The 121,896-nt window shown below is 58.8% G+C and overlaps 3 protein-coding genes across 4 annotated transcripts; 1 reads left to right on the top strand and 2 right to left on the bottom strand.

The window, feature by feature from the left end:
* Window positions 1-10,585: 10,585 nt before the first annotated feature.
* LOC121471725 (toll interacting protein) lies at window positions 10,586-29,675 on the top strand. Of its 2 annotated transcripts, XM_041722487.1 has the most exons (6): window positions 10,589-10,760; window positions 20,276-20,425; window positions 22,171-22,353; window positions 23,305-23,457; window positions 24,133-24,223; window positions 27,179-29,675. In XM_041722487.1, exons 1-6 carry the CDS (start codon window positions 10,728-10,730, stop codon window positions 27,391-27,393), a joined length of 825 nt encoding a protein of 274 aa, XP_041578421.1. In that variant the 5' UTR covers window positions 10,589-10,727; the 3' UTR covers window positions 27,394-29,675. The 2 variants fall into 2 exon arrangements, with proteins under 2 accessions (XP_041578422.1, XP_041578421.1); XM_041722488.1 differs by lacking the exons at window positions 22,171-22,353; window positions 23,305-23,457; window positions 24,133-24,223 and having other exon boundaries at window positions 10,586-10,760; window positions 27,179-27,381.
* Window positions 29,676-43,338: 13,663 nt separating this feature from the next.
* MUC5B (mucin 5B, oligomeric mucus/gel-forming) lies at window positions 43,339-74,621 on the bottom strand. Its single transcript, XM_041722433.1, has 50 exons — window positions 74,552-74,621; window positions 72,483-72,554; window positions 71,981-72,031; window positions 71,410-71,671; window positions 71,169-71,283; window positions 70,969-71,059; window positions 70,684-70,790; window positions 69,695-69,896; window positions 69,162-69,287; window positions 68,934-69,051; window positions 68,714-68,852; window positions 68,283-68,393; window positions 67,958-68,027; window positions 67,416-67,553; window positions 66,953-67,117; window positions 66,523-66,617; window positions 65,576-65,702; window positions 65,078-65,333; window positions 64,747-64,802; window positions 64,530-64,630; window positions 64,295-64,446; window positions 63,933-64,071; window positions 63,732-63,845; window positions 63,010-63,189; window positions 61,807-62,046; window positions 61,015-61,171; window positions 60,665-60,793; window positions 60,422-60,566; window positions 60,299-60,342; window positions 60,013-60,210; window positions 50,800-59,814; window positions 50,526-50,647; window positions 50,250-50,315; window positions 49,818-49,989; window positions 48,879-49,135; window positions 48,426-48,612; window positions 48,114-48,339; window positions 47,855-48,033; window positions 47,717-47,786; window positions 47,429-47,529; window positions 47,091-47,122; window positions 46,651-46,831; window positions 46,292-46,396; window positions 46,163-46,200; window positions 45,551-45,667; window positions 45,285-45,371; window positions 45,057-45,179; window positions 44,839-44,884; window positions 44,545-44,653; window positions 43,339-44,129 (listed from the first exon to the last, which is right to left on the bottom strand). The coding sequence occupies exons 1-50, from the start codon at window positions 74,619-74,621 to the stop codon at window positions 43,925-43,927; spliced, it is 15,408 nt and encodes a 5,135-aa protein (XP_041578367.1). The 3' UTR covers window positions 43,339-43,924.
* Window positions 74,622-90,392: 15,771 nt separating this feature from the next.
* On the bottom strand, window positions 90,393-118,032 carry MUC5AC (mucin 5AC, oligomeric mucus/gel-forming). Its single transcript, XM_041773421.1, has 52 exons — window positions 117,946-118,032; window positions 116,698-116,769; window positions 116,050-116,100; window positions 115,636-115,897; window positions 115,247-115,361; window positions 114,884-114,974; window positions 114,104-114,213; window positions 113,780-113,993; window positions 113,560-113,685; window positions 113,264-113,381; window positions 112,862-113,000; window positions 112,544-112,654; window positions 111,843-111,912; window positions 111,631-111,768; window positions 111,371-111,535; window positions 111,007-111,101; window positions 110,365-110,491; window positions 109,920-110,175; window positions 109,789-109,841; window positions 109,387-109,487; window positions 109,062-109,213; window positions 108,767-108,905; window positions 108,550-108,663; window positions 108,269-108,448; window positions 107,329-107,568; window positions 106,967-107,123; window positions 106,342-106,470; window positions 105,969-106,131; window positions 105,476-105,519; window positions 105,198-105,386; window positions 104,251-104,706; window positions 102,917-104,133; window positions 98,525-98,544; window positions 98,380-98,441; window positions 97,878-98,086; window positions 97,276-97,450; window positions 96,683-96,933; window positions 96,405-96,588; window positions 95,879-96,086; window positions 95,399-95,577; window positions 94,970-95,057; window positions 94,760-94,863; window positions 94,540-94,571; window positions 94,020-94,191; window positions 93,521-93,622; window positions 93,222-93,259; window positions 92,579-92,701; window positions 92,398-92,496; window positions 91,921-92,040; window positions 91,662-91,725; window positions 91,447-91,561; window positions 90,393-91,064 (listed from the first exon to the last, which is right to left on the bottom strand). Exons 1-52 carry the CDS (start codon window positions 118,016-118,018, stop codon window positions 90,725-90,727), a joined length of 8,352 nt encoding a protein of 2,783 aa, XP_041629355.1. The 5' UTR covers window positions 118,019-118,032; the 3' UTR covers window positions 90,393-90,724.
* Window positions 118,033-121,896: the final 3,864 nt, after the last annotated feature.

Below are 121,896 nucleotides of genomic sequence, written 5' to 3'. Positions count from 1 at the left end.
TCACAGGGTCGACTCTCTTGCATGTCTGTGTCCTGATGTCCTCTTCCTGTAAGGATCCTGGTCACACTGGATCAGGGCCACCCCGGTGACCCCATGTTGCTCTGATAACCTCTGTAAAGACCCCACTCCAGATACGGTCACATTGGAGGTGCTGGGGGTCAGAACTCCAGCATAGGAATTTGGGGGCCAGATGCACCACTGTTTATTCCCTGGTGGATGGACATTTGGGTTGAGTCCCGTTGTATATGCCGTGTAAGCTTTCTTTGTATGGATACAAGCTTTCGTTCCTCTTAGGGAAAGACCTAGAGGTGGAATCAGACAGTAGTGTTTGCTTAGCCTTTCCAGAAGCTGCTAAACCGCCTTCCTGAAACCATACTGTTTGCGCCCCCACCAGGCAACCTCAGGAGTCCCGGCACCCCCTCCACACACTCAGTGGTACCGGCAAGGGTCAATCTTTTCCCAATGGGTGTGTGGCAACATCACCCTGTGGTTTTAATTTGCATCTCTTCAGTTTCTTACATGCTGAACAACTTTTCACATGCTTATTTCCACCCATATACCTTCTTGTGTGAAGTGTCTGTTCAAATGTTTTGCCCATTTTTAATTGGGCTGCCTATTTTCTTGTTATTGTGTTAAAAATTTCTTGATATATGCCACATACAAATCTGTGATCACATATATAATTTGCAAATATTCTCTCTTGCTCTATCACTTGCCTTTTTACTTTCTTGACAGTGTCTTTTGGAGAGCACAGTTATTAAATTTGATGACATACAATTCATCACTTTTTTCTCTGATGCATTGGGATTTGCTGTTATAGGTAGGAAATCTTTACCTAGCTCAGATCACAAAGATTTTCTTCTGTTTCCTTGAGGATTTATATTTACACATTGATCTATGATTCATTTTGAGTTAACTTTTCTAAATGATGCCAGATATGGATCAAGGTTTTTATTTTATTTTATTTTTTATTTATTCATTTTTTTTTTTTTTTTTGCATAGGGATATCTGTCGAGGATATCCAGCAACATTTGTGAAAAGACTATCCTTTTTATAATGAATTGCCTTGGCATTTTTGTTAAAAATTCATTAACCAACTTCTTTTTTTAAAAAAGATTATTTATTTATTTATTCATGAGAGACACAGAGGCAGAGACATAGGCAGAGGGAGAAGCAGGGTCCTTGCAGGGAATCTGATGCACGACTCAATCCCAGGACCCTGGGATCACAACCTGAGCCAAAGGCAAACACTCAACCACTGAGCCACCCACGCACCTCAACCAACTTCTGATTTCTAGTGGAGCATGTAAGGAGCTTAGGGTCCCCAAGGCATCCAACAACGTGGAAAAGATGAACCAACAAACACCAGCAGCTCTCCTTTGGTCCATAATTGGAGTGAGGTCACAGGGCACAGTGCAGTCAAAGCATAGGCCGGCCAGCCAGGTGACCAATGAGGCTCTAAGTCCCAGGGTCACAGAGGAGGCCACCCTGCCGTGGGATCCCCACTCCCAGGCTCTCACAATGAATGCTGGGGAGAGTGCCCTGTTCCAGGTGGGCAAGTGGAGGATGAGAGGTAGGGAATCCTCCAGGGCCTGCTGGGCCTGATCACAAGGCCCAGAGAAATTGGTTAACCAGAGCCTAACCCACCAGCAGGAAGGGGCAAATCCAACTTGGCCCAGCAGATGTGGAGGGAGGCTGAGAGGCAGCAGTGAAGGTTATGGCCCAGGGGCCCAGGTGGAATCAGACAGTAATGTTTCATTTGAAACTGACCCCACTTGCTATACTTAGAATGTGACCACCCTGGGCCACCGTGTCCCCCCTGGCCCAGTCACAGCTCCTCCTGGAAGACACAGAGCAGCAGCAGAAACAGGTGTGGGAAGGATCCTGCAGCTCCCAGCCCAGGGGTTTAAAACCACCAGGATGAACATGCTCGGGGCTCTAAGGATAAGGCCGACAGAGAGCAAGAACAGAGGGGCAAGGTGATCAGAGAGAAGGAAGTCCTGAGAAAACAGAGACTCCAAGATCAACGACGCTGGGATGGAAATCAATAATGTCTTTGATGAGATCATCCGTAGAGTAGACGCAGTCGACGGAAGAATCTCAGAGCCCAAGGGCAGCTGAAGAAAAACCTACCAAATGGCAAATAAGACAGTCTGCATTCTCAGAGACTGAACAAACCCAACAGAATGGCCAAGGACCATGGGACAACCGACTCATGCATCAAGGGGACACCCATTTTGTCTGAGTCAACACTGGTTCTTTCATTTAGGATGCCCCTTGTTTCTTTTTCTTGACTGGCCTGGCTTCAACCTCCACACAAAGTTGGATAGAAGTGAGAGTGGGTGCCCTTGCCTGGCTCCCGGTCCGGTGTGATGCCTGCTATGAGCACCTTACAGATGCCCTTCACCGTTGGGGGTGCCTTTCTACTCCTGTCTTGCAGAAAGTTAACATCTAGGATGGATTTGGGCTTTTGTCAAATGCTTTTCCTGACTCCTCAGGTGACCATCTGGCTTTTCTTCTCTAGTCTATTACTACGGTACCTTACCTTATAGGACAACGTCCAGGTGTCAAACCACCCTTGCATTCCTGAGATGGAGGCCATGTTGTCATGATGTATCATCCCTTCTACATGCGGATGAGCTTGGTTTGTTAAGATTGTGTTAAGAATTTTGCATCTTGGTCACAAACGATGCTAGTTTGGGGTTTTTCTGCAATGTCTATCTGGTTTTGGTGCTAGCATGGTACTGGCCTCACAGAATAAGCTGCAGAGTGTTACCGCTTCTCTTTTCCAGAGGAGTCTGTGTAGAAATGAGGTTATTTCCTTCTCGAATGTTTGTAGAATTCATTGGGAAGCCATCTGAGTCTGTAGGCTTTTTTGTGGGAAGGCTTTTAAATTCTTTCATAAAGAACTATTTGGGGCTCCTGCGTGGCTCAGTCAGTTGAGCATCTGACTCTTGGTTTCTGCTCAGGTCATGATCTCGTGTTCGTGGGGTCAAGCTCCACAACAGCCTCTGTGCTTCATGCAGAGACTGTTTCACATTCTCCCCCCACCCCAATAAATAAATAAAATCCTTTAAAAAATAACTTTGGGTTATCTATTTCTTTTTGAGTGAGCTCTGGTGATTTTTGTCTTTCAAAGACTTTTTCTATTATAGTTTCTTTCATTTAACTTAAGTGAAGTCATTCATAACACTCCCTCATTATCCTTTTTTTAAGTTGAAGTGTAAGTGACAGACAATATATTATTAGCTTCAGGAGTACAGCATAGGACCTGGCATTTGCAGACACTACCAAGTGGTCACCACAGCAGGTCCAGCTGCCACCTGTCACCACACAGAGTTGTCACATTTTCGACTGTTTCCTATGCCATGCATTACATCCCCCTCCCCTGGCACCCACCAGATCATTCTCTGTGTCTGGGAATCTGTTTCTGTTTTGTCTCATTTGTTCATCTGTTTTGTTGCTTACACTCCATATATGAGTCAGATCACATGGTATTTGTCTTTCTCTGACTGACATATTTCACTCAGTATCATATCCTCTAGGTCCATCCATGTTGTCACAAATGGAAAGATCTCACTGCTTTTTATGGCTGAGTCATATTCCACTGTGCACACACCACATTTTCTTTGCCCATTCATCTATCAGTAGACACTTAAGTTGTTTCCATATCTTGGCTATTGTCAATAATGTTGCAATGAACGCGAGGGTGCAGATATCTTTTTGAGTTAATATTTTCTTTCTTATTCTTTTCTTTTTTTTTTGCATAAATACCCAGTAGTAGAATTGCTGGACCGCATAATATTCCTGTTTTTTATATTTTGAGAAACCTCCATACTGGCTGCACCAGTTTGCTTTCCTACTAACTGTGCACAAGGGTCCTCTTTCCTCCACATCCTCACCAACACCTGTGATCTCGTCTTTTTGATTTTGGCCAATCTGACAGGTGTGAGGTGGTATCTCGTTGTGTCTGTTGGGCACCTGGATATCTTCTTTGGAAAAATATCTGTTCATGTCTTTTGCCCATTTTTAACGGGATTATGTGTTTCTTTAAGTGTTGAGTTTGAAAAGTTCTTTATAACTTTGGATACGAGCAGTATCAGACATGTCATTTACAAATATCTTCTCCCATTCTGTAGGCTGCCCTCTCATCCTGTTGATGGTCTCCTTGGCTGTGAAGAACCTTTGGTTTCATGTAACCCTAATTGTTTTTTCTGTTTGTTTGTTTGTTTTTGTAGCCCTCGCCTGAGGAGACAGGTCCAAACACACATTGCTAACACTGAGGGCCTCTGTGTTCTTTTAGGAATTCTATGATTTCAGGTCTTACACGTAGGTCTTCAATCCATTGTGGATTTGTGTGTGTGGTGTGAGGAAGGGGTCCAGTCTCATTCTTCTGCACATGGCTGTCCAGTGTTACCCGCACCGTTTGTTGGACAGACTGTTCATTGCATGTTCTTGCCTCCGTGTTGTAGATTAATGGACCCTGTACGTGTGGGTTTGTTTCTGGGCTCTCTGTTCTTTTTTTTTTTTTAATTTTTATTTATTTATGATAGTCACAGAGAGAGAGAGAGAGAGGCAGAGACACAGGCGGAGGGAGAAGCAGGCTCCATGCACCGGGAGCCTGATATGGGATTCGATCCCGGGTCTCCAGGATCGCGCCCTGGGCCAAAGGCAGGCGCCAAACCGCTGCGCCACCCAGGGATCCCTGGGCTCTCTGTTCTGTTCCATTGGTCTCTGCATCTGTTTTGTGCCAGCATCACACTGTGTTGATGACTATAGGTGTGTAGTAGAGTTTGAGGTCCAGGAGCTTGATGCTTTCAGCTCTGTTCTTTCTCAAGATTGCTCTGGCCCCTTATTATTCCTTTAATATCTGTAGAATTTTTAGTGACACCAACTTTCTCATTCCTGGAATTGGTGATTTGTGTCTTCCCTCTCTTTTTCCTCATCGGTCTGCCCAGAGGTTTTATTAATTTTATTGGTCTTCCCAAAAAACAAAAATCTTTTGTTCTTACTGATTTTCTCTGTGGTCTATTTTCTATGTTATTGATTTATTTAATGACCTTTATTTTTTCCTTGTTTTATGCTTACTTAGAGTTTACTTACTTTGCTCTTCTTTTTCTTAGGTCTCAAGGTGAATTCTTATGTCAGCAGCTTCAGACCTTCCTTCTTTTCTAATGTAGACATGGACTTCCCCCATATGCCGCATTAATGGTGTCCAAAAAACATAGCATGCTGTGTTTTTAATTTTCTCTTAGATAAAAATACTAATTTTCCTTTTAATTTCTTCTTTGATACAAGGGCTATTTAGTTTCCAAATATTGGAGGATTTTCTAGATATAGTTTTATTGATTTTTAATATAATCCTGTTTTGGTCAGAGAATAGTTTATATGATTTGAATCTTTTAGATTGTTTTCTGACCCAAGATATGGTCGATGTTGGTAAGTGTTCAGTGTGTGTTTTACTGTTGTTTTCTGTAAATGTCAATCAGATTAAGTTGTTTGGCGACATCGTTTGGGTTGTCCGTGTCCTTACTGAGTTCCCATCTGCCCACCGAATGCTGAGGGGAGGGCGAGGGACCCGCAGCTGTGGCTGTGCACGTGCCTACCCTTCCTTGCGGTCCATCACATTTTGCCCCAAGTATTCTGAAGCTCTATAAGTGGATGTGGAGACTTGTAGTAGGATTTTTATGTCCCCCTGATATGTTTCTCCCTTTGTCATTTTAAGGCATCCAACTTAATTCCTGGTGATATTAAGGCCGGCCCTGCTGAGTGGTCTACTCAGTGTCCTGTTGGTCATGTGGATTTTTGCTCTCACTAGTGGGAATAGGAACTAGTCCAGCCCCTGGGTGGGGTAGTGGTATTGCTCTATGATATTTACAGGTGGTTCTTTCCCCCACCTTGGGGTTTCATACCATGTGTTTGCTGATCTGTCCTCAGCTGAAGACCTCCGGGGAGGCTCTGCAGACACCAGTGCTCTTTTTCTGTGTGGCTCCCGCTTCCTGCACCCCACCCTGTCTGTGCCAAGTCTCCTGGATCAGACCATTGGTCCTCACATTGGTCACCCCTCCCTGCCCAGCAGCCCTGAGACCCTCTGCAGGCAGTGAATGGGGGCAGTTCTCGGGCTCATAGTTTCCTGCCTCATGGGAACGCTACATTGGCTGCCTGCTGATAGGGTCCTAAAAACTACCGCCTAAAATATTTGTGGATTTAAAAAATGCATATGCGTGTTCTACAGACATCCACTTTATTGTTTCTCCCAGCACAGTATTCTTCAGTGTATATCCATCATATTTGGTTTATTCATTCCTCTAAAGGTGAAGGATGGGGCTGTCCAGTTCTGCTACACAAACAACCATGCAGCAAACAGCCTGAATGCATTCCCTTGTGGATCAGTGGGGATGTTTCCAGAATGTCTCCTCAGGGACCGCTCACCGGCATAGTTTACTGAACGCGACCGCATTGCTTTTTCAGAGAGCCTCCAGCAGCCTGTATTCCTACCAGCGACACAAGAGCTCCCCATGACAATCCTTGCCTAGACCTGTGGCCCTTCCTCCCTAATTTTTATTATTCTGATGGATGATAAGTGGTGTCTCATGGTCATGTCAATTCTCTTACTATTAGTGAGCTTCAGTGTCCCTCTGTACACCTACAAAACCTTTGAATTGCCAGTTCACAACACCTGTTCCTTTATGTCTGGTCTCCTTTCTCATTTTATGGGATTTTGTGACTTCCGGGAGGCATTTGTATATTGAAGGTGCTAGTTACTTGTTGGGACTAGACATTGTAGACGTGTGCCTCCTTCACTGGTTAGCCCATCTATACCACAGATAAGCCTGCCCTCCACAGGACTGTTGTTTAAGTTAAATGAGATGATACACATAGAGCATGCAGAACAATACCTGGCCCAGAGTAAGCACTCAAAATGGTATTTCAACATTATTTCTCAAGAATCCACCCAAAAGTTCCAGAAAGTCCTTCTGGAGCTCCTGAGCACATTAGGGTGCCCCACAAATACTGATACCCATGTGTGCCATTAAAACCTGGACACAGACAAGCCAGGGAAGGTGGGGCTCCCGTGACAACGTGGAAGTAGACCAGAAGCAATGATCCCATGGGCAGTGACACCACTCAGGAGACACACGGGGCCGAGGCTGCACGTGTCAGCATTGAGTCTCTGAGACACTGTGAGCCATCAGTCTGGGGAACCGCCATTTATGTTACAGTTCCCTTTACAGCCTGTGCTCACCACCGAAATATAGTTGGCCTTTCATTCTGCCAAACTCGTGTTCTCTGCCCTGCTCTGTGGCCCCCAGCTCCTCTCATAAAAGCCCTGGGATGATGGTTCATTATTCCACCTAGCGACCCATGATGGCTTTGAAAACCCCCTCTCTGGCCCTCCTCATTCTCCTTTTTCCCACCTGCCAGCTCCCTCTGCCCTTCTCAGGAACATGTGGTCTGTGACCTGATTCGGGCTGTTTGGCCTGCTGAACATCTTGCTCTCATGCCAGGCTCACTAAGTAGCTCCCCTCACATTATAACGGCCACCCCTTGACTATTCACATCTTTCCAGATGGGTCAGGGCAAGATGACAGCCCATCCTCATTTTACCCTTTCCAAACATAACAAAGATGTAGGATCCATCAAGTATCTATTGGATCAATTTCAGCCAGAAACTGCTCTTTTGTGTAGAATAAGATGGGAGTCCAATTTTAATTCTTCCCCTAGTACGAGAAATTGTTTTAGCACACTTATTGCAAAAATTTTCCTTTCCCAACTGCTCAGCCAGGGCGGCATGCTTCTAAATCATTTCCATACTCTGTTGCGTTGGTGAATCTATCCCCACATCAACACCAGAAGCTCGATTGCTAGTTTTATAATATTTTGACATCTCCTAGTTCCATCCATGCCTCCTTCTCTTCCTTCTTCTAGAATGTTCTATTACTCAGCCTTTGTTCTTCCATACACCTTTTAGAATTAGCTTGTTAAATTTCTTTTTAAAAGCCCTTTTGAGATTTTAATGAGAATTTCCGTGGTAGGGCAATCTGGGGGAGAATTGACATATTTCTGATACTGAGTATTCCTATCCATGAATATGGTCTACAGTTCTAAATGTATTCAGGTACTCATTAATGTCCTCCAATAAAGTTTTATCATTTTTCCTGTATAATCTTTAAAAAGTTTTATTTCTATGTCTTTTCCACTTTGCAAAACTGTACCCTCTGGCTAGTGCTCTCCAGATTCACCTTCCACCTTTCTGACCATTTCTGTGCTCTGGGATAGAGACCTCTACAGACTGGTCACCTGGCTGAGCTAATGGGAGACACCTGGAGATGATTGTGTGTGCATGCGTGTATGGGGAGGGGGAGGTTGGATAATTTATTTCCCCAGACCCCTCCCCTAGACCTACAGTTCAGTGGAACTTTATTCCTCTGGATAGGCTACGCCTTCTGCTGAGGGAGCCTCTTGCCCAGTTTACGGCTGCCTCCCTCACGATGCCTTGGTCCTTCACTCAACTGTCCCTCCTTGTAATTAGTTCATTTATTAAAATTCCTCCAATTATCTTTGCAAGCATGCCATCTGTTTCTTGCTGGGACGCTGGCTGATACAGTAATTGCCACCAGAAGTGGCCCCAGAAAACAGACCCTCAAAATGAGATTCTAGGATTGAGTTGCTCATCTATTTGGTGAGCATGTGGATAAACTCCTTGCCTGGGGGATCTGAGCCAGGGCATCCCAATTCCTCAGGTTCTCACCAGAGGTGCCATTGGACATAGTGCAATGGAGGGCAAACAGATGAGCAGTCAAGTGGCTGGCTCCTTGTGAGCCCTGGGGAGTGTGCACAGAGGGAAAGGACTCAGGTCTTGGGTGGAGGGCCCCCCACTCCCCCAACTGCAATTCAACCAGTGGGGATTTTAACTGGTTGCAGGTAAAGAGAACACACACCAGGGAGGACTGCGTTTCTGTAGGTGGTTATGCCCACTATTTAAGTAAGCGGGGTTCCGCTCTGGATTGGATGCTGTCAAGGGGCACAGGCAATTCTGAGATGTCTGAAGAAGGCCAGGGGAGCCTAGAGCTGCAGCTACGTAGCCCAGCAACATACCCTGCGCCGGGGTCCATGTTGGCGGGGGAAGGGGGATGTGCAGCAGGTGGATGGGGGGGGTGAGGTGCACTGTAGCAGAGCAAGGGGACAGTGGGGGACGGCAGGTGGACAGGCCGGAAGTAAGGGGGAGCGCCGGGGCAGAGCGAGGGAGCAGTGGGGGACGCGGCAGGTGGATGGTGTGGGGGGGTGGGATGCACTGTAGCAGAGCAGGGGGGCAGTGGAGGATGGCAGGTGGACAGGCTGGAGGTAAGGAGTAGTACGGGGCAGAGCGAGAGGGCAGTGGGGGGCGCAGCAGGTGGATGATCGGGGGTGGGGTGGGGGGTGCACTGTATCAGAGCAGGGCAGTGGGGGATGGCAGGTGGACCGCCGGGGGGCGGGGGGGAGCAGTGGGGGTGCGGCAGGTGGATGCCCCCGGGGGTGGGGGCGTGGCGGCGGGCAGTGGGGGGCGGCAGGTGGATGCCCCCTGGGGGTGGGGGCGTGGCGGGGGGCAGTGGGGGGCGGCAGGTGGATGATCGGGGGTGGGGTGGGGGGTGCACTCTATCAGAGCAGGAGGGCAGTGGGGGGCGGCAGGTGGGCGCCCCCGGGGGTGGGGACGTGGCGGGGGGCAGTGGGGGGCGGCAGGTGGGCGTCCCCGGGGGTGGGGGCGTGGCGGGGGGCAGTGGGGGGCAGCAGGTGGACTCCCCCGAGGGGTGGGGGCGTGGCGGGGGGCAGTGGGGGGCGGCAGGTGGGCGCCCCCGGGGGTGGGGGCGTAGCGGGGGGCAGTGGGGGGCGGCAGGTGGGCGCCCCCGGGGGTGGGGGCGTGGCGCGGGGCAGTGGGGGGCGGCAGGTGGGCGCCCCCGGGGGTGGGGGCGTAGCGGGGGGCAGTGGGGGGCGGCAGGTGGGCGCCCCCGGGGGTGGGGGCGTGGCGCGGGGCAGTGGGGGGCGGCAGGTGGACGCTCCGGGGCGGGGCGCCAGAGCAGGGACGCCCGTCCTGGCCCCGGGTGTTCGTGCTGCCCACTCGCACGCCCCTGCAGGGCCGCAGGAGGGCCGCGCCCCGCCTCGGGATGGCGGTTGCCCGCGCGGGCGTCACGGCCCGTGGGCCGGCCCTCGCGCCACAGCGGGTACTGCCGCCGCTCCGTCTGCCCGACCCCCGCGCCCACACATCCGCGTGCAAAAGCTCCCGCGCTCCGAGGATCCGGGGCAGCCGCAGGGTGAGCCGTCGCCCGCCCTCCGGGACCGGGAGCCCGCCCGCCCGCCTGCCTCTGCTCTGCGCCCGCGGCGCCACGCCCCGCGAGGCCGAGGGGCCGGAAGCTCCTCCGGCCACGTGATCGGCGCGGGCCGGCCGGCGAGCGTGCGCACACGGCCAGCTCGGGAGCCGTTTCGCGGGGCGGCGGCCCGGAAGGAGTGACTGCGCAGGCGTCCGCCGGGAGCGCGCGTGCGTGCGGCGCCGGGAGGGGCGTGGCGGGCGTGGCGTCTGCGCAGTGAGCGGCGCGGGGGCGGGGCCAGCCGTCAGCTGACCGAGGCGGCGGCGGCGGCGGCGGCGGCGGCGGCGGCGGCCTCGCGGGGACAGCGGTAGGCGTCGCAGGCTCCGGCGCCGAGGTCCCGGGCACGTCCGCTCCTGGTGGGCGAGGCGGGGCCCGCGAAGCACCATGGCGACCACCGTCAGCACGCAGCGCGGGCCGGTGAGGCTGCGGGCAGGTGGTGGGCGGCGGGCGTGGGCTCCGGAGCCTTCGGGGAGGCCCAGCGACGGGCTCCGGGAGCGGTGGCGGCGGGGCCGGGCCGGGACGGAGGAGGGTCCCCGTGCCCCGGGTGGGAGCCCCGGACAGTCCTCACATGGGGAAGCCCCGCCCAGCTTTTCCTGTACGAGGAGAATCCTGAACCCCAGATGGTCCCTGTGCTTCCTCCAGGCTGAGTAAGGCTCACGAGCCCTGCTGTGTCCCCAGTTAGGGGCCACTGGCCGCCCCGTCAGCTTTTCATTTGCAAGCGAGTGGGCGGGGGCCGAGGACCTGGGCGAGTCCTTCCCAGTTCTCACCGAGCTGTGCGGGTGCGGGAGAGGTGTAGACTGGCTGAGGATGGCCTCGGGGTAGGGGCCTCCCAGCAGCCTCGGCAGCCGGCGAGCGGCAGGGGCAGGGTGTCACAGCAGCTCCTGATGCGCAGCGGGGGAACATTCTGGTCCTTTTGAGCAGGGAAGAAAGGTTCCTCGGATGCGATGCTTTCATGTGCCTTCTCTCAAAGTCCGCCGCCGACCGTGAGCTCCCCGTCACCAGGGCCTCTCACCCGTAGAGCTGGACGTTGGTGAACCTTGTTTGTGCGCGCTAAGGGAGGATCTTTTCACAGAACGCTTTTCCTGAGTTTGAAAGGAAGACCCAGATTTTGTCAGCGTTCCCCTATGGGCACAGGTGCCCTTTCTGAGGCCTTTGAATGGGACCTGACACACACTTCCTGTCGGACTTCAGTGTGGAAACATCCCGGAGCCCGTGGGGGAGAGTTCTGGACTCATCCTCGTGGCTTCCAGCTCTCCCATCTTCACAGAGAATTGCAGCAGGTCCACTGCCAGCAATTTCTCATGTTTATGCAACTGGCTGATCCCAGAAGCAAGGGAACCAGATTAGCAGCTCCTTTATTTGTCCTCCCACACCCCCGCCCAGGAGCAGTGGGCTTCATAATCTGGCAGGACAGCCCCCTCCCTGGCCTCCTGGGAGCTCAGTGCCCTCATGCAGAATCTCACTGGTGGCATGGGCCTGAGTGTAAACACGCACAAAGCTGGGCTCGGTATCTGGGTGAAGGGAGCCTCCGTAGAGCTCAGCTGGTCCTGTTACTGGGGCAGCACTCAGCTCTGTGACAGCATAAAGCTGAAGCTCCTGACACTCGGGAGTGAGGGAGTGCTGCTGGTCTGACTTCCTGAGTGTGGTATGGCTTTATGTGCACATGGTGGTGTGCAGCACCCATATGACAGGAGTGGCTCAGAGGTGCTCTCTGTGACCTGTAAATGTGCAGTGACGTTAGGTCTGGTCCAGAACTGCCGGGTGGCTCTGGGAAGGGGGCATCAGTGTCTGGGGTCTTGGGTGCCAGTGAGGTCATGTGACCTCTTGGCTAGTGTTATGATCACAGTATTTGGGGCAGCGCCATACAATGAACAGGCAAGTGTGGTGCCTGCTGTCAGGATCTCCCAGTGCAGCCCAACAACAGCCCACCAGCATGACCGCACAGGTGAGCTGCATGCTCAGAGCTCTGGGTTTTTTTTTTTTTTTTTCTTTGAAGATTTATTTGAGAGAAAAAGTGTGTGAGAGAATAGTGTAAGCAGGGGAGGAACAGAAGGAGAGGGATAAGCAGACTCTGCCCTGAGCTCAGAGTCCAATGTGGAGCTCAATCCCATGACCCCGGGATCATGACCTGAGCTAAAACCAAGAGTCAGATACTCAACCTACTGAGGCGCCCGGAGCTGTGGGTCTTACCTCAAGAGTTAGATGTGAAGATGGCCTGTCGGGGGCCGTGGTTGAAGTGGGTAAGGTTCTTCTGGGGAGAGACACTTGAAGGAGTGGGTGTCATAGGGCTGGGGCTGGAGCGCAGGCGGGCCTGGAAGGAGAGAGGGCAGGCGGGCTGCTGGAAGGCCAGGGAGGGTCATGTGTGTCATGCCTGTGCCAGTGGCAGGTATGGCCAGGGCACTTTTCCAGATGAATGGCCTGCAGGCAGCAGATGGACTGGGTGCTTGAGTTTTATCTAGTCACTACAGTGACAATGTTTTTAGAAAGCTTTTTGCCTGGCACAAGGCCTCTTCAGTGTCCACTGCTGCTCTCAGAACTAAGCGATCCTTGTAAGGACCGTGTCATAGTTGATCGAGTCTGGTGGACGTTGTCGAGCCGAAGGTGCCCCACATTGACCGTATGCTCCATCCCTGCAGGTGTGGAGGAACATTGGGTGGGGCTCTCCTGGGTATTGGCACTGTGCCAGTGGGCCCCGTCCCTGCGCACACCACGCAGGCCTCCACTGGGGCTCCAGGGAGCCCGGAGCCTGGACTCACTCACATGGGGCGTACTCTGAAGTCTGACCACTGCCTCCCGCTCACCACTGAGGAGTGACAAGCAGCATCCTTGGAGATGTGAAGGAGGGAGGGGAGTCTGCTTGGTAGGGGAGATGGGGTGTTTCCTGTGCCCTTGCCCACAGAGGCCTGAGGGGCTGGGTGGGGAGGGTTGAGGACAGGGCAGTGCTGGCCGCTCCCCTTGGTGGGGCTGAGATGGTTGTTCTTCCCCAAATCACCACTGAGACTCATGCCAGGCCTGTGCTGTCTGTCCCCCTCTAATGTTGCTGGTATTCTTGAGAGGACATCCTTTTCTGTCCAGGGTTCTGTCCACTTCACAGACTGTTCAGAAGCAACTGCTGGGCCACAGGAGAAGTAACTGTGTGGAGGCCCCTGCCTGCCTTGTTCAAGCTTGGGGACTTTGTGAACATGCTGCTTTAAACCACGGCAGTGCCCAATCAGCTCATGGGGACAGCGGTGAAAGCTCAATCAGAGGCAGTGGGGGCCTTTCCAGCCTCCCCCACAGATGCGGGTGGGCTCCAGGGAGTTTAGGCTAATCACAAGCACTCCTCCTCCTCCTGGTGATGCTGATGGGTTAGCGGGTGCGGGCCAAGCGTAAAGCCCTCCTTGTGATGATGCCTTGTCCTTGACCTGAGCTGGTCTGCTGGGCGACGCTTGGGTGACCTGAGGCTGTCCAGGTCCTCGTTAGCCTTATTGATAATGATTGTTTTTGGTAAGTGACGTGTTGACAGTGCTCTTACATATGGATATAAAAAGATCTGTAAATATTCAAATTGATAGTAAACATAAATGGCAAGGCCCTGGTATTGATAATCACTCCTGGATCAGTGACTCTAGGGATTGCAAAGGGTGATACTTGTATTTTATTGTTGTTCTATGTTTGTTAACTGGGACTTTTGGCAAAGATGGCTTTGCAGATAGTCCACCATCTGCTTGTCCTGAAGTGAGTTGTGCAAGAGGTCAGGTAAATGCTCCGCTCTTCCCTGTGAATTTCCAGTACTCAGAGGAAAGACTTGGCTTTCTCTTTAGGCTTGAGCATGGCAGGGTTTCTGTTTTCGAGCATGGTCGTGAGCCCCTGGGGTTCCTGCACACGTACTGCTCGCCGTGGCACATCTACTCGCCCCACAAGGCCCTGCCTGCTAGTATGGGTCCTCCCAGCTGGTGGAGAGCCCGGGCCTCCCTTCCCGCCCCTCCGAGCTGAGTAGGGGTGCAACCAGTGTCAGGACTGCTGTGCACTTCGGTAGTCAGGTCCTTCTGGGGCGTGGTAGCCTCACTGGCTATCCCCTGCTGGTGTGGGAGTACTGGCCATGTGTTTGTTTTTTCATTCTTTGACGTGACATTTTGCACTTTGATGTTTACTATTGGTTTATCGCCAAGTCAGATTTAAGAAGTGTCTCTGTCTTTTCGCCGGAACACGTTACATGGTTGTGTGTAGTCTCATGGACACACATGGTTCCTTCAGACGGTGTCTTCTGTGCTTCTCTTTGCCTCTCTCGGTTTCTGTGGCTCTCCTTGTGTCTCCTTGTGTTTGGGGCGGTTAAATAGTTTCTCAAATTCAGCTTTTCATTCTGTCCTGGCCTGGCAAAGACCCGGATTTCCATCGTCTTGGTGGTTTTGGTAGAGACATGCCCATGCAGCCTCAGCAGGTTGTAAGGTGGGTCACTGTGTTGATGCCCCTCCTGAGGGATACGTGACCTTGAGGTGCCCCTTCCCCACCCCTCACACCTTGTGCTTAGGCATTCCCTGTGACAGCACTCTCTGTCCGTCCTTGTGTCTGTCTTCCCTCTAAATCCTGGAAGCTCTTTTTGCCAGTGTGGCACTATGCTTGATGGTTGTCCCCTCCCACGCAGGAGATCGTCCTGGCGAAGTCAGTGGTGGACACTTCAGTCCCTGCCTGGCTCCGCATCTCCACCGCACTCCCCCACACCCTTGTCATCCCTCTTTGGGTCACCAGTGTGGTTCCTGAGTGACAGCTCCGAGTGGGCCAGCTACGGAGGCTCTGTGCCTTGGTGGCCTTGCGCATAAACCTTTATCATGCATTGTACAAGGACGGACCGAGTCCACGTGTGTGAAGTTCCTGGCCTGGCCTGTAGGAAGTACCTGAACAGATGAACTTTGGGGCCCTAAGAGTTAGTTTTCATTTCTCAAAAAACTCGGCTCTTGGGCAGCCCAGGTAGCTCAGCGGTTTAGCGCCGCCTTCAGCCCAGGTCGTGATCCTGGAGACCCAGGATCGAGTCCCATGTCAGGCTCCCTGCAAGGGGCCTGCTTCTCCCTCTGCCTGTCTCTGCTTCTCTCTCTCCTCTCTGTGTATTCTCATGAATAAAATAAATAAAATCTTAAAAAAAAAAAAAAAAAACGGCTCTTCCTCAACCATCTTTGCCTGCAGCTCTCCGTGTCCCCTACCATTCTGCTTCGATGCCTACAGGATGATGGGAGCTGGGGAGCTAGTTGTGTGGGGCTGCGACCCCCAGGAGTGCAGCTGCATCAGCTGAGGGCAGCAAAGCTGCCAGATACCAGGAAGCCACCTGTGCTCTGGGGACCGCAGGAGGCCATGTGCGAGTGGGGGAGGGTACTGTGAGTAGGGGCACAGTGACAGCTGGTCTCCGTGTTCAGAAGCTCTCCTGGGTGAGTTCTGGGCCCTCTGGAAATGGCCATCCCTGCTCCCAGGCCACAGTCTCCACTCAGACTTCTTCTCCGGGCTCCTCCTCCTCTTTTCTGGGTGTGCTCTCTCCCTTAGGGACCATGAGTTTGGGTCCCCAGCATGACCCTGACTCCTTGCCCCCTCCCAGGCCTCCTTCTCAACTCCAGCTCCAAGTGTTCTGCTGCTCCTTGCTCTCTACTTGGAATGGTCCAGATGTCACAGAGCAGAACTTTACTTTCCTTGGTCCCCTCCACTGCATTCCACCCTGTCCCATTTGGAGGTGGCCCCACACTGCAGGGTGTTCCAGCTAGAATGTCAGGATGGTCCCTTAGGAAGTCCTGCTCTGCCTTCCCAGAGCCTCCCCACTGCCCACACACCACTCCTCTGTGGCCCGACTTGCCCACTTGCTGTCACACCCTGTAGTTAGGCGCCAGACACAACCACATGTGAGGCATGGCACGCCCGGCTCCTCACCTGCCTGGCTCCCTCCCACAGAGTGCCAGAGCCAGTGCCTTGGCCGAGGTACAGTGAACATTCTGTCCGTAGCCAGGCTGAGGCTCATAGCCACTGCTCCGTGCAGTTACCTGGGGGACAGTCCCTTTCTCCTGGGCCAGATGGTGGAACGTGCTGAGCTGTGGCCCTGGGGAATCTAGCAGCAAGTGTGCCTTTGCAGGGCCTTCAGCGTAGGTCCCTGTGATGCCAGGCAGGTTCAGGGCTCCGAGGGCTGGGGCTCCTTGACCTGTGAGCTGTTGGCCTCTCTGTTTCTCTGTGGTAACATTCCTCTGTCCCTTTCAGCTGTGGTTCTAGTGTGAGTGATGCGGACTGAGAGCCGAGTGGTGAGGTGGGGGCCAAGGAGGCATTTGTGTCGGGGTGCCTCTCTGGACCGTGATGGGGGCTCCAGAGCCCCGAGCACCTGTGTTTTCATTGGTGATGCCAGCCCCAGAGGGTGAGGTGGGTTCTCAGATGAGGCAGAGTGAACAGAAGGCCTCACGGTGCCTGGCGGCTTGTACTGGGGCTCTTGCTCTTCATGGCACCATTGCACCCTGTTCTGTATGCACGCACACAACAGTGCGGGGGCGGGGGGGAAGGGAGGAGCAGGGAGCCTGATGTGGGGCTGGATCCTAGGACCCCGAGTTTGTGACCTGGAACCACCCGGGTGCCCCTAGGAGCTTGGTTCTAACCCTGTGTTAGCTGAAGAGTGCTATTTGTACGCAGAGCGCAGGTCGGTGTACAGGATGTGAATTTATCCAGAGTGTCTGTGGTGTAACAGTTCCATGAGCAGCGGCGAAGAGAAATGTGTGACGATGCTCCTTGTGCGGACAGTGACAGGCCCAGAGGGCCCCCTGCCCAGTGTGCAGCTGACAGCCAGTTTTGGACTCAGTGTGTCCATCTTGTAAGCGTGAGCCAGATAACAGTTTAGAATATTCACGATTTATCTATAATCAAGATTAACGATTCTTCTCTGGTCTTTCGGCCAGGATAAAGCATGTATGCTGATTTTACAATTCAGACTTTTCCTCTGTGATAATATGGCAAACGTAAAAATTTTAGGATTAGCTCTGGATTTCTCCTTTACGTCTGTAAGCCAAGTGTTCACCACACACTTTCCCGGCTGGTCTCTGAGGTGGTGGGGTTTGTGTCGGCACCTGGACTCTGTAACATCTGACGCAGACTGGCTTTGTCAGCAGCACTGACTTAAGGTGTGGGAACTGGCGCACTTGGACGAGCTCCTTCGAGTTGCAAGTCTCTGGGGTTGTAGCAGCGGACAGACCTGTCTGGCAGCTCCCGGGGCAGCGGGGTGCTGGTTGCATCACCAAGAGAGTGGTATTTCGTCAGAACTGAAATGCTGTTTCCGTCTTCTTTCTTCTTTTTTTTTTAGTTAAGTTGAAGGTTTTTTTCTAGTAAACTTTGAACTTTAGAGTTATGGAACAGTTATGAACAGTTCAGAGAGCTCCAGTGTGTTTGCACCTTGTGTGCATCCCCAACAGACGTTTGTCATAACTGGAGACCTGGCTTTGCTGCATGACTACTCTCTCCAGGTTTTATCTGGCTGCCGTGTTTGCCTCAGTGTCCCTTCTGTCCTGGAGTTCCACCCCAGGACAGAACCCTACATGGCATGGAGTGGCAGTGGATTCTTAGTGACCTGCACTCTGGGACCATCTCAGACTTTCTCTGTTTTGGGGGACCTTGACCATCTGAGGACTGCCAGTCAGGGATTTTGTAGCTTGTTCCTCAGGTGAGAAGAAGACCCCAGGGCATATTATCCTCCTTGCGCCTTTTCAGGAACCTAGTGTCCCCTAGCCTGTTAGTGCTGGTACTGGCCAGGGGACTCACCTTCTATCCCTTCTGTGTTTTGTTTGCATAGCATAATTAACTTCTGTTGTAAAAATCGTTTCATGTTTACAGTTAAAATCTTATTGAACATTAGATGTTTGATTTTTTTTTTTTTTAAGATTTATTTGAGAGAGCACAAGTGAGTGCAGGGGGAAGTGCAGAGGGAGAGAGAATCCCAAGCAGACTCAGCACTGAGTGAGGGGCCTGATGGCAGGGCTTGATCCCAGGACAAGGGATCAAGGGCACAGACCATTGCCTGCACTCCTCACTCCTCAGAACTGCAGTACGTGGTATGGGGTGGGTAGTTATTTTTCAGAATAAATGAGAATTTGGTCTGTGTGCACTAATCTGCATTTGGTTAACATGAGTCTGTGTCTGCCAGATTACATTCACAGGAACAGGCAAGCTTGCTGCGGCCCCAGCGGAGGTTGGGAGGACTGTGGCCAGTTGGCATGGCAGCATCTGGCCCCGCGTCCACTGGGAAGAGCTCTGGCTGGGAGTGCGGTTCCCGTTTGCCCACAGCAGCTGGTGATGGGTGTGGGTCTGGTAGCCCCCAGGCCAGCCACAGCATCTCAGCCCTCTGGGAGGGCGAGCAGCCTGAGAGGCCCCCAGGGAGGCAGCACACTCCTCACCTGGCAACCCTGCACCTCCTGGGTGCCCCTGCTTTCCCCTCAGGCTGTAATGAGTTCTCAGGGCTCCTGTGGGCCCACCGGGGCTTCCCCACTCCAGACGTGGAGAAGGTGCAAGATGCTCTCCTTGCCAGGCGTGGAGGTCACTCCCATACATCCCAGCCCGAGAGGAAGAAGTGTGCTCTTGCTTTGTAGAGGGAAGCAGCTGGAGCACCAAGCTGATGGGTGCCAAGGAGGGAGTAGCTGGGGACAGACAGCCCCTGGGCCTGGAGACCCAAGTGGGTCTCCACCTGTTTCGGTGCCTGGCTTGGGCGATCTCCAGCCTGAGATGGGGACACGAAGACAGGAACCTAGACCTTTCTAGGGATGTTTGAAATGAAACAGCACAAGGTGCTTGTGGAGAAATGCTTTCCCAGTGGTGCTTGTGAGCTCAACGGGTATGGAACCTTTTGGAATCTTCCCAGATCTGTGTCATCTGGAGGTCCAGAACCACAGCTATAGAGGCCTTAGGATATTTGGCACCTGGATATCTGAAGCAGTCTCTGTTGGCCACTGTCAGTAAATGCACTTTGCCACAACTCCCTATGACTCGTGGGGGTTTTCCTTTCCCTTTGGCATGTCCTGAAAATAACATTCCTTCAAGGCTCTCGGCCAGAGTCTGTGGTGATGTACTCTGGGGCAGTGGAGGAGACCTGGGAGGCTCCTCCCAGGTCTGCGGGGCTGCGTCAGTCCTTACACTGTGGCCCTCCACACCCCAAACCTACCCTGCCTGGGAAAGAGCGGAGGGCAGGCTGTCTGGGCATCAGACACTGCGGGTCCGAGCTCTGCTGGCCTGGGGACACAGCTGCCCTCTCTGCTCATTTGTGTGGGGGAAGCCTTGTCCAGGGCCACTGCCACGTGTGGCAGTCCACTCCCCTTAGCCACTGCCTTTTCCTGGAAGACTGGCTTTTTGGAACCCTGGGGGCCTCTGTGCAGTCCACCCTCCAGTGCGTCTCCACCCCTTCTTTGAGAAGCCAGGCAGCCTTGTGGACAAGGGGTTCAGCAAGAGGCAGGAGGAGGAGGTCTTTGGGGCTTCTTGTTGCTCGTCTTTCCTTTTTGTCTTCTGGGCTGTTGTTTTTGAGCTTGAGCTGTTTCAGGTGGAGGTTTTCGAGTGTGTCAGCATGGTGGGGCGGGGGGAGCTTCCATGTACCTGGAGACCCAACCTTCTGATTTCATCTCACTGCTGGTTTGAACGAGTGCCTTGCAGCTCACAGGCCTGGAGGTCCTGGTGGCAGCAGGAAAAGCAGATGGCGGACATGTAGGCAGGGGGCGTGTGACACCTGAGCGCAGCCCAAGAGACTGTCAGGGAGCCGTTCTGAGCTTGAGAACCTGCTGTCAGTGGGCAGAGCAGAAGCCCGCTTTGCTTTTTTGCATCTATTGAGTGAGAGGGCTCCTTACTGGATGGCAGCGTTGTGGTTCATGGTGCTTGGGCTGGAGACCTTGGCCCTGTGGGCCTCTCCCACCATAGATGCAGTGACTGAGCCCCCCACTAATGCACCTGTGTTCTCCCCGAAGGTGTACGTTGGTGAGCTCCCGCAGGACTTCCTCCGCATCACACCCACGGCCGCGCAGCAGCAGGTGCAGCTGGACGCACAGGCAGCCCAGCAACTGCAGTATGGAGGGGCGGTGGGCACAGTGGGCCGCCTCAGCATCACCGTGGTGCAGGTGGGTGTTGGGCCTCCCCAGGGAAAGGGTGGCCCTGAGTGCTGGTTGCTCTCCGGGCTGTGGCTGCTGGGCCACATTGTCTGTGTGAATAAATGGGTTTTCTCTCTCTCTCTCTCTCTCTCTCTCTTTTTTTTTTTTTTTGAAACATTAGCGTAAAAGATACTGATGAATACGTAGACTTCTACCAGAAATAGCAAAAATAATCAGTGAGGGATGTTTCTGGGTACGTGCTCTGTGCCAGCCTGTGTATGGATGCCCCGCCCGACCCTCCTGGCTGTGGGGGAAGTGGGGGCGTGAGGGGAGGGCCTGGCTGCTGAACAGACCGCTAGGAAAGCCAGAGGCACTGTTAGGATCTAAAGTGGTTTTGGTCACCACAACTTTCCATAAAACCACGAAGGGGAGTCACTGAAGGCAGACGGAGTTGCAGTCAGGCCTCACGAATACTGTGGGTTTTAAGGTGACTGCATCCCAGACACCTGGCCACACTCTCGGGGGTGATAGGGTCACCTCAGATACTCACATGTTCTGAAACTGCCCTCTCATGTGCCCACAGGAGTGGCCACTTTTTACCCTCCACGTGGTCCTCCCAGGCCCTTGTGGCACCAGTCCCAGGGACCCAAAACAGCCCTCTTTTGCCTGCTGGGCCTCTCGGTGTGGCCCTGGCTTCCCACTTCCTTTGATAAGCCTTTCTCCCCCAGTCCGTTGGGGCCCCAACATGCTACTTGGCCTGCCTCCCCTGGCATGTACCTCCCTGGTGGTTCCTGCTGATGGAGCACCCTGCGGTCAGGCCCCTGGCCCCCTCCCTGCCCCCCACCCAGGCCAGCCTCCACTCTGCTCACATGGGAGTGCCTACGCCATGGCCCATAAGGCTTCTTTCTGGATGTCCAGTAGTGTGTCGTCTGCTCCCTGTCTGCGGGATGCGGGTGTTTCCTGTGGTCACAGGAGGGTTGGTTTGATTTGGGTTCATTGGGGTTTTGCTTTTGGGTCTCTGATGGCATGCAGGCATCAGTTTCTCCTGTAGTCTTTGCCCGCATTTTGCTGGGCTGTGTTCTTGTCACTGAGGCTTGAGAGGTCCCTCTGTCGTGGTTGTGGCACTCCCATCACACGTTCTCTCCCTGCACCTGTGCCCTTCCTAGTGGACACGTTCAGGCCTGCTGTTATTGCTACTCCACCCTTAAGCTGTGGTGACACATCGTAACCAGGTTCTGTGGTTTTAGGTTTCACGTTCCAGTGCATCTGCTGATGAATACCCTGGGCTACCTGCCTTCCCTCCCTGTTCATCAGTCCCAAGCTTGCTTTCTCTGTACACTCAGCCTGTCTGGCTGAAGGTTAGGCTCCTCAGGATTCATAAGCCAAGGCATCAGCAGACAGAGAACAGAAAGCAGAGCCAGGCAGTGGCTGGGCCAGTGCCCTGAACTCGTGACCCTGCTGGTCCAGGCCGGCCCTCGAGCCCCGTGTTCTGGGTGGCTCTTGGCTCTGGCTCGGGACAGCCTGCTTGTCACCCTCTTCTGCAGCCTCTTCTAAAGGGAACGCTGGAGACGGAGCTGCCCTACATGGGCCAGAGCCTCTCTCAACTTGAATATGGTGACCTTTGGTACCTGGCGCCAAGGAACATAGTTGCCACATCCTGTTCCCTGGAAATGCCGGGGTTGATGTGTTGAACCCTGGCATGGACAGCTCGGGTGAGCATGCGTCTTTCACTCCAGTGGCACTTCACTCAGTAACATCGGCTGTATGTATCTCAGGCCAAGCTGGCAAAGAATTATGGCATGACCCGCATGGACCCGTACTGCCGACTGCGTCTGGGCTATGCGGTATATGAGACCCCCACCGCCCACAATGGTGCCAAGAATCCTCGCTGGAATAAAGTCATCCAGTGCACAGTGCCCCCAGGCGTGGATTCCTTCTACCTGGAGATCTTTGATGAGGTGAGAGGGCCGCCCACCCGTCACGGGCGCAGCGGGTGCCCTGCCTTCCACCACTGAGGCTGTCTGGGAACTGCAGGTGTGCCCAGAGTAGGTGTGTTATTGCTTTGTGGCAGGTGACCTGGTGTTCTCAGCAGCAGTGTACACAATTCCATACAGATGTCTTCACTAGTTACATTCAGAAACAGCCTCACTGGAGCGGGGGACACAGTCTTGACTGTCCCCCCTTCCCCAAGCCCCAAACAGATCCCCACACCAAAGGCACAGAGGCTGGCTCTTGTGACCAGATGGGCGTACAGTGGGTCAGACCCCACGCTTGGTAGAGTGGGGTTCTTGTGCAAGTTGCCAGCCCCCAAGTGTCCCTGGGAGGGTCAGATAGCTGCAGCATGGCTAGTCCTGGGCTGGTCCTCTGGGCACCTATGGGGCTGCCAGAGAGCCTCTGGGTCTTGGCTAGCAGAATAAGAGGTTGGAGGGCTGGGGATTGGGCAGCAAGGCCTGGAGCTACCCCTCTCCCCCCTTCATGTGGTACCCTCTGCCCACTCTTTCCTTGCAGGTTCCTCCCTCCTACTCCTCTCCCTTTGCTCAGCACAGGGGGGCAGAAGGGAGGACACCTCCTTCCCTCCATTCACACCCACTGGCTTTTGGACTTGCAAGGGATCCTGAGAGGATGGGCAGAGGCCAGACAGTGCATGTCCAGATGCTAAGGCCCTACTGGCCTCACAGGGATGAGGGTGGGGGTCCTATGGGGTCCTCTCTTCCCCAGCTGGTAACCCGTACTCAGCAGAGAGTGGGGGCTGAAGGTTGCATACAGCTGGGGGCCAGACTCGGGGTGGGGGGATCACCCTTTGGAGGAGGTGGCCCAGGGGGAGGGCAGGGCTGGGGGTGGGGCTGCGGGGCAGTTAAGAGGGACCTCAGGGTGGTAGCAGCACGTGTATCCCCTTGTGTCTCCCTCAGCGGGCCTTCTCCATGGATGATCGCATTGCCTGGACCCACGTCACCATTCCCGAGTCCCTGAAACAGGGCAAGGTAGAGGACGAGTGGTACAGCCTGAGTGGCCGGCAGGGTGATGACAAGGAGGGCATGATCAACCTGGTCATGTCCTACACGGTAAGGGTTGGGGCCGGAGGGCAGGCACAGGGCAGCCTCAGCTCAGCGCAGCCATTTGTCCCTGAGGGACTGGGACCTTAGCCCACGGGCGTCGGGCAATCTAGTGGGAGGAGCAGCATGGTGTGGGGGTCTATTCCTCGGTGTACAGGCTTCCTCATGGCCAGAGCAGGTCCTCCATGTAGTGGGGAGAGGTCTCAGGACCACGCAGAGTGTAAGGGAGCAGCCGCTGGCCCGTAGGTCCCCTGCCTTGTGCGGCTCCATGTCCGTGGCCCACTGCTCTTGGGGCAGGTGGGGTCTGGGACCTTTGTGTCACCGAGGTGGTGGTGGTGTCCCTGTTTTAACTCTGCCTCAAGGAGGTTCCCAGCCTGACTGTTGGAAAGCAAGTCCCAGCATCCGTGTGACTTTACTCATAAACGTTTCATTATACAGCAAATGCTTTCACAGGAGCACATAATTCCAACTGCAATAACTGAGCCAATAGTGTGTTAGAGGCTGTCAAGAAAGTGCTTTCAGGTCCTGAAAGTGCTCGTTTTCTTCCTGGGGAACGTTCCCGTCTGACCCTATGTCGGGTGGCTGTGGCTCACCTGGGCCTTCCTCCAGGACGGTGTCAGGATGTCCGTTTCGGTGTATGCTGTGCACTCCTATGACCCCGTGATAATATTTGGTGTATTCCAGTCGCTGCCAGCCACCGTGATGATGCCGCCTCAGCCTGTGGTCCTGATGCCCACCGTGTACCAGCAAGGCGTAGGCTACGTGCCCATCACAGGTATGTGCCACTCCCCATCCCCAGCACTGTCCTCAGGGGCTTGGAGTGCCGTGCGGAGGCTTAGTCAGGTCTGGATGTGACTCATGAGGACCTTTCCAAACGCAAGGGGTCTGGTCTGAGGCTTGAGTTTTTTATGTGTCTGTGGGATATAGAATTTTTTTTCCCCAGACTGTTGGCAAGTTGAACTTTTATGGAGGTGTAGAAGTGTAATCTCGGAACATGTCAGTGTGTGAGTTCCTGTCTCGAAAGATCCTGCACTATGGGGCGAAGTGAGCTGTGAGCCCTGATGTTCCCGTTGTTGTGTTTATTCGTCTTTGTAAAGTAACACTTTGTGGCAGCCTAGTAAAATCCAGTTGGATTGCTTTCATGCTTTTGAATTTTCAAATATTAACACCAGCCATTGGTTCGCTTCTGCTCTGGCTGTGATGGTAACTGGATTCCACTGTTCTCTGCTGCAAACAGCCATAAAACTGGGCATAACAGATGAAGCAGCAGCTTGTTCGGGCTCAGCAAGCAGGCCTTGCAGGACTGTGATCCCCGAGAGAAGGGAGGCAGCAGAGCCCTGAGTTACCGCGCTCTCTGCCAGAGGCGGTGTCGTATAGGGAGCTGGGTCACAGCATGGTGCTGTGGTCGCATCGTACCGAAGGGGCTGGACTGGGGCAGGACACTGGCGCGCGGGGCTGGGGTGGCATGGGGCGCCCTGGTGTTTCCGCCCACCCAGAGAAGAGAGGTCTCGTCATTGTGCAGTTGTGGCTGGTGCGGGACCGGGGTGTTGCCTCAGGCTTACTTTTACCCTGACGGAGCCTAAACACAGCCCAGCAAGGACGGGCGCAGAGCTGGGAGGCTGCATCTGCCTCTGAGGTGTTCACACCAGTTCCAGACTTTTGGGGAGAACTGCGGGGAAGTGTAAGCCCTGGTTGGGTCAGAACCAGCTGATGGGAAGTGGCCTTGGTGATCAAAGAGCTGTGGAACAGCCAGGACGAGTTTCTAGAGAATGTCTTACCAAGTGAGAAGAGGGAGTCTCTGTAGAGATGCAGAAACTCTTCAGAAAGCCAAGGGGACATTCGTGCCCCAGGAGAGCACCACGAGTGGGGAGAGCAGCTCGTGCTGCTGGAGCAGCTGTGGCTGGCCTCGGGGGTCTCTGCTCTGTGCTGACGTCTGCCCGAGGATCTCGTCCTTCCTTGCCCCTTCGCTGCAGCGGTTTCAGGCTCTGTGTGACATTGTCTCACTCCCATGTTAAAGGTTTGAGGAGGAACAGGTGCCTTCGGGAGCTCTCCAAAGGTAGTGAGTGTCTTGGGGCAGCTGGAACAAAGGCCCATGGAGGCACCTCTGCTTCACACAGCAGAAATCTCTGCTCTCCATTCTGGAGGCCAAAGTCTAAACTCAGGCTGTGGGCGGGGCCCTTCCAGACCCTTCCTGCTGCAGCCTCCGCCCCATGACCACATGGCCCCCTCCTGGGTGTCTGTGCCAGCATCTGAGGTGCCCGTCTAATCAAGACTTTGCTCAGGACAACCTGGCTCTCACCCACCTTCCAGATAAGGTCTCACTCACATGTGCCCAGGCTGGCGCCTCACATATCTTTCTGAGGGGCACATTTGAGCTACAGGGTCAGCAGCATGAGGACGTGTTTGGTTAACGGAAAGTCCATGTTCTCAGGAGACGAGATGTGTTTTTCTGGTTCCTTAGTTTTCTTTGTGAGTCTTTGAGGTTTGTCTTAAGAGGTTTATTCTGGGAAAGGCCAGACTTCTGTATAAATGGAGACTTTGAACTTCTCTTTTGATGCACGTTTGTAAGCTTTGGAATAGTCAGCTACTCGCAGGAAGTGACCAAGGAGAGGAAGGAGCTTTTGCCTGGATCTCTTGAGGCCAAGCTGCCCACTGGCTTCTGTGTGTTTCCTACAGACAGGAACTTGTGCCAGCTGCCTGTGTTTGTTTGAAGTTTGTGCTGCTTCAGAATCTTCTTTGGTGTGAATAACTTATTTCCATGATCTTGTCAAGGTGTGTGTGCATGTATGTGTGTGCACAGAGGTCTACGTCATTGGTATGCATGTGTGCGTGGCACATGTGTGCACGTGTGATCTACAGCGTTGGTGTGCATGTGCGTGGCATGCATGTGCACACGTGTGATGTGAGGTGTGTGTATACATGTGTGTACATGTGTGATCTACAGCATTGGTGTGTACGCGTGTGTGGCACCTGTGTGCACATGTGTGATATGAGGGGTGTATGCATGCATCTGTGGACCGTAGGAGGGGTGCTGTCTGCAGCTGCTGCCCCCCTAACAGGTGGGGGTCCCACGGGAGAGATAACCCTGGGGTGGGTTGAGAGCCTCCCCCCAGTTCTCTCGCACTGTGGGATCTGTGCACTGAAGCAGTTCCCAGGAGGGGAGGGGGCCATGGAGCCAGTGTGTGAAGGACGGCAGTGCCCACCAGATGCTGACAGTGCCGCCCAGTGTGGGAAAGCCCTCATGCTGCTGTCCTGCCCCATGTTCCCACCCATTCTGCAGATAGTTGACTGGAAAGTTGGGCTCTCAGCACCTCACCACCTTGACCCGGAATGGAACGTGCTCCTGGGTGTGTGCCTCGCTCTCGGGCTTCACGTGCTTGTTGGCATCAGAGGGATCCACCTGGTGCCCTGCCTGTACCATAGTTGCCACCTGATGTCTAGCTTCTGTTCCCTGTGCCATTCTGTTCTCTGACAGAATTGCTTTGTGGTCTTGGGTCCGTGAAAATTGGCATCTGGTATGGTATCATCCGGAACTTTGAAGGGACCACAGCGCAAGCAGCCTGTCCTAGCTCTGAGTGCGTGGTGTACACCTGCTGGGGAGGAAGACTGTAGGAAATGGGGATGTGCGTGGAGACTGTGGGCCAGGGGCACACGTCTTTGCTCCAAAGACGAGCTTGGCGTGGGTGCCAGTCCCATCATGTGTTCCCTAAACCGCGTCTTGTGGTTGCAGGTGTGCCTGCAGTGTGCAGCCCCGGTGTGGTGCCCGTGGCCCTGCCCCCAGCCGCCGTGAGCACCCAGCCCCGCTGCAGTGAGGAGGATCTCAAAGCCATCCAGGACATGTTCCCCAACATGGACCGGGAGGTGATCCGCTCCGTGCTGGAAGCCCAGAGAGGGGACAGGGACGCAGCCATCAACTCCCTGCTCCAGATGGGTGAAGAGTCCTAGACCCCTGGCTGCCACATCACCTCGGCCCTCCCGACTTGCTGGCCCGGCCCCCTCCCCCCCATTCCCGTGAAGGAGCCCCGTGTAGCCTTTTCTTGGACGTCTGTAGTCCCAGTCCTCACCCTCATTTGGGATGCATGTGGGTTGTCGCTTCCTGACCGTGGAGCGCCACCATCACTCGGGTGTGGGTGTGAGTGGCTCTCCTCCTGGCTTCCCTGGGAGAAGAGCGGGCACGTGGGCCACGTCCCGTGTACGCACACTTGCCTGCCTGCTGCTTGGAGACGTGTGTTCGAGTGCCGTGTGCTTCTCCGCCGCACGCTGTCCCAAGAACGCTTTCTATGAGCAGCCTGCCTCTGCCAGCGCTTTAGAAAGTGTTGCGCATCCTCCAGGTTTGATTAATGGCATGCAGTTATTTTACTTAACCGGAGTAATCTATTCTTTCAGGCACGTAGAGCATTTAACACCTAATTTGGGGTTATTTTTACGGCTCTCAAACTTAAATTCATGTTTTTCTGTTGACGCTCCTTGTTTGCAGTCCTGGGCTGCTCATCGGTATCCCGGGCGGGCTGACCTCTGTGTCAGCATGGCTGCAGAATGCACCGGATCCAGGGTGGGCCGAGCCTGGCAGCCCACCTGCCCCCCCGTGGGCTCTGGAGCAGGGCCATCCCAGGCCCCAGGGACCCCATTATGCCTTTTCCTGCTGTGTCTCATTCCAACTTTGTGGGGTGTTACTCGAGGGCTTGCTGCTCCTCTTTCTGACCAGCTCTTGGAACAGAACCTAAAGAGTGGGTGTAAGAGGTGGTAGGTCCAGTGCTTTGTATCTGTTTATTAAAGGGTACTTAGGAACCGTTGGCTACTACTGATGTTAATTTAACTAAACGTACCAGTCCTGGGAATTCACTGTGGATGAAAGAAGTAATGATCTGGTGAACGTTTCAGTTTTCCCAGGAGATAGGTGTGTGTGCTGTGCCGTGGGCTGCGTGGCGGCCATGGCCACAGGACTGGGACAGGTGGGGGGACACCTCATAAAAATCAGCAACATAAGAGGTTTGTCAAGTGCTGCTTCCAGCCCGCACATGGGCATCACACACTTGCCTTTGGAGAGGGAGTCTTAGCGCCATTGGCACCATTGGCCCCACTGGTGTGACTCTGCGAGGGGTCAGCATGAGGGCTGGACTCCCATTTCGCTCCCCACCCCGCTGCACACGGGGGTTGCCTGTTGGTCGGAGGATGCTGTTGCTGCTGCTGCTGCCGCTGCTGCCGCCGCCGCCGCCACCAGCAAATGTGTATTAGGAGCCTGAAGGAACGTGTGCCTGCTGCAGTGACCACACCAGGCCAGGGTTCTCAGTGAAGACTTGCTGCCAGTCAGTGGTTCCCACCACTTGCTTGGACATGTGAGCCCTGCTCGTGGAGCATGGGTTCCCATTTCAGACAGTTGGGGCCCACGATGCACATTTCTCCCCAAATGGGTGAAAGCATTGGGTGGGCCTGCAGCTCTGCCCTTTGGGGACGACCTTCACGGACGACACCACAGGACTCCAGATCCAGGGGCCCAGTCCCATCGCTGGGACATCTGGCGTGCCGTGGAATTGCTCCTTGGGACAGGCATTGGGCCTCAGTGGGCAGGACAGACTCTGAACCTGTCACTTGGGCTCCCCTTCCTTGTGAACACTGCCTGTGACCTCAGCCCACAGTCTGCAAGGTCTTCCCTGGTTGCATCAGGCCCTCCTTTCTTGTTCACGTCCTGCTTCTGGGTTCGTGGCCTGTGGCAGCCTGCCATTCTGGGGGAGGGGGGCCGCACCGCAGGTCCTCCGAGGCAGGCACAGGACGGGCTGATGACACAGCTGCAGCATGGCCACGATGGACGCCGTGCACCAGGGCGGCTGCTGGTGTTGGGGGACCTGTGCCGCGTGGCCCTGTACATGGCCAGGTGGCTAACCCTGGGACCCCGGGGGGCTGGCTGCTGGTGTTTCCTCCAGATGCAGCCCCCCCTTCCCCCGCTGACAGCGAGGACAGAGCATAGGCTTATGCCCTCAGTGTGTGCCGGGGATTCCTCCCATGTCCGGCATCCCTGAAGGTACCCCTCCCCTTACCGACAACCGTCTGGTGGCAGCTCTGTGCCCTGGTGGGAATGATTCTCAGAGCTCTGTGTTTCTGATGCTTCGGTCGGGGTCCAGCGTCCAGATTGATCTTTGATTGTAAAGTATATTTTTGCTTTTCAGCCTTCTAATTTAATACATGATATCTATAAAAGTAGAAGATTAAACTTCTCCAATGAAACTTCACCATTTTTGTTCCCGAGTGGTTTTTACTTTAGCTTGGAATACATTCACTAGCAAATAAACCGCATGTACTGTTGTGTGAGTGAAGGTGAAACATAGTGGCTGTATTGAGAACATTAACCTGAAATATTTGTACCAAGTGTGAAGTTTTGTTTTTTTGACTAAAATGTTGGGGAGAAGGCCTAGGGTTGCGGATGTGACTTCTTTGTCAGCAGGTTGGCAGCACTTGTTGGGCTGTTTGGGAGCGGTTCGGGAGGGCAGGCACCAGATGGAGCCATCCCCCAGGGTGCAGCACGCTCCACTGTGCACTAGACCCCCACTACACACACTGGCCCAAGGGGGTGGGGAGGAGTGTCGTGTCCCAGAGCCAGCAGGGGCGGGCAGTCGGCCTGCAGGGAGGTAGCTGCCCCCACCCTGTCCCCAAGGTGGTTCTGCAGAGAGTGCTTCCTCCACATGCTTGCTCTCAGTTACTGTCACCATAAATGTCTTTTGCCCAAAGCAGTGGAGGAAAATGCGTGTGCTTGCGCCCAGTGTGATGTGAGGAAACAAGGAGCACCTCTGCTCTGAAGCTCCGTACAAAGTGCCCAGAATGTGGGGGAGGCTGAGCACTGTGGGCAGAGCTGAGCTCTGAGAAAGGGGTTCCCTAGATGGGTGTGGGGGCTGCATGGGGTGGGGGTCCATCTGTCTACTCACATTTCCCAAATGTGCACACAGCAGGCGCCCAGTCGTGTTTGGAGGTGCTAAGGTCCTGGTGTCTGTGCATAAGCCGACTTGGTTCTAACAGCCTTGGGTCTGGCTCCTGACGAGGGGCCAACAGCCAGCTCGCTGCAAGAGTGAGCTGGAAGGAAAGCACCCACAGCAGAAGAAGGTGGCAGGACATTGCCATCATGGGATGGTGGAAGCAAAAGCACATTCTTTCTGGAGGAACGTAGCATACAGATTAAGGAAAGGCCTTACCAGTGCCAAGCAAGTCCCCTTGCATCTCTGGACAGTTTCTACCCCCACCCAAGATTAACTGTCACCCTGACAGTTATTTGCATAATCGTGATACTAAAGCTTGAGAAAGAAATTACAAGAAAGAAAAAAAGCAACTAGAAGCCAGTCTCATGAAAATAGATGCAGACTCCTTAACAAATATTAGCAGATTGAATCCAGCCATGTAGCCTTTTTTTTTTTTTTTTTTTTTTTATAGCCAATAATACATCTGGAAGCTTGGCATCTCTTGGAACTATTCTCCCATTATAAATAAAACTTGAAAACTTTGGAAAAAAAAAAAAAAAGCTCAACATTTGAGGCTGGAGTGCACGCGGCGCCGTGTGTGCTTGGGGCAGATGGTCCACGCGAGCAGGGAGCATCCCCAGAACTAGACGTCTACTTGGGCCACGGGCTCAGACTCCATTGCGCACCGCAAGGACACTTAAAATTTGAAAACAGGACAAAACACACAGTGCGAGCAGAGAATGAGAGGCTGCTAAAAATACCCACATGGAGATGGCACAGAACCCGACGTCCACTGGAAGTGAAGATGGCCGCTGGAGTTGGCGCCTAAACAGATTGGTGGCAGATGACAGTGCCCAGGAGGCCGAGGCTCCACGGAGTGAAGGACGGGGTTGGGGGGACACTGGACAGGGTTCCAGGAGTCACAGCCCCACAGGTGAGGCACACATCTGTACCAACTGGGAAACACGAGTGTGTGATGCAGGGTTTACGAATTCACTGGGGACAGTGGGGATGTGGACGGCTGGTGGACAAGGTGGAGGGCATGAGACGCCGGCTCGCTCCTTGTGAGTCATGCTGCCTATTAATTACCATGAGCCCAGCAGCCCTTGGTCCTGGCCGGAGTGTGTGCTACGTGGCCTGGGGTCAGGGCAGGTGGGCTAGATGCGGTGTCCTTACAGGTGGCCCTGCACCCAGTTTGGATAGGCGATTTGGCCAAGGGTTTGGGGCTCCCCACCTCACCACGCTAGTGGTCAGTGAACAGTGAAGGGATCACTGTTGGGTTCTGCTGGCAGTAAGCCTGTCCACCTCCGTCGTGCCTTCCAGGCTTCCAGGGGACATGACAGCGGTTAAACGTCCATGGCCCTAGAGCCCCCGACTTTATTATTTACTTCTTTAAAAGGATTTATTTGGGAGAGTGAGCGTGCATGCACATGTGTGAGCAAGGGAGGGGCAGAGGGAGAAGCCCAACATGGGGCTCCATCCTCCATCCCAGGACCTTAAGATTGTGACTTGAGCCGAAATTAGGAGTCAGACACTCAACCCACCGAGCCATCCAGGTGCCCCCAAAAGCCTCAATTGTAATGGGCCCTGGTGGTGCATCTGCTCCTGGGACAACTCCGGGAAGGGCTGGAGTCACCACTCTTTGTAGCTGGTGCGCCGTTTCAGGGCCATCCGTAGGGAGCCCAGCCTCTTCTCCAGCTGGCAGCTCAGGTCTGGGCGCAGGGGGCAAGTGCTGGCCTGCCCCCAGCCCCGTGCTCCCTGTTGCTGTTCCATGCCAGCGTGCATCCTCCCCGTGGCCTCTGCAGCTTGCCCCGAGAACCCCGGTGCTTCAAGCCTGTCCCTGCAGGTTCCTGCCACCGTTGCCTCTGTGCACTGGGTAGGGTGGGAGGAGGGTAGGGGCGGGGGTGGTTCTGTTATGGTGTCTGCGACTCTGAGGTCTCAGGACAGATGTCCTCCTCACCTGTGCTGCCCTGGGAGCACAGGCTGAGCCTTCGGGGCCCTCAGCAACCACAAGGGTATGTCAGGCGGGCTCCAAACTCCCAAGAGCCCAGCCAGGGCCTGGCAGCCCCAGAACTTGTCCTCACAGCTATTCGGATGTCAGGGCTCAGGGTTCCAGTGGGAGAAGGCACAGCTGGAGGAACGACCAGGAGAGGGTGTTTGGGACAGGAGTGGGCATGCGTGTGCTGAGGCAGGAGCTTGGGGAGTCCTGCTCTCACCTCTGCATGCTCTCCTGCATCTGTCCTCACACCTGCTCAGACTGGGTCACATCTGTCCTGTGCTCAGAATGTCCAGCAGTCCCTGCGAGAACCTCCAGACTCCTCTCCCCTACCCAGCTCTGGCTGCTGCTGGCAATTCCCACCCCAGGGCCTTTGCATAGATGCTGGTCTCCCTCTAGCCTCTCCTAAATGTCCCCTCGGGAGCTTCCCTGGCCACGCTGGCAACTCACTGCTCCTTTCCATGCCTCCTAGCCCCTAGATGACATGGTGTCATCTATCATCTCACATCCTTGTGCAGAAGCTGCCTTCCTGGGAACTCTGGAGAGCGGGGTCTGCTGCTCCTCTTTCCTGTTCCCACACAGCAGGTGCCTGGTCAGCACGCAGACAAAGGGAGGAAGAGCTTGGGTCCTAGCCTCATGCCTGCTGTGCCTTGCAGTAACTGGGATCCCCACCAGCTGCCCCGGTACGTGAGTGCATGGGGTGCTCAGTGTGTGAGTGTGCACAGACCCCATCCTGGGCCCCTTCCCTGGTGCTGATAGGGCTGTTATCGTGACCTCTTTGGTCTTTGCTTCTGAAAATAATCCCCAAACACCTTTTGAACTTTGGGTTTCTGAGGATCAAAAGCCATGGCCAGGGTTTACCTGAGGCTGAAGCTTGCAGGTAGGGAGACATGCGAGGACCACTAGCTTAGCGTGGTCCTCTGTCTTCCTCTTGATGTGTGGTGCTGGTTTGCAGGCTTTCCTGTAGACGTTGGTGCTCATGTGGGCAGAGTAAACACCATGACATAGAATGAACCACAGAGCATGTGGCACTCATGCCCTGGCCAACAGGATGTGAGGGCATTGAGGGCAGTGTTGGGCCTGGGCCCTGGGCTGAGTGGGGCTCTGCCCACCAAAGATGGACCACCTCTTGGCCTTTGGGTGGCCCCCCTGAGCTGATGGGATGGGAGCTCTGCCTCTAGAGCTGCTCACCACGAAAACTCCGTGCTCCATGCTTCCATAATCCCCCACCGCAGGCCCCAGGCTCCAGACAGGCCAGGCCATCATGGAACATGTATGGCTTCCATCCATGGAGGGAGCAGCTTGCAGGGGAGAATGAGATGTGATCCCCAGGTCACTCAGACTCCGAGGAAGGTCACTGACAAGGGGGTCATTCAGCTCTCGGTACCAGCACCCTGGGTAGGATGAGGCTTGGGACGAGTTGTCAAGTGAAGCACATACCAGCATATGTGCTTCTAGAGACACTGCAACCTGCCTCTGTGCCCTTTGTGAGTCACATGGGAAGCCCTCAGTGTTTATCTTGGCTTTCAGCCCCTGCCTCTGATGAGCCTGGCAGGAGAGTTGAGTTCACCCTGCAGTCATGTGCAGGCTGCAGCAATACCACAGAAGCCCACTTGGGATCCAGGTGGGACCACAGTGCTAGGCAAAGTGGTGATGGCACCAGGGGATGTCTGATGGATCAGGGATGCCCCAGGCCTAGCAGGGAGACACAATAGTCCCCGCATTCAGGGCTGGACCAGGGGACTGGCAGTGGGGCTTGGAGCGAGATGAGAGCAGCACCCATTAGTCACAGGACCTCAATGGACACAGCCGACCTGTGGGTTCAGCAGATGGTCCATCTCTCAGGCCTTAGTGACTCAGGTTATGGAGACATTCTTCTTTTTGGCCCCTTAGGGGGAAGTGGGACAAGGTGCAATGCAACTTGCCCAGGGGGACACTTGGCTTGGGAATGACCGTGAGGAGGAAGTGTCCTCCTCCTGCCTGGCAGAGCAGACCTTCCTTTCAGTAGGGACACAGTGTTGGTGCTGGCAGAGTCGTGATGCATCTCCCAGGAGAGCCCGTCAGGGAGTCATCTGGGAGCCGGGGATATCCTGTCTGGCACTGTCATCCTCACTGAGCAGACCCAGGCCTTTAGGGGGGCATCCCTGGTGGCTCATGGGCAGGCCCTTAGATGAGGTCAACATGGTGGCCTCTTTGAGAAGAGGACAGACTGTAGTCCTTGAGAGGGACCACCTTCTGGGAATACAGCAAGTTGGGTTTATTGGGAATTTCCCCATTGAAAACAGCCCCCAAATGCTAATAACATGTTTAAAAATTCTTTCTGAAATTTCTGAAAATACAACAAAAGGGGGAACTTAGGGAGATGCTTCCAGCAAGTCTGGGCATTTCAGGCAGCACCATGGGTTGGAGGGTGGAGGGTGGAGGGGGGCCACCATAAATGGAGTAGTGTACAGTGTTCATGGATCGAAATACTATGTGCAGATGTTGGTGTCTCACAGTCATTTACCTCAGTATGATTTCCTTCCCCACAAGTCTTGCTTTTTGTTGTTTATGAGACTTGGGAAGTTGATTCTAAGTATATGGAAGTCCCGAAGGCTAAGAAGAGCTGAGACATTCTTGTAAAAGAAACAGAAAGCGGGAAGACTCGCTCAGGTAGAAACCATGACTGTAAGGACTATTGTCTGTGTTAAGATGGCAGATGGAGAGCCGGGTGGAACAGAACAGAGACCAGAGTGCAGGGTGGCAGTGGTGCAGTGAGGCACACACAGCCCCTCGGTGCATAGTGCTGGGGCAGGCAGCCAGACATGAGATGAGTGGGATGAGGCCCCTGCTCAGTGCCACTTCCAAACATCAATTCTGGGTGGACTCAAAATGTACAGGCAGGAAGATTATGAGAAGATGGCAGAGTAGGAAGCCTCTGCAGGGGAGAACCTGTCTCCCCACCTGGACAACAACTACACAGACAGAATCAGTCTGATATAACTGTTTTGAACTCTGGAGTCTGTTAAAGGCATGCAACCTTCAGGGGAATGCTTGGAGAGTAAGTGGCAGTCTCTTTTGGTCAGTGTTACCTCCTGGCACAGCGGCAACTACCCACCTGACCCCCAGCCCCAGGTAGGCAGTCATGCAAAAGTTCCTGGAGCAGCCTGCACACAACTTGTGGGAGCCAGGCTGGGCAAAAAGGGCCCTGCCCTCTAAATTCTGGGGATCTGTGCTCTGATCACAAGGGTGCAAACAGCTAGGAAACCATGTTGCACCCCACCCCTGTTGTTACACGCCTCTTCCCCTTAAGCTGAAGTGAGTTCCAGAGGATTTAAAGGGCTAACACCCTTCTTTGCCTTCATTTTTCTCTTTTTCCCTTTTTGGGAGCCAGACATTAAAAAGTAAGCTGTTCAAAAACAACTGCAAATACAGGGAAAATTAGAACATGATCTTGGATGCCCAGGAAAAGGCTCAGAAAAGACCTGAGCAGACATTACATTTACAGGTCAGGTTGATCCTTGACAGAGACAACATACAGCAATAATAAAAAAAGTAAAATAAAATAAAAGCAAAAAAACCCCAGCCAATCCTGGGGCAGGGGGAGAATCTGATTTCCAGAGTTACCGCATTATTCAATTCAAATGTCCAGTGTTCAATAAGAAAATCACAAGGCATTCAAAGAAACCAGAAAGTATGGTTTATAAAAAGGAAAAAAAAATCAATGAAACTCTCTCTGAAAAAAACCTGATGACAGATACACTAGACAAAGACTTTAAAACAACTAAAGGAAGTTGTGGAGGAAATCAAGAAAACCATGTATGACAAAAGAAAAATACCAATAAACAGACCTAAAAAGACATTCTAGAGCTAAAAAGTATCATAACTGAAATGAAAAATTCACTAGAGGGATTCTAAGACAGAACTGTGCAGACAAAAGAAATTGAACTTGAAGATAGGACAGGGGGAATTATCAAGTCCAAAGAAGACAAAAAAGATGGAAGAAAACTGAGCTGAAAGGCCCTGTTGGGGCAGCCCTGGTGGCCCAGCGGTTTAGCACCGCCTTCAGCCCGGGGTGTGATCCTGGAGACCCGGGGTCGAGTCCCGCGTTGGGCTCCCAGCATGGAGCCTGCTTCTCCCTCTGCCTGTGTCTCTACCTCTCTCTCTCTCTCTGTGTGTGTGTGTGTGTGTGTCTGTCATGAATAAATAAATAAAATCTTAAAAAAAAAGGCCCTGTCGGACACCAGCAAGTCGACCAATATACACATTGTGGAAGTCTCAGAAGGCAAAGGGAGGGGAAGTAAAGAGAATACTTGAAGAAATGATGCCTGGAAACTTCCCCCAAATTGAGGAAAGACATGACTCTAAACATCCAGGAAGTTCAACAAACACCAAGGAATATGAACTTAAAAAGATCCACACCAAGAAACATTGTAATGAAACTTCCAGACCCAAAGACAAAGAATTATAAAGCAGCAAGAGGGAAGGGAATCCTCACATACAAGGAATCCTTAATAAATTGTCAACAGATTTTTCATGAAAAGACTTTGGAGGCCAGAAGGCAGTGGATCGATACATTCAAATACTAAAAGAAAAAACCTGTCAACCAAGAATCCTCTATCCAAGGATACTCTCCTTCAAGAGTAGGAGATAAACTAAGACATTGCCAGATAAACAAAAGAGGGAATTTGTGACCACTAGACCTATGCTGCAAGAAATACTCAAGTGAGTTCTGTAAACCGAAATAAAAAGATATTAGTAACTTTAAAGTATATGGAGAAATAAAGATCTCAATAAAGGTAAATACATGGCTAATTATAAAAAATAATATTGTGACAGTGGTTTGTAACTGCACTTTTTGTTCCTACATGATTTAAGAGGCTAATACTTCTAAAGAAAAAAATCAGTGTAAAATCTAGTATTACTGTAACTTTAATTTGTGACTTCAAATCTTGTTTTCAATATAATTGAAGAAACATGCATTTTAAGAGTTACTTATGTTTGGGGGCACATGACGTATAAAGATGTAGTTTTGTGATATCAACAACCAAAAGAAGGCGGAGATGAAGCTGCAAAGGAACAGAGTGTATGTTACTGGAGTTGAAGCTGGTCTAAATGCAAATTGGAGTGTTAAAACTTTAGGATGTTAAATGTCATCCCCATGGTTACCATAAAGGAAACACCTATAGAATGTACACAAAAGGAACTGAGAAGGGAGTCTATATATTTCACTACAAAGAACCAACTAGACACAGAAAAGAGACAGTGCAGGAAAAGAGGGACAAAAACAGAACAGAAAAAAACCATAGGGCATACAGAAAATAGCACAGTGACAGAAGTTATACCTAATCAGTAAATACTTCACATGTAAATGGATTAAGCTCTTCAAAAGACAGTGATTGGCAGACTGGATAGAAACACCTGCTTCAACTGTGTGCTGTCTATGAGAAACTCTTTTATTTTATCTTATTTGTTTTTATTTTATCTTATTTTATTATGTCTTTGCCTTTGCCTGCCTTTTTGCCTTTTTGCCTTTTTGCCCTGAAACTCACCTTAGATCCAAAGACACAATTGAGTGGAAAGTAAGAGGATGAGAAATGCCTTGCATGCAAATAGCAACCAAAAGAGAATGGAAGTTGGCTTTACTAATATCAGACAAAAATAGACTTTACATTTTAAAAATTTACAAAGCAAAGAAGGAATTATGTATTAATATAAGGTTCAATACAGCAAAAATATATAAGAATTGTAAACATTTTTGTCCCTAATGACAGACTGTATGAAGCAAAAGCTAACAAAATTGAAGAGAGAAATAGTTTTATAATAATAGTTGGAAATGGAATGCCCCACTCTCAATAGTAGACACAACAACCAAACAGAAGATAAAGACAGAGGGCTAACACGACACAGTAAACCAACTAGATGCAGTGACGCACAGAACACCCACCCAACAGCCACACGCACATTCTTCTCATATGCACATGGGACATTTTCCAGGATGGACCATATGTTAGGCAACAAACTAAGTCTTGGTATATTTAAAAAATAGCTATCATACAAGTATCTTCTCTGACCACAATGGAATGAAGTTGAAAATAAGAAGGGGAAAACTGGAAAATCCACAACATTATGGGGATTAAGCAACGTGCTTTTAAACAACAAATAGTTCAAAGAAGGAATCCAAAAGAAATTAGAAAATACTTAGAGATGAACAAAAACGAAAACACAACTACAAAAACTTATGGGACACAGTGAATACAGTGCTAAGGGGAAAATTTATAGCTATACACGTTTACTTTTTTTTTTTAAAAGAATGATCTCAAACCAACAATATAACTTTACAACTTAAGGAACTAGAAAAAGAAGAACTAATTAAACCCAAGGGTAGCAGAGGGAAGGAAATAAATAAAGATTAGAACAGGAATCAACAAAAGAGAATAGAGAATAGAAAAAAAAAATCAAAACCAAAAGTTGGTTCTTTGGAAAGATTAACGAGTTTGACAAACCTTTAGCTAGATGGACTGAGAGAAAGAGGGAAGACGAACTATTAAAATCATAATAAAAGAGGCACATTACTGATGCTACAGAAATAAAAATGATTATTTTTAAGAGAGTACTGTGAACAAATTGGGTAACTAAAATGAAATGGGCAAATTCCCTAAAACACAGAACCTACCAAGACTAGATTGCTATATTGTTAGCAATCTAGTTAAACTAGTTAAATTCTAGTTACTAGCTAAGTAACTAGAATTTAAATAAAAACTAAACAAAACCCCAAAACAAACAAAAAAACCCAAAACAAAACAAAACTTACCAAGACTAAGTCACAAGGAAATGGGAAATCTTAATAGATCTATAACTAGTGAGGAGATTGAGCCAGTGATCAAAATTCGCCCAACAAAGAGAAGCTATGGACCTGAAGTCTTCACTGGTGAATTTTCCCAGACATTTAGAGAAGAATCCCAATTCTTAAGCTTTTCCCAAAAACTGAAGAGAAGGGAACACTTCCTAACTTGTTCTGTGAGGCCGGCATTCCCTTGACACCAAAGCTAGACACGGACACCATAAGAGCAGAGGACCATGGACCAGTATCTATTATGAGTATTGGTGCAAAAGTCCTCAGTAAAAAACTAGCAAACCAATTTAGCAACATATCAAAAAATCATACACCATGACCAAATGGAGTTTATTCATGGAATTCAAGGATAGTTCAGTGAACACAAGTCATCAGTGTAATAAGCCACAGCAACAGAATAAAGGGGGAAAAACACATGATCATCTCAACTGACGCAGAAAAAACATTTGGCAAAATTCAAAACCCTTTTGTAATAAAGACACCCAACAAATCAGATGGACACTTCCCCAACCTAATAAAAGTCATTGTTAAAATATAAAACTTCCAGTTGCTTTACCAACAAAAATTGGTTTATTTGGGAATAGCAGAGACCTGTAATCTGGAACAAGCAAGGCACAGCAAAACCAACCATAAACAAGTCCCCAGAACAAAGGAAAGGAGGTTCTTTTATAGAGGAAGGTGGGAATTGGGATGGGCTTCTCATTGGCTGGGCTGTTGTCCATGTAGGAGGAAAATTTCCTTTCTCCTGACAGGGTAGTAAAATAGTATTCACCTGCAAGGTGTCTGTCTTCCTGTTATATTTGCAGTTTATTCTCAGATAAGACAACAAAGCCACAGGTAACACAAGAAAAATAAACAAATTGAACTCCATAAAAATTTTAGAATTTTGTACATCAAAAGATGCTGTCACAGAGTTAAAGTCAACCCATGTAATGGGTGAAGATACATGCAAATCATAAATCTAATAAAGGAATGTCCAGAAAATACAGAGAACTTATTAAATTCAACAACAAATATCTCAAAACAATCTAATTCAAAAATGGGCAAAGGACTTGAACATTTACCCAGAGAAGATAGTAAGATGGCCAACAAGCACACCAAAAGATGCTCAACATCAGTCATTTTCAGGAAAATACAAATCAAAACTATAGTGAGATACCACTTTGCACCCACTAGGATGACTATAATTTTTTAAAAGTATGATAATAGCAAGCAAGGTGGTAAGAAAAATTGGAATCTCCATTCACTATTAGGGATGCAAATTCATTCAATCACTGTGGAAAACAGTATGACAATTCCTCAAAAAATTAAAACTAGAACTGCCATACATTCCAGCCATTTGACTTCCGAGTATATCCCCCCAAAAATTGAAAGCAGGGTCTTGACGAGACACCCATGTTGGTAGCATCATAACTCACAGTAGATACGGAAGCAACCCAGGTGGCCACGGATACAGAAAATGTGATGTCTACGTACAGTGGAATGAATGGTAGTCAGCCATGGAAGGAAGGAGACTCTGACACCGGCTGCAACAGGCATGAACCTACAGGACGTGGTGTTCAGTGAATAAGCCGGTCACAATAGGACAAATACTGCAGAATCTCACATCAGTTACCTAGAGTCATCAAAATCATAGAGACAGAGAGTAGATGGTGGTTGCCAGGAGCCAGTGGGAGTGACAATGGGGGTTACTGCCTTGTGGACATAGAGTCTCAGTTTTACAAAGTTAAAAGGGTGGTAGGGATGGGTGGATGGATGGATGGATGGATGGATGGGTGCACAATGGTGAGTATATTTAATACCACTAGGCTGTACACTTAAAAATGGTTAAGATGGTAAATTTTGTGTTGTATATTTTAACCTAATAAAAAAAAAGTTAGGTGGAAGGCAAAATCGTCAAGCTTTTAGAAAATAATCCTTCTGACCATATTTCTGATCCCAGGGCAGGGAGTGTTTTGTGAAATAGGACCAAGAAGCAGTAGCCGTGAAGAAAAGTACTGATGAATCTGGCTCACTAAAATTACAAACCTCCACATGCCACGTGTTGGCTTCTGGGAGGTGACGCCGTGTTGCCAGTTCCTCTGCTCCTCTGGTGGCTCTTGCATGGGGTCTTGTGAGACATCAACGTTCTGAGTCCTCGTATGTTGAAGATGCTTTTTTTTTTTCATTATTGCTCTTAAATCATAGTTTGGGTGTGGGATTCAGTGTTCAAGTTCTGTTCCCCAGGCACCGTGCAGGTGCTGTGTCCCAGGCTTGCCCCGGGGCGTGGGCACACGGTGGTGTCTGTCCCGCAGCCCCCAGCTTTTCTGCGCCTGGATGCCCTCAGATCATGGCACCAGGCATCTCTGCATGGGTGTACCTCTTTACCTTCCTTGGCACTCACCAAGTACTTTCCGTCAAGAGCTCATGCCTTCAGTTCTGAGAGGTCATTGCTCTCACACTGCCCCAAGCCACGGCCCCCTCTCACCACGGAGCAGCCTCCCAAAACCTCCGTTCGTTCAGTGTGTCTCTTGGGCTGACCGACCATTCCCTTTCTTGTTTTCCGCTCTTCTATTTTAAACATTTCTTTCTATCTTTGTCGTGGTAAATTTTGTGTCTGTGGGGGAAGACATGCCCACTTTTCCATCTGGAAACCAGAAAACCCCCTTTAAAAATATTTAAAGTTTAGGTAACAGTGTTTCTGTTTTCATGCTCCGTGTTGGTTTTTATAGCTACCTTCTCCAGGGCGACAGTGGCACGTCTGGCTGTCAGCGTGGACTCTGGAGCCAGCTGGCCTGGACTGAGCCTAGCTTGACCCCTGGCCGAAGCAGGCTTTTCATGGCTGCGTGCCTCGGTTTCCTCATCTGTAAAGTGGGAGAAACAATGGCACACACTGCACAGGGTGTTGTGTGGACTGAGTGAGAGCGTCCCCAGGCACATGGGCAGCACGTCATGTATGTGAGCCCTAGTCCGTGGCTTGTGACACTCATAGTCTCGGTGCCTTATGAACATGTTTAAATTTGGTGAGGGGTACATGTGTTTAGGAAGGGATGGTGCCAGGGAATGACGGAGGGGTTTAGGGAAGGCTGTCGTTTTTCACATGTTGTTTCGCACAAAGACTCAGGTAGGGGTGTGGCCACAGCCCTCAGGAAATCACACTGTGAGGCTCGGGTCAGCTTCCAGAAGGTGATCCTAGAGGGGCAGCCAGTTCCCCTGAGCTGGCCCCGTCTGGTCGGGTCCCCGGGTGGCTTGCCCTGCCCAGACCTCTGAGGTGGGTGGGAAAGGCCAGCGTGGCCCGCAGAGAGCCCAGGCCTCCTTGCTGAGCCCTGCAGCCGGCCCCACCTCGGGAACCACACGGAGTGCAGAGGCAGGTCATGCAGCTCAGAGAAGGGGAGAAGACCCTCCTATGCACCCCCCACCAGCTGCTGCCTTCACGCAGCCCCACCCGAAGCCACCCCTGCCCACTACGGTCATCTTTCCGGCCCAGTTAAGCCAGGGTGCCTTCTGCCACTGAGGCTGTGTATATGGTTCTGGTTGGCATGTCTCCTGTTTGCCATGCCCCACACCTGCTCCCCAGTTCTTTCTGCAGGCGCAGGGAGCTCTCTGGGGAGGGCAGCAGGACAGGAAGGCAGAAATCCCTGTCCTGGGGAGATGACAGGGCCAGCCACAGAGCAGGTGGAGGTGGGACCAGCGCCCTGAAGCAAAGACACTGTTTGAGGGTCTGGCAGCTCCCCTGGGGTTGGGCAGCACCGTGCACCCCTCTTCCTGTGCACACCCTGCCCACAAGGAAGCCACATCCTGCGCTGGCTCACACACGCCTGGGCTGTATATATGCCACCAGTGGGTTTCCAGTCTTTCCACATCAGGGAACTGGCTTCCTTACAAATCTTGAAACAATGAAGAGGGTCATTTCTGAGCCCTTGGCTCACCTCTGGCCCCAGCCAGTGCCCCACAGCCTGAGACCGACCCTGAGGGCCTCTGTGCCTCTTGGCCCACCTGCCCCTCCCAGTGGATCCAGCATGAGCCCTGCGGGTGCTCTATAGCCTGACGGGCCCTGGGCAGCCTGGCCCATGGAGGAGTGAGAGAGGGGAAGCCCAGGGGACACAGTGGGCAGAACAGACACCAGGACCAAGAAGTGTACACAATGCTCAGCGTTTATTTGCAAGGTTGGGACAGGGTGGGCAGACGGCTTGCTGTGGAGCACCGACCCCTCCCTGCCCTGTCTCTCGGCCACCGTCGCTCCAGGCCCAGTTTCAGATGTGGGCAGGCAGCCACCCTGCCTGACGCCACTCGCTGGATGGGCCTTGGCCCGCATCCTGCTGCAGGAGGCGGCTGGCAGGAATCTGCTCCACGGGGCTCTGAGGACAGTGGGGGACAACATGGCAGCTCCTGGGCAATGTGCTACGGGGCATCCCTCTGACACTAAGAAGGGGGGTGAGTCCATGCAGAGCGAGCACTTGTCTCAGATGAGGGGTAGGCCTTGATGGCCAGGCAAATGGCCAAGATGTGTTCCGAGGGCTAGGGCCCCTCCCAGAGCCCTCCTCAGGTAGGTCCTCAATGTGTCATGAACTTCCAGGTTGACCCTCCAAGGCACAGGTTCCACGAGGGCACAGGTGGCCAGTGTGCCTGGGCTCCTGCAGCGGGCTGGCTGAGCTTTCCGTGGTTGGGTGGGTGGGGGCCTGGTGGGAGGGGGTCAGAATGGCAACACACAGTGGTGGCCCCCTAGACTGGGAAGACGGGAGTGCTGTCCTCGGGAGCCTTGGGTGAGGGGCCGCAGGACGGGGCACAGCTGCACTTGTCCACGTGGGTGTAGGTGTGCTGGACGGCTGTCCCATCGGGACACTGCATGGTCACCACCTCCTCGTGAACCACTGTCTCCTGGCAGCAGGTGCACTGATGCTCTATAGCCTGGGCCTCCATGGAGTACCTGCAGACACACGGCCGCCCTCAGGACCCGCCTGGTCCAGCCCCAGCCACTGGGCTCCTGGTGTCCCTAGGGTCTGGGGTCGGGAGCCGAGTGCCCCACCCTCTGGTGGGCAGCCCAGACCTCATCCTCAGAGCACGAGGGTATCTCTGACCTGGCATGGGACAGTCCTCAGGGCCCCTAAACTCTGACCCGCTCCCTCCAGGCCCCCTCTTGTCTTGGAACCAGCTCATGCATGGAACATGCTGACCTGGGCAGGACCATCCTCCCCCCCAGAACTTTCCCTGGGTCCTGAGCCGGCGGCCACCCTTCCTTCTGCTCTCTGGGCCCACCTGCTCACAGCTGGCCAAATCAGGGTGGTCTGGGCAGGCAGGGGCCTCTGGGGAGGGGCTCTGGGGAGGGGCTCGGGCTCGCTCACTTGGACACTCCGGGGCATGAGCCCTCGCAGAACGTGACGTTGACTGGGGCATGGGTGGCGCAGCCCTGGTGTGTCAGGACCGTCGTGTTGACGCGGACTTGGCACTTGTCTGTGCGGACAGAGAGGCCGTGGAGGTGCGGGGGCAGCCGCTGGGGACCCCGACCTGGGCCGTGGCTGCACACCACCCTCCCGAACCCCTGCTTAGGGTGGGTGCTGGGGCCCGGGGTAGCTTGGGGCAGAAATCAACGGAGACAGACGGGAGAGGGGTAGGGCGGCAGGCTGGCCTCGACTTACCCACTTCCTCACAGGAGTAGCAGCAGCCTATTTTCCTGAGGATGCCCTGAAGGGGGAGGCAGAGACAGGGGGCGGGCTGGGGGCGGGGCGAGGCCTCTTGGGGGCGGGGGTGTGGGGGTGGGGCCTCTGGGGGCGGGGCCTCAGGGCTGGGGGCGTGGGTGGGGGTGGGGCCTCCTGGGGCGGGCCTCTGCGGTGGGGCAGCACAGCACAGCACACACCTCACAGCTGGACACCACCGGGCAGGGCGTGGGCCTCTGAGTGAGCACGTGGAGCCCATTCTGGACCTCGCAGCGGTACTCCGTGCAGTTGTCCAGGAGGGGGTTGACCCAGGTTTCATTGGGCTGCAATGCAATGGGGAGGGTGGAGGCCGTAGGGAATTATGTGAGCTGAGTGGGTCGAAGGGAAGGGTCTCCCAGCTGGGGGGCAGAGACCAATCCCGCTCTTACCTGGATCAGCCAGCCATCAGAAGTGGGACAGGCTGTCTGCACGCACTCCCCACAGCACTGTCCAGCCACCTTCCGGTGCTCGTAGCCCTGAGGATCAGGGGTGGTTACATGGTCACCCCCAGTCCTCCTGCCCTCCCATCCATACCCTCAGGGCCCAGCGACCTCCTTGGCACCCCCTGACTCTGGGAGGCCATTTCCCTGCCCAGGGCTGCTGCCAGGTGGGCACCACCGGGGGTGGGGGGCTGGGAATGCCCTGGAGGGTTTACCTGGCGGCAGGTGGTGTTACAGGTGTTCTCTTCACACTGCACAATTGGGCCCCGGGTGTCCATGGACAGGCAGGTGCACGTGTGGCAGGGAGTGACCGATGGGAAGGTGGCACCAACCTGCAGTGGATGGGATGAGAAGAGGTGACATTGAGGACACTAGGGGGCTGCAGGCCCAGGACACCTCCCTGTGGCTGGGACAAAGGGAGCCCAGAGACATGGGTTCTTTCTTCTCCAGATAGATCATGCAGGTGCCCCCTGGCTGAGCACAGACCAGAGCAGACACAGGACCCCAGGCCAGCTGGAGGGGCTGGGGGGGGGCCCAGTCTCACCCCAACACTCGTGCTGTGAGGAAGCTCCTGGGACACCTCTCAGAGGCAGCCAACAGCTCCCCCAGGCACTTGACAGACAGGGCCGCCCTTGTGTCCCCTCCCCTGTGTGCCCACGTGGCTCTAAAGGGCCCGGAGCCCCCATGCTTATCCAGTATCGTTCTGGAGGGTGCAGAGGGGCTGGGCATGTTCAGATAAGGGGTGGAGGTCCCATGTGGATGTACAGAGCCTGGGGCCCAACCCTCTGCCACCATCCCACTCAGCCCTGTGGCTGCCCAGCCCTTACCCCAAAGAAAGTGTGATTGTAGAAGCACAGCTGAGGTCCTAGAAGCAAAGAGACGGTGAGCACCTGCCCAGATGGTGGGGAGGAAGTGTTCTGACCACCCCCACACCCCGAGTCCCCAGCCCCACTCACGGCAGCTGAAGGTAGGGCAGCAGGCATCCTCCTTCTGGGTGCGGACCAGCTCCTCTGCTGGCCCACATGTGGGTGGGCTCTGGGTGCAGGTGGTCGTATTGCAGACTGTGGGAGAGTCGGGGTGCTATCAGGGGTGCCCCTGCAGCTCCCCCATCTGGCTGTGCTAGCTCCCACTGGGAGGGAGTTTCCTGCAACAGTCATATTTTTCCCCTGGTGGTTGAGCCCTCCGGGTTCCTACTGGGACCCCTTACCATACCAGGGCACACCAGAGGGGCCAGCCTCAGCCCAGCCCAGGCCCTGAGGCCCTCCCCAGCCCTGCAGGACTCCTCCCCTTCTGGCTGGGGATGCACAGGGCTCACCGCACAGCGTCTCCAGACAGCATGAGTTATTGCCCAGAGGCCTGGTGATGGCCACGAAGCCAGCCCCACTGCACTGCAGGGGCGGGTCCTGGGCTTCGCAGAGCAGCGGCGTGCACTGCACCGACATGGAGCCCGGGTGGCACATGCAGTCCTGGCAGTCGCTGACCCACCGCTCCCCAGGCTGGAACAGAGCAGTTTGGGTCCCTGGAGACTCCTGGACCTTGCCCTGGCCTCTCGGGCTGTGTCCAACATACTGACCCCTCAGGATGGCCAGGTTGGCCCCTCACCTCCTGCTTGAGCTGCTGTCTCTGGAGCAGCCCACATGACAGGGAGGTGCCTCACACTGGGGTACCCCACACCAGCCACCCACAGGGGCTGCCCGGGCACAGGGGGCACTCTGCTCAAGCCAGGCGGCAGGTAGCTGGGGGCAGAACACTCACGGATTTGGGAAACCCATCTGGTCCCACGCAGGCTGGAAGGGAAGAAAAATGGAGGTCACTGGGCATCCTGGGGTCCCAGGCCCAGAGAGCAGAGACCACAGGCCCTGGGATGTGTCCTTGCAGGCCTGGCCGCCCCCACCCCCGGCCAGGGCCTCTTCTTCCTGTTGGGGTCAAGGCCCTGGAGAACCCAGTGTCGTGGCCACACGGCACCCCCGGGGTGGACACTGGGCTGGGAGTGTGAGCCCCCAAGAGGGATGGTCCTAGGCTGCAGCCTTCCCACCCCAGGCCCTCCGCCTCATGCTCTGCAGCTCCGGGCAGGGCCGTGGTGGCTGGCTTACCGCACTCGCGCACACAGATGTTTGTGTGCGTGTTGAAGAGGGTGTGTCCGTCAGGGCAGAAGCAGCCCTCTGCTAGCCCCCTGCCTGCTCTGCTCTGGCTCCTGCAAGGCGAGGAGGGTATTCTGGGGACCCTCGATCCATAGACGTGGCCGTCCAAAGGGGAAGGGCAGAGTGCTGGGGTTGACCAGCTGCCCCGGGCCCAGAGTCAGGGGTCAGAGGCCAGGGTGGGGGGAGTGGAGCCCCTGAGATCTGAGGCTGGGGATCCCAGACCCTCCAGGCAGGCTTTACCTGAGGTCACAGGACGCAGGCTGTGCAGGGCCGCACGGCTGGTACACCTTGTCAGGCGGGCAGGTGAAATCTGGAGACACAGAGACAGGAGTCAGGTGGGCCAAGGAGGCTGGAGCCCCCGGGGCCACCCTGACTCACTGCACAGCCCGTCGGTGGCGTTCCTCCAGCTGCTGCACACGCCCCGGGCACGGCAGAGGGCTGCGTAGGCCTCTAGGCTCTGGCACAGCACCTGGGGCCGGTCGGGTTGGCAGCTGTCGCTGACACAGGAGCTGACGAATGGGCCGGGTGGGATGAGGTCATGGCACTCTGCGAAGACCCTGCGGGTGGGGGCAGTCAGAGGCTGGGGCCGAGGGTGGGTTGCTGCCCCAGAACTGCCAAACCCACGGGAGGGACTCACGGGCTCAGTATCAGTTCGCAGAGGGGCGCTGGGGGGCACGGGGTGGAGGTGGGCGTGGTGGGTGCTGAGGGCAGGGTGCCTGCCGTCGGGGGTGGGCTGGTGGGTGCCCAGCAGTCCTCCCTGTTGCTCTCGGGGACCAGCCAGCTGAGGGCCATGTGCTGGCAGCTGGGGGCCATGGTGCCGTCTGGCTGGCGGCAGTCATCATTCTGGTTGTTGGTGCAGGTGCCTGGGGAGGCAGGGTGGCAGGGTCAGGCTGTGCAGGGTTCCCTGTGGAGAGCAGCTGGGGCCCGGGCGTCCCTGGCACCAACTCACCGCACTGGCCCTCGGTGTTGTGGCTGAAGTGGCTGTAGGACAGTCGGATCTGGAAGAGGTGCCCGTCGAAGGTGATGTTCACGCCAATGGCAGGAATGTCGATGCCCATGGTGGTGGTCCCTGTCACAGACACACTCATGCCGTTCTTGCTGAAGCCGGAGCTCACTTGTATTTGGTCGAACAGGATCTGAGGATGTGCCGGGGGTGTTCATGACAGTGTGGTGGGGCAGCAGGGCCCACCTTTGGGGCTCTGCCTCCCAGGTGCTGGGGCCCCAGATCCTCGGCACCCCTTCCCCAAAGCGCAGATGCTCCGCTTGAGGCCTGGGGCCCTGGTTGGGCATGTTTGGATCCCTGAGTCATCCCTGTGTGCCCTTTACTCTGTCCAAGACCCCTTCGGGAGCCGACTTCCAGGCCTGCAGGCCTTCCCTGGTGATGCGGGACAGGGCCACTCACCAGGCTCTGCTCCTGCCCGCTGGCGTCGATGCTAATGGTGAGGATGACCTCTGTGGACTTGTAGTGGATGCTGAGGGCACGGGGACAGTGGGCGGTGGCTGCGGGGGCCCTACAGTAGTAGTTGTTCATGTGGATGCTGAGGTTTCCATGCCGTGGGTGGATCTCCTTCATGAGCACATGGGTGCAGTTGTCCAGAAAGGAGTAGGAGGTGCCATCGAAGGTGGTGTAGTGAGAGTCCCCCCAGCCTCTGCAGGAGCCTGCGGGACATGAACAGTCCCCTCACCCAGTGTCACCCCAACCTCAGGGGAGCCACTCAGCTGCCCTGGGCCCCGGGTGCCTTTTCACATCAGGGATGTAGTGGGTTGCCTGGGGGCCCAGAGGCATGTCCACCCTGAGAACATGGCCTCATCTGGGAAATGGTATTCTTGTCTGTAACTGAGTGAAGGACCTCAGGATGATGCCGTCCTGGGCTACCCAATGACAAGTATCCTTGCAAGAGAGAGAGGAGCTGCCACAGAACACAAGGCCATGGCTGGAAACTTGTGGCCACTATCCCAGGGACGCCTGGAGCCCCCAAAGCTGAAAAGGCAGGAAAGGCCCTCCCTGTGTCCTCCTGATGTTCTGACCCAGCCTGTGGTCCTTGCTTCCTCCCGGAACCGATGCCCAGCCAACCGGGGGCCAGGCCAGAAACACTTCCAGCAGCAGCTCCAGGAGGAACACTCAGGAATCCCTGGGCTCCCATCTCCACTCCAACCCCCTGACCCAGGTCCCCCTCCCAGTGGCAGAGGAAGACGCGTGGGTGGGCTCGGCAGACCCAGGCCTTCCCCCTTCTGTGGTGGCCTGTCTCCAGCTCTGGCTGGCTCTGCGTGCCACAGCTCTGGCTTCCAGTGCACTCCCAATGCCCCTCTGCCCACAGCAGCCACCCTCACCCCGGCTTACACTCGCACTCGAAGTAGAAGTCACAGGGATCATTCTCTGACCACACTTTGACCGGTTGGTGCCCGTTCACACAGTGGATGCTGGGCACTGGTTTGCGCCCCAGGAGGATCACATGGTTGTCGCCTTCACACCGCGCCCTGGTGCAGTCTGACAGGGTCCAGGACTCGTTTACCTGGGAGAGAGCGGGCCTGGTGCTCACCGGCTGGGATCACGAGACGTGTCCCATGGCCCTGCCACATCCTGAGGTTCCTCATGCATGCCTGGGGCAGAGCGGCCTGGTGACCTGGCCACCCCAGATGCCGTCCCAGCCCCAACCCCATGTGCCTTCCTCCAGCAGGAGCTACCTGTGCGGGGGTCATGGGGGCAGGGCTGGGCCCAGTGGGATCCCCAACCAAGCACACTGCAGAAATGGGCAGGGGGCAGAGGATGTACCTGTCGGGGAGGGACAATGAGGTCGCAAACCGGGGCTGGAGAGGTTGGGGACGTAGAGGCCGAGGACTCCGGGGACGTAGAGGCCGAGGACTCTGGGGGCGTAGAGACTGAGGACTCCGGGGGTGTAGAGACTGAAGATTCCGGGGGCGTAGAGGCTGAGGACTCCGGGGGCATAGAGGCCGAAGACTCCGGTGGCGTAGAGGCCAAGGACTCTGGGGGCGTAGAGACCGAGGACTCCGGGGGCATAGAGGCTGAGGACTCTGGGGGCGTAGAGACTGAGGACTCCGGGGGCGAGGTGGTGGGGCAGGTGCCCTGGAAGCGGTCAATGTCACAGCGCTGGTTGCAGATGGCGTAGAAGTGGCAGCCTGCTCTGTCCGTCTTGTTGTAGACGACGTCCCCTGTGAGGAATCACCAAGGTGGACACGGCAGGGTCAGCTCAGGGGAGGGTGTGAGGTGGGGCACGCCTGCTGACCAGCAGGAAGCCCAGGATACAGCCACCAGACCCAGGAATGGAGCACAGTGGCCAGGATATGCCGGGCTCTGCACTCACCAGGGGAGAAGAGCTGCCCAAACGCCTGGCAGAGGCAGCCAGTGGTGAAGTGGGAGCTGGGGGATGAGGCGGGCCTCGGGGTAGTGAGCACGGCGGAGGATACAGTGGACATGGTAACTGGTGGCAAGATGTGGGTGGTCTCCGGGGACAGGGAGGAGGCCGCAGAGAGGAGCACGGTGCTCCACAGAGAGCTGGTGGCCTCAGGAGTGGGGGGCGACAGAGAGGCTCTGGTGCTGGCTCCTGAGCTGGAGATGGCCTGTGCTGTGCTGGGCAGCGTGCTGGGCTGTCCCGGCGAGGTCCCGGGGTGCCAGGTTGGGGACTCACTGCTGCGGGGGCGGCCTGTGGAGACTGTGGAGATGTGGAATATGGGCACAGAGGGGAAGACAGTGGTGGCCCTTGTGGTGAGCGTCACTGGCGTGCGGGAGGTCTGTGGTGCCGAAGAGGAGGCCATGGAGGTGGTGGTGGCAGGGAGGCAGTGGCCATTGTCCTCACAGCACAGCAGGCGCACGTGGTAGTTGTGGCAGTAGCGCAGCGGCCCCGGCTGCTCCCGGTTGCGGCACACCAGCCCGAAGCTCACGTTGCACCGGACCACCTGCCCCAGGTCCTCCAGACGCGTGTCCGGCGCCTTCTCTGATCGGCACTGGATGTCCTGGGGGTGCTGGCAGAAGCTGAGGCCCGCTGAGCGGAAGACCGAGAAGGTCTCAAAGTCCCCACCGTCCAGGCCTGGCACGGGGTAGTCCTCGTCGAACCAGTCTGTCCACGTGCACCGTGGGCTGCAGCCCGTGGAGGACGACGTGGCCAAGGTGTGCGTGCTGGAGCTGGGCTGTGGGGGCCTGGAGACCAACGTGGTCCCGAAGGTGGATGTGCTGGGTGGGGACTTGGAGGAGATCCACCTGCTGGAGGTCACCACAGGACCCGAGGTAGGGGCACTGGGTGAGGTGGGCTTGGTGATTGTGGTGGGCAACCTCGGGGAGGCAGATGGACCGAGGCTGGAGACCCTCTCTGTGGTCCTGGCAGGGGTAGGAAGGGTCTGGGTGGTAGAGACAGAGACCCTCTGGGAGGTCCCTGGGGAAGAGGGGCCTGTCTGGGTGGTGGACGTGGCGACCCCCTGGGAGGTCGCAGGAGAAGAGGGGCCTGTCTGGGTAGTGGACGTGGCGACCCCCTGGGAGGTCCCTGGGGAAGAAGGGCCTGTCTGGGTGGTGGACACAGTGACCCTCTGGGAGGTCCCTGGGGAAGAGGGGCCTGTCTGGGTGGTGGACACAGTGGCCTTCCCGGTTGTCCTAGGAGAAGAGGTGCCTGTCTGGGTGGTGGACGCAGTGAGCCTCTGGGAGGTCCCTGGAGAAGAGGGGCCTGTCTGGGTGGTAGATATAAGGACCCGTTTGGTTATCTGTGGGGAAGAGGGGCCTGTATGTGTGGTGGACACAGTGATCTCCTGGGTGGTTACTGGGGAAGAGGGGCCTGTCTGGGTGGTGGACACAGTGGCCTTCTCGGTTGTCCCAGGGGAAGAGGCGCCTGTCTGGGTGGTGGATGCAGTGAACCCCTGGGAGGTCCCTGGGGAAGAGGGGCCTGTCTGGATGGTGGACACAGTGGCCTTCTCGGTTGTCCCTGGGGAAGAGGGGCCTGTCTGGGTGGTGGACACAGTGATCCCCTGGGAGGTCCCTGGGGAAGAGGGGCCTGTCTGGGTGGTGGACGCAGTGATCCCCTGGGAGGTCCCTGGGGAAGAGGGGCCTGTCTGGATGGTGGACACAGTGGCCTTCTCGGTTGTCCCTGGGGAAGAGGGGCCTGTCTGGGTGGTGGACGCAGTGATCCCCTGGGAGGTCCCTGGGGAAGAGGGGCCTGTCTGGATGGTGGACACAGTGGCCTTCTCGGTTGTCTTAGGGGAAGAGGGGCCTGTCTGGGTGGTGGACATAGTGACCCCCTGGGAGGTCCTTGGGGAAGAGGGGCCTGTTTGGATGGTGGATGCAGTGGAGGAAGAGCCTGTCTGTGTGGTAGACACAGTGGTCCCCTGGGTACTTCCTGAGGAGGAGGGGCCTGTCTGGGTGGTAGACGCAGTGACCCTCTTGGAGGTCCCTGGGGAAGAGAGGCCTGTCTGGGTGGTGGATACAAGAACGCTCTTGGTTGTCACTGGGGAAGAGGGGCCTGTCTGATTGGTAGACTCAGTGACCCCATGGGTGGTTCCTGGGGAAGAGGGACCTGTCTGGGTGGTGGATGCAGTGATCCTCTGAGAGGTCCCTGGGGAAGAGGGGCTTGTCTTGATGGTCGACACAAGGACCCTTTTGGTTATCCCTGAGGAAGAGGGCCCTGTCTGGATGGTAGATACAGTGACCTCATGGGTGGTTCCTGGGGAAGAGGGGCCTGTCTGGGTCGTGGATGCAGTGACCTTCTCGATTATCCCTGGTGAAGATGGGACTGTTTGGATGGTGGACACAGTGACCTTCTTGGTTGTCCTTGGAGAAGAGGGGCCTGTCTGGGTCGTGGACACAGTGATCCCCTCAGTGGTCCCAAAGGAAGAAGGAAAGGTCTGGGTAGTGGACGTAGGGACCCTCTGGTTGGTCCTGGGGGAGGAAGGGAGGGTGGCCGTGGTCTGTAGCTTGGTAACCCCCGGTGAGCTTTGACCTGTGCTGCTGGTTGTACTGAAGACTGCAGGGGACGTCGAGGGTGCTGTGGAGGTGGTGGTGGCAGAGGGGCAGTGGCCATTGTCCTCACAGCACAGCAGGCGCACGTGGTAGTTGTGGCAGTAGCGCAGCGGCCCCGGCTGCTCCCGGTTGCGGCACACCAGCCCGAAGCTCACGTTGCACCGGACCACCTGCCCCAGGTCCTCCAGACGCGTGTCCGGCGCCTTCTCTGATCGGCACTGGATGTCCTGGGGGTGCTGGCAGAAGCTGAGGCCCGCTGAGCGGAAGACCGAGAAGGTCTCGAAGTCCCCACCGTCCAGGCCTGGCACGGGGTAGTCCTCGTCGAACCAGTCTGTCCACGTGCACCGTGGGCTGCAGCCCGTGGAGGACGACGTGGCCAAGGTGTGCGTGCTGGAGCTGGGCTGTGGGGGCCTGGAGACCAACGTGGTCCCGAAGGTGGATGTGCTGGGTGGGGACTTGGAGGAGATCCACCTGCTGGAGGTCACCACAGGACCCGAGGTAGGGGCACTGGGTGAGGTGGGCTTGGTGATTGTGGTGGGCAACCTCGGGGAGGCAGATGGACCGAGGCTGGAGACCCTCTCTGTGGTCCTGGCAGGGGTAGGAAGGGTCTGGGTGGTAGAGACAGAGACCCTCTGGGAGGTCCCTGGGGAAGAGGGGCCTGTCTGGGTGGTGGACACAGTGAGTCTCTGGGAGGTCCCTGGGGAAGAGGGGCCTGTCTGGGTGGTGGACGTGGCGACCCCCTGGGAGGTCGCAGGGGAAGAGGGGCCTGTCTGGATGGTGGACGCAGTGACCCCCTGGGAGGTCCCTGGGGAAGAAGGGCCTGTCTGGGTGGTGGACGCAGTGAGTCTCTGGGAAGTCCCAGGGGAAGAGGGGCCTGTCTGGGTGGTGGATGTGGCGACCCCCTGGGAGGTCACAGGGGAAGAGGGGCCTGTCTGGATGGTAGAAATGAGGACCTTCTTGGTTATCCCTGGGGAAGAGGGGCCTGTTTGGGTGGTGGACGCAGTGGCCTTCTCAGTTGTCCCAGGGGAGGAAGGGCCTGTCTGTGTGGTGGACACAGTGGTCCCCTGGGTGCTTCCTGGGGAGGAGGTGCCTGTCTGGGTGGTGGACACAGTGACCCCCTGGGTGGTCTCTGGGGAAGAGGGGACTGTCTGGATGGTGGACACAGTGGCCTTCTCGGTTGTCCCTGGGGAAGAGGGGCCTGTCTGGGTGGTCGATGCAGTGATCCTCTGGGAGGTCACTGGGGAAGAGGGGCCTGTTTCGGTGGTAGATATAAGGACCCTTTTGGTTATCTGTGGGGAAGAGGGGCCTGTCTGGATGGTGGACACAGTAACCCCCTGGGTACTCCTTGGGGAAGCAGAGCCTGTCTGGGTGGTGGACGCAGTGACCTTCTGGGAGGTCCCTGGGGAAGAGGGACCTGTCTGGGTGGTAGAAACAAGGACCTTCTTGGTTATCCCTGGGGAAGAGGGGCCTGTTTGGGTGGTGGACACAGTGACCCCCTGGGTGGTCCCTGGGGAAGAGGGGCCTGTCTTGATGGTGGACATAGTGACCCCCTGGGAGGTCCCTGGGGAAGAGGGGCCTGTCTGGGTGGTGGACACAAGGGCCCTCTTGGTTATCCCGGTGGAAGAGGTGCCTGTCTGGATGGTGGACACAGTGACCCCCTGGGTGGTCTCTGGGGAAGAGGGGACTGTCTGGATGGTGGACACAGTGGCCTTCTCAGTTGTCACTGGGGAAGAGGGGCCTGTCTGGGTGGTAGAAACAAGGACCTTCTTGGTTATCCCTGGGGAAGAGGGGCCTGTTTGGGTGGTGGACACAGTGACCCCCTGGGTGGTCCCTGGGGAAGAGGGGACTGTCTGTGTGGTGGACACAGTGACCTTCTCGGTTGTCCCTGAAGAAGATGGGCCTGTCTGGGTTGTGGACATAGTGACCCCCTGGGAGGTCCCTGAGGAAGAGGGGCCTGTCTGGGTGGTGGACACAAGGACCCTCTTGGTTATCCCCGTGGAAGAGGCGGCTCTCTGGGTGGTGGACGTAGTGACCTCCTGGGTGGTCTCTGGGGAAGAAGGGACTGTCTGGATGGTGGACACAGTGATCTTCTCGGTTGTCCCTGAAGAAGATGGGCCTGTCTGGGTCGTGGACATAGTGACCCCCTGGGAGGTCCCTGGGGAAGAGGGGCCTGTCTGGATGGTGGACACAAGGACCCTCTTGGTTATCCCAGTGGAAGAGGCAGCTGTCTGGGTGGTGGACGTAGTGACCCCCTGGGTGGTCTCTGGGGAAGTGGGGACTGTCTGGATGGTGGACACAGTGACCTTCTTGGTTGTCCCTGGAGAAGAGGGGCCTGTCTGGGTGGTGGACACAGTGACCCCCTTGGTGGTCTCTGGTGAAGAGGGGACTGTCTGGATGGTGGACACAGTGACCTTCTTGGTTGTCCCTGGAGAAGAGGGGCCTGTCTGGGTCGTGGACACAGTGATCCCCTCAGTGGTCCCAAAGGAAGAAGGAAAGGTCTGGGTAGTGGACGTAGGGACCCTCTGGTTGGTCCTGGGGGAGGAAGGGAGGGTGGCCGTGGTCTGTAGCTTGGTAACCCCCGGTGAGCTTTGACCTGTGCTGCTGGTTGTACTGAAGACTGCAGGGGATGTCGAGGGTGCTGTGGAGGTGGTGGTGGCAGAGGGGCAGTGGCCATTGTCCTCACAGCACAGCAGGCGCACGTGGTAGTTGTGGCAGTAGCGCAGCGGCCCCGGCTGCTCCCGGTTGCGGCACACCAGCCCGAAGCTCACGTTGCACCGGACCACCTGCCCCAGGTCCTCCAGACGCGTGTCCGGCGCCTTCTCTGATCGGCACTGGATGTCCTGGGGGTGCTGGCAGAAGCTGAGGCCCGCTGAGCGAAAGACCGAGAAGGTCTCGAAGTCCCCGCCGTCCAGGCCTGGCGTGGGGTAGTCCTCGTCGAACCAGTCTGTCCACGTGCACCGTGGGCTGCAGCCCGTGGAGGACGACGTGGCCAAGGTGTGCGTGCTGGAGCTGGGCTGTGGGGGCCTGGAGACCAACGTGGTCCCGAAGGTGGATGTGCTGGGCGGGGACTTGGAGGAGACCCACCTGTTGGAGGTCACCACAGGGCCCGAGGTGGGGGCACTGGGTGAGGTGGGCTTGGTGATTGTGGTGGGCAACCTCGGGGAGGCAGATGGACCGAGGCTGGAGACCCTCTCTGTGGTCCTGGCAGGGGTAGGAAGGGTCTGGGTGGTAGAGACAGAGACCCTCTGGGAGGTCCCTGGGGAAGAGGGCCCTGTCTGGGTGGTGGACGCAGTGAGCCCCTGGGAGGTCCCTGGGGAAGAGGGGCCTGTCTGGGTGGTGGATGAGGTGACCCTCTGGGAGGTCCCAGGAGAAGAGGGGCCTGTCTGGGTGGTGGATGAGGTGACCCTCTGGGAGGTCCCAGGAGAAGAGGGGCCTGTCTGGATGGTGGATGTGGTGACTCCCTGGGAGGTCACTGCGGAAGAGGGGCCTTTCTGGATGGTGGATGCAGTGACCCCCTGGGAGGTCCCTGGGGTAGAGGGACCTGTCTGGGTGGTGGATGCAGTGACCCTGTGGGATGTCTGGGGGGAAGAAGGGCCTGTCTGGGACGTGGACACAGTGACTCCCTCGGTGGTCCCAAAGGAAGAAAGAAAAGTCTGTGTGGTGGAGGTAGGGACCCTCTGGGTGGTCCTGGGGGAGGAAGGGTGGGTGGCTCTGGATTTCAGCCCAGTAACCTCTGGTGATCTTTGGCTTGTGCTGGTGCTGATGCTGGTGCTGATGCCGGTGCTGGTGGTGGTAGGTTGGGGTCTGGGTGAGCTGACGCAGTTGCTGTCCTCCTCACAGCAGAGCACGCGGATGTGGTAGTTGAGGCAGGGCTGGCCCCCCCTCTGCCGGTTGTTTCTGCAGATGAGCCCATAGCTCACGTCACAGTATACCACCTGGTCCAGCTGCTCTAGGGGTGTGTCTGGGTAGAGCACTGCCTGGCACTCGATGGCCTCGGGCTCCTCACAGAGCTGGCCGCCGGCATCCTGGATGTGGTAGTAGGTTTCAATGTCACCCCCGTAGCGACCGGGCAGGGGTTGGTCACTGTCCATCCATTTGGTCCAGTGGCAGGTGGGCTGGCAGGTGGAGGTGGCCACAGTGCTGGGGGCCATAGGACTGGGGGTCATTGAGGGTTGGACAGTGGTGCTGGTGGCCAGCGTGGGGGTCAGACCTGGGCTGGTGCCCCACGGGCTCACCACGGTGGTGGCCAGGGTGCTGGCACAGTGGCTGTAGTCTTCACAACAGAGCACTCGGATTTTGTAGTTGAAGCACATCTTGAACCGGTCGTCCTGGTCCTGATTGCGGCAAACCAGGCCCTCCGGCAGCCCACAGTGCACCACCTGGCCCAGCGTCTCCAAGGTGTTGCCAGGCAGGGTTACTGCATGACACTGCAGGTCAAGTGGCTGCTTGCAGATGGCTTTGCCGTCCGCCCGGATGTTGGTGTAGGTCTCAAATTCCCCACCAGACACCCCTGGCGTCGGGTAGCTCTCATCTATCCAGTCCGTCCAGGCACAGCGGGGTTCACAGGCTGTGGACATGGCCACTGGGGATGTGGGGCTCTGGGTGTGGCTGGAAGTGACAAGTAGGGAGGTCTGGGTCTTGCCTGTGGGTGCTGTGGCCCTGGAGGTGCCCGCGGAGAGACGTATGGTGGTGCTCCACGGAGAGCTGGTGGCCTGAATTGTGGGGGGCGATGGGGAGGCTCTGGTGCCAGGCCCTGTGCTGGAGGTGGCCTGTGCTGTGCCGGGCAGCGTGATGGGCTGTCCAGGCGAGGTCTTGGGGTGCCAGGTTGGGGACTCACTGCTGCGGGGGCTGCCTGTGGAGACCCGGGTGATGGGCATGGAGGGGAAGATAGTGGTGGCCATCGTGGTGGGGGTCACTAGGGTGCGGGCGGTCTGCGGGGCTGGCGAGGGGGCTGTGGAGGTGGCCTCAGGGGAGGAGGCACGGGTCTGAATGGACGGTGTGGTCGAGGCGGTGCTTGGGGCAGCCGTGCTGAGGGCGACCGTGCTGGGAGCAGCCGTGCTGGGGCAGTGCGGGGACGGGTGGCAGCAGAGCACTCGGACATTATAGTTGAAGCACATGTTGAAGGGCCCCTTCTGGTCCTGGTTCCTGCAGATCAGCCCCGTGTGCAGGCTGCAGGTGAGCACCTGTCCAATCTGGTCGATGCTGACCTCGGGGTAGTTCTCTGCCCGGCACTGGATGCGCTGGGGCTCCTGGCACAGCGTGCCCCCAGCAATCCTGATGTTCTCAAAGGTCTCCATGTCCCCACCCTCGACCCCTGAGGTTGGAAAGTCCACATCAAACCAGTCTGTCCACTCGCACTGGGGCTGACAGCTGGTCGTGCCCTGGCTGCTGGTGGCCTCGGTGGTGGCCGTCACCAGGGTTTCCAGGGATGTCTTTGCTCTTGTCGTGTGTATCTCAGTGTGTGAGGTGGATGGGGGGCCAGTGGAGACAGTGCCTGTCGTGGGAGTCATGAGGATCTGCGTGGTCCCCGACACTGGGGTGGGTCCACTTGAGGGGCCTCCCGTGGTTCTCAGCGGTGGTGTCTGTGTCAGTGGCTGGGGCGTGGGCTGCTTGCAGTGGTCATGGCTACAGCAGAACACGCGGATCCTGTAGTTGTAGCACATCTTGAAGAGGCCCACCTGCTCCTGGTTCCTGCACACCAGGCCGAAGCTGGCATCACAGTGCACGCGCTGGCCCAGCGACTCGGGGCTCCTGCCGGGGAAGTTCTCGGCCTGGCACTCGATGTCCTGAGGCTGCTCACACACAGCCCCTCCTGCACTCCGGATCCTGTCGTAGGACTCGATGTCCCCGCCGGCCTCTTCAGACTTGGGGTAGTCCTCATCGAACCACTCCGTCCACTGGCACCGGGGCTGACAGGAGGTGGTCGCCAAGGTTGCGGAGCTGCTCGGCGCCCAGGTCCCTGTTGTGGTGGGCTCGGCAGGTGGGGTCTGCGTGCGGGGGGTGGGCAGGGACTCGGTCGGAGTCTGCAGGCTGGTGGTGCTGGGGGAGATGCCGCAGGGCACGTAGTCACAGCAGAGGACCCGCACCTCGTAGTTGTGGCAGAGTGGGGGGCTCTGCTCAGCATTGAGGCACGTCAGCCCCTGGGCCACGTCACACTCCACCTTCTGGCCCAGCTGCTGAAGTGGGGTGTCAGGGAGTCCCTGTGCCCGGCACTCGATGCTTGCTGGGGCTGGGCAGACCTGGTGACCGCTCTGCCTCAGGTTCCCGAACGTCTCAAAGTCTCCACCTGCCATGCCAGGCTCCGGGCGGCCGCTGTCGTACCAGTCAGACCAGAGGCAGCGCTCGCGCACACACACGGTGGGGAAGGTGGTGCCTGAGCCTGGGGTGGAGGGCAGGGACCGCCTCAGTCTCCTCTGCGCCCCTGCCGGCCATGCCCAGGAGTAGGGGCTGAGCGGGGCCGTCGGTTACCCCTGGGACACCCGCCCTGACCTCCTGCTCTGCCCAGACCATTGCCCGGGATTGGGGGTCGGGGGTTGGGAGACGGAGGCAGAACCAGCAGCGTGTCCGCCAGGCTCACCTGTCGTGGAGAGCGGGGCCGCAGTGGTGGTGAAGGTGAAGGGAGTTGTGGAGGGTGTCCCGGGACATTCCATGGTCCTCCGAATTATCCTTCCTTCGGGTCCGCAGATGGCAATCAGGCAGGCACCCAGCCCGTCCGTGGTGTTGTAGATGACGTCCTCGTAGTGGTAGGTCTGGCCCTCATAGACGCACGTGCAGGCTGAGAGACGGGGAGGCACGGCCCTCACTCGGAGCCCCCGGCCCCCAGCGCCGAGCCCCTCCACCTGTGTGGGACCCCTCAGCCTTACCTTCGAGGCTGTGCGTGCAGCGGAGGCCGCCGGCTGTGCATTCACTGGGGAAGAGGACAGGGGAGAGCTGAGGGCCCGCCTGGCCGGGCCGGCACCCACTCCCAGGCTCCCCCACCCACTCACCAGCTCTGGCAGTTCTCTGCCGCAGGGACCCTCGCGCCCACGTCGTGGTAGTTCCCGTCCTCGTCATAGCAGCCGCACTGGGCCACGCACTTCATCTGGTCCTCGCTGAAGAACGGCTCACTGGGTGGGCACCTGGGGTAGCAGCCTGGGCGGGCGCAGTGCACGGGGGAGACTCACCCTAGTGGCCACTGCTGGTGCTGCCGGGTGGCCGCCCCGCCGCCCGTGCCCCTCCCTGCCTCTCACCTTCCAGGCCCGGCAGGTCCATCTGGCAGCGCCCACTGGGGTTCCGGCAGGTCCTCATGCAGGGCGCCCCGCACGGCTGGTAGTGCCACTCACACTGGCCCTCGCGGTTGTAATAGTCGCAGAACAAGGCTGAGCACAGAGGGGAGAGGCTGAGCGTGCACCCCTTCCTTCCCGCCCTGCCCTCAGAATGCGGGTCCCTCATGAGCCCTCCCATCCCGGCTGGTCCGTAGGCGCACAGATGCGGGGCACACCCATGGGCCCCTGGGCGCCCGGGGTTGCGTGCTCACCATGTGTGGGTCAGGCCCCACCCCCGCACCCGCCCTTCTTCCCCGTGGCAGAGCCCCACTCACGGCAGATGTCCGGGGTCCTCCAGGACACGCACACGCCCACGTCACGGCAGGCCTGGGCGTAGGCGGCCACGGCCGTGCAGAGACACTCACAGTCGCCCCCCAAGTCGCAGGCACATGCATCGCCCACACAGGCCTCGTAGTACTTGGTGGGGTCGACCTGGGGGGAGGGAGGAGTAGGGAGGGTCCACTCAGCAAGCTGTCAGGAGAGCGCAGGAGCTGGCCGCATGCAGCACCCCACCTCTGCTGTCTGAGACCCATGACTCCCACCCACCTGGGCACCATCACCCGTGTCCCTCACCTCTGCTCTCATCACATCTGTGGTTACAGATGACCCTCCCCACAGCCGTGTCGTGACCCTGCCTGTCTCCTCGGGGTGAGGGGGCAGCACCCCAACCACACTGCCCGGGAGCACCAGAGCCCAGAGCGGGTCTGCCATCAGACCGTTCCTCCTACACTGCCCGCACATGCCCGGCAAGTCCGGAATCATGAGACTGCGCTTGTGAGTGGGCACTGGGGTCCGTGTTGAAGTCACAGGAGACCGGGGAATGAGGGTAGGACAAGGGGGTGATGCAGGGTCTGTGTGGCCCAGAGCCCCACTTCTGCGTCATTAAGGAGAGCCGTGGACCCCCGGGCAGTGCTCGTGGCACACCGTTCAGACCTCCCACCTGGCAGGCACCCATGTCAAGTCTGAGCTCGGGGGCCCAGGCCAGGCCAGACCCAGTTCTGCCCAGAAGGGAAGGAGGCTCCCCAGCCCGCCAGCCCCCCAGGTCTGGCCCCCACTCCTCAGCCCACCTGAGAATGGCAGGAGGCGAACGTGGCGCTGTTGATGATGCTGCACTGCTTCTGGGACCAGGACTTGCGGTAGGGGTTGGCGGTGCAGGGGTCCCTGGGGGCCGGGGCATCGGGGCAGGACGGGGAGAACTTCCAGCTGTTGCCAAACTCCAGGGCGCTGCCCACCACGGACTGGCTCCGCGTGGTGAAGTCATTGACACCTTTGTCGTCAAAGTTCCCACACAGCCCACAGACCCGGCCCTGCAGACGGGGGCACGGGAGACACTGTGTGAGGGCCTGCAGGGGGCAGGCTGAGGGGGCAGCGCCTAGCCCAGCCTGGGAGGGGGGACTACAGGCAGCGCCCTCTGAACTTGCAGGAGAACGGGGTGCACAGTAGGTCCTACGGCAAGCAGGGGAGTAGGCGGACAGGTGGACAGGTGGACAGGTGGGCAGATGGGGCTGGGCAGGTGAGCAGGTGGGTAGGTGAGCAGCTGGGCAGGCAGACAGGTAGGTAGACGGGGGGCTGGAAAAATAGGCAGGTAGGTAGGCAGACAGGTGGGGGGACAGGTGAGCAGACCAGGGGCTGCATGGATGGGTAGGTGGGCAGACAGGGGGCTGGACAGATGGGCAGGCAGACAAGTGGGCAGACAGGGGCTGCACAGTTGGGTAGGCATGCAGGTGGACAGGTGAGCAGCTGGACAGACAGGTGGGCAGACAGAGGGCTGCACAGTTGGGTAGGCACGCAGGTGGACAGGTGGGCAGGTGAACAGCTGGACAGACAGGTGGACAGAAGGGGGCTGCACAATTGGGTAGGCACACAGGTGGACAGGTGGGCAGGTGAACAGCTGGGCATGCAGACAGGTGGGCAGACGGGGCTGCACGAATGGGTAGGTGGGCAGGTGGGCAGGCAGACAGATGGGAAGATTGGGGGCTGCATTGTTGGGCAGGCGAGCAGCTGGGCAGATGAGCAGGTGGGCAGGCAGGCAGGTGGGCAGACGGGTCCAGGGGGCACAGGGGTACCAGAGAGCAAGAACAGTACTGTAACCAGGACTCTGCCAGTTGGATGGTTTGGTCTCAACACACCCCTTTCAGATGTGGGAGTCGTGAGTGGACTCACCCCAGCCCTGAGCAGACTGTCAGCTGCCAGAGGGTCCCCTCAGGGCCAGACCTAGGAGCAGGGGCTCTGACCCTGCCTGAAGGGGCCCACGGCCCATCCATTCTCACCTTGTAGTCCTGCCGCAGCCGGATGAACACGCTTGTCTTTCGGTCCCAGGACAGCAGCACGCCGCTCTGAGTCTCCACAGTCAGGTAGATGCCTGTGTACCGGACCTTGTAGGGCAGGCCTCTGCCCGGGCCCCGCTGCACCACCTTGTAGGTGCCCTCGTGCAGGATCAGCTCGTAGTTCTGCAGAGGGACACGTGGACGGGTGGCTGCAGGGCTGAGGGGCCAGCTTGGGGGCGAGGGCCCCACCGGTGGTCAGGGACTGGTGTTAACCACGGGCTGGCTCCTGACACTGCCCGTGAACATGAGGCAAGAGGCCGAGCAGGGTGTGCTGGGAGCCTGGGGAGGCCACGTGGAAAGTCGGGGCTACGGGTAAGTGGAGCTGATCCCCCGGGGCAGCAGTGTGGCTCCCTGCCTGGTGAACTCTGACCTCCCTCTGTTGGAATTGGGCCCCACATGTGGTGGGTGGAACGCAGACCCCCACAAGGTAGATGCACATCCAGCCCCTGGAACCTGTGAATGCCACCTTGTTTGGAAAAAGGGTCTCTGCAGGGGTCAGTGAGGGATGAGCTCATCCCGAATCAGAGTGGGCCTCAGTCCAAACACAGGTGTCCCTGGGAGAGGAGGGGCGGGCCCGTGGGGGAGGGGCCGATGCAGCCCCTGGTGCAGCCCTAGGACATACAGCTGGAGGGTGGAGGTGGGGAGGGCCCCTGGTGGCCCCTTACCTCCAGGAACAGCTTGATGGCCTTGGAGCAGGTGACACCCGTGGTCCCGCAGGGGACGTTCTCGGTGACCACGCGGAAGGTCCCGTTGGCGGTGCCATTCCCACCACAGTGGTCCTGGGACAGGGAGGGGTCAGGCTGAGCTCATGGCTCCAGGGGCTGGAGGGCCAAGGACAGGGGCACAGAGGGGGCACCCCCACGTACCTGGGCCAGTGTGTACTCGCAGCTCCCTTCGAAGCTGTAGCGCTCCCCATCAAAGGTGATGAAGTGGCCGTCCCCATAGGCCACGCAGGTGCCCAGGCATGGCTTGTGGCTGCACTCCCACCTGCGGTTCCTGCACGTGCTGTGAGGATAGTGGACAGTGTGCTCGCGGCTGCAGGCCCAGGACCTGGCCCTTCCTGCTCTCCAGGGGGGCTCAGCAAAGGGGTGAGCGTGTGTGCCTGCCTGTCACCCATCTGTCACCTGGCGGCCTCTGGTTTCCAAGCCTGTGCGGGGCTTTCCCAGGCTTTTCCCGTCATGGCAGTCCCAGGCCCCTCCCTACCTCCTGCAGAGGAGCCCCGACCCACCAGGTGTTGCAGGCGACCCTGATGGTCTCCCCGGGCTTGTAGGCAGCCTCATTGTGCAGACACGGGCAGTCCTCCTCGGCCACGCAACCCCCGCTCCCATCCGACACCAGCCCCGGGGGGCACACGCAGCCAGATACACAGTGGGTGCTGAACTGTGGATGAGCACAGTGTCAGCACCCGCCCTGCCCTGTGCCCGGGGTCCCAGAGGGACCGCACGCCCTCGCCGGCCACTCACACAGTCCACATCCAGCGTGTGGCAGCTCCTGAGACACTCGGCCCCCGGCGTGCCTGCCGAGGCGTTGTTGCAGTCCAGGTACACCATGGGGGCCGTGCACCCTGTGGATGGAGGCAGCTGAGCGGGCATGTGATGGGCCCCCCAGGAGCCCTCCCTGCCTCACCCGGGGAGCCCTCCCCACCACCCCCTCATCCTGGGCGTGGCGGGGAGGCCGTACCTGAGCTCTTCTGCTCTGCTGCTCCCAGGCAACTTAGCTTCCCACCCGCACACGAACTGTGAGAGAGACAGACCGCCTTGTCGGGGTCCACTGCCCACCCAGCGCCCCACAGACCCCACACACGCCCTTCCTGGGCACTGGACCCTCAGAACCCTCTCCCAGGCCAGGGAGGAGGAAAGCAAACTTCTCTCCCCCAGGCCCACCCCCCCGTGTTTCACCATCTTCCCCGGGAAGGGGGGGCCCCAGGGATCTTTGGGAGTGATGCAGGGGGGCAAGACCAGGATAAAGAGCAGTGCCATGGGGAGGGGCTTGGGCCCAGCTGGCCCCTTACCACACCACTCCGTTGTCGTGTACCACCTCCCCCGGAGCCACCACAGAGCTATGGAAGTAGCAGGGGCAGGCCTCGGCGGACACGCAGGCACCCGCATCATCCAGGAAGGTGCCCGAGGGGCACACACAGCCATCCACGGGAACGAAGGGGACACCGCAGGTGACGTCCACCTGGCTCAGAGCGCGGCAGGTGGGCTGGCAGCTGTCCACCACGTACGTGTAGTTCTGGGACTTGGGGCAGCTGCTCATATACTTGGCTAGGGGCAAGGGAGGTGCTCAGTCAGTGGCTGGAGGCCCCCTCCACGCTGGGGTTTAAACAGCCTGAGACTCAGTTTCCCCTCTGACACTCAGGGGTCATCGGAGCACCAGGTCCTTGGTTAGTCTGGTCAAGGAAGTGTGAAGCTCTGGCGGAGAAGGTGTGGGTGGGTGCATATGCCCCCAGGGCCCCCAGCGCTCTGCCCACCCCCTCCTGGGCACAGAGTGGCCTGGGGACACTCACTGCACACGCCGTCCCTCCAGCCGCTGAGCAGCACCCCCTTGGTGGCGCAGGCGTGCACATAGGAGGACAGGGCCGCACACAGGCAGTCCTCGCTCTTCTCACAGTTACACGTGTCGAACATGCAGTTCTGGGGATGGGGATGCAGGGGCCATCAGGGACCCCCGCCCGCCCAGGCCCCTGCTCTCCCCATGAGTCCTTCCTGGGACCTGCACCTGGGCTCAGAGCTCCACCCTGAGGATGGACAGCAAGTGGTGGGGGGCTCGCAGACGCCCCCAGGAGAGCCAGCTTGGACACTAAGTGACTGCAGTTGGGGTCAGGGAGGGGACAGCAAGAAGGCACGGAGCTGGGCCAAGGTCAAGGTCACAAGGGGTCTCCACAGGACCAGGGCAGGGGTGGGCCTGGGCCTTCCACCTGCCGACACACCTCCCTAGGGACTTGAGCTTCTGGGAAAGTGGCCTGTGAGCCAACTGTTGTGGGTTGGGTCATGTCCCCCCAAAAGACATGCAGAAGCTCTAATGTCCAGGGCCTAAGGAAATGACCTTATTGAAAATAGGATCTTTGCAGATGTGATGAAGATTGGGTTGTAGGGATGGGCCCCGAATTATGACACAGATGCAGGGGAGGGGCCGAGACCATGTGGCCGTGGAGGCAGTGGTACCGGGAGCCCCGAGACACTGGGAAACCCAGGAGGAGGGCACAGCCCTGCACACATCTTGCTTTAGGACTTCGTCCTCCAGAACTGGGACAGAAGCGATTTCTCTAGTTTTTAGCAACCTAGCGTGTGTTCCTTTGTTACAACAATGACTACACCCACAGTGGCCATGCTGATGGTCCAGAGTAGCCCGGGCGAGGACTGACCAAGCAGCGCACCATGCCGTGGGGCGTCCTCAAGATGGGGAACCCGCAGGGAGGCTGGGGGACAGTCCAGGTGGGGCAGGGGGTCTCACCGAGTGGAAGGGCGCAGGGTTGAGGATAGAGTGGCAGCGTGAGAAGGCTCCGGCCGGGTCGGTCAGCAGGGAGCACCAGTGCCGAGCATAGTTCTCTGGGACAGGGGAGGCAAGCTGGCTGGCTGCCCACCACTGGCACAGCTCCTCCCTTGCTCCCACCCCCCTGGCAGCCTCCGCTCCTGTGCCCAGGCCCTGGGGGCCCCACGGCCCCAGCAGAGCTGTGTTGGAACTTGGGGCTCACCCACATGCCGACAGGGCAACAGGGTGCTCTCCCCAGAGACGAGCCCCAGACCCTGCCGCCTGCACACACGCCTGGACGTCAGGGCTCCCCCAGGCCCGCGTGCCCCAGGGCCCTGGGAGACGGGAGGCTTGGGCTCCCAGGCCCGGCCCGGTGAAGGGAGGGTCTGGGGGGTCACTGGCACCCACATACCGTTCTCCACGCTGAGGGAGCAGGGGTCCTCAAAGCTGTTCTTGACATTGGGGCAGGCGGCCTGGGTCTTCCAGGTGTTGGCGAAGGCAGCAGCTGTGCCCTCCACCACGCCGCTGAGGGCGCGGAAGTCATCGGCCTGGTTCTGGTTGAAGTTCCCACACAGGCCTGGGGGTCACGGCCCAGGGATGAGGCGTCAGTGGGGCAGCCAACCTGGCCATCCTGCCTGCCTGGTGGTCCCTCTAGAGACCAGCACAAGGTGCACTGGCCAGAGAGCCCCATCCCAGGATCGAGGTGCAGAGCCATCTGCACATAAGTCTGCTGGGGCTCAGGCCCTGTGCAGAGCCTGCCCTTGTAAGGTCAGCTCCCTGGGGCCATAGGTTGGATATGGGGTGCCCTGGGTGGTGCAGGGGTCTCCACCGTGCCCTGGGAGCAGCCCCCTCCCAGCCCATCCTGCCAGCCTCACCGCACATCTGTCCCTGGTAGGAGGGGTCCAGCCTGAGGAACACCTGCATGAGGGGTACCAGCTGTACTTGCAGCTGCAGCCCGAGGCCCGTGTGCACCAGGATGAAGAAGGAGGTGGGCCTGAACACGGTGATGTTGGCTGCAGGGATGGGGCGAAATCAGAGTCTCCACAGAGGCCAGGCCTCGCCAGACAGAGCCTCCTGGTTCCTGGGACAGCCCAGGAGGTGGCGGGCAGGCGGGGAGGGTCCTCCAGGAATGGGCTAGAAGGAGACAGGGGTCTGCTGGGCCCTGGGAGTGGGCAGTGCTGGGAGTGACCGCTCCTGGTCCCCAAGAGGCCAGGCACCAAGTGTGCTCCACACCAGGTCCTCATAGTGGCTGCCAGTGGACCACTGACACCCCATGTGCAGACAGGAAACCAACCACGGGAGATACCAGAAGTGGCCCAGGCCACAGAGCACTAGCAGGGTACCTGGCTGGCCGTGCGCAGGCGCTGGGGGCAGAGGCCTGGCTGCTGCATGGCCCAGTGGTGCCGAGCCCACGTACCTGCTGACACGGGCAGCTGGGTGTAGATGGAGTTTATGAAGACCCCGCCATTGGCCTGGATCTGGATGATCTAGGGAGAGGAGGACGCCAGGGCCGTAGAGTGAGGAGCCCACCTGCTTGAGGGTCCAGGCAGCACTCCCCAGGGACCAGCCCAGCAGAGGCAGAGCTAGGAGGGGAGCCCTGACCTCGACCTCCAAGCTCTGGGGGACTCTGAGGCCCAGGGCTGGGGGCCAGGCCTGGGCCCACGGCGTTGAAGGAGGGAGCAAGGGTCTGTACCCTCTGAGCCAGGTTCCTGCTCCACCCCGTTTCCCAGTGGGCCCCTTACCGTGTCCCCACCGTTCATGCTGAGCGCCACCGATTTGAGGCAGTTCTCATTGTCTGTGAGGCCACACGTCCGCAGCTCGGCCAGCACAGTGAAGAGGTCGCCTGTGCATTTCTGTCAGGGTAAAGCACCCCCACGCGTTGGGGAACAGCCACACGCACACATGTGGGGCCCCTGTTCTCAGGACTGCCCTTGTGGGTAGACACGGATGGTGGCACCTGTGGCCACGTCCTGGCAGCTGGTCTCCAGCCCTGGGAGCCCCTTCTTGTGAGTGTGAGCCCAGGGGCTTCCCTCTGGGGATGAGATCCCAGGAGGAGGTCAAGGGGGGCTTCACCCCTTCTGATGGCCATCACGGAGGGTCCTTCCCAGAGGCACAGGGGCCCTGAGAGTCCCAGGACAGGTGAGGCCTGACATGTTCCCCCTCCCCGACTTACCTTGGACAGGACGTAGCTGCAGTCCCCGTGCACGTCATAGAGCCTCTCGTCATAGGTGGAGATGTGGGACCCGCCCTGGACAGAGCAGGTGCCAGGGCACGGGAGGTCCTGGCACTGCCACAGCCCCCCGGAACAAGTGCTGGGAAGAGAGGCATGATGTGCAAGAGGTGGACCCCACCCCATGCACCCCCGCCAGGGGCAGGGCAGCCAGGATGCCTACCAGGAGCTGCAGCTGGTGGTGAAGGAGGCCCCTGGGGCGTAGGTGTGGCCGCCGTGGGTACAGGGGCACCGCTCCAAGGGCAGGCAGCCCCCGTGGGTGACATCATCCAGCACCGTGCCTGGGGACAGTGGGGGGGGTCATGAGTGGGCCGGGTCAGATGTTGGGAATTCAGTGACTACTGGCAGCCAGGGAGGTGGGGGCCAGTCCCCAAGGGCCAGGAGGACCTGCCTGGAGGGCAGAAGCAGCCGTCCACACAGTGGTCCTCGCAGAGCTGGGAGCGCTCGGGGTTGGAGCAGGTGTCGGCGCAGGGCAAGCCGCACTCCTGGTGCTGCATGTTGAGGGGGCAGGTCTGGGCTGCAGGGAGGAGGCAGCACGTGGGCCCCAAGAAGCTGCCCAAGCACGGGGCATACAGGCAGCCCCCCCCCACCCTTGACCTTTCACGTGCCATCCAGGATCCCCAAGGGAGCCCCTCATGTTGGGAGGCTTGGCCCCCCGCCGTGCCAGCCCCCAGCTGCCATCTGCAGGAGGCGGCGGGCAAGGAAGCCTGGGGAGCAGCCCTCCTCCCTCTTGGACAGCCCCCCTGTGCCCGCCCGGCTGCTGGGGGAGCTCAGCCCACTGCACCCAGGCCAGGTCTTCCTCAGGGCTTCCCAGGTCCCCGAGGTCTTCTCCTGCCCACCCTCTGGAATGACTCTACTTGTCCCTGGTCCCCAGCCAGCTGTCCCCCCCCACCCCAGGAGCCAGTGCTGGCATGGGGCACTCACGGCAGAGGTCGGGGCCCCTCCAGTTCTGGGGCCGTCCCCCCGCGTGGGCGCACTGGCGGGAATACTCCGCGAAGGTGGCACACGGGCAGGTAGGGCAGCGGCAGAGGTCCTGGGTGCAGGCGGCCACGTACTCGGTGGGATCCACCAGCGCGTTGCACTCGGCAAAGGCCCGGCCAAGCAGGGTGCGGCGGCAGACGCCCTCCTGGGGAGCACAGGGGCTCGGTGCCTGTGGGGGCGTCTCCAGGCCGGGCCCCTGCCTCCCTGAGAGGTCCTGTTGATCCTTCCATCTGTCCCTCCGCTTACATATCCCTCCATCGTCTGTTGTCCATCCACCTGCCCAGCCAGCCCTCCACCCTCCCGTCCTCCCACCACCGTGGACTCACCACCCTTGGGTGCAGAGCTCTGCGGGGCTCTGGGGAGGGAGCCCTGAGTGTGGACACCACCCCACCTGCTCCGGGCTCCAGGAGGCACCTGCCCATGGCACCAGCACCCAGGACAGCGGCACCCACCCCTCAGGCAGCCCCAGTAGAGCCAGAGCCGGCCTCCCACACCCTCTTCCCACCCTGGCCCCAGCCAGCTGGGGGTGGGCTGCAGCACCACATCCTCATTTCAGGCTCAGGGTCAGGTTCTGCTGATGCCTCCAGGCCACTTCTCAAAGTGGGGTCCTCCCAGCTCCCCTGTAGGTCCCGCCACAGGCAGAACTGTATGTGTGTGGATGTGAATTTGCACATGCAGAGGGGTGCACATGCTTATACATGCACTGCCCACATACTTAGGGCACATGTGTCCAGCAGGCGAAAGTGAGTCCGTACAGAGGGTGTGTCTCCAGAGCGGAGGCTGTGTCCTTTGCCAGCTGAGGGCAGGGAGCCCCTCTGTCACCTGGACACCCCAGAACCCACCACAGGAAGCCTGAGTCCGCCCTCCTGGCTGTCCCCATGCCCTGGGGGGAGCAGGAACCATGGGCAACCTGGGCCCTGAGAGGCGCTCACCCTATCTGTGCAGTTGTTGGCTGGGGAAGGCGGGGGGTCCTGGCATTGCTCTGTGGGCCCATCCAGCTTCTGCAGATTCCCAAACTGTAGAGGGGTCAGCCTGGCATCTGTGGAGATATGTTTGGTGCGGGGTGTGCTGAGGGCCCCTGGGAGCAGGGCAGGGATGGTTGCCGGGGGACCCCTGCCCGTGCCCTGGGGCGTCCCCACCCTGACCTGGGCAAGGCCACCCCCAGCATCCCCCCGGGATGGCACCCTGACCCCACCCTGACCCCAAGTGTCACTCACTATGAGAGTAGAACTCGTTGACAGCCGGGAGCCCGTTGAAGTCCCCACACAGTCCACACGTCTGGTTGGCGTACTTGGGGTCCAGCTCCAGCTGGGGGCAGAGAGGGGCAGCTTCAGCCTCTCCCAGCCTGCAGAGCCTGGGCCCCTGCAGACTCTTCCCCCGACCCGGCCAGGGTAGCATGGGGGCAGAGCATCCTCACCAGGGCGCTGTCCTCTCTGTTCCACAGGAAGGTCAGCCCCAGCCGGACAGTGACCTTGAGGTAGACGCTGCTCTGCTCCACCAGGAGGCCAGCACGGCTGTAGGGCAGCTCCTCCCTGGAGTGGAATATTCTGGTTGTCCCACGGCCAAGGTGTCCAGCAGGGCCCAGGGCCCTCCCCACCGGCTCTGAGCCCTGACCCCACCCCAGGGTCCCGGCTCCTCCCAGCCCGGGCCAGGCTCACCTCTGCCCGTTGATGAGGACGGAGCCGTTGGAGGCTTCCAGCACCAGCCCCTGGGTCTTGAGGACGACGTGGGTGATGATGGGCCTGGAGCCGGCCAAGCCGCGGCGGAGCTGGATGTTGAAGTCCTCGTAGGCAGCCCCGCAGTGCGCGGAGAAGACATAATTGCACAGGCCCGGGAAGCGGAAGATGTCCCCGTCGAAGGTCTTGTAGTGGAAGTCGCCCCATGTGCTGCACACCCGCCCGTTGTGCGCAGGGTTCAGGACTGCGGGGAGAGCACGCTGGGGCCTGGGTGCATGCCACCAGCCTCGCCCAGCCACCCATGGGCAGCCGACCTTGGATTTGGGGCGGGGAGCCAGGAGGACAGCCACTCCCTGCCTTGCTGCCCCTAGCCGCTCTGATGCTCCCTGAGAGCCCTGCCCCTGCCCCAGCATCCAGGGCCACCCACAGGAGACCCGTCCATAGGGAAGACTCCCAGCCTGACCAAGGCCATCCAGCTGCCCACACTATGCCAGCTTCACCCCCTGGGGTCTGCGAGACCCCACCCCATCAGCAGTGGGCAGCGTCCACTCACAGCTCATGGTGGGCAAGATGGTGATGGGTGGGATGACGGTCACACTCCAAGCTGCAGAGTGAGGGTGGGTCACATGAGAAATGCTGCCAGGTTGGGACCCCTGTCCTCCTCACTGGCCGCCCTGACCCAGCCCAGGGAGCCCCAGGACCAGGGCTGTCCCCGTCCCCGTCTGCCCAAGACCCTTCTGCCCAGGGCTCCTCTGCCCTAAGTGTGCATGTGCGTGTGTGCACAGGCACTGTGTGTGAGTGAGCTCACGTGTGCATGCCTGTATGAGTGTGTGACCATGTGTGCATGTGCGTGTGAGTGTCTATGAGTGTTTCAGCTTCTCTACTCCGTTCCTTTGCTTTCTTTGGGCTGTGTCCCCCCCTGCCCCCCCCACCCCGCCATCTCGTCTTGCGGGCAGCTGTGGGATTGGGAAGGATCTCTGTGTGACAGGCAGCTGATGTAGGAAGTGGTCCAGACCCCGAGGGGTGCCCCACCACCCAGGGCCTGGGCCCCCTACCAGCATCCACCCGTGGACTGTTCGCAGCAGCCTCCGTGCTTGCCCAGCTGGGCTGCACACCGCCCTGGGTCTCTGTGGGGAAGGGAGACAGGAGTCAGAAGCTGCACATCCGCCATCCCTTCCTGGCAGACTTCAGGGTAGCGTCCACACGAGCAGGATCTGGCCTCCCCAGGGCTCCACGGGGTGGGAGGCCTCCACAGGGACCTTGCGCTAACCCCTGTTCTCCCCGTCCACAAGTTCAGCGGAGTGGGGAGGGGTGCCTCGTCTCGCTGGGAGGGGGCAGCTGCTGCTGCTGGCTCGGGCCACAAAAATGGAATCAGGAAAAGGCGTTGGCCCCGTTGACCCTGGCCACCCCCAAAGAGGGATCGGCCCCATCCTGGGCGTCCCTTGGCGAAGGACAAAGACTGGCTTTGTTGGGGACAAGGACATACGCAGTCGGGGAGGCTTCTGGGCATGACTTAGCAGAAACCCAAGACCAGAGCCAGTCGCCTTGGAACTGACAGTCATGGCGGTGGGAGGCATGGGGGCCCCATTGCCCCGAGTCCTGGGGTGGCTGCCCTGTGGCCTGAGTGCCCACCACCTCCAGCCTGACAGGGGCCAAGGCCAGGTGCTTCCCCAATGGCCAGGCCCCCACGACCCCTCGCTGCCATGGTGGGCGTCAGAGGAAGCCCTCCCAAGGCCCCTCGGCTGAGCTCTCACTGTGGCACCCCAGAACCCGTCTGCCCGGAGTCTCCAAACTCAGTCCAAGACTGAGCTTCCTGGGGAGTGGGAGGTGGGGCCCCCAGGTCCCTGGTGTGGCCAGCTCAGCGAGGGGCGCAGCGAGGCCACGGCACCAGCCTCTGCTTCCTGCTAGACTTTCCCAGCAGGGACTTCGGACACCTGGAAACCTCAGGGACTGGCGCGGCATTGATCTTTCCTTTCGAGGGCCCTGGATGAATGGGTTTCCCACAGGCACAGCCACTCCCTCTGTGCACCCCTGACCCCAGCCTGGCTGCACCCCACAGGCAGAAACTAGAGGGTGTCACCAGGAGGCGGGCTGCACCGCACACGCACACCCCCGATCTGGGGTTGGTTCCACAAGGATTGGCTCAACCCGGAGCCCTGTCCCAGCGGGGTCACTAGGGCAGCGAGGCCTGGTCCGCCAGCACCTGGCCAGAGAAATGCTCGCCACCGACCATCCCATCACACAGCGGTCTGAGGACAACCCCCCTGATGTAGGACCCATCTCAGACCACCTTTGCCCACCCCTCAAGGGACTTGCCCCCCAAGGGAAGCAGGTGGAGGATGAGGGCTCGCTGGTGAGACCCATGGCTCAGGCACATGGCCTGAGGCCCGCGCGGCCCAGGAAAGCCTGGGAGAGCCTGGCTGAGTGGGTGGGTGCCCTGCTGTGCCAACCAGCACACAGCCCCCTGACCAGTGCGGCAGGCTGGGGTACTCAGCACCGCTCAGCCCCGGCCAGGGGCTCTGGGAGATGACCGTCCTCACCACCATCACCCCCTCCATGGAGAGAGCTGTGGGCCAGCGACCACCTGCCCGGACCCCTAAGCCCGGACGAGGCACCACAGGGCGGCCTGGTGGAAGCAGAGCTCGGGGCCGGGGCTGGGCGAGGCAGCCTGCAGTGGCCAGGGCTCCAGGCCAGCCCTGCTGGGTGTCACCCAGGCAGCCCGAGGCCGTGTCTTTCCTGTTGACAGTACCCATTAGGGCTCCTGGTACTTCCCCTGGACACTAAGTGCCAGAGGCCTGGGACTGACAAGGGGAAGCAGGAGGGCCAGGTCAGGGCTCAGAGGCAGCTCCTCTGCAGCTGCGTGTCACCCGCCAGCTGCTCCAGCCCTGATCTGAGGGGCTCCTTTGGGGGCTGTGCTGAAGCCTGTCACTGTCCCATGGACCAGAGTGGCACCCAGCCCCGGCCCCCCCAAGCCCCCACCCCAAGACCCTGTCAGCAGTTCTCCTGGGGGGACCCAGCTCCTCCTGGGTGCAGGCTGAGAACCGGTGGCCCCACATACGGGGCGAGGGCCTGCCTGCCCCTCCGCAAGGGCCTGCAAGGGAGGCGCCAGGCTCTCCATCCTCACCTGACTTTTGCACCAAGAGCAGGGCAGCAAGGGCCCAGGCCAGCGCCAGGCACCCACTCGGGGCACCCATCCTGGGGGCTGGCAGGGCGGTGGGCGGGTGGCCGGGAAGCAGCGGCCCTGGTGCTCGCTCCCTGGGGGCCTGGGGCTTATATAGTGAGAACCCTTGGCTCTGCGCCCGGCTCCTGGGCCACGCACGGCTCCGTCCTCTCCCCTGAGCAGCCACGTGTGTTTGCTCTTGGGGAGGGGCTGAGGCAGGAAAGCGCCGGACAAGGAAGGATTTGCGGCTGTGGGCCCAGCTTCACGGGACCCCCGCCCCCACCTGCCCGCACCCGCCCCAGTGCAGCTTCTGAGAATCCGAGGGATGCAGCCCTGCTGCCTGGTGCCAGGAAGGTGGTGCCAGTGGCCCAGCCTGGACAGCAAAGCTCCTGGCCGCGGCCGCCTGCTCGTGTCTTGTGCAACCAGTGGGAGGGCGGTCAGCATGAGCCCACGCTCAGTCCTCACCCGCGGTCCCAACGCTCAAACCCCATGGTCGGACCCCATGCTCAGGCCCCCATGCTCAGTCCCCACCCTCGGTCCTTGCACTCCATCCCCCATGCTCAGCCCCCATGCTCAGCCCCCATGCTTAGTCCCCACACTCAGTCCCCCACGCTGGGCCCCCACACTCGGTCCCCGTGCTCTGTCCCCATGCTCAGTCCCCACACTCAGTCCCCCACTCTCCATCCCCATGCACAGTCCCACACTCAGTCCCACACTCAGTCCCCCCCCCACTCGGCCCCCACGCTCAGTTCCCCATGCTCCGTCCCCACACTCAGTCCCCCATACTCAGTCCCCATGCTCCATCCCCATGCTCAGTCCCCACGCTCAGTCCCCCACTCTCCATCCCCATACACAGTCCCACACTCAGTCCCACACTCAATCCCCCCCACACTCGGTCCCCATGCTCCGTCCTCACACTCAGTCCCCCATACTCGGCCCCCAGGCTCAGTCCCCCACACTGTGTCTCCATGCTCAGTCCCCACGCTCAGTCTCCCACTCTCCATCCCCATGCACAGTCCCACACTCAGTCTCATGCTCAGTCCTCCCCACACTCGGCCCCCATGCTCAGTCCCCCATGCTTGGTCCCCACACTCAGTCCCATGCTCAGTCCCCACACTCAGTTCCACACTCAGCCCCCAAGCTTGGTGCCAAAGCTCCCGAGAACCTGGCTGAGGCCCCCGCCATCGGTCTGCCCCAGGTGCTGGCCAGGGGTGCTCACCCCCGGCCTCTGTAGGGCTGGTCAGCCATGTGTGGAGCGCAGGTCCCCTGGGCTGCATGGCTTGGGGGTGTCCTGGGAGGAGGCTCTGTGCCCAGAGACCTTAGCTATGCTGACCAGTGTCCCCACAGCCCTCTGGGCTCCTCTCTGTCACCAAGTTCATTTTAAGGGGACACAGAGGCCCTGAGAGTGGACACCGAGGCTGGCCCTTGTCCGAGGGCTCCCAGCACAGTGGGTTTGACCCTCCCCTCATCCTGGGATGGCTCAGTGACCCCAGGCTGGGTAGCACAAAGGAAGCTGCCACTCTTCAGGGGCCCCTGATCCTCACCGGGGCTGATGGCCCCTGGCAGGGCTGACGGGGTCACCTCGGGGGCTGAGGATCTCTCAACCCCAGTACTGCCCTGAGTGGGAGCCACAGGGGGCCCAGCTGCCTGGCTGCTGGCCACAGGGGAACATTTTTCTGTCAGTGAAGCCTCACCTGCCATCCCCTTGTGACTCACACTCCAGGCATCTGTTCTCTGGCTCTTACCCCATGCCTGAGTGTGTCTGAGAGCAGCCCAGGGGGCACACCCCGGGTGAGAAGCAGGGGCCCCCAGGCAGTAACCAGCTCGTCAGGTGCTGGGCAGCTCCTCCATCGATTTGGGTGATAAATAGCAAAAAGTACCTGGTTACCTCCTGCCTGGTACCCCCACTGCCTGGTACCCCCCTGCCTGGTAACGTCCCTGCACTTGTCTTTTTGAGGATGAGTTCATAGAAGTGGATTTGCTGGGACAACCGGAAAACCACCTTCCAAACTGTGCCCCCTCTGCTTGTCTGGCAGCCCCCGGGGGCAGGTGTCTGGAGGCTTACGGTGGACACCTGGGATCTGCTTTTCATTTGGTTCCCGGCGTCTTTGGAGCAGGGTGCACCCGCCCCGGAGCCGGCCCATATTTCCTGACATCGGAGCTCCCGCGGATGGGCCTGGCCTGGTGCCTGCTTACGTCCACCGCCCTGCAAACCTCCAGGCTGCCCTTGGCCCCGACCTCCGTGGCTGGCCCCTCTGCATCCCTGAGGGTCCTGATTCTCAGGCTGTGCCCCCACCTGCCAGCCCCAAGTACACACGAGCAGCCCTGGGCTCCTTGGACGCCGGACTCCAATAGAAGTTATTCGGCGCTTGGAATTTGCCATCTTCCCCCCACCCCCACCCCACCACCTCGGAAGGAGAGCCTCATGCGCGGGGGCCTTGCCTCTTGTTCACGGCTGGCACACAGCAGGCACTCAACACATGCGTCAAACACGAGGTGGAGACTTGGCGTGGCCCAGGTAGTGCCCGCGAGTGCTGTCCCCTGGGTGGAGGCAAGTGGCGGGCCCGCCGGGGTGCAGCTATTGAGACATCCCGGATGCGGCTCAGGAGCCTGTTTGCTCAGCCAGTTTACCTCTTCACACTTGATGGAGCTGAGGACGGAGATAAAGGAGAGAAGGGAAGCGGCTGCCGGGAAGGAGCGGGCTCGCCAGGGACGGTGCCAGGAGCCTGTCCCGCCTTGGGTCCACCCCGCCCTCACCCACACAGACTGGGTGGCCGTGGGGGTGGGGGCCACACGAGGCGGTGCAGAGCCAGAGCAGACGGCCCCTGCCCCTCAGGGGCTTGGTAGGTGTTCAGGGCCTCTTCTGAGCTCACCCCTCCCTGCACCCTAGCACCGCAGCACAGGCTCGGGGATTTGACGCTCCAGGATGCGTCAAGACTTGGCATTTATGGAGTGCTGCCAGTTTGCCCGGCTCCATCTCGGGCACCATGGAGGGTCCAGGAGGACTGGGGCCTGGTCCTGGGAGTTGCAAGCATGGCCAACTCTAGGTCTGCTCACAGCCTGGCCCTGGACCATCCTGGGGGTGGGCTGTCCACACCTGCTGCCTCTTGCTCCTCAGATAGCTGTGTGGCCGCAGCCATGGGCACCCTGGCTGCCCTGGTCTACAGCCCCCAGGGCTCATGCTCCCTTAGCTAAGGCACCCAGTGATGGACTGACAACCTAGGCTGGGTGACCGGGTGAGGAGGGTGACTCAGGCAGAGACACACCCCAAGGCCCCACATGTGGGCAACACGCCACTCTCTCCTGGGCCCCCAACACACTCAGGGTGCCTCCTGTGGGGCTCCAGGGACCAGCCTGGTCCAGAAGAAACAAGTGGAGGATGCGTTGGGCCATCATGACCCCTCCAGGCTGCCAGGTTGTGCCCATGCCAGGCACCTGGGATGCAGACCAGTAGCCTTGACAGTCCCACTGGAAGGGGCGAGTCATGGTGGTAAGGGGTGAGACTGGGGGGCGCTGGGCCCCGGAGCCACCCCACTGCAAGCAGAGAGCCTGCCACCTTGTCCTTGGGCTGCAAGAACAGAGCCTCCCGAGGGACACCCCCAAACCCAGGAGGAGACCACAGGCCACCCAACCTCTTCTACTTTTTCCTGCTCTTCACACAGATCCCTTTCCTCACCTGCATCCTCTCTTCCTGCCTCCTGTCTTCCTTCCTTCTATCAAATTCTGAGTCCCAGGGTGGTCCTGCCCTCGACTCAGGGATTCACCTTGGATGAGGAGAACAAAAGTCTTGCCGCTGCAGAGCTTACCATGCATGGGGCCATGTGGGGAGGGACTCGGGGAGACCAAGGGAGTGATGGCACTGTGTGGGGTGGGGTGCAGCCTTCAGCACTGCCCAGCCGGATCACCCCTCCTCTTTCCAAAAGGAGACTCTACCCATTAACAACTCCTCGGCCCCTGACGCCCACCATCTCCTCTCTGTCTCTGGATTTGACGGCCCCCAACCACACGAGTGAGGCCAGGCAGTGCCCACCCCTGGGCCTGGCTTATTTGCTCAGCATCACATAGTGGCAGTTGTCAGAAGGCCCTCCCTTTCTTAGGCTCAGGGGTGTCTCGCTGTGGGGATGTCACCATAGTCTGTTTCCCGGGTCATCTGCTGACCGACACGGCTGGTTTCCACCTGTTGGCTCTGTCATTATGGGTATGCAAGTGTCTCCCCAAGTCCCTGCTTGCAGTGTCTTGGGGGACGACCATTCACGTGGGCTCCCCCCTCATGACCCCATCGCCTCCCCAAGCCCTCACCTGCTGACACCATCACCTCTCAAGGTGAGGACTTCAACATGTGGATTTGGGGAGGTCGTGTTCCGATCAAAGTAAGCTCCAACTCTCTTCTGGTGGAGTTTTTAGAGTTTTCTACGTGTAAGATCACGTCATCCATGACCTCCTTTCCAAACCAGGTACCTCGTAGTTCCTTTTCCTTGTCTGATTGCTCCGGCCCGAACTAACAGGAGTGGTGAGCGTGGGCATCGTTGTCTCGTTCATGATCTTGGAGGGAAAGCTCTCATTTTTCACCACTGGGAAGCCCGTGGGGGGTGGGCTTGTCACATGTTACCTTTACTACCAACATGGTTTCCTTCTAATCCCGCCTTGTTGAGTGTTGTTATCATCAAAGCCTGTTCCGGCAAATTCCTTTCCTGCATCTGTTGAGATGGTCATGTGCCCCGTCATTCTATCAATGCTGATTCCTGCGTGTGGGCTGTCCTGCATGCGGGTGGCCCTTGCGCCCTGGGGATACACCCACCCACCTTGGTTGCGGTGTATAATTTTCTGATGTGCTTCTGACTTGGTTTGCAGGTACTTTGTGAGCACTTCTGCCCCCATGTTCACAAGGGATACGGATGTGCGTTTGTCGTGTCCATATCTGGCGGGTGTTGGGGGAGTGCTGGCCCCACAGAGCAAGTGGGGCGGTTCCCTCCTCTGTGGTGCTTTGGGGGAGTTTGGGAAGTATTGGTGCTGCTTCTTCTCTAAATACCAGGGAAGGCTTCTCCCTCTCTCTTTTTTAAGATTTTATTTATTTATTCATGAAAGACAGAGAAAGAGAGAGAGAGGCAGAGACACAGGCAGAGGGAGAAGCAGGCCCCATGCAGGGGGCCCCATGCAGGGGGCCCCATGCAGGGGGCCCCATGTGGGACTCGATCCCAGAACCTCGGGATCACGACTCGAGCCAAAGGCAGACGCTCAACCACTGAGCCACCCAGGCTCCCCTAGGGAAGGCTTCTCAAAGATCCCAAGATCTTTGTGGGGGCGGCTGTGATTGCCCACTCACCTCCATACTAGGGACAGGTGAGTGTGCTTCGTCCATCTTGTGAGGCAGCTTTGTTGATTGTAAGTTTCCAGGAACTTGTCCGTGTCTTCAGCAAATCTGGTAAAAATCATCCACAGTATTAAGATCACTTATTTGTTGTCAGATCAGTAGCAACATCCTTTCCGTTTTTTGATGTCAGTGCTTTGAGTCTTCCCTCATGCCCGCACAGCCCGCAGCTCGTCAGCTCTGCTGGTCTTTGCAGAGAACCAATGTTTGTTGGATTTGCTGGTTTTCCCTATAGCTTTCTGTCCTCTGTTTTATTTATCCCCACTCTGAGCGTTACTGGTGCCTTCCTTCCAGGACCTCTGGGTTCAGCTCTCGCTGCCCTTGCTTCTGCCCTGGGGTGTGCATTGGTGCCCATAGCTGCATGCTGCCCACCCACCGCCCCCAGTGCTCCCCTGGCCAAGCCTCTCAGGTTTTGGCATCTCCTGTTTCACCATTTCCACTGACTGTTATGTATTCCCTAATCTCTTCTTCACCCATTGTTGGTTGAGACTGTGTTTAATTTTCACATATCTGTGAATTTCACTTTTTCTTCTTCTCCTTTTTTTTTTTTTTTTTAAAGATTTATTTGTTTTAGAGAGTGAGAACACAGAGGGCGAGGGGCAGGGGGAGAGAGAATCTTAAACAGGTTCCCCACTGAGCATGGAGCCTGATGAGGAACTCGATCCCAGGACCCGGGGATCCTGACCTGAGCCAGAACCAAGGGCCAGACGCGGAACTGACTGTGCCACGCAGGTGCCCCCCACGAGGCTACTTCTACTGCTGACCTGTAGCTTCGCTCCTTTGTAGTCAGGAAAAAGTTTTTGCATGACTTTTAACATTTTAATAAAGATGTATTGAAACCTGTTTTGGAGCATAACACATAGTTTACCTTGGAGATCGCTCCGTGCACACCTGAGAACTTGGATCTCCTGCTGCATGGATGATGCTACGTATGTCTGCAGGTAGGACAGGTTTATAGTGCATGCGAGTCCTCTGTTTCCTGGTCAGCCTCCTGCCTCCTGGTTCTGCCCGTCACAGAGAGTGTGGGGCCAGAGCCTCTGCCCCCTGTGCTGTCCTGTGCCCGTTCTGCAGCTGTGTCTGTGTGGTGCGGTGCATGCGTGTTTATAATTGCAGTATTTGCTTTCTCAGTAAATAATATCCTTTGGGACACCTGGATGGCTCAGCAGTTGAGCACCTGCCTTTGGCTCAGGGCATGATTCCGGGGTCCCAGCATCAAGTCCCACGTCAGGGTCCCTTCAGGGAGCCTGCTTCTCCCTCTGTCTATGTCTCTGCTTCTCTCTGCATCTCTCATGAATAAATAAATAAAATCTTTAAAAGAAACAATACCCTTCTTTGTCTCTCCTAATCACTTGGAATTTAAAGTATACCTTATGTGGTACTGATGGGGCCACCCCACCTCTCTTTTGGTCGTGCCATGTGTGGGATATATGTTTCTAACCTTTCGCCTTTGACCTAAGCTGATGGTGTGTCGTTGGATTGTTTTCTGGATCATTTCTGCCAACATCTGTACGTTTACAGGGATGACTGACTGGGGCAGACCTGTGTCTGCATGGACTGCATGCCTCCCACATGTCTTCTGGCTTCTTTGCTCCTCGTTCCCTCCATTACTGCCATCTCTTGTGTGGAGTTGGTTTCTTAGAGATGATGATGATTTTTTATCTCCTTCTCCTTTCATCTTCTGCCTAGTGTGCAGGCCCTCTGTGCACTGGCTGTGGGGTCACCTAACACCACACACTTGCATGGGATGTGGTGCCACTTGAGCTCCTGCAGCAGATGCTCCTGTGTAGCCCCATCCTCCTTGTCCTGTCACAACAAATCACACCTGCCACAGGGTGGAGGAGCACCCAGCAACACATATTTATGATTGTTTCTGTGCATCTATGTTTTAGATACTATTCGAAATTACAGTAATATCAATGTCTGTATTTGCCACGGGCTCAGCTTTACGGCAGAACTTTAGCTCCTTGCACAACTGCGATTTACCATCCTGTGTCCTTCATCTCAGCCTGAGGGGCTCCCTTCAGTGTTCCCTGTAAAGGAGGCCTTATGATAAAGCACCCCCCTGGTGGTTGTTTATCTGGAAAGTTCCTAATTTCTCCCCCATTTTTGAAGGACAGCTCTGCCAAAAAGCGAATTCGTGACTGACTGCTGCTTCTTTCAGGGTGTCAAAGCCCATTGCCCACAGCCTTCTGCCTTCCAAGATCTCGGATGCTACGTCCTCTAACAGTGTCACTGGAGAGAACTTGCAGGTGCTGGGCCACTTCTCTCATGGCGCTTTCAGGACCCCCGCTCCATCTTGCAGCAGTCTCATTATAACATGTCGGTGTTGATCTCTCTGAGTTTATTCTACTTGGAGTTTTTTTGGCTTCTTGGAAATTTTTGCTTTAATTTCTTCAAACAATGTCCCCTTTATCATCTTTTCTGGGATACTTGTCACACATGTGTCAGCTCGCCCGGTGGCATCCTGCCTGCTTGCTTTTCTTTATTCCTGCCTTTGAGCAAATTTCCCGCTCCAGTTGCCATGCATTTCAGCTCCAGAATTGCTGTTTGTTTGTTTTTTATTCTAGGTTTATCTGTTTGTTAATACCTGTTTTTTAAATATATATACCTGGTTTTTATCTGTTTTGTCTGTTTCTGGTCTTGGACATGCATCCGTCTGGGCTTTGCTCTGGCCCTCAGACCACACCTGACCCAGATGTTGCCAAGTCCTCATCCAGCAATTCCAACACCTGGACTTCCTCGTGGACCATGTTGGTCAGTTTACTTTATTCCTTTTCATAGCCATGCTTTCTTGTTTCTTTGTGAGCCTTGTGATTTTTGTTGAAAACTGGGGATTTGACTTTTATAATATAGTAGCTCTGGAAGTTAGATTCTCTCCCCCTCTCTGGTGTTTGCTGGGGTTTTTTCTTTTTTCTCCTCTCCTTCCTTCCGTTATTGTCAAAGGCTGATGCGTCCCTTTGTTTTGAGACTTCTCCAGATGATGTTTAAAAAAGACTCTTCCTTGCCTGGTATGATCACTGCTGTCTGCTCCCTGAGCTCATGTTCAGCTAACGTTCTGGCAAGGGTTCCATGACTCTCAGGGGCCCCCAATCTTATAGGCTGGCTCTGTGCTGGGATGGTCCTTCAGCACTCAGGAAGGCTTGCTTTGAGCCTAGGGGGTCTTACCTGAGCGTGGTCCTGGCTTTCCAAATCTCCATTTGCACGTACATGCTTTCAGATGTCCTAATTTTCCAAAAAGCCCGACCTCAACCTGTGTGGACTGAAGGTAGACAACTGTATGTCTCCCCCACCTCCCAACCATGATGGCTTGCTCCAGAAATCCATGGGTCTGCAGCCACCTAGCACCTTGTATGAGCAGAGCCCGCTGCTTTGGTTGCATGAGTTCCAAGTTAAGCAAACAGAACTGAACATCTCATGTCAGTCTTCTGGGCACCTAGCAGGCAGCTTAGAACAGACGTGCACAACAATCTGCAGACGTGGCATTGTCTACTTTTGGTTTGGGGGGGAAGAATGGGAAGTGGGCTGCTAATCCAAGGACAAAGCTGCCAGTGCACTGGGGTCAGGGCTGGGGGGGCAAGGATGCACACTAGCTTGGTTTCTGTGAATCTTTACTGTGGATAGAGCTCCAGCAGAGTTGGCTCAGACCATTTGTCTTCGTTTTCTCCTCCCAGTGTTTCTGTGGGGAACAAAATCTTAGAGCTTCCCACTCCACCGTTCTCCTGATTGATTTATGTTTTTAAAAAGGTTCATACTGAAAATGGAAGTTCACAAGCCTGTACAGATATAAATGAATAAATGAAAAATAAATAAATGGGAAGGAAGAGAAAGCTGTTCCTGTGGCGGAATGCCAACCAGGAAGAGTGGAAGTGACTAGAAAGGTCATAGTGACTGCCTGAGGTGTGATACCTGCAGGCCCCCACCACCCCCGACATCTCCATCAGACCCTTCTTGGCTCCAGGGTGGGGGGAAGTGGCTGGTTTCAGGGCAGACACCAGGCAGACACACCCTGAACCCAGTGACACAGGTGGATATCCATCCCGCCAATGGGTCCAATCGATGTTGGGTGCCTCCAGAGGTGACATGCAGAGGATGCAGCTTGCTACGTGTTATTTTCCAGCCGAAGGTGAGGAAGCTGCATACAGACCCAGATTTGGAGGTGGTGCATGGCCCAACCAAACTGCACCCCTTAAAAGGTCACAGTTAAGGAACACAGAATAAGACTGAGGACAGATTCCAGGTGAAAGAGGGATGGCGCTCACGAGACACGTGGTCCTAGGTCAAATCCAGGACTGGGACCAGGACGACCAAGGACCATGGTTCAGAGGGTGCCACATTTCACTGCTGACTCTGCTGAGGGTGACCCCTGCCCTGTATCCAGGAGACACCCACCCACCTATGTAGGGATGAAGGGGCATGCCTCTTAAACCCACATGGCTCAGAAAAAAACACGTGGCTACAGAGGGTGGGCAGGTGCACGCACACACGCGAGAGCAAACAGCAAAGTGAAGGGAGCAAGATGCAAACATCCGTGTATCTGGATAAAGGGCAGGCTGGGGCTTTTTATACCAACTCTGTGATTTACCCATAAACTTGAAATCACATCAAAATAAAAGGTTCTCCAGAAAGCTTCATTCTGGTTGCCATCTGGGGAATGGACCTGAAGGAGGCTGGTGTGAGTGAGCAGCGTGGGGGAGAAGACGATGGGGGGAGTGGAGGAGGAAGTGGGGCAGAGCTACATGAAGACTCAGCAGATGGGTGCACGAGGGGCCCCACAGTCTAGGGGCTCCACCTGTGGCAGGTCCTAAGGCCGATGCAACTGGTGCCTCCTCCTCCCCATCTCTGCTCTCCCTCCTCCTTCCCCCAGCCCTGGAGGATCTCCAGGAGACACAGCTCCCCCATGCAGGGTCTTGGGAAGTCTCCGGAGCATGGCTGTGGTGGGTGGGAATGGCCCACCGTGGGCCGGGCAGGTGTGCACGGAAGGAAAGGTCAGAGGCAAGCCTCTGAGCCCGGTTTGCTCAGGATTAACACAGCAGAGGCAGAGCAAACAGCAGGCCGGGCAGCAACGTCCTGGTGGAAGGCAGAGATGACCAAGTGTCAACCGGCAAACAGACCCTCCCTTCCCTCCAGGAACCCCAGTGTTGACTCAGCACCCACAAGATTGGCAGAGGGGCCCAGATGCAGCCACACAACCTGGGGTCACTTCCCCACTACGTGCCGAGAGAGGCGTCCGTCTGGGCGGCTGGGGCAGCGGGGCATCCACACCCAGGCCCGCCCACTGGCCCTGGGGGCCCAGCAGTGACCAGCGACCTGGAGAAGGGACGGGGGACACACCCCCCTGCTGCATGCCAGCCTCATCCTGGCTCAGGCCCCAGGGTTGGGGAGGCTGAGCAGCGGAGCACAGGCCCTTCGTAAGGCCCATTCCTCTTGGCGGATGCAGGGCCCCCTGCACCCTGTCACGTTTTCTTAGGGAGGCTGTCAGGGGTCCCCTTGTGCCTGGATATCTTCCTCCTTGTGTTCTGTCAGGGTCCCTGCTGCGTCCCCACGCCGGGGATGTGGCCGCCGCGCTCGGTGAGTAGGTGTGGGGCGTGTGGAGCTACCATGGTAGGGGTGAATGTGTCCATGCTGCTCCTGTGGGGACGCGAGGTTACATCCCAGGCTTGGGTCATGAAGCCCCAGGCTGGGGGTGGAGCTGCCCCCAGGTCAGCGGTGGCTGAACTTGACTCTGACCTGTTAACCTAGCAGAGCAAGGTCTGGGCGATCAGGAAGGGCCCCTGGGGGCACAGACAGTGAGCTGGACTTGTGTGTGGGTGGGGGTGGGGGTCAGAGCCTCGTCCCCTGCCCAGCCAAGGCCTCTCCAGAGGGGGCCCTTCTGCTGCCCCAGGGTCCTGGTGCCCCCACCTGTGCCCACATGTGCACATCACACCCATGTACTGTGTGTGTGATATGCACATCCTCATGCAGACAAATGAGCAGCTCCGTTTCTTCTGAGAGCTGAAAACCAGCCCAGCTGTTGCTGGAGAGACTCAGTTTCCCTGATGTCCGGAGTTGGAGGTGTGGACACTGCCCGGGGACAGCTGTCTGTGATGACCCTGGTGGGGAGGGAGGGTCCCAGGAAGAGCACAGTCGGCTTCCTGAGCAGAGCGTATTCCTGCTACAGTGAATGAAGTGCCGGCAGTGTGACTGGGCCCCGGGGGCCAGCGCAGGTCCTGCACCCACTGGGGTGTGGGCCCCCCCGCCCGGGGATGCTCTCCATGAAGCTTGGGTTCCATGAAGTGCTGACTAGTCTCTCCTGGACCTGGGGAAGCTTAGGAGTCATCTGTTGAGGACAGAGCAAGTCTGCTGGATAGGAGGACACTTGTCCAGGCTGGGGCTGTTGGGGAATGGGGACCCCTGTCCCGTGAGCTCCAGGCCCGGCTTCCTGCTGAGACTAGGTTAAGCAGTGTCCTGGGGCCAGGCTGTGGGGGTGGACCACAGGGAGGAGCCCCCCACCCCTGAGCTCTTCTTGGGATCCCCAAAATGCAAGGCCAAAGCTACTGCCTGGGGACAGACTCCAGACACTGGGCTGCCTAGGGCTCTGGCTCCAAGCTCTGTGGGGTACTCCTGGGCTGGAGGAAGGGCAGGAGCCAAGGCGGGCACTTTCTGGGTCCCCCTGTTCAGACAGAGCCCCTGCAGTGGGCTGTGCCTGTTGACAGGCTGGGTCCCCCCGAGGGCACCCGACCTGCCCTGTCATCACATGGGGGATGGGGGCTGCGGTGCTCACAGGGGGGCAAGGCGGCCCTGAGCTTGGCAGGGGCACCTATGGAGGGAAGGGAGGCACATGTCCCTGAGCACCACTATGGGGCCATCCAGGCTGTTTCCCTTGGAGGAGCGGTGAGTCCTCACTGAGCTGCATCAGCTCCCACCTGTCCTGGGCGCCCTTCTCGGGACCCCCCACCAGACCTGCCGGGCAGCCCCTGCTCAGGCCCCGGAGACCCTGGGGCCGGCCCTGGGTGGACAGGGATCTCCGGAAGCCCGCGTCATCCATGCATTTTCCTCCCAGATCAGGCACATGGGCTTTATAACGGTGACCCTGATGTCTTGCTTTAGCTCCATCCTCTAAAGAAATAAAAACCTGGGTATGACCCTCTAGTGTTACGAGCTGTGAGAGGCCACCGTTTCCGCGGGTGTCCTGCGCCGGTTGTCAACGCTACCAACACTCTCTCCCGGCCTCTCCCCTTCCAGTCACCTGTCCACGTGGGCGGGGATCCAGACTTCACACCACGAACATCCTCGGCGGTTGGGCACAAGTAGCTTAAATGTGGCCCATGTCCATGTCTTCCTCTGGCTTCCCCATCCTCCCCTCCAGGGTCCTGAGTGTCCGGAGTACAGCGAAGTGACCCCCGACCCCTTCCCTCTCCTCTCCCCCTGCCCTCTCTCCCCTCCACAGCACCCTTTCTCTTCTATCCTCACTCACTGATTTGATGACCTGACTCCCCAGTTGGAGGCCACCCCATCTATACAGGTCAGCAAGGGCGGCCCGCACCCTGTGCCTGCCCCACGCACCCACCTGGCATCTGACACCCCCACCAGGCGACTGATGGTCACAGGCAGCCTGGCCCCGTAGAGCTCCTGCCTTCGAGCGCCCCTCCCGCCGTCCATCGGCTGACCTGTCACCTTTACCTCTGACCCTCCTCACTGCCCCCACCCACCTTGAGCCAGCTCTCAGCTGGGCTCCCACTTCTTCCCACCTCAACTAGCAGTGAGGGTCTGAACGACAAGGCAGGGCTGGGCCACCTCTGCCCAGACCCCCAGCGCCCCCTTACTCGCACCCAGGACTAGAACCTGGTCCTCTCCGACCCTTGCGCCCCCCTTGGCTGCCCCTCTCCTGGCTCACCTCGGGCACACCGGTCCCCTGCCCGCAGACCCCAGAATCCCCCAGCTCGACCTCCTGGGATTTTCCGCCTTATTCCTGACTAGTCTGTGCACACTGCACAGCTCAGCCAGGCCCGGAGCAGGAGGGGCTCCCTCGGGGTCCCCCCCAAAGCCCAGCCAGCTGGCACAGCGTGCACCCCTGGGTCCAACATCACGGCGCCCTCTCGGTCACCTTAGTCACTTTACACCAGATGTTTGAGGGCCTCGATGCATTTGCCAAAGTCTTCCCCAGGCCAGCCGGCAGCGGCTCCGATTGGGTGCACCCCTGTGCACGCTGCTCCTTCCAAGCCTGCTCCATGTCCCCCGTGTCCCCTGTCCAGGGTGCGGCCATCCGCTCCAGGACAGCCGTTCATAGCACAGCCCTGACGCTGCAGACGTTTCCAGAGGGGTCAAGGGTTGTGGGTCTAATCGCCAAGCCGGACACAACTGCCCCTTCCCCCAGTTTGTTCTGGTGGCTTCTGTTGATTCCACTGGGTTTTCTCTTGCAGGTGACACTTCTTGCCCACATAACGTGTCACCCCGTCTTACACAGGGCCAGCCCACCGTTGGCACGTCGCATCCCCTCTTCCCTTGCCCATCTGGAAGGGGGCACCCCGAGGGCAGCACCTGTGTATCCAGCATCTAGCAGGAGTTGTGCCCACCAGCCACCTTCCTGCCTAAGCACCAAACCCAGAAATCTTCACTCTGTCCCCAAATCATCCTTCATTGGTCTCTGTTCCCAAAGCTTAGGTGGTCGCCCCCAAGGCCACTGTGTACATCACACTGCCCCTGGGCCAGACAGCTGCCCAAGCCCCCTGATCTCTCCGGGAAGCCAGCTCAACACCCAGGGCCCAGGTCTGTGGCCAAAAGGTCAGAGTTGCAGCCCCCGTGCTCCCAGGACCAGGCCAGCCTTGGGGCCTTGGAGCTCAGGCTCTGGAGGCAGCTACCGCCCGACCTGCCTGCACGGTCACGGGCTCCCCAGCACCCTGTGTCCATCTCTGGCAGCACCAGGCATCCTTTTCTCTGGACAGTCTGGCCTCTCCAAGTGTGAGGGTGGAGGACCCCTTCCCTGCCAGAGCCATGAGCATCTCACCCAGCTCTCGAAGGCTCTCCAAGGCCAGACTCTGACAGAGGCTGCAGGAGGTGGGGTCTCAAGCTGCCCAGGACAGCCCAGGCCCATGGGGGCCCCTTCCAGTCACATACCCCACCCCAGAGATGACAGCTCATCCCCCACACTGTCCTGGAGCCCACGACGGCCTCCTGTGGCCTGGAGGAGCATCCCCTGTGGAAAGAGCCTCCTGGTGGCCTTGCTGACCACACCCAGCTTGTAGCTCTTTCCAGAAACCCATTGCGTAATCTGGCTGGGGTGGCTGCAGCAGGGGCTGGCGGGCAGGGCCCGCTATCTGGTTACTTCCTGCCGCCAGCCACAGATCCAGGCGGTGGGGGGGGGGGGGGGGGGGAGGGGTGCTGTGTTCTCCCCAGGGGGTGGGAGATTAGTCTCTACGCCCTGCACCCTGAGGAAGAGGCGGCTGCTTCCGACACCCGATCCACCCCAGGGAGTCAGTGGGCGCTGCCCACAGTGTGGGGTCAACCGGTCAGTGGAACAGTGGCTCCCGAGGCCAGAGGGCCGAGAACCTGCTGCTCCCACAGAGGGTGTCCCCTTCCCCCTTCCCTGCCCCTGTGTGGCCCTGGCATCTCACACTCAGGTGGTCTCCTGAACCCAAGGGACCCCTCCCCACCAGCTGGTCACTGATAGGAGGGGTCAGGCTCTGAGGTCGGTTCCCCTTGCTGAGTGGCTGCAGCAAGAGCTGGGGTGGGCAGGGCTGGACGCTGGACCCGGGCTCCACTCACAGGGACAGGGGCAACACCGTGCAAGTGGGTGCACCACATACACTATGTGGGCTGCCCCCCACCCAGGACTGCTCTGGCCAGGCCTTTAGGGCAAGGGCCGGCCCACCCACCCCCTAGGTTGCTGCGGGGCTGGGTCCAGCCTGAGGTCCACATGGTACAGGGTGGGGGTGGGGGTGTCTGGGGGCTCCCCAGGGCCTCCAAGGAAGGGGTTTAGGACCCCTGGAGGTGCTCAGGGCAGAGTTGGGGGTCGCAGGGAGGATGGGGGGGCAAGGGTTTGGTCTGTGGTGGACCTTTGTGCACGCACACCCATACACACACTCACCCTTGCACACACACACACCGAGCCCAGTGTCAGTGTGATGAGGGGTCTAATGCTTTGTGGGAAAAAGATGGAGCCCTCTTCTAGAAGGTTTCCCACAAGGTCTGCTGGTGTGCAGTGTGGCCAGCTGAGTGGATGGGCAGGGCCACCCTCCATCTATCCTTTGAATGGATAGGTGCTCTCACCCAGCCGTGGGAGGCAGCAGGCACCCCCAGGTGGATTTCCCTGGCCTGCCCAGTCCTGAGTGACCGGCCAAGGGTGTGGCGTGAGCCTGCTGGCACCCAGTCTGTCCCCACCTCATTCCTGGGTCTTACGGACAAGCTTAAAAATCACACAGAGTCCACAAGTTGCAAAATGCTCCAAGTGTATTTGTCAATCCAGTTGGTCATTTCCTGAGGCCCAGGGCTGAAACCGTGCCTCCTGGTGGCTGGCCAAACCACCGGCACCAAGTCCAAGTGACCGTCACTGATAGGACCCTTATGTGGAACTTCAGTCCTGGGAAGAGTGGGCTGGACCCGCGGCAAGAGGAGCCCATGCACCCCAGGCTGGTCCTGAGCAGAGGCTGCAGGTTGGACACCAGCACTCGTCCGAGGACCAAGTGGACCGTGGGAGGGAAGAGGTGGGTGGGCAGGGCATCCTGGTCTCGGGCCACCTGGACCAGGGCTCAGGCCCCTGGAGCCAAGGTTGTAGGAAATGGGATGGGATGCTCTTATCCTTGAATTCCAGAGGAAGGTGGCCGGGAGCCCCGAGGACGGGTGCCGGTCAGTCTGCTGGGGGAGCCTGTGGTCCTGGGCCTCCTCCGCCAGCCCGTGAGCTCTATCTCCTCGCTCTGCTCCTCGCCACTCTGCTCAGGCCTGGACTCCTCTGAGTGGCCGGGGGTGCCGTGGGAGCCGCAGCGCTGCCCCACACAGCCACACTCCTCCACCTGCGGGTAGCTGAAGACCCAGCTGGAGCCGTCTGCGCAGCGCAGGGTCACGTTCCTCAGTGACACGCGCAGCTCCTGGCAGCACTGGCAGGTGTGCTTCATGGCCTTGGTCTCCAGGGAGTACCTGTGGAGGGGGGCTGCTCAGCGCTGGTGCCCCCAGCGAGCCACCCGGGGGCCCACCACCAGCTGCACTCAGGGGCGCTCTGGCCAATGACTCTGGCCACCGCAGGGCATCATTACTCCTGTGGCCGACCAGCCACCAGGGTGCCACTGCTGACCCCCAGCCACACCACCAATGGGGCCATTGAGTCTGATTTCACATGGTCAGTGGCCATCGGCCTCTGAACCTCCGGTCCCAGTGCCTTGGCGGACCCTCAGGGCCCTGCTGTCCCTCCTCCCTCGCCCTCCACGTCCCGTCTGCCTGGGCACCCTGAGGCCTGGGTGCACCCCATACAAACATCGCCCCACGGAAGCTGGTCCTGGCCGGGCTGAGTGGGGGTCCGTACCTGGAGGAGCTGTCTCCACAGTTGCCCTGGCAGTAGGCGAGGTGCACAGGCCCGGGGGAGCTGCAGCCTTGCTGGCTGATGACCTGCTGCTCGTGGTACACTGCGCATGTCGACCCTGGGGCCACAGGAGGCAGTGCAGGGGTCAGGACCGGCCAGGACCCCTGGACCCCCGGGTGGGCAGGACCAGCTACCCCCTGTAGACACCCCGCACTCACTGTTGTGGGTCGGGTGTAGAGGACAGGACAGACAGCAGCCGTCCTTGCTTGGCAGAGCCTGTTCCTGTGCCGACAAAGGGGCCTCCTTGAGGGCCAGAGGAGCTGGGCCGGACGTGGGGGGAAGGACTGGAGGGGACGGGGCCCCACCCAGGGGGTGGTGCCCCTGCAGGCACTACACAGGGCAGCCTTGGCTCCCCACCCCCACCCCCAACCCGGGCGCATCTCACTGCGGCCCCCTGTGAGGCCAGGGTGGGCTCACCTCAGGACAGCTGAGGGGGGGACACGCCTTCCTCGTGGTCACCACCACAAGCCCGTCCTGGTGCTTCTCACACTCATGGGTCATGCAGGGGTTCCCGGGGTCTGGCCAGGACTGGCCGGGCTACAAGGAGGAGCCAGCCAGCGGGGTGAGTGGGCAGCAGAGGTCGAACCTCGTGCACCTGTGCGTCTGAGTGGGCCTCCCAGACTGTGGGCTTCCAGAACCCTCCCGGCCTCCGCCAGGCGCCTGCCTTGCCATGATGGCTCCCCAGGGGCCCCAGGACCCCCAGCTGGCTCGGCACTCCCCTGCCCTGCTGTCACTGAGCACCTCCCAGCAACTCTGTCTAGGCAGGGGCAGGCCCTGGCCCTGAGCCCCCGCCTCCCTGCAGCTCCTGGGAGGGGCGTGGTGGCTTCACCCCTACCCCAGGACTCCCTCCACGGCCCTGGGGCCCCCGAGCCAGGCCCCGCCACCACTACTCACGTAGAAGAGGTGAGTGGAGTTGTTGCTGCTGTTGACGACGCAGGCCTGCTGCACGCACAGGCCACAGCACTGCCCGCTCTGTGGCTGGTACTCGAAGCCCTGCGGGGAGAGCCAGATGTGCCACCTGAGCCCCGGCACTCGCTGCGTGGGCCGCAGGGCCCCGGGAGCGGCAGGCACTCACCACGGGGCAGTGGGTGTTGCAAATCTGGGTCTCACAGCTGATGATGACTGTGTCCGAGTGGGGACCACCGGGCGCCTCACACCTGCAGGTTTCGCACAGACTGGAGGAGACCACGGAGCCAGGCTGGGGAGAGTCAGGGTGGCCAGAGCCGGTGAGCTCAGGGCCGTGCCAGGGCCCCCTGCCTTCCAGAACGTACCCCCGCCAAGCTTGGCCCCTGCTGGGCAGACCGGTCCCCCTGGTGACCCTAGGTTGTGCCTCCTGGTGGGTGGGGGGGTGCGGGGACCCCAAAGCCTGTGTCTCTGTGGCCAGGGTGCCCAGGGAGGTCACATGCTCTAGACAGCCCAGCCAGAGGACACTGAGGTCGGGGTCCTCATCACATCCAGGAGAGAGCCGGGGCATCAGTGCCTCGCCCACCCCGCTGATGCTGAGGAGGGGCAAAGCCACAGGGCCGACCTTGGGCATCAGCCACATGGGCCTGTGGGTGGGTGGTGGTCCCCAGAGAGCTCACAGCTGTTCAAGGTCCATATGAGCTGGCACGGGGCCCTGGCACAGCCCGGAGGCCATGCAGGGAGAAGCGGGCAGAGGCAGGGACCACTCAGCCTCCTGTGTGCCATGGGGATCCTGACATCCACCTGGCTCTTACCTGGTACAAGGTGCCATTCACGTTGCACACACTCCAGCCTGTTGGAGAGGAGACACGCCGTCTCATGGACCCGCCCTCACCTGCTGCCCAGCCCGCCACCCCGGCCACTGCTGCCCCCAGCCTCTGGAGCCGCCAGCTTGGCACTTAGCGCCACAGTGGCCTAGCCCCCAGGCTCTGGACAGGGGTGCTCCCTCCGCACCTTCGCCCAGGTTTACCCCAAGCCACAAAGAACCTGAGGGAGCTGGGCCCCCCAACCTGCAGCACCCAGTGCCAGTGGTGAGGAGGGGGGACACACTCACTGCAGTTCTGGCTTGGACAGCAGGCACCCTCCTCATAGGTCAGGATCGGGCGGGAGCCCTCGGGACAAGCCACAGGCTTGGGGCAGTAGCTGGTGTCACAGGCTGCAGCAGATGGAAAGGAGGCGTTCAGGGCCAGTGTCCAGCTCCGTGCGCTCCTGCCTCCACCCATGTGCTATCCCCCCGGGTCTCTAGGAGTACTGACTGCCCAGTGGGCAGGTGGCGGGCTCCCCAAGGGGCACATGGCCACTCTGGGAGGTGAAGCTTCTGGATGGCCCCCTGCCCTCCTGGCATTCCCACCGTCCCCCAAGCATGTCTGTTGGGGAAGATCACTGGACGAGGTCTTAGTGGGAGTCGGGAGAGTGCTTTCCCCCTTGATTGTGCTGCCCACCCCATTCCAGCACCCCAGCACCTCCCAGGAAGTTGTCCCCGGGCACTTGGCCAAAGGCACCATGCAAAAGTGGACCCTAGTAGGCATGGGGGGCAGCCACCCCAGGCTTACCGCAGTTGTACTGAGGACAGCACTGGCCAGCCTGTGGGGCCGCAGGCACGGGCACGAAGCCTGGCAAGGGGCAGGCTGGTGGCAGAGGGCAGGGCTGCCTCTGACAGCTCATCGTCAGCGTGTGGTTCTCACACGTGCACCACTGGCAGTCCACGGTGATGGAGTGGCCGGGCTGCAGAGGAGGTACATGTGGCCAGGCTGCAGGAGGAGGCTGTCTGGCCCAAGGACAGAGGGGTGCCGGGGGCCCACGACTGATGGCTGGCAGGGGAGCCAGGGGGTGCGCAGGTGGTGGCCACGGGGACAGAGATGGGGCAGCAGCCTGACCACCTCCGTTCTCACGGTGTCCAAGTGCAACAGAAGGGGATCCCAGTGGAGAACGGGGCAGAGCCACCCCAGTGGTGGGCACCCCCATGTGGAAGCCCCCCAGTGTGCCTAGAGAAGCCCTGACCCCTCCCTGCCCTTCCTCTGACCCTCTGGACTGAGAAGGTGCCCCACCCCCACCCCAGCTGGCCACACTCACCTCCACAGGCTCCCCGTGGGGCCCCAGGCACTCTGGAGGGAGAGAGATTGAGGTCACAGGGGGAGAGTTCTGGCCCCTGGCCTTCCAAGGGCAGGACCCAGTTTGGGGGCACAGGTAGTCCCATGTAGAAAGCCCCAGGATCTGGCTGGCAGGGACAGCTCCTGGGGGGCACGTGGTCCCGGGCTCCCGTCAGCCCCCAGCCCCACCCATGGGAACCTACGGTGGCAGTCTATGGGCACACAGACTTCGGAGCTCCCGCTGAAAAGCTTCATGCCCTCTGGACAGAAGCAGCCTTCTGTGATGGGCCCAGAGTCCTGTAGAGCCCTGTGGGGACAACAGAGGGCTGGCCTGGTCCCCGTGTCTCCCAGGGCAGGAGAGGCCCAGCCTGGGAGCTCTGGGGCAGGTCCAGGAGGGAGGAGCAGGTGCATACATGAGGCTGGTGTTGTCACTCCCATAGCAGTAGGAGGGCTTGGACGGGCCACAGGGCCGGTACACCTTGTCCGCAGGGCAGGTGAATGCTGTGTGGGGACAGAAGCCACAGCTGAGGCCAAGGGCACCAGCCCAGAGCCACCTCCCAGGCCTATCCTGGGCCTGACACCTGCTGGGGCTCTGCAGCTGGGAAGCCGGACCCTCGGGCCCCACCCCTGCATGTCCTGAGCCCCAGATGCTGGGCACCCCGACCTTTCCAGAAGCTGAGTAAACTGGGTCCTAGGGTTTACTCCCTTCCCCTTCCCCCTCCCTCCCTCCTCCAGGAAGTCCAGCTGCTGATTGCCAGCCGAGCGTGTCCATCCCCCGGCCACACGCTGGCAGCAGCTGCTGCATGGTGGGACCAGGTGCCCGAGGCCCGGTGGACACTCACGGCACGTGTGGTTGGTGTGGCTCCTCCAGTCGATGCACACGCCGCGGGAGGCGCAGAGCGACGCGTACAGCTCCAGGGCGGAGCACATCACATTCGAGTCGGTCTTGTGGCAGTGGTCGAACACACAGCCTTCGTAGAATGCCAGCGGGGGGATCACAGCGTGGCACGGCCCAAACAGCCTACGGCCAGTGACACCAGGTCGTGGGGCAGCTCGGGCTTTTCTCCCAGGGTCTGTGTGCCCTGGGGGACGGCCTGCTTTTCTCCCTAGGATTCTCCCCTGGTCCTCCCCCTTAGCCCAGAAACCCAAGTACTCTGTCCTGGGGTGCTGAGCGGGTGCAGACCCACCGCAAGCTCACCAAAGCCGACCTGCCCGGCCAGCCCTGCACCCAGTGTACCAGCAACCACCCTGCTCAAGACGCAGGGACCATGGCTCTCCTCCCCACCGGGAGTCACTGTCGCCCCCTCCCCAAAAAATCTCACTTGCTCAGAATCAGCCGGCAGACTGGCGCCGGCGGGCACGAGGAGGGTGAGGGCATGGGCCAGGCTGCGGTGGGTGTTGGCAAAGGCCCGTAGCAGTACGGCTGGTCGGGTGTGGTCACCCTCCAGTGGCTGGACATAGCAGAGCAAGAGGCCACTTCCACACCCCCAGGCAGGCGACACTCATCCCTCTTGTCGTTGCTGCAAGTGCCTGGGGTGGGAAGGCAGGTGTCAGGCTGATGGTGACAGCAGAGCTCCCCCCACTCATGGGCCCTGGAGCTGGGGGTGGGGACTCGATGGGGTGGCTGAGGGACCAGACTGTAGCACTCCCCCACCCTGGCTCTGGCGGCCAGTTCCCGTGGAGGGTGGACATGTGGACCCCTGCCCAGGGCCCTGTGGTGTGCCAACTGCACATGGTCCCCGGGGGACACCCCCAGCAAGACCCTTCCCACACCGAGCATTTCAGCTACATGCGGCCAGCAGAGAGAGGGCCCAGTGTCCCCAGAGCCCGGTAGGGACGGGCACTCACCACACTGCCCCTCTGTGTTGTTAGCGAACTTGCTGAAAGGCACCTCCACCGAGAAGATGAGGCCGGAGAACATGACCTGGACGCCAAGTTTAGGGATGGTCACATACATCTTGATGCCAATTTGGGACACACTCACACCGTCCTTCTGGAAGCCGGGCCTGACCACTTGATCGTTGAAGATAATCTAGACACAGCCGAGGATGAGACAGTGAGAATGAGGCAGTGCCCCCCACAGGCCTCGGTCCGTGTGGAGCTGTCTTGTGGGGGCTGATCCCCACCTCGTTGGTCATCACCCCGAGGATGGGCTTGCGGGTCATCACAACGCGGGCCTGCTGGTACTCGACAATGATGGACTGCGGGCAGGAGAGCCCATCCTCGGCCCCACAGAAGTAGTTGTTGATGAGCACGCGGAAGTGGCCGTACACGGGCACGATCTGCTGCACCAGCACATAGGTGCAGTTGTCCAGGAAGCTATAGTATGTGCCATCGAAGGTGATGTAGTGGGGGTCGCCCCAGCCGCTGCACACACCTGCGGGCACAGAGCAGCCTTACGTGGGGACTCCCAATGGGCGTGTCGGCCCTGAGGACCCATGTGCCCAGCACTGAACTCTGCCAGTGGGTGCCTGGTAAGGCCTGAGTGATGTGGCCAGGCCCCCTTGGCCTCCTCCCACCTGGCATGGCCCTGGGAGTCCTGGGGCTCAGGCCCTGGGCTCGGGAAGGATTCCATTTAGCACCCTGGTGGGGCCTGGCACGAACCATTCCCTGCCTCACCGTTGGGAAGTCCTTCCTGGTGTCTGACCCAAGTCCATGCTGCCCCCTCAGGGGAATCCCCACCCATCCCACCAGCTGCCCCATCTGGCTCCCAGCTCACACTGGCACTGGTAGTTCGGGCAGCAGTCATCGTGGTCCGTCACCTTCACAGGGGGGAAGCCGTTGGTGCAGGTGGGTGGCTGTGGCTGTGGGCACGATCGTGGGTGCACGGTGATGACACCATTGCCCTGACAGGTGGCTTGAGAGCAGTTGGGCATGGGCCACGTCTCGCCTTTCTGTGGAAGAAGGACAGCTCTCAGCCTCATGATGCTGCAGTCTCCCCAAGAGGGGAGCCATAGGAAACAAGAGGGGGCCGGCCTGGTTAGGGGGTTCCCCTGCCCTCCCTACCCACTGCCACCCATTCCTCACATGTGGCCTCCTCTCCTGGTGCTCTGCATGGGCCACACACACCCTCCTCAGCTGCCTGGCCTGGTCTGGAGCCTCGCCCACCCTCTTGGGCACCCCATCATCTGCTGGTGGCACACACTCCCAGCTACCAGCCCGGTACCCCTCTTGGCAATTAGGTGGGACCAGAATTAGCCACTTCACAATGGTCAGCCTGCTTCGTCCCATAGGTGACTGACTTTCCTGCTCGCAGCCAAATTGGAAAGAAGCGGAGGGTCATGGCACCAGCCTCTGAGAAGGGCAGAGAGGGGCAGTTACCATTCTCGGGGGGACTGCATTTGGGCATCCCTGCATAGTGACAGGCACAGAAGCCGACAAGGAGGGTCCAGGTGGGGAGGTGGTTGGGGCAGGAGGTGGCACGCTGCTGGAGCAGGACTGGTCCGACCACCTGACCACCTGGCAGTCCAGGCTGCACATGGCATAATAGCAGTGACCAGCGAGGTCCGTCTGTTGGTAAATGATGGATCCTGCAAGAGAAAAGTTCAGGCAGCAATGAGCGGAGCTGAGCTGGGGAAATAGTCACAGCCCAGAGGGGCACTTCCAGCCTGGCATTGACATCAGGGATGGACCTGGTAGGACGTATTCCTACCCAGAAATAAACAGAATACATCCTCAAAGGGGGCTCAGTGTCCCACTCAGAGACAGCATGTACCTTAGTCACAGAGATAGGGACCCCTCCCCTCTTCCATACACTACTATTTTTTTGTGGACAAGAGGCCGGGGGAAGGACACACCACACCTGGAATCAGTACTCACATACCTGCAGGGTAGAGCTTGCCAGACACGCTGCAGTAGCATGTCGTGGTGGACGGTGCCACGGAGCTGGGAAATGACACAGTGGACACCACGGAGGTAGATTCAGGAGGAGGCGAGCGATTGGTAGATGAAGTCACATGGGGCGTCACAGAGGTGTGACCACAGTGCTCTGGGGTCTCACAGCACAGCACACGGACCTCATAGTTGAGACACATCCCGACATTGCCCTTCTGGTCCCGGTTCCGGCACACGAGCCCCTTGGTGAGGTTGCACTGCACCACCTGACCCAGCTTGTCGATGCTGACCTCAGGGTGGCTCTCAGCCCGGCACTCCAGCTGTGCAATGTATTCAGGCCGGCGGCAGATTTTCTCTCCCCTTTTCTTGATGTTGCAGAAGGTTTCCGCATCTCCTCCATGGGGCCCCGGGGATGGGAAGTCCACGTCAAACCACTTGGTCCACGTGCATTGTGGCTGGCAAGTGACAGTCACATATGGGGAGTGGGTTGTCTCAGATGTGAGAACAGGGATTGTGCTGGTTGTAGGAGCAGACGTTGTGGTAGTTTTTGGCAGAGACATTGGACTGCTTGCTGGTAGAGATGTGAGGCTGGTTGTTGGCACAGTGGTTGCACTGGTTGTTGGCACAGAGGCTGAGCTGGTTTCTGGTGCAGATGTTGGACTGGTGGCTGGCACAGATGTTGAGCTAGTTGTTGGCCTAGATGTTGGGCTGGTTGTTGGCACAGTGGTTTTGGTGGGTTTTGGCACAGAGATTGGGCTGGTTGTTGGCACAGTGGTTTTGGTGGTTTCTGGCACAGAGATTGGGCTGGTTGTAGGCACAGAGGTTGAGCTAGTTTCTGGCACAGACTTTGGGCTGGTTGTTGGCACAGTGGTTGGGCTGGTTATTGGCACAGAAATTGAGCTGCTTCTTGGCACAGAGGTCGTGCTGATTCTGGACACAGATGTGGGGCTGGTTGTAGGCACAGAAGTTGACCTAGTTGTTGGCACAGGTATTGGGCGGGTTGTTGACATAGGGGTTGAGCTGGTTGCTGGCACAGATGCTGGGCCTGTGGTAGACACAGAGGTTGAGCTGGTTTCCGGCACAGATGTTGGGCTGGATGGAGACACAGAAGTTGAGCTCGTTGTTGGCACAGAGGTTGGGCCAGTTGTTGGCACAGAAGTTGAGCTGGTTGTTGGAACTGTTGTTGGGCCAGTTGTTGGCCCAGAGGTTGAGCTGGTTTTTGGCACAGATGTTGGGCTGGATGTAGGCACAGAAGTTGAGCTCGTTGTTGGCACAGAGGTTGGGCTAGTTGTTGACACAGAAGTTGAGCTGGTTGTTGGAACTGTTGTTGGGCCTGTGGTAGACACAGAGGTTGATCTGGTTGTTGGAACTGTTGTTGGGCTGGATGGAGGCACATAAGTTGAGCTCCTTGTTGGCACAGAGGTTGGGCTGGATGTAGGCACAGAGGTTGAGCTGGTTTCTGGCACAGATGTGGGGCCTGTTGTTGACACAGAAGTTGAGCTGGTTGTTGGAACTGTTGTTGGGCCTGTTGTTGGCCCAGAGGTTGAGCTGGTTGTTGGCACAGTTGTTGGGCCAGTGGTTGGCACAGAGGTTGAGCTGGTTGCTGGCACAGATGTTGGGCTGGATGGAGGCACCAAAGTTGAGCTTGTTGTTGGTACAGTTGTTGGGCTGGATGTAGGCACAGAAGTAGAGCTCGTTGTTGGAACAATTGTTGGGCTAGTTGTTGACACAGAAGTTGAGCTGGTTGTTGGAACTGTTGTTGGGCCAGTTGTTGGCCCAGAGGTTGAGCTGGTTTTTAGCACAGATGTTGGACTGGATGGAGGCACAGAAGTTGAGCTCGTTGTTGGCACAGAGGTTGGGCCCGTTGTTGGCACAGAGGTTGAGCTGGTTATTGGAACTGTTGTTGGGCTTGTTGTTGGCCCAGAGGTTGAGCTGGTTGTTGGCACAGTTGTTGGGCCAGTGGTTGGCACAGAGGTTGAGCTGGTTTCTGGCACATATGTTGGGCTGGATGTAGGCACAGAAGTAGAGCTCGTTGTTGGCACAGAGGTTGGGCCAGTTGTTGGCACAGAAGTTGAGCTGGTTGTTGGAACTGTTGTTGGGCCTGTTGTTGGCACAGAGGTTGAGCTGGTTGTTGGCACAGTTGTTGGGCCAGTGGTTGGCACAGAGGTTGAGCTGGTTGCTGGCACAGATGTTGGGCTGGATGGAGGCACCAAAGTTGAGCTTGTTGTTGGCACATATGTTGGGCTGGATGTAGGCACAGAAGTAGAGCTCGTTGTTGGCACAGAGGTTGGGCCAGTTGTTGGCACAGAAGTTGAGCTGGTTGTTGGAACTGTTGTTGGGCCTGTTGTTGGCACAGAGGTTGAGCTGGTTGTTGGCACAGTTGTTGGGCCAGTGGTTGGCACAGAGGTTGAGCTGGTTGCTGGCACAGATGTTGGGCTGGATGGAGGCACCAAAGTTGAGCTTGTTGTTGGCACATATGTTGGGCTGGATGTAGGCACAGAAGTAGAGCTCGTTGTTGGCACAGAGGTTGGGCCAGTTGTTGGCACAGAAGTTGAGCTGGTTGTTGGAACTGTTGTTGGGCCTGTTGTTGGCACAGAGGTTGAGCTGGTTGTTGGCACAGTTGTTGGGCCAGTGGTTGGCACAGAGGTTGAGCTGGTTGCTGGCACAGATGTTGGGCCTGTTGTTGACACAGATGTTGAGCTGGTAGTTGGCACAGTTGTTGGGCCAGTGGTTGGCACAGAGGTTGAGCTGGTTGCTGGCACAGATGTTGGGCTGGATGGAGGCACCAAAGTTGAGCTTGTTGTTGGCACAGTTGTTGGGCTGGATGTAGGCACAGAAGTAGAGCTCGTTGTTGGAACAGTTGTTGGGCTAGTTGTTGACACAGAAGTTGAGCTGGTTGTTGGAACTGTTGTTGGGCCAGTTGTTGGCCCAGAGGTTGAGCTGGGTTTTGGCACAGATGTTGGACTGGATGGAGGCACATAAGTTGAGCTCGTTGTTGGCACAGAGGTTGGGCCCGTTGTTGGCACAGAGGTTGAGCTGGTTATTGGAACTGTTGTTGGGCTTGTTGTTGGCACAGAGGTTGAGCTGGTTGTTGGCACAGTTGTTGGGCCAGTGGTTGGCACAGAGGTTGAGCTGGTTTCTGGCACATATGTTGGGCTGGATGTAGGCACAGAAGTAGAGCTCGTTGTTGGCACAGAGGTTGGGCCAGTTGTTGAAACAGAGGTTGAGCTGGTTGTTGGAACTGTTGTTGGGCCAGTGGTTGGCACAGAGGTTGAGCTGGTTTCTGGCACATATGTTGGGCTGGATGTAGGCACAGAAGTTGAGCTCATTGTTGGCACAGAGGTTGGGCCAGTTGTTGAAACAGAGGTTGAGCTGGTTGTTGGAACTGTTGTTGGGCCAGTGGTTGGCACAGAGGTTGAGCTGGTTTCTGGCACATATGTTGGGCTGGATGTAGGCACAGAAGTTGAGCTCATTGTTGGCACAGAGGTTGGGCCAGTTGTTGGCACAGAAGTTGAGCTCGTTGTTGGAACTGTTGTTGGGCTGGATGGAGGCACATAAGTTGAGCTCCTTGTTGGCACAGAGGTTGGGCCGGTTGTTGGCACAGAAGTTGAGCTGGTTGTTGGAACTGTTGTTGGGCTTGTTGTTGGCCCAGAGGTTGAGCTGGTTTTTGGCACAGATGTTGGGCTGGATGGAGGCACAGAAGTTGAGCTTTTCGTTGGCACAGTTGTTGGGCTGGATGTAGGCACAGAAGTAGAGCTCGTTGTTGGCACAGTTGTTGGGCTAGTTGTTGACACAGAAGTTGAGCTGGTTGTTGGGACTGTTGTTGGGCCAGTTGTTGGCCCAGAGGTTGAGCTGGTTTTTGGCACAGATGTTGGGCTGGATGTAGGCACAGTAGTTGAGCTCGTTGTTGGCACATATGTTGGGCTGGATGTAGGCACAGAAGTAGAGCTCGTTGTTGGCACAGAGGTTGGGCTGGTAGGTGGCACAGAGGTTGAGCTGGTTTCTGGCACAGATGTTGAGCCTGTTGTTGGCACAGTTGTTGGGCCTGTTGTTGGCACAGAGGCTGAGCTGGTTTCTGGTACAGATGTTGGGCTGGATGTAGGCACAGAAGTTGAGCTCGTTGTTGGTACAGAGTTTGGGCCAGTTGTTGGCACGGAGGTTGAGCTTGTTGTTGGTACAGTTGTTGGGCTGGATGTAGGCACAGAAGTTGAGCTCGTTGTTGGCACAGAGGTTGGGCCAGTTGTTGGCACGGAGGTTGAGCTGGTTTCTGGCATAGATGTTGGGCCCTTTGTTGGCACAGAGGTTGAGCTGATTCTTGGCACAGAGGTTGAGCTGGTTGTTGGCACAGTTGTTGGGCCTGTTGTTGGCACAGTGGTTTTGGTGGTTTCTGGCACAGAGGTTGGGCCTGTTGTTGGCATAGAGGTTGAGGTTGTTGTTAACACACTTTTTGGGCTGGCTGTTGGCACAGATGTTGAGTGGGATGTCACCAGGTGAGTGGTGGTCTCTTTTAGACTACTGGTGCTCACACTTGGGGTGTGAGACACTGTGACAGTTTTGGTGTGAGGACACCCCTCTGGGGTCTCACAGCACTGCACACGGACCTCATAGTTGAGACACATCCCGACATTGCCCTTCTGGTCCTGGTTCCGGCACACCAGGCCCTTGGTGAGGTTGCACTGCACCACCTGGCCCAGCTTGTCGATGCTGACCTCAGGGTGGCTCTCAGCCCGGCACTCCAGCTGTGTGATGTCTTCTGGCCGGCGGCAGATTTTCTCTCCCCTTCTCATGATGTTGCTGAAGCTTTCCACGTCTCCTCCATGGGGCCCCGGGGATGGGAAGTCCACGTCAAACCATTTGGTCCACATGCATCGTGGCTGGCAGTTGATACTTATGGGTACAGAGACCAAATGTGTACTGAGCACACTGCTGGTTGAAGAGTGCACTTGCGTTGAGCTGACCCCACTGTGTTGTGTGGGAGACAAAGGAATTCCAGTAGTTGAGGTAAGCTGCGTTTGAGTCTGGGTTGTCCTTGGGGTGGTGTGTGTGTTCTCAGCTGTCACAGGAGATGTTGTGCTTGTGCACACATCCACCAACTCACAGCACTGGATCCTGATTTCATAGTTATAGCAGATTGGAGGAAACTGATTCTTATTCAGGCACATCAGCCCCACACTCTTGTCACAAATCACATCCTGCCCCAGCTCATCCAGTGGGATGTTTGGGAAGAATGCCGCCCTGCATTCCACATTGCTGGGTTTTTCACAGAATTTATATCCTGTGGCTCTCAAATTAGGAAAAGTGTCAAAATCCCCACCGTTTATACCAGGCTCAGGATAGCTACCGTCAAACCAGTGGGTCCAGCTGCACAAGTTTTGTAAACAAGGCGCAGGGGTTGTTGAAGCTGGCGTTGACCTCAGAGTGAAGGTAGTGTTTTTCACAGTTGTAGGAGAACCTAGGGTGGTTGTAGTTGCACCTTGGGTAGGTGTAGGAGTACCTGTTGTGGTGGTGGTGGTACCTGGGACATGTGTAGGAGTACCTGGGATGGTCACAGTGGTCACTGGGACAGATAAAGGAGTACTCAGGGCAAGGGTAAAAGTACTTGGGATAATCGTAGAGGTAACCAGCAGGGGTGTAGGAGTACTCGGGGCAAGGGTAGTGGTACCTGGAGTAGGTGTAGTGGTAACTGGAGCAGGTGTTTTACTAGTTGTAGAGAGAGTGGTTGTGCCAGTTGCGGTGATAGTGGCTGGGGAAGGTTTGTTGTGTGTTGGCACAGGTGTAACCCTGATAACCCCCGATGTGGGCCCCGTTTCTGTAATCCTGGAAGGTGTAGGAGTGGAAGCTGGTGGTGGAGGTGGAGTGCTGGAGGTGGAGCAGGTCCCAGGGAAGCAGCACAGAATCCTGATCTGGTAGTTGTAGCAGAGCCCGGATGTCTGGTTGCGGTTGTAACACACCAGCCCCACGGTCGGGCTACACTCCACATGCTGCCCCAGGACTTGGAGCGGCACCTCTGGGGCACCCTCAGCTTGGCACTCCACCTCCTTTGGCACTGAGCAAACGTGGTACCCGTGGGCACGGAGGTTCTCCAGCGTGTCGAAGTCACCACTGTCAATGCCCCGTCCGGGATGGCTGACATCCAGCCACGGTGACCACAGGCACTCCTCTCCACAGGTCACGTGGGGCTGGACAGAGGTTTTGTGAGACATTGGACTAGAGGCTGTGACCAGAGTGGAGGACAGGGCACTGCTTGGAGTATTTGTGTGCACTGTGCTCTTGGTAGATCTGTGGCATGTGCGGGGCGGATGTATTGAGCTCACACCTGAGGACAGAAGAGAAGGAGGAAGGGCTAAGTCTCTTGGGGTCCCTGTCATCCCTGTCCCCTTGTCCACCAGCTGCTTTGCAGGTTTCACCAGGTCAATCTGTGTGACTGTCTCCACCTGTGCAGACAGTCCTGGCACAGGGCTGGTGTGGAGCTCATGGTAGTTGAATAGAGGTGAATTGAGCTCATTTAGGGGGAACCTGGCTCCCCAGGCATGCCCTGAGCAGAATTTGCACTCTTGGGGGATGCTCTGATAAGGCTCTAAGATGCCCCCCAGAGAAGGGAGGCCAGCCGAGGTGCCTTCACTCAAGCCTCTGCCCTGTGCTGAGAGCCCTGGCTCTGATGGTACAACTGAGGACACCCATCCTTCCAGGGAGACTGAACAAGCTGGCCCTTCCCAGCCGCAGGGACGGCAGGCTGTCCGTCCTGGGCCCCTCCTGGACTCTCGGGGAGAGGACAGCCCTGCACGGTGCCCAGTGTGTCTGCCTTACCGAGTGAAGGCGTGGAGAAGGAGAAGGTGGTGGGCGGTGCGGGGGTCGTGGAGCTGCAGGTGTACACCCTCCTTTCGATGGTGCCATTCACCGAGCAGCGGGCGGAGATGCACCCGCCTGTGCCGTCAGTGGTGTGATAGATGACATCCCCCAGATGGAAGTGCCACCCGTCATAGGTGCAGACACAGGCTGTGGGGGGAGGGTTGGGCACATGAGGGGCTGGGGGGAAGGTGGGGACCCTGAGACCCCAGACCCCAGCAAGGCCACCCACTGCTCACCCTCAGCATCGTAGACACACTGCACGCCGCTCTCAGTGCAAACACTGGTGGCAGGAGGGAAGAGGTGAGTCCGAAGGTACAAGGCACCCTTGCTGTGCCAGAGCCACCCCTCAGCCCAAATGGTGGACATGGGGCCTGAGGTCACACCCTCTCAGGGAGCCCCTGACAATCAGTGAGTGACGGAGGCAGGCATCTAGCACACAATGCACCCTGGAGACATTCTGACAGATATCTCTGCTCCAGGGCAGCTGCCTGGGGGGTCTTCAGGGTGGCATCATGACTCAGCTTCACTGCAACCCCTGCCCACCCCCACCCTGCAACAGGGAGGCGGCTAGCTGGACCCCAGGACCCCCAGGCTGTGGCAACCCATCCCTCCCTGTCCTGAGGGCTGAGGCCCTGGGGAAAGGTGGCCAGGGGGGCCTTTCCCCAAGAGCAGGAGCCAGTCGAACCCCCTCCCTCTCCCGGCTCCTCACCCCTCTGCCCCAATACTCACCAAGACTGGCAGTTCTCCTCAGAAGGCACAGCCGAGCCTGGCCAATAGGACTTGCCCTGGACACGGCAGGGCAGCGGCGGGGGTGGGGTTGGGCATGTGGCCACACACTGCATCTGGTCCTCATCGAAGATGGGGGCCTCCGGCGGGCACTTGGGGTAGCAGCCTGCAGCCCAGTGAGGCCTGAGGTCTTGCCTCTCTGATCGCCTCAGCCCCATGGCCTCGGCTCAGACCCAGCCCTAATTCTCACCCATAGCATGGTGGCCGCATGGGACAGCACCCACAAAGGCACCTCAGGGCGCGGGAAGAGTCCAGCCCAGCCAAGGGTCCCAGGACCCCCAGCACCGCCCCTCTGGCCACCAAGGCAGCAGCCTACCTTCCAGGCCATGCAGGTCGTGCAGACACCGGCCGCTGGGGTTCCGGCAGGTCCTCATGCAGGGTGCCCCGCACGGCTGGTAGTGCCACTCACACTGGCCCTCAGGGTTGTAGTAGTCGCAGAACAAGGCTGCAGGCAGGTGGGGGGCTCAGTGGCCCAGCACCAGCCTGGAGCGAGCCACCCAGCGGCCCCAGGCAGGACGGCACACGGGCCGGACAAGCTCCCCCTGCACCCCGACCTTCGACCCAGTCCCGCGGGCTCTTCTCCAACCATTTCGCTCCCCTGTGCCTCCTGGATAGGGCCTCAGAGGGCATAGGCCATGAATGCCCGTGGTACATGCAGCGTGGGCGCCTGGCCCCTGGGGAGGCCACCCGTTGGGGTGGGGGACAATGGCCAGAGCAGCTCCCCAGACATGTTCGCCCCAGCCAGGTTCCAGTTGGGTGGGAGTGGGGCTATGCTTACCCCTCTCAGCTCCAGAACACCCTTCCCTCTCCCCACCGACGACACCTAACCGTTTCATTTTCCTCTCCACCATCCTCTCCCCTCCCATGGGTGACCAGCCTTATCACACACGGCCGTCACTCCCCGTGGGCCTGCTCCACCCTGATGCGTCGTGTATACTCACGGCAGATGTCCGGGGTCCTCCAGGACACGCACACGCCCACGTCGTGGCAGGCCTGGGCGTAGGCGGCCACGGCCGTGCAGAAACATTCACAGTCGCCCCCTGAGTCACAGGCACACGCATCGCCCACACAGGCCTCGTAGTACTTGGCAGGCTCCACCTGGGGGGTGAGGGGAAGAGGCTTGGGATTCGGGGCCCGGGGTACCCGGGGGTCAGGCCTGCAGTGTGCCCCGACCTGGGCCGGTTTCCCCCAGAGCTCAGGGGGAGCCGAGGGCCGACCACAGGCTGGCCAAGAGGGTAGGAGGCCATGCCGGTGCCCGACCTCTGTCCCCTCCCCCTGGGTGCCCTGGGGAACAGCTGCGTACGTGGGCATGGCAGGCAGCGAACGTGGCGCTGTTGATGATGCTGCACTGCTTCTGAGACCAGGACTTGCGGTAGGGGTTGGCGGTGCAGGGGTCCCTGGAGGCTGGGGCGTCGGGGCAGGACGGGGAGAACTTCCAGCTGTTGCCAAACTCCAGGGTGCTGCCCACCACGGACTGGCTCCGCGTGGTGAAGTCATTGACAGCATTGTCGTCAAAGTTCCCGCACAGCCCACAGACCCGGCCCTGCAGACGGGGGCACAGGAGACAGAGCGCTGGGGCTGTGCGGGAGGGGCCGGAGCTCTCCCCTGCCTCCTGTGACCCCATTTGCTGTCCCTGGCCCTCACGTCCCCAAGAGGAGGGGGGCCCAAGCGTGCAGGGGGGCTCTCTGCCTTCACCGTGTATGACTGCCCACAGCACACAGGGTCACAGTGGCATCCCTCCTAGGGGACGAGGGCACGGGCGAGACGGCACCACAGGCTGCTTGGTATCCCCTGAAGACCAGCTCCAGTCCTGACCCATGAGCACGGCCTCATGTGGACACAGGACCACTGCAGGTGGGGATCCAGCTCCCACAAGGATGTCCTGGGTTGGGGTGGGCTGACAGCGCAGGGCCTGTGACCCCGGGGACATTCGGGCACAGACAGTGAAGACAGTCTGTGCAGGCAGTGGTTGGGGGGACACCTGGGGCCCAGAGGCTCTGGAGGGAGGGGGCGCTGAGACAGTCTGGTGGGACTTCCGGCATCCAGAACCATTAGAAGGAGCCGCGAGTTTTGCCGGTGTCCCAACAGCCCCAGGACACGGTGAAGGGCCTCCTCCCCACCACCCCTTGAGGCTCACCACCTGACTCCCCGCTCTGCGTCTGCCCGGCCACCCCACACCCATCCCAGCTGGCCCCTGGTCTAGGGCGAGGGAGGGACATCCCAGGGTGGGGGTGGGGGCCTACCTTGAACTCAGGGCTGAGTTTGAGGAAGATACTGGTCTTCCTGTCCCACAGCAACACCAGGCCAACCTCAGTGTCCACCACCAGGTAGATGCCCATCTGACGGATGGAGTAGGGAGCCGCCTGCCCTGCACCCTTTTCGATCACCTCCACACCACCACCACTCAGCCTCAGCTCGTAGCTCTGTGCGGGAAGGGGTCACTCAGACCTGTCCCCGCTCCCTTCCCCACGTTCCTAGGGGTGCTCCAAGGGGTGCCCCATCCCCGCCCGGCAGCCCCACTCACCCCCAGGAACAGCTTGATGGCCTTGGAGCATGTGACGCCCGTGGTCCCGCAGGGGACATTCTCAGTGACCACACGGAAGGTGGCATTGGCGGTGCTGTTCCCGCCGCAGTGGTCCTGGGGAGAGGGGGAGGCTGTGCGGCCAGCGAGGAGGCTGGGGGGCACCCAAAGCAGCACTGCAGGACCACGGGACAGCTGGGGAGCCCCAGGGACCACGTACCTGAATGAGCGTGTACGCGCAGTCCCCACTGAAGCTGTAGCGCCTCCCATCGAAGGTGAGGTAGTGGCCGTCCCCGTACACCGCGCAGGTGGCCAGGCAGGGCTCATCCGTACACTTCCACATCCTGCTCTTACAGGTGCTAGGGGCAGGGACAGGGCCAGTCAGGCCCAGGCTGGGCGCGGGGAGTTGGGGTTGGGGACGAGCCCCTGCAGGGGCCTGACTGGGGCAGGGTCTTCAGGCAGGCCTCGGGGGCTGGGGCTTCACCACCCGGTGCAGGGAGGGCCCCCCTGCCTACCAGGTATTGCAGCCCACCCAGATGGTCTGGCCAGGCAGGTAGCTGGCCTCGTTGTGCACGCAGGGACAGTCTGTCACAGCGACGCAGCCACCTTTACCGTCGGACACCAGCCCGTCGGGACACACGCAGCCAGGTTCACACTGGGAGCTGTACTGTGGGGCACAGGGGACACAGCTCAGCAGGCTGGGGATCAACAGCAGAGCCCTCTGCCTCCCACAGCCTGCAGTGAGTCTGGAGAGCACTCGGTCAGCCGTCTTCCGGGGACCAGCCTGAGACAGCGACTCGGCAGGTGCCCGTGAAGGGTCCTTGGGGTGTGGGGACTCACACAGTCCATGTCCAGGGTGAAGCAGCTCTTCTGACAGCTGGCCCCAGTGGCCCCCCGCGTGGCATTGCGACAGTCGAGGTAGACCATGGGTGGGGTGCAGACTGGGGAGGAAGAGGCCATTCAGGGGTCCCCAAACGCCACCCACCAGGCTGGCCCTGAGACACACAGCTGCACACGGTGTGTTTCTCAGCAGCCAAGTCTGTGCCTCCCTGGGGCACGGCCAGCGGGGTGTGTGCTTGTGCACAGTGCTCACATGCTCACCACCTCCTCACTGAGCCCAGAGGGCACAGACCGCAGACAGAGAAACCTATGCACACCCACCAGCCACACTGACAGGGTGGGGGGTAGGGGTCACCCAGAAGCTTGGAGATAATGAGAGCCCCTCCCTCTCTGCGGGCTCACCTGGGGTGGGAACTTGGCCTCCGATGCAGGTCAGCATGCCTTGCGTGCAGGTGCTGGGAGGAGAGGGTGGTCAGAGGGTCCGCCCGCCCCAACTGCCCTGCCCACCAGGCCCAACCGATAGGGGCTCTTACCAGATGGCCCCACGCTCGTGGAGCGACTCCCCGTTGGGGACCATGGAGCCTCCGTGGTAGCAGGGACAGCTGGTAGGCGGCACACACTTGCCCGTGTCGTCCATGAAGGTGCCAGTGGGGCAGGTGCAGCCGTCCACAGGGACAAAGTTGATGCCACAGGTGATGTCCTCGTGACTCCGGGACCGGCAGGTGGGCTGGCAGGTGTCGATGTGGTACTGGTAGGTCAGCGACTTAGGGCAGGTGGCCATGGGCTTTGCTGTAGGACACCAGGCAGGGAGAGGCAGTCAGGATGAAGGGGAGCCGTCACCACACCCCGCCCCTGTGCACAGCAGGCCTGCCCCTCGCCGCAGGGTCCCAGGCTGTGCTGGCTGGGTGCTCCGGGCCTCTGAGCCCCACGCGGGGATGAGGCCATGCAGCACATGTTCCAGTGCAGGGGGACACTCACTGCACACGCCATCCCTCCAGCCGCTGAGCAGCACCCCGTTGGCAGCGCAGGCGTGCACGTAGGAGGACAAGGCTGCACACAGGCAGTCCTCGCTCTTCTCACAGTTACACGTGTCGAACATACAGTTCTAGGGACAGGGACGCAGGGGCCATTAGGGACCCCCGCACACCCAGGCCCCTCCTCTCCCTGTATGTCCTTCTTGGGACCCCCACCTGGGCTGGGAGCTCTGCCCTGAGGATGGACGCAAGAGGCCGGGGCCTTGAGACATGGTGAGCATCCCCCAAGAGCCTGCAGACCCCCAGGACCCCTCCTCAAGTCTGCGCCAGGGCCCCATGCCCTCAGCAGACTGTCTTGGCACCTGACCCCCCTCCAGGTGGGTGCTGGAAGGACCATGGCCCCTCATCTCTGGACAGGTGCCAGCCTGTGTGGTCAGGCTCAGAGCCCAGAGCATCTCAGCCACCACTAAGGGGTCCCATTTGGACTCCAGGGTCCACGGGCCACGAGCCCTCAGGGGTTGTCGTCCTGGCTGGAGGCACCGATGAAGGCGAGGCCTCGGGACATCATCTGGTCCTCGCAGAGATGCCCCCGCCCCCCGAGGGCAGCCGCATGGCCAGAGGGCTGAGGCCGGTGGGCGCAGATTACCGAATAGTAGGTGCCAGAGTTCACGGCAGTGTGGCACTGGGCGAAGGGGCCGTGGGGGTCCGTCAGCCGGGAACACCAGTGCTGAGCATACTTCTCTGTGGACAGAGGAACCAGGGCGGTCGGCGGGCCGGGTGGTCAGCCCCCTGTAGGGTCCCGGCTCCTTCCCAAGCACCCTTGCTAGGTCGGCAGGCATGCAGAGGCTGGGCCTCCCCCCGCCCCAGAAACACCCTGTTCCTGTTCTTGCAGAAGTTACCACGGCCGTAACGGGCAATGCATTGACAGGTCTGCCTGTTTACCTCCTGAATCCCTCCTTTGGGGCCAGGGGGGACCTCTGTGGCCCCAGGGGTCACCAGCACCCACATACCGTTCTCCACGCTGAGGGAACAGGGGTCCTCGAAGCTGTTCTTGACGTTCGGGCAGGCGGCCTGGGTCTTCCAGGTGTTGGCGAAGGCAGCGGCCGTGCCCTCCACCACGCCGCTGAGGGCACGGAAGTCGTCGGCCTGGTTCTGGTTGAAGTTCCCGCACAGGCCTGGGGGCGGGAGAGGCCGGGAGGGCGGTGTGAGGTCCTGCAAGCCCTGCAGCCCGGGTGGGCTCCGGACTCCTAGGGACGGCGGTGCCTCTTACCGCAGGTCAGCCCGCGGAGCTCGGGCCCCAGCCTCACGAACACCTGCATGATGGGCACCAGCTGGATGTCCAGCTGCAGGCCCAGGTTGGTCTGGGCGACGATGAAGAAGGTGGAGGGTCTGAAGAGTGTGACGTTGCCTGTGGACACAGGGGTCAAGGCCTCAGTGGGCTGTGAGGGGCGGGACCCTGGGGGGCCAGGGCAGTGCCCTCACCTGCTGAGATGGGCATCTGGGTGTAGATCTGGTTCACAAACACCTCCCCGCTGGCCTTGACTGTGATGACCTGGGAGAGCAGGGAGCGGGGTCAGGGTGGCTGGGGCTCCACCAGCACCCCCGGGGGGCTCCAGAGCTCCAGAGGCCATGACCCCTGCCCATGGGGACCCCAGGTACCCATGAGGAAGGGCTGCTGACCCAAGCACCGCCCCGGGCTCAGCTTATCTGTGTCCCTCAGGATCACACACTCTCTCTGGCAAAAACCCAAGTCACTTTATGACATAGGGAAGTTGGAAAAATAAAAAGAAAAAATAAAAATAAATAAACAATAAAATAAAATAGGGAAGTTGCCTTCAATGAAGTCGAGCTACCGGACGTGCCCTGGTCCCTCCTTCCAGGGCTGGTTGGGGCAGGCATGGACGCCCCGGTGGCCCTCCCCAGGCAGAAACCCATGGGTGGGAGGGTCCTCAGGCTGCACCCTGGTCACTCGCCACCCGAGCCAGGATCAAGGGCTTGGGCAGAGGTCACTTGCCATGAGGGGCAGACTCCCCCAACCTGCGTCTGCTCTCACTGTGCCCCTCACCCCCTGGGTCTGCTCTCACTGTGCCCCCCACCCCCTGGGTCTGCTCTCACTGTGCCCCCCACCCCCTGGGTCTGATCTCACTGTGCCCCCCACCCAGCGCCCCCAGGGCTATGCTCACCGTGTGTCCCCCGCCCAGGCTCAGCGTCAAGCTCCTCAAACAAGTCTCAGTGTCTGTCAGGCCACACTTGCGCAGCTCCGCCAGCACAGTGAAGGTGCTGCTGTTACAGGGCTGCAGACACGGGTCCTCACCCTCTGCCCAGAGGTGTCAGCCCACAGAGTCCTCCCCGCCTCCCCGCCCTCCCCCCAAGATCCTAGGGGGCACATTCCCAGGGTGGCCGCAGACGCAGCATCTACATGCAGCCCAGGCAGGGGGTGAACTGGTCAGACTCGTGGCCGAAAGCCACTCCGTCAGGAGCAAGGACCTTGGGGCCCGTACCTTGACCAACACGTAGCTGCAGTCCCCGTGCACTGTGTACCGCCTCTCGTCAAACGTGGAGAAGTGGGCGCCCCCCAGCACTGAGCAGGTGCCTGGGCACGGCACCTCTTGGCAGCTCCACTGGCCTCTCAAGCAGGTGCTGAGTACAGGAGCAGCCCATGTGTGTGCGGCCCCTGGAGCATCCAGCCCCAACCTCCGCACTGGCAGGTGGACAGGGGTCTTGCCGAGGCCCACCCACATCACTGCACAGACCAGGGCCCATCAGGATCTGCATGGAGAGCCACCGGCCTATGCCCAGGGCCCCGAGTGAGAGGTGACAGCCAGCATGGGGCCATGGCCCCCAGAGCAGCCTTCCCAGGACATGTCCAGGGGGTACAGGAGGGCAGGGGCTTGGGGTCCTACCAGTTGGTGCAGTCTGTGGAATAGACGGCCCCCGGAGCGTACGTGGCCCCGTTGTACACACAGGCACACTGGGAGGCAGGAATGCAGCCGGTCTGGCCAATGTCATCGAGCACCATCCCTGCAGAAGCAGGCAGGCCTTACGGCAGGTGCCAGGCTGTGTCCACCACTGAACAGGTGGAGGGGGCCAGCCCTCTGCCCAAGGTCACCCTGACCTTCAGGGGCTCCTCAGACCCAGGGGCCCAGAGCACATCTGTGTGAGGCTTAGGGGGGCGGGCAAGGCTGGGGGCTTCTCTCACCCTCGGGGCAGAAGCAGCCAGCCATGCAGTGGTCCTCGCAGAGCTGGGAGTGCTCTGGGTTGGAGCAGGTGTCGGCACAGGGCGAGCCACACTCCCGATACTGCATGTTGAGGGGGCAGGTCTGGGCTGCAGGGCAGAGTGTGGAGCCACGTCATGTCCTGCCCCCACCTCCGGGCCAGGGCGGGGACATGACAGGGATGGGGCCGGCTGGGGCACTCACGGCAGAGGTCAGGGCCCCTCCAGTCCAGGGGCAGCCCCCCAGCGTGGGCGCACTGGCGGGAGTACTCGGCGAGTGTGTGGCAGATGCAGCTGCTTGGGTTGGCGTGCTCGCAGGCACAGAGGTCGTGCCGGCAGGCCTGCACATAGCTGCTGGCGTCCACCAGGGCTCTGCAGCCCGAGAACAGCCTGCTGCTCAGGATCTCCTCACAGATGCTCTGGGGGGCAGAGCCGGAAGTCCACACTGAGTCCAGGCCTGGGACCCTCCCCTGGACTCAGCCCCACCCAGTCTTGGCCCCTCCAGGTGCCCCTTCACTACAGGGCTTACAGAGCCAGGTGAGCAGTCCATCATGGGCACAGGGACAGGGTCCTGACACTGCTCTGTGGGGCCGTCCATCTTCTGCAGATTCCCAAACTGGATGGGGGTGAGCTTGACACCTGCGGGAAGCCCGATGTCAGGCCATTAGGTTCCCAGCCCCTCTGCACCAGCCCCCAAGACACCTGGGCTGTCCACCGCACCCCCACACACACCTTCCACACTGTGGGGCTAGCCAGTGGCCACAAAGGGTGGCAGGCAGAGGCCTGAGGCCTGGTAACTGAGGCATGCAGCCCTTGGAGCCCAGCCTGCCGCGCCAGGGCCACCAGACACTTGTGCAGGTCTGCTCCCCCACGGCTAAAAGCACCTTATGGGTGAGCTTCATGGGCTTCACGGGCCAGGTGAAGGGGATGGGGCTGGGGACTTGGGCTGTTGTGGGTCACATGAAATGCCACGTCTTGGCCATAAAGACCAGAGGCCCAGGACACAGTGACGGGGCATGATTGGAGGAAGGACTGCCACTCCCCACGAGGATGTGTGGTCATGATGGGAACGGGGGGCCATGCAAAGGCCGTGTGTCAAGGTTGGTGGCCAAGTGTACAGGTGGGTACGTGTGTGCACGGGGATGGTGCAGGTGCCTCTGTGTGCACCTGTGCGCATGTCTACATCGTCCGTGTGCAGCTCTGTGTGTGTGTGTGTGTGTGTGCATAGCGTGTAAGCTGGGGACATCTGACCAGGAAGTGGGTCCATAACATCCCAGGAGCCACTGGGCAGCTGTGGCGAGGGGCCTACCGTGGGAGAGGAACTCGTTGAACACGGGTTCGCTATTGAAGTCTCCACACAGCCCACAGGTCTGGTTGGCGTATTTGGCGTCCAGCTCCAGCTGCGGTGAGAGCCCATGTCAGACGCCGACCCCACAGAGACATCTCAGGATGCAGAGGACGGACGAGGTATGGGATGTTCCACCCCTCCCCGCACTCCCCACCGCATGCCTGTGGGGTCTCATGCTGGGGGTGGGCGATCCTAGTTCTCCCCCAGCCTCTGGGCCCCCTCCTCACCGGCCCACCCACCTTTGCCCAGTGCACTTGGTTCCCTCTCTGGGGAGGCTGTGGGGCTGGCAGTGCCCCCCACCCCAACCCCGGGCCCCGGCCTCACCAGGAGGCTGTCGTCCTGGCTCCACATGAAGACCAGGCCCAGCCTGGCCACCACCTTCAGGGAGTTGCTGCTGTGCTCGATGAGGACCCCGGACTGGCTGAAGGGCAGCTGAATTCTGTGGAGAGAGGGTCCAACTGAGGCCCCAAGGGCTCACAGGAATGGGTCATGGAGCTCTGACCCTTGGCTGGAGGCAGGCATGGGGGGGCGCCTACAGGCAGATGGGACAAGACCACTGTGCCCTCGGATGGTGCCAGTGGGTGTGAGAAGGACAGGGGACTCTGGAGCACGGGTATCATGAGGGCCTGGGAAGAGGACTGTTCCAGGGGCCGGGGGCCCAGCACAGAGGCCTGGGGACAGCCTCCCATCCCCCCACCATCCCCCAGACTCACAGCTGCCCATTGGCCAGGACGGCATTCTTGGTCAGCTGGATGACCATGCCGTCAAGCTTCATGGTGACTCTGATGACTGTGGTGGCGTTGGACTCAAGGCCGCGGCGGAGCTGGATGTTGAAGTCCTCATAAGCGGCCCCACAGTGTGCGGAGAGGACGTAGTTGCACAGGCCCGGGAAGTGGAAGATGTCCCCGTCGAAGGTCTTGTAGTGGAAGTTGCCCCACGTGCTGCACACTCGCCCGTTGTGCGCAGGGTTCAGGGCTGTAGGCCGAGGTAGTCCTCAGAGTGCTGCCCTGCGCCCACGCCAGGGACGCTGCCGCCCAAGAGCTGGGCGTCTAGGGAGGACGCTCTGGGGAATGGGGACCCCTCCAGGCTGTGCTACCAGCCCCCTCACCTCACGGACCCTCACTCACCTCGAACCACGGGGGCCATCCGCAACGGGGGGAGGAAGTGGAGCGAGTGGCCTGTGGGAACAGGGACATGGTGTCACAGCAGTTGGCATCTCCACCGCCCTCGCCAACCCTGCTGGCTGCAGGCCCAGCTCAGAGTCTGGATCAGGTCCAGAGGGGCAGCAGCTTCCCCTCCCGGGCACCCCAAGGGGCTGTGAACCCTCAGGCCCTGGACTCTCCTTGCTCGTGGACCGTCCTTGCATCCAGAGTCTCAGAAACACCTGAGGCAACTCCAGGTGCTCAGGACAACTCCTGGGGTTCTGGGCACATGCCAGCCTTCCCCTGAGCCCAGCTGGGGAAATGACTCTCCTGGGGCGGCATGCCCAGCGTGGTGGCACAGAAGCACCCGGGGAGGCCACCCCGCCAGCACCCCCAGGCCAAGAGCACGCATATGTGGCCACAACATAAGGAGTCGTGGGCAGATGAGAGGACATGGCTGTGAGTTCAGCGGGCCTCTGGCCTGTCTGCCCGTCTGAAGCTGCGATGCAGAGACAAGCAGCCTTCAGGGGGGCTACCGTGACCAGGTGACTGACTGAGGTATCCTCTGACCCCCCAGACTCTGGCCCCCGGGGAGTTGGGCAGGGCAGCCCTGACAGGTGGGGGTCAACTCACCACCAGGCACCTGGGAGCCGGGAAGGAGGACTTGGGACTTGCCATGTTCCGCAGAGCTGTCCTGGGCCCGGCCTATGGGAAGAAGAGAGGATGCAGGGCCTGAGCCAGGTGGACAGGGCACAGACAGAAGAATGGGCAGATGGAAGGGTCGGGGCAGGTGGGGGTCCTGTCTGTTTAGGGCTAGGGACACTGCCCGTGTCAGGGCCACGACCCTCTGTGAGCGCCCCCAGCTTGCCTGGCGACCCTGTCACAGCATCTCCCATCTTCATTCATACTGAACATTTCCCCACTTGGGACATGGGAGACCCAGCCTGTGGGGGGATCAGACTGTAAAAGCAATGGGTTGGCTGCCACGTGTCAGCCGACCCGTCACCAGGGCTCTAGGGGAGAGTGTGGAGCAGGAGAGGCGGCCTGGCCCACAGCCTGGCCCTGCAGGGACTGTCTACAGTCGTCCCTGACGCAGGTGCCCAGGGAACCCCCTAGCACATGGTGGCTGGAGGCTGAGCACCTTGGGAACAGTGCCCCCTAGGCCCAGACAGCATCCCCTGGGCACAGTCCCCCCAACAGCTGCCCAGGACCCAGCTATCCCCTGGGACACAGAGGCCACGAGGTGCAGACCCGGGTGGGAAGGGACCTCAGAGGGTCTGTGAGCCTCTCCCCTGCCTCCTCATGTCATGGACCTCACTATGACACCTTCCCCCAAGCCCGAGGTCCCTGGGAGCCCCGCCTTGAGGCCCCAACGGGGAAAAGGAGCTGGTAAACTGGGGGCACGTGGTGAGAGGCTCCCAGGGTCAGGTGGGCAGCTCTGCTGGCCCAGGGGCCCCAGGACCTGCTCGGAGCAGGGGGCAGAGGCAGCGAGCAGCTGGAAAACACACGTGGATGGACGTGTCAGCCAGAGGCCAGCCTGCTGACTGGGAAGGCAGACCAGGGCTTGGAGACGCCAGGTTCCTGCTTCCCCACGTCAGGGGAGCAGCCCAACCTCAGAGGTCCCTGCCCCACCTCGGACCCCTGCAGCCCCGAGAGCTCCTCCCCAGCCCCACGAGCCAGAACCCCCAAGATGTGAGGGCCAGGGGCCACGCAGCCAGGAGCCGCTCCCAGACATGCTGTAGTTCGTCTGGAGGCCAGGGCAGGACTCTGAGCTGCCTCCTGCCCTCCCCGGGCCAGAGCCGCCCCAGGATGTAGGGAATCCACAGGGAGGCCAAGGCAGGGCCCGGCCAGCCTGGGAAAGCCTCTCAGCGGGAGCCTTACCTGTGCCCCGGGCACAGGCCAGGGTGAGGACCAGGGCCCAGAGTGGGGCCAGCCTCCTCCAGCTGACACCCATCCTGCGGATGGAGGAGAGCGGTCCCCAGGGGCAGCGTCTGAAGAATGACCTGAGTGGGCAGGAGCCTTTTGTAGCCTCAGAGCTGGCTCAGGCCCCAGTGGGTGGGTGGGGCGGGGCCTACCGTTCCCCCCACCCAGGTAAACAATGGGCACTCACTCGGGGCTGGCCAGCAGCCCAAGACTGGCAGAGACGGGCATAGCTGCCAGGTGGGCTTGGCTTCCCGAGGGCTTCCTGAGGCCTGGCCTGGAGGGATCCCCATGCTGTGCCCCTGGACGGCTTCTGTGTGGCCGGACCCCTGAGATCCCCATACCTTGAAAGCCTGGACTTCCCTGGGCTGTTGGGACTGCCACGGCCACCCCCTCTCTGGACATGGGCTCAGGGGGCAGCACCCCCAGTGACAGGACCCTGACCTCCATTCGGCTTGGCTTTGGACCCTAGCCATGCTTCCAGTTCCTGGCTCCAGATGGGCAGTGGGCAGCCCCAGGCCAGCCCATGGCCACCAGGTGTGGAAGTGGCTGCACCCACTGGGCTGGGATGCTGCTGACTGGCTTACCCCAGGAATCATCCCAATGAGAGGGTTGAGAAGGCAGGGTGGTGTCACGGACATATGAGGGTCGGGTCTGTTGTGGTGCTGGACACTGGACTGAACTCTCCCCCACAGGGCGGCCACACACCCACCATGACCAGCGGCTCCACTGCCTGCGAGCAGCCCAACCGGAAGTCCCAGCCGGGCACGGCGGGGAGCTGCAAAGGGAGAGGGAGCAGCTGGGCCAGGCCATTCCCAGCACCAGTTTCCTGCTCTGGGGGCCTGTCCCAAGCTCCTCATGGTCACCTGATTTTCTGTCTCTGACCTATCTCCTCCCCGTACCCCAGCTTTGCCCTGGAACCTAGAAGAGAGCACCGCGTGTGTGCATTGGGGGAGTATGGGGTTATGAGTGATGGATCGTGTGGGAGCAGGAGCCTGAGGGGGGGGAGTGTGCCCACCAGGCTCCCCTGCTCAGCCTTGGAGGGGGAAAGCCTTGGGGGGGGTCCCCAGGAACAGGCAGGGTGGACAGGTCTGGCTCCAAAGGACTGTGAAACTTTCTTTGATGGTCAGGAGAGTGAACGGTGGGAACCAGGCCATGGGCGAGACCCTGGTAGGGGAGGGTGAGGGACACACAGGCCTGCCCTCCTCACACACCCAGAAAGGCAGGGTGGCAACCGGTCAAGCAGTGTCCTGCCAGCACTGGACACAAGCCTGAGTGGACACGCGACCCTAGGTCCTCTGAGTCACCAGCCTGGCCCTCTGGGACATGCTCTGCACAGACAAGGCTGGGCTAAGTCACCCAGGAAGATGGGCAGTGGCCCAGCCCATGGCCACCAGGGGTGCAAGTGGCCGCACCCACTGGGCTAGGGAGCTACTGACTGACTTACCCCAGTAATCGCCCTAATGAGAGGGCTCAGAGGCAGGGTGGTGTCATGGACACCCAGCCCCAGGCCACACGCATATGAGCGTTGGGTCCTTTAGGGTGCTGGGTACTGGAGCTGACTTCTCCACGGTCCTGGAGCTCCGGGCACCCAGCCCTGGCCTGACCCCAACCCCGCCCCTGCCCAGCCCAGCTGTCTCAACCGAGGTGACCAGGACAGAGGACATTGGTTTCCATGCTGCCTGTCCCCTCCCTCTAGGAATGTCAGGGTTCCTACACTGGGCTTGTCACTTCCTTCAGGGCACAGCCAGGGCCCCATAGCAGCTGACCTACTCGGTTCTAGTCACTCAGAGCACCCCTGCAGCTGTTCCCCAGCCGTTCTCCATGGGGCCTCAGCAGGTGCTCTGTCCAGGCCCAGCTTTGAGCAAGAAAGGGGGCAGCTTCACAGCTCTTCCCCACTGGGGCCCCATGGGCTGGTGTTCTCCCGCCAGGACAAGGAGGTGAGCCAGACAGTCCTGCCAGGGCGCCCAGGCAGCTGGGAGCCAGGCCTCCCCCCACGGCCTGGTGCCCTCCAGGAGCTGCTGTGGGGAAACACCCCAGTTCCACCCTCCAACCCAGAAGTCGGCACCCCTCTCCCCCCAGGAGTCAGGCCAGACCTGCCATGATCTCAAAGCAGAGCTGGTCACATTCCCACTTTGCACAGGGGAGTGGAGAGCTATCTCAGAGGCCACAGGATCCTGCTCGCCAGCCGCCTCTCGGGTGGTCCCAAGTCCTGGCTGGCTACTCCAACACACGGAGAGCACACAACGTGGCAGGAGGTGTGGTTACCCGACTCTGAGGATGACACAGGTAGGGGGCACCTGGCCGGGGCTGGCGATCTGGACTCGGGGAGATGGTGGTCACCCCCCAGCTGTGTGCCCCGGGCCTGCACGTCACCCTTCCTGGGCCTGAGCTTCCTCCTCTGGGAAACAATGACCACGGGGCCAGCTGCTCAGAGACGTGAATCAGAGAAGCATCCGCTCGGCTTCCTTTGGTCCCCAGAAGTGCCCCCACTGCCCCGTGGGCCCGCCACCCCAGCCCAGCCCCTGAGACTTGGGCTAGCAGGGCCTTGGCCGAGCTCCCACTTCCTCATCCCTGAAACGACCTGACAACCCTGTGCTGTGTCATTTCTTGGACTTTTGCACATTAATGAGTATGGGATGGTGGCACCCCCGAAGGATGTCACGCCCTGCACCGTGGCGGTTAAACAGGCGGTACCTAAATCACTGTGCAGCTCCCGGCCCACGGCAGCCCAGCACTCAGGGACCTGCGGCCCCGCCTGCAGCCGAGCCTGCTGCACAGGATGTCCTGAGGGTGCAGGTGGGGCCCTGGCAGCCCCCACCCAGGGAGCGGGTGCTATGCTCGCTGGCGTCACAGATGGGGAAATGGGCACTGGAGGAGGGTTACCGCGTGTCCCGGGCGATAGGGAAGGATTTCTCAGCAGGGACAGGCCGTGAAAAGGAAGTGGGCTGGGGCTCTGGGAGCCGCTGATACCAAGGCTGGATTATCTATGGGTGCTGTTGACAGAAAGGGCAGGCTTGAGCCGCTGTCTCCAGGCCAGGAGCTTCCTTGATAAGGACAGAGACGACCCCAGCCGTCCCTGCTTTGCCGTGGGGGCCCCAGGAGAGGTATCCAGCAATGCCCGCAGTGGGGGTCAGCGTCCTGGGCCTGACGGGCCGAAACTCTCACAGCCCAATGGGCTGGGGGTCAGGGGCGTGCTCTCCCACGCGAGAGAAAGGGAGCGGAGAGTAAATTTGGTTTTACGGTGGGGCCGCACTGATTTGAAACCTTCGTGCGTGTATTTATTTATCTGAATCATTGGACAAATAGAATTCCTCCGGAAAGCTGGGCTGGCCCGCAAGGGCCACGATCTGGCCGAAGGACCAGCTTCCCCTGCACCCCACGCCCAGTGAGGGCCTCACACCCCCACTCCTACCCCGTTAACACAGAGGGCACCACTCCTGCCCCCACAGCCCCAGGGGTCAGTGACAGTGCAGGGGGCACCGTCCACTGGGGTTGTTCCCTGAAGGCAAGAATGTTTGTGTCCTAGGGGTCAGGGAGGGGCTCACACGTTCCCCCTCCTCTGCCCCCAGGGACTACCAGCCCCACCAAGCACCATTGGCAGTGCTGTCCCCCACCCAACCCCGGGCACGGGGACCTGCCAGGCCACTTGGTCACAGGAAGCGGGGACAGAATGCACTGTCATCCTCACATCCTTCTCCGCAGCTCCCCAGGGCACAGGGGCCACCGGTCAGCCCCTCTGACGTGAGCACTAGAAGAACACCAGCACTGCATGGGGCTGTGGGGTGAGGGTACGTCTAATACTATCAGCACATTTAAAAAGTCTTTTTCTCAGTATAAAATCGTATTTGCAGTAATTAAAGCACCACTTCTGCGTATGTCCTGAAAAGAATTGAAAGCAGGGTCTCGAGA

Source organism: Vulpes lagopus, chromosome 11 (genome assembly GCF_018345385.1).
Source record: "Vulpes lagopus strain Blue_001 chromosome 11, ASM1834538v1, whole genome shotgun sequence".
Lineage (NCBI taxonomy): Eukaryota > Metazoa > Chordata > Mammalia > Carnivora > Canidae > Vulpes > Vulpes lagopus.
This window is presented reverse-complemented; position numbering and strand designations above follow the sequence as displayed.

What these genes read in the sequence shown, in the direction of transcription:
- LOC121471725 (XM_041722487.1), top strand. Translation starts at nt 10,728, where the DNA reads ATGGCGACCACCGTCAGCACGCAGCGCGGGCCG. An exon ending in ACCTGGAGATCTTTGATGAG is followed by an intron (nt 22,354 to 23,304) that starts GTGAGAGGGCCG and finishes TGTCTCCCTCAG; the next exon opens with CGGGCCTTCTCCATGGATGA. An exon ending in ACCTGGTCATGTCCTACACG is followed by an intron (nt 23,458 to 24,132) that starts GTAAGGGTTGGG and finishes GGTGTATTCCAG; the next exon opens with TCGCTGCCAGCCACCGTGAT.
- MUC5B (XM_041722433.1), bottom strand. Translation starts at nt 74,621, where the DNA reads ATGGGTGCCCCGAGTGGGTGCCTGGCGCTGGCCTGGGCCCTTGCTGCC. An exon ending in AGGGTCGCCTGCAACACCTG is followed by an intron (nt 64,072 to 64,294) that starts GTGGGTCGGGGC and finishes CTATCCTCACAG; the next exon opens with CACGTGCAGGAACCGCAGGT. An exon ending in CTGATGGCTGGCTGATCCAG is followed by an intron (nt 45,180 to 45,284) that starts GTAAGAGCGGGA and finishes ATTGCATTGCAG; the next exon opens with CCCAATGAAACCTGGGTCAA.
- MUC5AC (XM_041773421.1), bottom strand. Translation starts at nt 118,018, where the DNA reads ATGGGTGTCAGCTGGAGGAGGCTGGCCCCACTCTGGGCCCTGGTCCTC. An exon ending in GCGCGTACACGCTCATTCAG is followed by an intron (nt 108,664 to 108,766) that starts GTACGTGGTCCC and finishes CCCTCTCCCCAG; the next exon opens with GACCACTGCGGCGGGAACAG. An exon ending in CCATCAAGCTGTTCCTGGGG is followed by an intron (nt 108,449 to 108,549) that starts GTGAGTGGGGCT and finishes CTTCCCGCACAG; the next exon opens with AGCTACGAGCTGAGGCTGAG.